The sequence below is a fragment of the Syngnathus acus genome, chromosome 14 (assembly GCF_901709675.1).
Source record: "Syngnathus acus chromosome 14, fSynAcu1.2, whole genome shotgun sequence".
Classification (NCBI taxonomy): Eukaryota; Metazoa; Chordata; class Actinopteri; order Syngnathiformes; family Syngnathidae; genus Syngnathus; species Syngnathus acus.
The window spans coordinates 8,872,223-9,006,570 of NC_051099.1; the positions used below are offsets into that span (position 1 = coordinate 8,872,223).

At 47.5% G+C, this 134,348-nt stretch overlaps 17 protein-coding genes and 2 long non-coding RNA genes across 54 annotated transcripts in view; 11 read left to right on the plus strand and 8 right to left on the minus strand.

Annotated features, from left to right (window-relative positions):
• Positions 1 to 213: 213 nt before the first annotated feature.
• On the minus strand, positions 214 to 93,121 carry LOC119133952. Its single transcript, XM_037270304.1, has 2 exons — positions 91,811 to 93,121; positions 214 to 450 (listed from the first exon to the last, which is right to left on the minus strand). The coding sequence occupies exon 1, from the start codon at positions 93,117 to 93,119 to the stop codon at positions 92,301 to 92,303; it is 819 nt and encodes a 272-aa protein (XP_037126199.1). The 5' UTR covers positions 93,120 to 93,121; the 3' UTR covers positions 214 to 450; positions 91,811 to 92,300.
• foxi3a (forkhead box I3a) lies at positions 2,724 to 4,665 on the minus strand. Its single transcript, XM_037270283.1, has 2 exons — positions 3,460 to 4,665; positions 2,724 to 3,358 (listed from the first exon to the last, which is right to left on the minus strand). Exons 1-2 carry the CDS (start codon positions 3,965 to 3,967, stop codon positions 2,841 to 2,843), a joined length of 1,026 nt encoding a protein of 341 aa, XP_037126178.1. The 5' UTR covers positions 3,968 to 4,665; the 3' UTR covers positions 2,724 to 2,840.
• Positions 4,758 to 11,721, minus strand: lcp2a (lymphocyte cytosolic protein 2a). 3 transcript variants are annotated; one of them, XM_037270241.1, is made up of 33 exons: positions 11,355 to 11,721; positions 10,965 to 11,027; positions 10,808 to 10,854; positions 10,312 to 10,377; positions 9,992 to 10,020; positions 9,844 to 9,878; positions 9,590 to 9,770; positions 9,380 to 9,474; positions 9,014 to 9,071; positions 8,879 to 8,944; positions 8,734 to 8,753; positions 8,628 to 8,647; positions 8,484 to 8,558; positions 8,388 to 8,406; positions 8,301 to 8,316; positions 8,153 to 8,228; positions 8,021 to 8,073; positions 7,828 to 7,862; positions 7,582 to 7,735; positions 7,367 to 7,452; positions 7,179 to 7,263; positions 7,050 to 7,115; positions 6,962 to 6,984; positions 6,802 to 6,821; positions 6,549 to 6,659; positions 6,456 to 6,474; positions 6,366 to 6,381; positions 6,208 to 6,283; positions 5,937 to 5,989; positions 5,675 to 5,736; positions 5,500 to 5,574; positions 5,237 to 5,386; positions 4,758 to 5,146 (listed from the first exon to the last, which is right to left on the minus strand). In XM_037270241.1, the coding sequence occupies exons 1-33, from the start codon at positions 11,430 to 11,432 to the stop codon at positions 5,003 to 5,005; spliced, it is 2,172 nt and encodes a 723-aa protein (XP_037126136.1). In that variant the 5' UTR covers positions 11,433 to 11,721; the 3' UTR covers positions 4,758 to 5,002. The 3 variants fall into 3 exon arrangements, with proteins under 3 accessions (XP_037126136.1, XP_037126133.1, XP_037126135.1); XM_037270238.1 differs by having other exon boundaries at positions 8,153 to 8,231; XM_037270240.1 differs by having other exon boundaries at positions 7,179 to 7,260; positions 8,153 to 8,231; positions 11,355 to 11,720.
• zmat2 (zinc finger, matrin-type 2) lies at positions 12,118 to 14,156 on the minus strand. The gene is made up of 6 exons (XM_037270326.1): positions 14,095 to 14,156; positions 13,456 to 13,555; positions 13,233 to 13,356; positions 13,065 to 13,138; positions 12,749 to 12,894; positions 12,118 to 12,648 (listed from the first exon to the last, which is right to left on the minus strand). The coding sequence occupies exons 1-6, from the start codon at positions 14,110 to 14,112 to the stop codon at positions 12,505 to 12,507; spliced, it is 606 nt and encodes a 201-aa protein (XP_037126221.1). The 5' UTR covers positions 14,113 to 14,156; the 3' UTR covers positions 12,118 to 12,504.
• Positions 14,380 to 17,471, plus strand: slbp2 (stem-loop binding protein 2). 2 transcript variants are annotated; one of them, XM_037270284.1, is made up of 9 exons: positions 14,381 to 14,621; positions 15,305 to 15,457; positions 15,629 to 15,709; positions 15,784 to 15,861; positions 15,929 to 16,072; positions 16,158 to 16,319; positions 16,374 to 16,521; positions 16,598 to 16,724; positions 16,858 to 17,471. In XM_037270284.1, the coding sequence occupies exons 1-9, from the start codon at positions 14,569 to 14,571 to the stop codon at positions 16,920 to 16,922; spliced, it is 1,011 nt and encodes a 336-aa protein (XP_037126179.1). In that variant the 5' UTR covers positions 14,381 to 14,568; the 3' UTR covers positions 16,923 to 17,471. The 2 variants fall into 2 exon arrangements, with proteins under 2 accessions (XP_037126180.1, XP_037126179.1); XM_037270285.1 differs by lacking the exons at positions 15,629 to 15,709; positions 15,784 to 15,861 and having other exon boundaries at positions 14,380 to 14,621.
• fam53c (family with sequence similarity 53 member C) lies at positions 17,697 to 23,788 on the plus strand. 6 transcript variants are annotated; one of them, XM_037270274.1, is made up of 5 exons: positions 17,697 to 17,970; positions 19,691 to 20,010; positions 20,377 to 20,434; positions 20,965 to 21,938; positions 22,052 to 23,788. In XM_037270274.1, exons 3-5 carry the CDS (start codon positions 20,428 to 20,430, stop codon positions 22,364 to 22,366), a joined length of 1,296 nt encoding a protein of 431 aa, XP_037126169.1. In that variant the 5' UTR covers positions 17,697 to 17,970; positions 19,691 to 20,010; positions 20,377 to 20,427; the 3' UTR covers positions 22,367 to 23,788. The 6 variants fall into 6 exon arrangements, with proteins under 6 accessions (XP_037126169.1, XP_037126164.1, XP_037126168.1 ...); XM_037270269.1 differs by having other exon boundaries at positions 19,691 to 19,960; XM_037270273.1 differs by lacking the exon at positions 17,697 to 17,970 and adding an exon at positions 18,042 to 18,186 and having other exon boundaries at positions 19,691 to 19,960.
• Positions 24,019 to 25,349, minus strand: LOC119133959 (heat shock protein, alpha-crystallin-related, b11). Its single transcript, XM_037270324.1, has one exon. The coding sequence runs from the start codon at positions 25,245 to 25,247 to the stop codon at positions 24,636 to 24,638; it is 612 nt and encodes a 203-aa protein (XP_037126219.1). The 5' UTR covers positions 25,248 to 25,349; the 3' UTR covers positions 24,019 to 24,635.
• Positions 26,289 to 28,945, plus strand: LOC119133939 (early growth response protein 1-A-like). The gene is made up of 2 exons (XM_037270268.1): positions 26,289 to 26,829; positions 27,725 to 28,945. Exons 1-2 carry the CDS (start codon positions 26,649 to 26,651, stop codon positions 28,819 to 28,821), a joined length of 1,278 nt encoding a protein of 425 aa, XP_037126163.1. The 5' UTR covers positions 26,289 to 26,648; the 3' UTR covers positions 28,822 to 28,945.
• On the plus strand, positions 42,996 to 50,146 carry LOC119133974. The gene is made up of 3 exons (XR_005100230.1): positions 42,996 to 43,704; positions 49,771 to 49,827; positions 49,961 to 50,146. It is a non-coding gene; the product is annotated as an uncharacterized LOC119133974 (long non-coding RNA).
• timd4 (T cell immunoglobulin and mucin domain containing 4) lies at positions 44,120 to 50,714 on the minus strand. Of its 5 annotated transcripts, XM_037270290.1 has the most exons (8): positions 50,594 to 50,714; positions 50,146 to 50,324; positions 49,915 to 50,077; positions 49,690 to 49,785; positions 49,442 to 49,524; positions 48,986 to 49,097; positions 44,622 to 44,655; positions 44,120 to 44,366 (listed from the first exon to the last, which is right to left on the minus strand). In XM_037270290.1, the coding sequence occupies exons 1-8, from the start codon at positions 50,685 to 50,687 to the stop codon at positions 44,282 to 44,284; spliced, it is 846 nt and encodes a 281-aa protein (XP_037126185.1). In that variant the 5' UTR covers positions 50,688 to 50,714; the 3' UTR covers positions 44,120 to 44,281. The 5 variants fall into 5 exon arrangements, 4 of the variants coding, with proteins under 4 accessions (XP_037126185.1, XP_037126182.1, XP_037126181.1 ...); XR_005100218.1 differs by having other exon boundaries at positions 44,622 to 44,769; positions 48,956 to 49,097; positions 49,690 to 50,077; XM_037270287.1 differs by having other exon boundaries at positions 49,690 to 50,077; positions 50,146 to 50,321.
• On the plus strand, positions 52,608 to 56,973 carry LOC119133953 (post-GPI attachment to proteins factor 2-like). 6 transcript variants are annotated; one of them, XR_005100221.1, is made up of 10 exons: positions 52,610 to 52,932; positions 53,406 to 53,574; positions 53,653 to 53,902; positions 54,208 to 54,314; positions 54,392 to 54,500; positions 54,667 to 54,747; positions 55,216 to 56,382; positions 56,497 to 56,606; positions 56,685 to 56,789; positions 56,867 to 56,973. XR_005100221.1 is itself a non-coding variant. In XM_037270309.1 (8 exons), exons 2-8 carry the CDS (start codon positions 53,348 to 53,350, stop codon positions 55,311 to 55,313), a joined length of 762 nt encoding a protein of 253 aa, XP_037126204.1. In that variant the 5' UTR covers positions 52,608 to 52,917; positions 53,288 to 53,347; the 3' UTR covers positions 55,314 to 56,401. The 6 variants fall into 6 exon arrangements, 4 of the variants coding, with proteins under 4 accessions (XP_037126204.1, XP_037126200.1, XP_037126201.1 ...); XR_005100220.1 differs by having other exon boundaries at positions 56,497 to 56,789; XM_037270309.1 differs by lacking the exons at positions 56,497 to 56,606; positions 56,685 to 56,789; positions 56,867 to 56,973 and adding an exon at positions 53,288 to 53,372 and having other exon boundaries at positions 52,608 to 52,917; positions 53,483 to 53,574; positions 55,216 to 56,401.
• Positions 56,257 to 59,748, minus strand: LOC119133962 (rho-related GTP-binding protein RhoG-like). 4 transcript variants are annotated; one of them, XM_037270328.1, is made up of 5 exons: positions 59,537 to 59,744; positions 58,068 to 58,126; positions 57,377 to 57,517; positions 56,833 to 57,003; positions 56,257 to 56,768 (listed from the first exon to the last, which is right to left on the minus strand). In XM_037270328.1, exons 3-5 carry the CDS (start codon positions 57,503 to 57,505, stop codon positions 56,493 to 56,495), a joined length of 576 nt encoding a protein of 191 aa, XP_037126223.1. In that variant the 5' UTR covers positions 57,506 to 57,517; positions 58,068 to 58,126; positions 59,537 to 59,744; the 3' UTR covers positions 56,257 to 56,492. The 4 variants fall into 4 exon arrangements, with proteins under 4 accessions (XP_037126223.1, XP_037126225.1, XP_037126224.1 ...); XM_037270330.1 differs by having other exon boundaries at positions 56,269 to 56,768; positions 57,377 to 57,519; positions 58,071 to 58,126; positions 59,537 to 59,748; XM_037270329.1 differs by lacking the exon at positions 59,537 to 59,744 and adding an exon at positions 58,195 to 59,006 and having other exon boundaries at positions 56,269 to 56,768.
• Positions 61,535 to 76,609, plus strand: LOC119133929 (stromal interaction molecule 1-like). 4 transcript variants are annotated; one of them, XM_037270243.1, is made up of 14 exons: positions 61,691 to 61,853; positions 62,108 to 62,203; positions 71,055 to 71,185; positions 71,249 to 71,363; positions 71,658 to 71,769; positions 71,852 to 71,967; positions 73,806 to 73,980; positions 74,428 to 74,605; positions 74,673 to 74,840; positions 74,914 to 75,014; positions 75,094 to 75,329; positions 75,530 to 75,616; positions 75,693 to 75,735; positions 75,811 to 76,609. In XM_037270243.1, exons 2-14 carry the CDS (start codon positions 62,110 to 62,112, stop codon positions 76,169 to 76,171), a joined length of 1,917 nt encoding a protein of 638 aa, XP_037126138.1. In that variant the 5' UTR covers positions 61,691 to 61,853; positions 62,108 to 62,109; the 3' UTR covers positions 76,172 to 76,609. The 4 variants fall into 4 exon arrangements, with proteins under 4 accessions (XP_037126140.1, XP_037126137.1, XP_037126138.1 ...); XM_037270242.1 differs by having other exon boundaries at positions 61,542 to 61,853; positions 74,673 to 75,014; positions 75,098 to 75,329; XM_037270244.1 differs by lacking the exons at positions 61,691 to 61,853; positions 62,108 to 62,203 and adding an exon at positions 64,287 to 64,420 and having other exon boundaries at positions 74,673 to 75,014; positions 75,098 to 75,329.
• LOC119133956 (capZ-interacting protein-like) lies at positions 77,210 to 81,077 on the plus strand. Of its 6 annotated transcripts, none has more exons than XM_037270314.1 (7): positions 77,227 to 77,362; positions 77,845 to 77,953; positions 78,673 to 78,768; positions 78,969 to 79,035; positions 79,098 to 79,165; positions 79,222 to 79,449; positions 79,523 to 80,262. In XM_037270314.1, exons 2-7 carry the CDS (start codon positions 77,924 to 77,926, stop codon positions 79,820 to 79,822), a joined length of 789 nt encoding a protein of 262 aa, XP_037126209.1. In that variant the 5' UTR covers positions 77,227 to 77,362; positions 77,845 to 77,923; the 3' UTR covers positions 79,823 to 80,262. The 6 variants fall into 6 exon arrangements, with proteins under 6 accessions (XP_037126212.1, XP_037126209.1, XP_037126210.1 ...); XM_037270315.1 differs by lacking the exon at positions 77,227 to 77,362 and adding an exon at positions 77,397 to 77,464; XM_037270317.1 differs by lacking the exon at positions 77,845 to 77,953 and having other exon boundaries at positions 77,210 to 77,362.
• guca1d (guanylate cyclase activator 1d) lies at positions 81,077 to 83,259 on the plus strand. The gene is made up of 4 exons (XM_037270341.1): positions 81,077 to 81,297; positions 81,417 to 81,566; positions 82,291 to 82,378; positions 82,470 to 83,259. Exons 1-4 carry the CDS (start codon positions 81,103 to 81,105, stop codon positions 82,592 to 82,594), a joined length of 558 nt encoding a protein of 185 aa, XP_037126236.1. The 5' UTR covers positions 81,077 to 81,102; the 3' UTR covers positions 82,595 to 83,259.
• A 24,288-nt stretch (positions 93,122 to 117,409) lies between the features above and the next one.
• LOC119133970 lies at positions 117,410 to 117,766 on the plus strand. The gene is made up of 2 exons (XR_005100226.1): positions 117,410 to 117,500; positions 117,624 to 117,766. It is a non-coding gene; the product is annotated as an uncharacterized LOC119133970 (long non-coding RNA).
• Positions 117,767 to 119,087: 1,321 nt separating this feature from the next.
• On the plus strand, positions 119,088 to 120,537 carry LOC119133969 (ribonuclease kappa-B-like). Its single transcript, XM_037270347.1, has 3 exons — positions 119,088 to 119,325; positions 119,853 to 119,935; positions 120,063 to 120,537. The coding sequence occupies exons 1-3, from the start codon at positions 119,248 to 119,250 to the stop codon at positions 120,205 to 120,207; spliced, it is 306 nt and encodes a 101-aa protein (XP_037126242.1). The 5' UTR covers positions 119,088 to 119,247; the 3' UTR covers positions 120,208 to 120,537.
• Positions 120,538 to 120,659: 122 nt separating this feature from the next.
• On the plus strand, positions 120,660 to 129,406 carry LOC119133961 (chromatin complexes subunit BAP18-like). Its single transcript, XM_037270327.1, has 6 exons — positions 120,660 to 121,057; positions 121,679 to 121,773; positions 121,844 to 121,945; positions 122,306 to 122,517; positions 122,753 to 122,842; positions 129,016 to 129,406. The coding sequence occupies exons 1-6, from the start codon at positions 121,037 to 121,039 to the stop codon at positions 129,078 to 129,080; spliced, it is 585 nt and encodes a 194-aa protein (XP_037126222.1). The 5' UTR covers positions 120,660 to 121,036; the 3' UTR covers positions 129,081 to 129,406.
• LOC119133964 overlaps positions 129,383 to 134,348 on the minus strand; it is a 5,602-nt gene continuing 636 nt past the window's right edge. Inside the window, exons 1-9 of one of the 8 annotated variants that reach the window (XR_005100225.1) lie at positions 134,345 to 134,348; positions 133,993 to 134,071; positions 132,904 to 132,953; positions 132,774 to 132,834; positions 132,644 to 132,702; positions 132,449 to 132,507; positions 131,385 to 131,469; positions 130,831 to 130,963; positions 129,383 to 129,618 (exon numbers count right to left, since the gene is read on the minus strand). The exon at positions 134,345 to 134,348 is cut by the window's right edge and continues 615 nt beyond it. Coding sequence is in view for 7 of the 8 variants with exons in the window: in XM_037270335.1 (XP_037126230.1) it covers positions 129,455 to 129,618; positions 132,449 to 132,507; positions 132,644 to 132,702; positions 132,774 to 132,834; positions 132,904 to 132,953; positions 133,993 to 134,071; positions 134,345 to 134,348 (476 nt within the window). In the remaining variant the exon portion in view is untranslated. Of the gene's footprint in view, positions 129,619 to 130,408; positions 130,964 to 131,384; positions 131,470 to 132,448; positions 132,508 to 132,643; positions 132,703 to 132,773; positions 132,835 to 132,903; positions 132,954 to 133,992; positions 134,072 to 134,344 lie in introns of those variants that run through there. The other 7 variants (XM_037270338.1, XM_037270333.1, XM_037270336.1 and 4 more) reach the window with 7 other exon arrangements.

Genomic DNA, 134,348 nt, shown 5'->3' on the forward strand with positions numbered 1-134,348 from the left:
CGCACGCAAATACACACGCGCACACACACTCACGCACACACACACACACACACACACACACACACAGAGGCACACTAATCCTTGACGACAGAGTCATTAAGAAATACAATCAATCCATTTGTGGAGAATTTTTCCTTCTCTGCATGCCCCATTCATTGCTTCCAAAAAGCCATTTGTGTCGTAATTAAAGTATGGCGCTCAGTGTGCGTGCGTGTGTGTGTGATTCTTGTGAAAGGTGTGTGTGTGTGTGTGTGTGTGTGTGTGTGTGTAAACTGTGTGTTTTTTGTGGCAAAGACGCACACAATTACAGCAACACGCTCCGTCGATACCAGCAACATTTAGCTTACCGCTGCGCCCCAGCTCCAACGATCGCGATAATCTGAGGTAACTCACGCGAGACTTTAGGCGCGGTGACGTAACTGTCCAACATGTTAACCTCAACATAGGAACCTTTCTAACAGGTGCTTTCAGGTTGCTGCAAGTCTCGACAAGGCGCGTGGCTACATGCAAATGCGCGCCTGCCAGCAACCAGCCCGGCAGTTAGCAGGCTGACCACACGCACCTGCCTTGCCTCAAATTCGATTTATGATCAACTCCACAGTACTGTATGCATCTTCATTTACACACTCACTAAAGGATTAAAGTACAAATTCTAAAGTAGGTAATTTCGGAAATTAATTGAAAGTCAAATGTGCGTGCCCCCTAAACAATGTAGTGATGTGATCTTGGCATGACAGCTTGATTGACAAATTCGTTTTTTCAAAGGTGCTGCCAGTAGCAAGTCAATTGGCTCCAAAGGTTCTAACTGCGATACAAAATTATATTGTGCTGCTATAGCATAATGATCACCGTTCTTTTCCTTTTAATGGACCGAACCAACCGTATTGACTGTTCTGAAGTTAGTATGCATCTGGCCTTATGCAAATGAAGTTGCCAGCTTTTTCTAAGCCATACAACCAAATTTGTGACAGGGAATCTTGAGAACTCGGAAGCCCAATGCAATGCAAATCGATGCAAACCGGAAGGACGCGAACATCTAGCATGCTAGCAATCTGCTTGGATTATTTGGGGAATATCCCACAGCTCGTTGGGGAAGCACTAAAAGTCTATCGACGGCTCACTTGCTATGCTAAGCTTAGCAACTAGCACGGCGATGACACGCAGCGCCGTAAGAATTTTCTGTTGTGCCTTGTAGTTGTTGAATGATGAAAATTGATGAAATTCTAGCTAACTTGCTAACTAGAGTTGCGACCTAGGTCTGACAAAAATCCTGTACATTTTGACCATCGAATTGACCTATTCGTTTGTAAGCAATGGCACCCTTTGCACGTCTAACCCAAGATAAAAATCACCTTTCTACGCTGCAATTGTATAGCTCTAATTAGTCAAGATTGCACTTACTAGTTATTTGTTTAGTTAATTGCTTTATTTAATAGCAGGCCTTTATTTTAGTTCATTTTCAACAGTTTTTTGTTGTGGACACCTGGGGGCAGTATTGGGGGGGGAAATAGGGAATAAATAATTATGTTCTGTTTATTTATGTGGAATAAAAACAAGTAATTCACAGTCTGTAGGAATAACCAAATGTAGCAATGTAAAGTGTAATGTCAAACAGCTTGCCTGATTTCTTAGTGTGTGGTGGGTGCTTTGCTTGTGCTTGCCTGCGCCACTGCTGCTTGCTCAAACACTAACGTGACGACAAATGTCGTTGCTTTCAAAAGCTGGCGAGAGGCTAAATAGTGTTTGTGCCGTAAAGCGCTAAAGTGAACTGCTCTAAAGTGAAATCCGCTAATGCGGTGGACCTCGGGGGTTCCTCTGAGGCATTTGCGGGCCCTAAACAGACGGCACACTCCTGCCTCTTGTGTTGTAAACGCTCGCCGTCTCTCGGGCTCATTGATTGGCTGATGCTATCAGCCCGTCTGCGTGCGCCGCATATTTATGCACGCGTCCACATCAATGGACGACGGCGTGATGCCTAAACACATGCCGAGGCCTGTGTGTGTGCGATGTGGATTCCAGGAGCACTGTCAGGACCCGCCAAATAGGGCGCTGTCACCACGGCGACATGCGAGTGCTGTCACGGAAGTCTTGTGAAGCACTTTGATGGCGTTCGAAAGGCGTTTCTGACTTTTTAGCTTGATTTCCAAGTTTCAAGTTTGATTGACTCTTGAATGTATTTCACTATTGTCCTCAATGAGCGCGTTTGATCCGCTTATGTTGAGTGTCGTGGGGAACCGGAGCCTTCCCGCTTTGCTCAATATCACTGCAAAGTCCTCGTCATTCTTCATGAAAATGTAGCAAAGGAATGAAACGCTGAGGGTTCCGGTTGAAATCTTTATTTCCAAACTTTTCCACAATTCCAATCCAAATATATGTCAAACTAAAAATCGGATCACAGAGGCGAGTCTCAGCCTCTGACGGTGTTGTTGTTCAATTCCCACTCAGTGACAGAGTGAAAGTCATTTTACTTGGATACAAGCAAAATTTCCAAATTTGAAAAAAACGGATACCATACGCCAAATAGCATCATTGACCAGGTGACTTTTAACGAATGAAAAATACCAATGTGTTTTCTTTTCTTTGTTTTCCCCCCCATTCAAGTGTAGCCTTTGTCAGATTATCTGTTTCATACGAAACTTTGCTACATTTTGCTGATGCATGTAAGTGTTGCAATTTTTGCTCTGGACGCTGTAATCCCAAGAACTCGAAAACACACAATTTGATGTACTTGCTTTAATTCCAACGTTGAACCCAACTTTGAACTTATAAAATATCAATAACACCGATAATAAATAGCGTCATTCACACTGTGACGGACATTTCAAAGCGTCAAGTGGACGTCAGAGTCCCTGGTGGAGAACCAGCGAGTCAAGGGGCACATCATTCATGAGGTGGCCCAAGAGTTGAGACTGGACGAAGTCGAACTCCGCCGGCCGCTCCTCCTGGAACTCCAGCGGAGGCGTGCATGCGGTATCCGGGTCCGCGTACAGAGACGGGGAGAAGTGAGGAGGGGCAGACTGAGAACAAGGGACGAACATAGTGGAGGCATGACGAGAAGAAGAAGAGCTGCAGGTGTCCCACTGCGGCACCACGGGTCCTGGTGAGGAGACAAGCCCCTGAGGAGGAAGCAACGAGGGCTCATCCGGGATCCGCGTGGACTCGGGAGGCCGAGATGAGATATGCTGGTCCGACGTGGCGGGAAACTCGGCGCCGGGACATTTGGGCCAAGAGGACGAGGACTTGCTTCGTTTCTTGGTGGAAGTCGCCGTGTCGGTTTTCCTCTTCCTCTTGCGGCAGAAGTTGCCATTTTCGAACATCTTATCGCAGTTTGGGTCCAGAGTCCAGAAGTTTCCTTTGCCTGTGGCAAGAAAGATGAAGGTTAGGAGTGGGTTCAACGGGCTCAGGATCTTGCTCAAAGACACTCTGGCATGGTCACGATATCTTTCTCAGGAAACTCACCCGGATTGTTGTCCTCCCGTGGAACCTTCCGGAAGCAGTCGTTGAGCGACAGGTTGTGCCGGATGGAGTTCTGCCAACCGGCCTTGTTTCGGCTGTAGAAGGGGAAGTGCGTGGACACGTAGCGGTAGATCTGGCTCAGTGTCAGCCGCTGCAAGGGCGCACTCTGAATGGCCATGGCGATGAGGGCCGAGTAGGAGTACGGCGGGCGGGCCAGACTTAGGATGTTTTCCACCGAGTACCAGGGCCCGCCGGCTAGGAAGGCATTCTGGAGGTCGTAGAAGTCAGCTCCGACATGAGGCCGCTCTTCTCTGGACTCGCGGCCAAGGTCCGGTCGGAGGCACGCTGCTGAGAAGCGGCTGGCCTCGGGCGGAGTACTGTAGAGGCTGAAGTCGTGGGAATCCAAAGCCAGAGGCTGGAGCTCCTGCTGGGGGAGATGGCAAAGAGGCACCAAGGATGTCATGACGATGGTGTTGAACACACACGACACCTGTCCGCAGGCTCTCAACATCTGCACTTATACTTTGAGGTACCGCCCACATGGAAGCTGATTGGCTGCGACTACACACGCACACACACACGCATACACACACGCAGTGGCTGTTGGCGGCTTGAATTCCTGCCCTGGGGCAGATGACAATGACTGATTGAATCTCTTTTTACGATTTCAGTCGTTACTCATCTGCTTAACATCACATTAGGTTTGTTTAAATGCCATTAATATATCATTAAATGAAGATTTAATGTTTTCAATTAGTCACAAAAATGTGACAAAGCCACTAAGTACTTTAACTTCTTACTTTTTGGTAATTCACGTATTTTTTGCTGTCTAGTGTTCTGCTCACCATGTGACTCACGCACGCACAAACTCACTCCTACTTTTAATGTGTTTTTTGTGTGCGTGTGCAAATCCTTGATTTCTATCAAATTGCGCATGCTGATCGTGATGCGAGAGCAACATTTTGATGCGGGAGCGAGCGCTGACTGTAACCTCGCAGACAAAAGGGACGCGCAGCTTTCTTATCACACCTGCGACACCGGTGGGACATTTTTTTTTTGTCTCGGGGATCCCTAAGCCCCAATGACGCGCATCTGCGCGTCAGTTGGCGACTGCATCCATTCCACACCCGACGCAGACAAAACAAGACAGGCTGAGCTGTAACTGATGACTGGGACTATGTATGCGGGTCCGGGCGCTGTTCTGTCATGTGAAGTCAAATTGTCTTTCCCTACTCAAATGCATGGCATTACCTTTACTTTCATCCCCCCACCCCCCCCCCCCCCCATAGAAAAAACAAAAATTGTTGTCATGTCTATTTTAATGAGGAATTATAGCACTCTATAATATTGTTGGCTGTTTTCTATCAAATGTATCGTAGTACAGAAATAAAATAGAATTTTATGGCGCATTTTTCTTCAATCGACGAGCTGTTGTGTTGCTGCCCGTTTTGACTTCCTGTACATGGTCGCGTGTACACTACAAACAGTCTCAGCTCCTTGTAGAGGATCAAGAATATATTCTTGTGAGTGCTGTTATGGTGGGGTCTCAGTGCGTTCCGGTCATGGAAATGCCTGCGGGTTCTGACAGCAGACACTGGTTCTGCTGGCTCGAGCACCGTTTCTTGGCGTCAATGAGGAGCAGATGACACCGGGAGTGATAGTTGATGATGTCACAGACGGAGGGGAAGGACTACACACGCACACACACACACATACACACACAGGCGTCACTTCGAGTCACGATTCACAAAGTATGAAAATTGCGTGAAATTGGCTTCACCTCCTGGGCCTTGAGTCCAGTTCCGAGCTGGAATTGATTGTCCTCGTGGCGGATCTGTATATTGAACACTTTGTTGTGGTGAAGCACCATGAGTGTGTATGGCTGGTTGCTCTTCTGGTGTGAGCTGTCCCGCACGAGGTACGCTCCGTCCTGCGTGCACGTGCACATGCAAGCAAGTGCACGTGAGTCTCGGTTGGCTCGAGAAATCTTTTTTGTCTTCAATATTATTTGGCTTAAGTATGTCTAACGTGGGCGTGCGTTACCTTGCCGACTTGCTTCAAATAGCCTTCAGCTTGACTCCTGGTCACTTTACCAACATACCAGCAAGGGTCCATTCCCTATGCGTACATGCACAGAGTTGATTTGTTTCTTGTGATTGAACTATTGCCATGACCAAAACGTTCCTGATATAGATGATTGTGTAATCTGAACCGTTACCTGTTTAGCTTTTTGCGGTGGAGCATGAAAGCGCTCTGAGGCAACAAAGTTGCTCCTGTTATCTGCATGGGCCACGCGCACACATTCAGCCAAAGATTAATCAGTCAACGCAATCTTTACTTATGCGGAAAAGATTAATTGCGCGTGATAAAATGTCACCCTAGGGAATGGTGCCCTCTAGTTGTCGTCTCAGCAAACGCGCAAAAAAGTGAAATGCCATTTTCTTGAATAAATATCTTATTACGTCACAGTGTTTTCTTACCTGGATGAACATTATGAGAGACTAAGCCAACAGAAGTGACACCAAAAGGCAAACTGTAAGATGACAAAAACGAAAAGGCACTTTGTTTAACATCAAACCAAGGCAAGTGTGCCCTGAACACCGCTGCATCCCGCTCGTATGACGGTGTGCAGAATTGTGCAATCCCATGAGTTTACATCTTTGTTTCAAAACTTAAACGAGTTCATTGGGTCTCGAGAAGCCCAGTGTTTGAAAAGGGTTGTGTCGACTTTTCATAGAAGTGACTTTCTACCTGTCTCCAAGGCGGCCAGGAGGTGCCGGCCGGGGCGCCAGATTTTTATGGAGGGGAAATGTGTTGCGTTTAGCCACTGAAAAGAAGAGAATGCTTTTAGTCTCGTCATCATGCTCATAAAGCCCCAATCTTGATCGGATAGACGGAAGGTTTCTCACCATCACCGTGTGCTTGCTACAAGGACAACAGAAGACAAAAGAATGCTCACAATGCACCCGATTGTGTTACCTTGTCAAAACCGCACTTACCTCTCTCGTTCCGTCCAACCTGTAACACCCAAAAAATGCTATTGTCATTTGACAGTGGACTCTTTTGGGCAGAGCAGAAGGCGGTCAGGCCACCTGCTGGGAGGAGGAGGCCCAACGGAGGAGTCATCGCTCCTGCTGACGGAGGCCGAGCCAAATGGGAGAGCTTTGGACCTGGCGGGGGTATCCGGGACGTCCGCCTGAGGCCTGAAGACAAGCACGCTCGTCAACACAAAGTCACCAAGTAAGCCGCCACCAGGTGAGCCGCCCGTCAGACGTTTCCAACCAACGACTCAACTCGCCAGCCGCACCGTCACATCTGAACTTGCTGTTTTCAGGTGTCTGTTACCTTTGGGAGTGGAGTGGCAGCTGTAACATACACATAGAGATTTTAAGAAAGGACCACAAAAGCGTCAACTGCTGCAAATAAAATTGTCCCCATGTCCAAACTGTCGGTTTCATCTAGGCTGCGACATTCGTCGCTTATTTCGCTTGTGTGTCACACGCACCCTCTTCTCTTCTGCGTTGGGACCTAGAGACAAATGGGGAGCTTTACTATTTGAAAGTTGTCTTCAAGAGCTTGTTGTTTCCCAATACCTCTGAAGGGAGACGAGTTTCGGCCCGGTTTGTTGCTGCGGAAGATCTGTGGTGGCCCTGCGAGCGCTAGACACAGAGCACGGATTTGTGAGATTGGAAGGGATGCCGCTCACCGTTGTGGTCACTCACATTTTCCAGGCGGCGGCGGCAGCGGCACCGCTTGTCCGGCACACCGCGGCAAGTGATCTCGGCCCAACGACAGCTCTCCCGGCTGCAGAATTGAAATTGCTTTTATGACACGGTAGCCACCACTGGGATGCTAACTGCTAAATTCTCCCAAGGCTGAAAGCGACTGCTGAGTTTTTGAGACGTCTCACCGAGCGGGGCGACGGAGGTGGACGCGAAGAGACCGGCAGACCCAGACCGACTGCTGGCAGCGGACCCCTGGAGGACATCTGTTTATCTGAAGGGAGGGAGGTGAGCTAACACAAATAACACATTCGTCCGAGCCACCCTAACACGCAGCTCAAAAATGTTCCTCTGAACCATTGTTTCAATGATTTTGGGGCCAAACCAGTGACGGGCGTCCTACCGATGTACTGGCCTTCTGCGAGGGGAGCGAAGGTCCTGCAAGCGGGCTCCTCCCGGGGTTCCGCGGGAGGAGGTTCATAATTGCCGGCCGCGTCATCGCTCGCTGCATCCTCATCGCTGCCGTTTGGATACTCGTACTCGGCGTCTTCATCATCCTGAAGGCGCATTTGGAGCCGCGTACATACGTTCAAATATGTTTTGAGTGGACTCGCCGTCCATTTTTCAGGCAACTGAGTATCGGACTCACAAACTCATCATCGTCCCAGCCCTCAACATCGGGAGCTGTTGGAAAACAAGTGGCAGGACTTTAAAACTCGAGATGAGGAAATTCAGCAAACAGTTAAAATGTCATTCATTTTAGAAAACACACACACACACCGGCAAGATTCTAACTGGTGTTCTCATCGTTATTCAATGACTTATTTGAAAATGCTTCTTACCGGAGGAGACGGTCAGAGGCAGCGAGCCCACACTCGTGGAGCCGGGAGGCAAACTGTCAAATAACAAAAAGAACCCACTCGTCTTCATTGGCTTTAGTCTCAAGCCGGCGGCGGCGTCACGTGGATTTCTACCTGTCCCCGTGGCAGCCTGTGGTATTGGGGCGGGGCAGCGGACTGTTACGGAAGACGGGGAAAGACTTGAGTCTAGCTGCTGCGAGAGAATAGTCAGCTTTTAGGATTGGGTCCAAATGGTCCGGCTCTCCAACTGAGCCTTTCTCACCATTGGCGTGTGCATGCTAGAAGGAGACGAGAGGGGAATAAGTGAGATGCTTGTGGCGCGCACGCTGCGCGCCAACATTGAACTCACCTCCCTGGTGCCATCAGCCCTGCAACGACAAATCGCCCAAAAGTCATGAGATGTTCACCCAGCAAATTAACCATTTGGGGCGAACAAATGACCTACCTGCCGGAAGGAGGGGGCTTGACGGGAAACTTGCCAGAAGCCGCGGAGGAAGGAGGCAGCGCCAGAGGTGGAGGCCTGCCGAGGGGCAAACCCAAGAAAATGCAAATCGTTCAGGGCGGCGCGGCGCTTTATTTGCTCGCTTACCTTTGGGAGGGGACGCCCAGCTGTAACACACCGCCAAAAGATACAAGCAAGCCTTTTAACCTTTGATTGATTGGCTCAGTGACTGCAAAAGACACGGCACACTCACCCTTTCTGCTACACCAGGACCTGCCAAGACCAACCCAAAAAAAAGTTACTTTCATCCACTTTTGTTTTGGCTTCATTAAACTTTTGTTTGAACAATTCTGCACGTTTTGATATTTTCTAGTGCAGTATTTTCAGATGCTCCGTACCGCCAACGGAAGAGGAACTTCGGCCCGGCTTATTGCTGCGGAAGATCTGCGGCGGTCCCGGAAACACTAAAAATCACAACGTGACGTACCAACCACACCTTGCAAAATTTAACGGGATTTGTTGTGTCCACTCACACTTCTCTGATGCTCGCCGAGGAGGGTGGGGTGAGTGATCTTGGCTGGACTCCACCGGCTGCGCAAACACCCCAAAAATATCAAGAATCAATATCTGCCACTTTTGAACACGCTTTTGCTCCCCGAGGCAGGTTATTTGATCAAATGACTCATTTTGATCACGTGCATCTTTCCAGTGGCAGCAACATTTTGCGCGTCGCCCTGAAATGAGCGTCCACCCTGTCATGACGCCGTGTTACTCATGCGCATTTCAAACAGCGCGTATCTTATTCTTAGAAATAGCATGCCTTCGATGAAAATCCTCAGCTTTTGGGTACGTGTCAAAGGCACCTTAAAGTCATATTGACGTTCAAATATTTTACTCACGACTCGAGGTGACAGCGCTGGGCGCGACGTCGCCGGTGGTCGGGGGCAAACAGCAGGCGGCGCCCCCCTAGACGATGCGCGTTTATCCCTACCACCTGCCATCGGGGCGGAGGAGACGCGTTCAAGCTAAAGAAATTGCTTCTTTCCGCCGTAGCGCATACGCGAACCAAAAAGGCATCGGACAGGATTGTGAAAAATGTCAAGTGCAACCAATATATTCGGTGTCGCCCACGGCGCCGCGGTGCATGCGCGCCAACTCCTCTGCGGGCTCCGGGGTGGGGAGTCCGTAATGCCCTGCCTCTGCCGCTACCGCGTTGTCGTCAGGTTGCTCGTAGTCGCTATGGCCGCTGTCCTCGCCGTCGGGACTCTCGTAATCGTTGCCGTCAACGTCCTGGAGCCGCAAAACGTGACCCAAAGATAAGCTGCGAGTCATCGGTGACTGGCCGCCGGAAACATCGACTTACAGAAAGGTCGTTGCCCGAACCTTCCACGTCACAAACTATTAAAGATAGAAGAAGACTAAATTGCGGGAACGATTCACCTCTGATAATTGTTCACATTTTCAGGACAAATAGCGGCGCGGCCCGTTATCGTCCGGCTTAAAGCATTTACCTGGTTCAAGACATTTCGGCATCACGGGTCTGCGGTGGAGAGAAAGAACATTCGGTGAATTGGCATCGTTTATTCAAACGATATTTGCAAACAAAATGACACAATGATGGACTCATTTCCTTGAGTGTCAACTGAATAAACCAGTTCGTGCATCACGATCGTTCAATGGATGCCGTTTTCCGGCGCATATTAGGGTGAAGCTAGCAGCGTTCATGAGACAAAAGTCAAGTTGTTTTTGGTTTGAGACGCAAGGTGGTGTCTTAGTCATACGAGACGACCTTTTATTTGTCTTTAATGCGTGAACTGAAACAGGAACCCACCTTTTACCAAACGGGCCTCGTTTTTCTTCCTTCTTGCCGATGTCAGCGCTCAGCTTGGAAATAATTCTGGGAGGACACACAAAGGATGAGAAATTTGACTTTTCAAAGGCCGGTATACAAATCTCCGGAGGCGCGTGAACAGAGGCGTAGCCAGGAATTTTTCCAGTAGGGGCGCACGCCCACAGGAAAAGAAATCGAACATCACCCACGCCGTTCGCTGATCGCTAAAACAACGTCCGGGAGGCAAACGGTGAATGGATAATCGCGCACATAGAATAGCGCAAGCACATTCGCGCAAGACCGAACGAAAAAAACGGCATGAAAATGAAGAATCGAAAAAGCTCGATTTTTTTTTTTTTTTTTCAACCGGGGCGCAGGGAGTCCTAACCGGGGCGCCGCCCCGGCTCGCCCCGGCTTGGCTACGCCTCTGCGCGTGAAGCGCTGCCACCTCAGGTGAAACTTTTGCGATTGTTTTCAATTTATTCAAAAGGCTTACGGTGTGTGAAGTTTGGGGAATTTCTGCAGATCGTTCTCACTCAAGTTCTGCAAACACAAAATGATGCGTCTCTTTTTTTCTTCCAAAATGACGAAGTAATGTCCAGATGCAGGGGTCAAGGTGGGTAGCGGGTCTCCCTGTCTACGTCAAAACTTACCACAAATCTCATTCCGTTGATGGAGTTCTTCAACACAGTTCTATCACAGTCGGACAAATTCATCTGCAACACATACAAAGGCACACGTGCATGGAGCCTCTTCCCAAAACTAGCCTTTCGGAAAAAGAAACATTTGAAAGGATGCAAGCAAAGGAAAAAAAAGTTGTAAAATGTTGTGTGCGCCCTCTTGTGTGTTCCAGACAAGGGGGCGAGCCGCAGCATGTCGGACCAACTGGAGACATTTGACGATGGTCGTAAGCTGAGCCAAAAACGACAAAGGCAACGAGCGCGAGTGATGCTGCCGCCACGAACAGGCCTCCCGCCCAAACTCATCTGAGACGGGCTTCAGCTGGATTTCCCTTTGTCGCAATTGACAAAAGTGAGCCTGACCTTCCTCAGGTAGTCAGCCAGCTGCTGAGGGCTCCACTCCTCGACCTCCGAGCGGGACGGCGCCCGGCTGCAGTTCATCTCACGTGCCCCCCCTCGCCGCCCGAGACTTTGCGATAAGTTTTCTTTGCTGAGGCCTCACAATCGACTTCCAGCGCTTCCTCTTTTCCGCCGTGCCCTCTGCGACAAGCTAAAGTTCAGTCTCACCCAGCCCAGTGGTTTGCTTCAACTGAAAAATGGCCCCAAACCGTTGTCGGGCTTTCACGTTGACGTGTCGAAGGGGAACCAAGATGGCTTCCTTAGTTCTTCCTGTCTCCTCCGCTTGGTGTGTTTGTCAATGCCTCTCTCACTTGCTCTTCCTTTCCTAACCTCGGAGGAAGTGACTGTGCAGAGGGGAGGACCGGGGAAGGCCAAGCAGCATCTTGCTTCTGTAACCCCCCCCCACACACACACACTTAAATTTCGACTTGACGGAGTTTTAACACATTTTATAGCCTGAATTCCACTTCACGTTTGACAACTGTTAGTTGTCGTTAACCGTTAGATATTTGCAAAAAAAAATCTCTTTGTTCTTTGCTGACAATCTAGAGTTGCTAGTCAGGCCAAAGCAATCAGTTTCTTTGGCGCCATCTAGTGGAATCTTGGCTGTTGCTGTTCATGACTGTGTTTGGGGCTTTTCTTGAATGCAGCATGCGCACCTCAAAAGACTGAATCATGACAAAAAGAAAAGCGCTGTATTCCCGTTTCATATCATTTGTTCCAAAACTAACTTGGAAAAAAATCTTGTTTATTTCAATCAAAGAAGAAAATTTGCCAATATACAGCAAATAAGAGTTCCATGACATAACCTAAAAGTTTTGTATTGGCTGACATCCATGTTCGCATGATCTAAAAATACTGTGAGAAGATACAACTTCTGTGAGAATGAGCTGGAATGACATGTCCTGCTTGACGTTAACGTTTGTTCCCCATTCAACGGAGCGTCCGTTTAACTTGTAATGCAATGTGAACGGACGGGAGAAGACGAACTCGGCCATCTGTAACGCAGGCTCGGATGGTCGTCGTCGATTTGGCGGGCAGGCGGGTGTCCCCTCCTCCCGCGCGACAGCATCGTCAGACGCGCCGATTCAGCAGCGGGGATGTATCTTGGGCGTCAGTGACTCTTTTTAGAAGAGCCGAACCCCGAGAAACCCATGACGGCCGCCATTTCGTCGTCATCCTCAAAGTCGCCATCGTCCTCGGCCCGACGCTTCCTCTCCTTCAACTTCTCTTTCTTGTAGGCCTTTGCCTTCTCCTCCTGAACACAAACATAGCCCACGTACGTTGCGCCTTGATCGCAGAGAAAGCGGGAGACTCGTTCACCCGGCGATTCATTCCCTTCTTCCTCCTCTCCTGACCTCTTCTCGCAGCTCCTTCATGCGCTCCTCAAAGTCGTACTCTTTCTGCTTCTCCTCCAGTTTCTTCTTGTTCACCTCAAAGCGCTTCTTCACCTGGTCCAGGGACGACCGCTCCACTCTCATAGACATGCCGAGGTTCCTCTGATCTGCGCATATGCATGAGAGCGCTTTACAAACATAGACTCAAAGACAATTTCGTTTCATCAAAACTTCTCCTGCTTGGAAGATGAGTTGTCTTTTTTTCCCCATGAGTCCATACTTGTACTCAAGCACAGAGTGAGTACTTTTACCACCTCTGTGTGCAAAGAGTACTCACGTTTCTTGCCGTTGATGTGATCCAGGAAGTTGATGGAGTCTTTCACCACGCAGTCGCAAACATTGCAGTAGTAGCTGAAAGAGGGAAATTCCGTACGTTTCGCATTATGTCTCCATCTGTGAGAAGGACAAAAATGCATTCTTCAACGAGGTGATGAACTCCGCATACCCGCCCATCTCAGCCTGAGGGGTTGTCTTGGTGATAACGATGGTCTTCCCCAGTTTGGACTCCAGGTCCACTTTGTAGTCTCGATGACGCAGATTCTCCCTCTTGACGGGTGGCGCAATTTTCCCTAAGACGCGTGATGAGTTTGTACAATTATGAAAATCATGGCTGATGCCGCACAGGTCAAGATAATCTGCAAATTAGTTGAAAGAAAATGACAACCCACCATCTCTGCTCTCCTTTTCTCGCTCCTCGGTGAGACGTCGCTGAGCAAGGTTCTCATACTCGTCTTTGTCCCACTTCCGACGGAATTCATTCTTACTCGACTAGAAGGGAATCACGAGCGTCGGTTACATACCGGGTACAGTACAGTACAGTACTATGTGATGAGCAGCGTAAGAATTCACTCGGTGTGAGTGTCAGGGAACCCCCCCAAATTACCCATTCGGAGGCCATTGTCATTCATTGCGATTCGCCTTTTGTTTGTGCTACTTTCATACAAATAATTTAATTATGACACTTATGGTGGCAATAAGTGAATTTCTGCGCAGTGACGAGAACAAAAGACTAATCGGGTACGCACTACACTAAATTACCAACTGCCCAATATTTGTGCCCATGAACCACACATTGCATCTATAAGCGAAAAGTCAACGTTTTAATTTGATTTCGATTACAAGTGTTTGTAATAGGGCTGGGGGACTAACGCTCTTTAGCTGGCGGCAGAGCGCATTTAGAGCCTCGAGCTAAGAGACAAATTAAACACAGACAACACCGTGAAAAAAGAGGCGAATTTGTCTTTGTTATTAACAAATCTCAATTTAGAGTGTAAACGAAATAACGCAGTAGAAAAAAAAATACGAACCCCGCTGCCAGACGCCATGTTTGCGACAATTTATTTCCGGTGGGGAAATGTCTGTACTGTTTACATTTGGGTAGACAGCGCCATCTAGTGCACTGGAGAATTATTCCGGTTTTTTTCATTGAAAACTCCTCAAATAAAACTGAATTATTTGTGTGCAGCCCAGCCGAGGTGCCTTATAATGAAATAGAAAATTAGAGGACAACTTGCACAAGCAGCCAAGCGACCAATGCAATTTTTTCTTATTTTTTCCCTAATTCTCCCTCTTGTGAAGTTTATCAGATTTGATAAAAATAATTTAAAATGTTTAGGAATCAAATCCTGAAAACCCCACTTGAGACCTTAAAAAGTTAACGTTTTTAAAATACGCATAGGCCACGCCCTCTGCAGGTGTAGCTCATCAAAGATGCCACGAAAACGCAAAACGGCGTCTGTAGTCTCAAGCGGAGGCGCCAAGTTCAAAACTGCCAACACAATATGTCACGCAGTGGCGTGGAAACCGCAGCACAGAGCCCACTGCTCTCCTCCCGGTTGGTAACGTAGCTCAACTCGATTATTTATAGCTCTCTTTTTTTATTGTACAGTTTTAGGAGGGTCTGGAAATGGCCACAAAGTTAACGCTTTGGTCGCCTAGCGACACACACACACCGCAGTTGTCTCACTCTGAAACGCGAACTTCCCCTTTGAGTGTCATTATTATTATTTTATTTTAAATACCTTCTTAGGTATGACGACACGTGTGACGACGCGCGAGCTCGAAAGAGATTTGTGAGCAAGAATAATATGACGACTTGTACTTCCGTTCCAGTGCGCTTCTCTTTTAATGTGAAATGCTCCAGGAAGTTGTCTGACGCCACTGGCGACAAAGCATTTAATGACATTCTGGCGGAATGGCGGTCTTGTTTGTCGCTCAGTGTAAAGCGAAATCTGTTATGCATATTTAATGCCATTTCAAATAAATTGCTTCAGAGGACAGAATGACACAACGGTGTATCTAGTTGGTCTTTGCAAACGGGAGTATGGCATGCAGCATTGACTTTAAGCTTTTCAAAGTGATATTTATGCTTATTTTTCCTTTTTTGGGGGGTGGCCAATTGTAATTTATTCCCAATGCACTCAGTCTGTTCGTCCAGTCCTTTTTTATTGCTTTGTAGTTACTACCCCTCACATTTCAATTTTGGTTCGGTTGATGTAATTTCAGTTCTACTCTCAGTTTCTGTTTCAGCCCGCGGTCATGCGCTTGCGCCAAGGGCTGGTCGACAGCCATGTGGAACGGCCTCTCTGAACCACTTGCGGCTGCCGGTCGCTCTACAACCGAGCCTTGGCTCCTCCCCGGATGCAGTTCTGTCTTTGACAGCCTCGTCAGGTCAGTCACGCAAACTTGTACCATGTCTCCTGGGACAACATGAGGGGGGGGGGGGTCCAACTAGCCTCCTTTTTGAATAAAGGTCCATTCATGTATTTCATCTGTGACCCGTCATCAGAAAACGATACACGGGTCTATTTTGAAATTAGACTCTCCCCATCCCGGTTGCAGTAACGTTTCTCCAATCTCGATGTCTCCGGCGGCGCTCAGCCCGCGAGGTGGGGAGAGATATGCCGGTGGCAAGCCACGCAGGTTTAATCTTATTTGAATGGTCACGCTTGCGGCCGTATAACCTTTCAAAGCATATTGACAGTTTTTGGGTCTAGGACATCAATCTTGGAGCGTTGTATCCTTAAAGCGTCCACCAGTAGCGTCGCCGTGGAGACGGAAGATCTGGACAAGAGGTGTGCTTAATGTGATGACGGCTTCCTCCGATCAAAGCACTTGCGCTGATTTTACCTCTGTCAGCAGGGCTCCGCTCAGCCGCTGCTACCCTCGCCTGCCGGAGCCAAACAACACGGAGACCAATGCCGCCGTTCTCAAGCGCAGACAGAAGCAGATTCTGTATGGCAAGAACACAAGCGGCTACCAGAACTACCTGCGGCAAGTGCCCAAGTGAGACCCGTATGATCTCTGCTTCCGAGTTGAGTTTGAAAAATCAACACAGAGAAGCTCAAATGCTCCAACCGCTGTTCCGCAGACATTCGAGAGACCCGAAGCTCCACCCGTCCACCCCCAACAAGTATAGGAAGTACAGCAGACGCTCGTGGGACACACAAGTTCGTCTGTGGCGCCGGGCGCTGCACCAGTGGGACCCGCCCGGCGATGGCGCAACGCTCGCCTGCGACCCAGTCGAGCAACTGTAGGTAGAGCACCCCGTCGGCTGGCAGTGGTTTTTGAAATGGTGTCCCGGCAGGCAGAACCAACTGGCAAAAATGACCTCGGACTCGTGCGGCGATGGAGGAGACAAGCGGAGAGAGAAGGAGACCCTGGCGGCCTCCTCTGCGCCCCCCCTGTCAGCCGACATGTCTCCTCCCACCGCCCGCAATGTTCCGCTCTCGCCGGTACCGCCGCCACCGCCAATGCCACGCATTTTACATTTTGTTCCTATTGGCCCGACCCTCTTCTCCCAATTTCCAGGAGCCCGAGCGTAGTCGTCCACCTCGCTCTCCTCCCGGCCTCAGCTGCTTCTTCGGGATCCGGCTGACTGAAAACAACGTGGCCGACTGGCTCCAACTCCAGCTGGAGGACGACCGTTCGGGAGGCGGTGAGTGCATAAAAAATGCACGGCTGAATAAATGCCCCCCCATCCAACTATCTCTCCTCCGCGTTGGTGCGTAAACAAAAGGTCCCGTTGTACTTTCCAAGACCTTTGCTCAATGTTTGTCTTTTCCTTGTAGATTTCAGCGCCGATGATCAACGGGTCCCCGTGGTGTTGGACCAGTTCCTATGGAACCGCTACTGAACGTCCCTCGCTACGACGAGCCTGGTTCGCTTGACGCTGAGCAAGTTCATCATCCAGATGGCCCAGTGATAGACTTGAATCTGTGTATGAGTGTGTGTCTGTTTTTCTCTGATACATTTGTCTTTTTAAGGGCACTGATGATTTTGAGGGGAGGGGGCATGCGCTATTGGGTCGTTGGGCCTTTTTGCCCTTCAGTGTCGGAGGCAACAGGTGATGGATCCCGGTGTTTAACAGACAGAGGTTGACTTGGCGCTTTGACCCGAGCACTTTTCTTTTGTGTTTATTGCACTTTGTCACTGGCGCCGTGTTCTCCGTGTACACAAAAAGCTGCTGAAGTTTGTCTTGAAAGTCACTCTTATTTCCTTTTTGCTGTCACTTTCTGGCCTCTGTCGAGGCTGCCGCTTAGTTTGATTCCATCTTGGCCACGTTCACCTCTGTTCTGCAAAGGTTCTTTCACCTTTTTTTTTATTTGTTACATGACATATGCTGCTTTAAATGTTAAAAGCGAAGCTGAAATTAATAAAGATGTAAACAAAGTATCAAATTGAATGCAGTTTGTTTTTTCATGTAAAAATTTTAAATTTCATTTGTTGTCCGGATCACCTTTCTGGATAACTCTTTGTACTCTCAATGCTTATTGTGGCCTTTCTTTATTTGTAGTCATAGAGAATCAAAAATCCTTATTTTTGTACACTTGGCTTTAAAGTTTTAATACAAACCAAATAAATGAGAGGGGTATGTAAGCCCGCCCCCACCCAATACCCTCCAACCCCCACCGTTAATGTTATTTATGAATGCCGAGTCGCTCGTGTGCACGTACAAATCTGGATCATGTTTTAAATAATCGGGAGACCGCGGGAATCAATCGTATTGGATGGGGACGCCTTCACGCGTGCACAGACGATAATTCATTGCGGTAGCTGCTTTTTAGATGCTGAGCTCGGCGGCGGCGGGCTGGAGCGGTGCGTTGGGCTCCATCACGCTGGGTCAATACGCCAAGTAACCGGGGGCTGACCAAGGCACCCGGAGAGGAGGGCTGTCCGACGAGGTAAGCCTGCTCCCCGTCTCTGCGTCCATCGACGCGGCCGCGAGTGTGCAACGTGCCAGCTTGTTTTGTGGCTCCGTCTGGGGTGAGAGGAGGGTGGAGGTGGTTGCTGGTGATGGAAGGGAGGGGGAGCGAACAAGCCCGGACATATCCATCCCGCAGCATCCCGCCGTGTTGTCCTCACTCCGGCGAAACCATTTCAGAACGAATATTCGTGAAGTGACACCAACCAGGGGGGGGGGGGGGCTTAATTGTTCCTATTCGGGATTTTTTATACAGACACGCACATACCCGCACACAAAAGGGCGAGCTCTCCGATCGTGAATGGGAAAATCCTCGTCGGATATTTATAGTTGCGGCTAAGTGCTAACTGCTAGCTTGATGCTGGTCTCGCTTCGCTCAACGGCCGGTTCGGCTGCCTCGCTGCTAGCCCCGCCGCAGTGCAGCGGCCGACCGGCGGCCGGGGCGTGTGCGGCGCGCAGCTGGGCCGGCCGGACGTCGCAGCCGCAGTTTGGCGGACGACTGTAACCCAGCGTCGACCTTGAAACTTAAAAGGAGGATGGCATGATATTTATAGCGAGTGGACAGCTCAGGTGCGTGTACGTGAGCACCAACCAACGTCGGATTACACCTTTCAATAAGTACCTAAATGATCACTATTACGAGCTGTCGTCTCCCGTGCAACGCCGAAGAACAAGCTCCAACAGAAACGCTCCTCTCGAACGACAATCGTTAAGCGGAAGCATCCTCCGTTGAAAACAATGGAAAGCGTTAGCATTGAGCTAGGTGCAGCGGCCTCGGTGGGGCGCTCTCTTTTCCTTTGGCATTCACAATTAAATCTCAGCAAACAAACGCAGTTGTAGTGTTTGACAGCACATGGGTCCCGAGCTGACTTGAAACCCAGATCTGTCAAAACCGGGCAGCACATCTGCAACAAGGTACGAATCTCGCGCGGATGTTCTCCCGGTGCTTCTTTTTTCCGGCTCCCGCACGCATTAGCAAGGCATTTCTGTTAGTTTCATGCAAGCAGGAAGGGCGAACATGTTGAGAATCAAACCCAGAACCTCTGAACTGCGTGGCAAACGCGTCAGTGAAATTCCACCGCGTCTGTTCTTATGAGAACTTGTGGTTGGAATCGGTCCTTCGCTGGATGTTTACAGAATCTTAGGATTTCACTTCATTTTCATTTCAAGTAGTGCGCAGTTTTGCCTCACGAGTCACGTGAAGTTGTGCTACTAATGCACCTTCGTCGCTTTACTGGTCCACATCACAAATGTGTGAAAGGCAGTAGTTGGACAAAAACAAACTAGGTCACTAAGAATATTCGACTTGGGCACGCTAGTGCACACAAATATCAAACACGAGTATACGTGAACTTACACTAGTGTGCCACCGCCATTCTCTACTGTGCAGATGTTACACAGTCCTGCACTAGCGGAGCAAGGGGGGGGGCACTGCTTCACTGATTGTTGGGTCTTTTCCAATTTCAAATAGTTTTTTTCAGCATTTCCACACCATTAGTTTTTTTAATCACTGTTTTCTGAAGAATTTCTTTTGGGGGGGGTTAAAAAAAACACCCCTATTTGTTTTACTCGTGTTTTGTGGAAGACAGTAGTGGATCCCGATTAAAAAAGACGGCCGTTACCGGTGCACCTTGGTCCTTCTACTAGTGCACCCTAGTGCGGTTTGAATGAACTAAAACCACTTCCACCCTTGCGGGCAGGTTGGTGAGGCCTCTGGCGGACAAGTTCCGGTCATGCTGTCCTTGTGAGGTGGGGCGGGGCTACCTGGCCCGGAGGTGCGAGGAGGAATCTGCTTCTATTAGCCACTCCTGTTAAAGTCTCCTGACACAAAGGTGGGCTTGAGCCACGCACCCCGCTTCCTCCTTTGCTTGTCCTCGTCCAGCACCGCTACCATGACGCGGTCGCCTTGTGGGTGGAGAACGTGAGGAAGTCTGGAAGGCGACCCTGCTCGGCCAGGGGACTCGGACTTGGTGAGTTGTGGGGGAAACGGCCTTCTCTACTGGCTCAAGCAGTATCACAGGCGCCGATCACTAATTACGTGTTCCATGAAACTCTCATCATTTTCTACAGTGTGGACTTTTGTAGGCTGATGTAAATCCGATTTCTGGCGGAAAGCAATTCTGATTAATCGGCGCATCATTTTCAAAAATTTGTAAAGGATGAAAACGTTTTTGTTGTTATTGTTTTCCGCAGAACTTTGTTCTTCGCCAACATGAAAGAAACTAAGTGGTCAATGGTTGATGTGACGTTTGAACAAGAGAAATGTTTAAATAGCACTGTTGGACTTTTGTCCTGACATGGTGCACAAATGTGAGAACACTGTCCTCAGGGAAGCCTATGTGGATGAGAAAGCATTTTCTTGTTCTTTTTTTTCCTTCTCCCTTAGTCCCTGCTGGACCCGAAAAGCCTCGCGGAGTGCTGGCCCCCTGATGGCTTGATGCCTGGTCAGTGAGCCAATCTCTCCAATTCCTTAAATGAGCATGTGAATGGTACAATGTGACGTTTTAGTTTGAACTTCCATCCATCCATTTTCTATACTGCATGTCCCCACGGGGGTTGCGGGCGTGCTGGTGGCTATCCCAGCAGTCATCGGGCAGTAGGCAGGGGACACCCGGAACTGGTTGCCAGCCAATCGCAGGGCACACAGAGACGACCAACCATTCGCACTCGCATTCACACCGAGGGACAATTTAGATGTGGGAGGAAACCGGAGTGCCCAGAGAAAAGCCACACGGGGACGGGGAGAACATGCAAACTCCACACAGGGAGGTGGAATCGAACCCGCACCCTCCAAACTGTGAGGCGCACGTGCTAACCAGTGCATCACCGAGCCAACAAACAAACTTTAGTTTGAACGTCATTGTCTTTGTCTTTTGGGAGCACAAACCTAATCTAACCCGAAGTGCGCTTACACATACGTATTTTTTGATTGTCTTTTCCCTCTCTCTAATTTGCTCTGCACGTGTGTCCTCAGAGAGCAGCTACTGGCAGCTCTGCCCTCCCTCCAAGTCCAGTCTGCAGGGGGGGTTGCTGAGCTCTAGTTTCCCTCCCGGCCCGGTCCCCCTGGCGCCACCCGATGGCCACCTTCGAGAGGGGGGCGAGCCCCCGGACAGCGCCCCCCTTCAGCCCCAGCAGCACCGACCTCTGGCGCCCAGCGCCTCTGCATCGGAGCTTTCCCTTCCAGGGGCGGCGGCCCCTCCCGGCCCGGCTCCGCCTCCCCCTCCTCCCCCGCCACCCAAACGCCACTGCCGCTCCCTGTCAGTCCCGGAGGACCTGTCGCGCTGCCGCTACACGTGGCGGCCCAGCGCCTCTCGGGTCTGGACTCCCGTCAGTCGCCAGCAGTGCCACGGAGGAGTGGGCGGCGCTGGGGCCACGGGTGTGGTGGCGGGAGGCGGCGGTGGTGCGTGTCCGCTGCGCCCCCCGAGCTCCTCTCTTAACTCATCTCTGCACTCGTCGTCCAGCCCCACCTTCTTCAGCCTGGCGCTTTCGCCGGACTCGCCGTTGCCCTGGAATTTCCCCTGGGACCCCAGCGAAGCAGCGGCGGGGGGTGGTGCGTGTTGCTGTTTCTTCCCCTCGCCGTCCTCGTGCTCCTCGTCGCCCTCGCCGCTCCACCCGCCGCCGCCGCCTCCCCAGCGGCGTTTCTCCCTCTCGCCCGTCCTCATCCGGGACTCGGCAGCGGCAGCCTTCCTTCCTCCAGCTCCTGTTCAAGCAGCCCCGCCGCTTGTCTGCTGTGCGGCCGGCGGGGCAGCAGCGGCAGCCCCGGTGCCCGCCTCTCCTTCCTCGGCGTGCAGCACGCCGTCGTCCCTGCGCCGCAGCTTGCCTCCGCAGCTTCCGCGGTGCCACTCGCAGCCTTGCGACCTCCTGCTGCTCAAGCCCGGCCTAAAGAGACGCCGCGACCCTGACCGTCCCTGCGCCCGCCCCGTTCTCGACTTCACCAAGATGACTCAGGTACGAGTCTAAACAAGTTTTCTCTAAGTGTCGTAAGTAGCGACCGTCAAACTCAAAGCTATTTAGCAAGATGTCTGTGTGAAAGAGTGCTTTGCTCTGGTCTCATCCTGCAGACCCGCAGCGTCGACCCGCAGTATTTGGAGCGCGGCGGCAGGCCGGCCTGCGGTGGCAGCGACCTTTTTGTTGGCGCGGAGTCGTTTGTAGGCGATTTCCGGGGCTCCTGTTCGCCGGCCGAGTGTCTGGGCAGGTCCAGCATCGGCCCGTTGAGCGAGAGCGACGAGGAGTGCCGCGAGGACGACGACGACGGGGAGGAAGACGAGGATGCAGACGAACGTGATGCGGCGGCACAGCCGCAGCAGCAACAGCAGCAGGCCGTCTTTGAGAGGGATTGTACAGAACTGGACTTGAATTTAATCGAAGAAAACTGACGCCTTTGTAAACGGAAGGCCGACCTTGTTTATTTTGGGGGTCCTTGAGGTGTTTTTTTTTAATTCATGTTTTCTTTTAATTGGATTGCTTTTATTATAGAATCAGAACAGTCCCGACACTCAGTACCCGCCCTACCGTGCCAGAAGTCAGCAAGGCTCACTGGACAGACAGCCGAGGTCAATCAAAGCTGATTGAGGACAATGGTGATGACGTGACTGCTTGCTGGAGAGGCTCTGCCCGGGCTGTTGGAAAACCTTCGAAGGGAGGACCGCACAAAGAGGGGGCCAGATTTTGGCCAGATTTTGATGCGCTGCGGCGTCCATCTGAAACATTGCCGGGGCACTGTCGTGCAGGAAGGGAAGCCGTCCCATAGGCTCAGGTTAGACAAATCACAACAAACTTGCTTTAATGCCGCATTCAAAAAAGCCAGAAAGAAGCAAGCACTTGAGGTCATCTCATATTTATATCGCTAGTCAGGAAATTCAAAACAAAAAATTGGCAGCCATGACACATTCTGTCACACGGAAGATGTTCCGGACCAAAATCTGTGATTTAGGAAAGCCATTTTAAAAACAAGCAAGAGACATTGAAAAAACAAGAGCACGTAGATGACAAAAATATTCACGGCAGGCATACATTTATTCTTTAACCTGCGTGAAAAACTGCTATTACTGCACTTTGAAACTTTTGAAATAATTCATTGATTGAAGGTTGTTTACCCTTATCAGTGTGGGTGGGTTCAGATGTTGACCCACTTTGATGCGGCGATGTGTTCAGGTGCACCCCGTTGCTGTGTTAGCGTCATCCTGTTCCTCCCAAGTAGTTACTGATGCTGTCGTCTACCTGGCTCTTCATACTTTGCTGTCACCTTCAGTGCGTGTGTGTGTGCGTGCCTGTATGTGTGTTACGAATGACCAACAGACCAGAAGAAAAGGCTCATCTGGTGAACCATGACAGACAACTTTAAAGACAATCCTAAAAATTACATGTTGGGATTATGAATTACTTAGGTGCCATTTGAGTCAAGATTTTCACATCTGGGAAAATGTAGAACTCACAGGCGCGCATGCGCACACACACAGAAACACACAGACTAACGTCACCACTTTAATGAAACACAATGACACTTTCATTCAATCCCCCATTGCCCAAAATGAGCCTTAACAAAACATTGTGGAAATCAAAATGCGATAATGGAGGAATAAAACGTTTTTCTGTAGCTGTTCATTTCAGATGTTTTTTCTTCTTCATGTTTCTGATCAGACATAGGAGCTTGAGCACGATGGACAATGAGCTACTATGAATAAGTTAGAAAAGAGACTCGCCTTTTAATATAATTATTATTGTATGTCTTAAAACAATGACATGGCAATTTGAAAAGCAGTTTGTGATTAAATTATTGAGAATTATTTTACAATGAACATGTGTGTCGTGTTTATTGTCATGAGTGAACAAGGACTCAGTGGGGTAAAATAGATGTTTATCTATACAGTAGTTTACATAAACCAAAAAAATTGACACCTTTACTTAAAAACAACCAACCATCAAATTGGCTTAATGCTAAGTGGTTGGCGTATGGTTAGCAGTGATAGTCAACAAATAGATATCTTGCTCACACCAATGTCACTCTTTTTTTTTTTTTTTTTTTGTAATGTTGCGGTTATTTTTGTTCATTATACAAATGTTTGTGTACTGCATAATTTCTGTTGCATATTAGCCAGATCACTTTTGACAATTTTATATTCCAACAAACTTCTACTTGGTTGAATAAAATCAACTTTTTTTTAAAAATCCATCCATCCATTATCTGAACCGCTTATTGTAGTTGTATTTATTTTAGTCAATAAAACTCTTATAGATGCTTTATCTGGTAAAAAACAAAAAAAAAAAAACATGATTTGGTTGCATGGCTGTATTATACTGCCATCTGATGGTCAAGGCAGGCATACCAGGAACATTAACTCGTAACTTTTAATTCTTTACGATGAAAAAACACAAGAACATATTCTAGAATGACATTACACTTTTGTAGTGCTAAGGCTATATTTAAAAATAACTTTACAGGGCTGTGGCATGCCTGAAAAGAATGTTCTCCACGGCATCATCTGTCATTGTTGGAAATAGGTTGTGACTCAGGGCTTTGCTGTTGTTTTTTTTCCCCAAATATTGTCGACGTGATTCATAATTGCCAGCTAAAACATCAGCAATAGACAGCTCGTCAAAAAACGCGTTCCATCCATCAGATTACTCCATGCAAGTCTCATTCTGTCAGTTCTCTAGAGTCGAGGGGCCGTCGACCTCGGAGGCCGCTGTGACGGCCGGTACCGGGGCGACGCTGATGGGCACCACTCGCTCCTTCCCGTCTCCGGCCGCTTTCTCTCGCGGTGCCTGGATCTGCAGCTGCCCTCCCACCAGTGAGCAGGTGACCGTCTCGGGGTCCACGCCGTCTGGCAGGTCCAGCTCCTGCCTGAACTCCTGACACCTGTACGAGTAGGATCCTTTGCCGTCCTCCTGCTTCTTCTCCGTCTTCCCACTGACCCTCAGCTTCCGGCCCACCTGCTTCACGGACAGCTCCTCGGGGCAGAACTCCTGGGTGTCGAGGCTGATCGCGAAGCTGCTTCCGTTGGGGCTAAGCCGGTGGAAGGCGATGGGCCGGAAAGTGGCTGTCACTGGTGTGTGGTCGATCTCCTCAAAGATCTTCTGGTGCAGCCTCTCCATATACTCCAAGTTCTGTCTCATTTCCTGCATGTGGCGCAGCATCTCCTGCTCCATGTGGTAGAAGAGAGGCCTCGTTTCAGGCCACAGGCTGCGGATGGGCCAGTGAGCATCCATGAAGGGCCTCGGGGCGGTGGACAGCTGGAAGACGCTGGGGCACAACATCCTGCTTCCTCTTGCTTCTTGATCCTCACAACTTGGGGTTTGCAGTGTCTGATGTTGGGACGTCCACGCTGCGTGTTTATATACACTCGGCCGAAAGTTCCAGCAGCATTCCCGCGCGCGCACGTGTGTGTGTGTGTGCGTGTATTTGTGTGTGCGCGTGTATTTGTGTGTGTGCGCGCATATGTGTGTCAGAGTCTAAATGCAGCCCTGGCGGCTGCCGCATGCCGACATGTCGCTGTTTGTACTATTTCCGACGCCAGACTGTCATTGGCTTAATACGGTTGCATTGGTGCGAAGTAATGAAGTATTTTAATACTGTACTTGAGGATTTTTTCAGGTTGACAAAATGTGTTCGTTATCATGCTTGTTACTCAAAACTGTTGTTGGTCAAATAATCTTTTCCCTTTGAAATGATCGGACACTGCAACATCGATGATATTTTGTTTTATTTTGTCTGCTGTTCATGGATTGAAAATCCCTTGGAATGCGAATGTTTACAGGTTTGATGTCAGTATCTTGAATTATTTCATGCTTTAATATTTCGTTTGGATTTTTTTACACTTTCTAATCACAATACCCAAGTTATGTTTTATGCGCCACTCAATTTGTCCACGGAATAGAACTGCACTTATTTTTATATATATACTTAATTGCTTGTTCATTTAGACGGGGTTAAACTGCAGTCATAATATTTTTTCTTGAGCTGACGAGGAGTCCCTCCCGGGTCAGGCTTCTGGACGGAAAACACCCATATATGGCCCGGGGAAGAGATGACGTAGGGGAGGCGTTCTCCTAGATGTAGGCCAAATTTGAGTTGTTGACGTGGTCCCGTCACTTCCGGTCATGGCGGTTGGCAATAGTTTAGCAGCTACAGCATCGCCGTCAGATATATATGATTACATTTTGGTTTATATAAATGTGTGTCTATAGTAGTCCACAAAATGGGTGAAAATCTGATAGTTAATGTTATTTGGCATTTGCAAGAGGAAAAAAAAAAGAGATCATACCCGGAAGGCAACTGGCAGACTAACAGGAAAGTCCCGGCTTTGCCTATACATGGGCTTCCGTCTCGCCTTATTTGTCAAACTACGTCACGACAGGAGTCTATAAAGGACCAGCCTCAAGAAGGAATCCTGTCGGATCTCATGTTTAAAACTCACCGTGCGCAACAAGTGAAAACACCGACCGGAACAAGCACTGTCATCCCCTCATTTACACAAAATAGTCGCCGTATCCATTCACCGGGACTCCTTGGGATCCCGGACCAGACCTAAACTCGTGTTGGCTTCTTCCGAGGGTCCGAGCCCCGATAAGACGCAAAAGCGGTTCCCCCACGCGGTCCCCGGGCAGCAGTGGAGTGCTGGTGTCTCGGACCACCAGCAGCGGTCAAACCACAGAGAGATGGCCGCGACCAAAGCGGAGCTCCTCCTCTCGGCCCTGCAGATCTCCGAGCCGCTGGCCGTCTTCCCGACCGTCCTGTCCCCGCTGGAAGGCTACCCGAAGCTGGAGGATCTGCAACTGCTTCTGCAGAACACCGCCGAGGGCGGAGGTCTGCTGAGCGGTGAAATCGGGGACTACGGAGGTGGGTGGTTCCATTTGTTCAATTTGTCTGACACAATGTCATATTTGCCCATTAAAAAATTGAATAATAATAATAACAATAATAATAATCCCCAAACGAAATGTCTAAAAACAAACATTTTTAAAGTTAAAATGCAATTAGAATTGTATTGACTATGTATTGAATTTAAACGTTGTAACCATGCAACCGAACTGCGATTGTTTTGTACACCGCTAGAGGAAGCCCTGGCGCATGCCACACTTTGTAAATCACTGTCTTTCGATTCAGGCTGCTATGCTAATTTTACAAGCATAAAAAGATAATTCACAGATTTTGGAGGGGCAACCTATGGTTATTAAACAAGGACTCAGTGGGGGAAATATATATGTTTATTTATATTCAACAAAAAAGACAAATAATTACACCTTTACTTAAAAGCAAGCAACATTGTCTTCAAATTGTCTGAATGCAAAGTGCCTTTGACATGATAAGAGTTAGCATTGGTAGTCAACAGATATTGTACTCACAGTCATACCTTATGTTAAATAGCACACTCTTTTTTTTTAGATTACGGTTAATTGTACAAATGTTTGGGCACTGTGTAATTTCTGCTGCCTCTTGCCGAGGTCGCTTTTGACAGTTGATTTTATATTTCAGCAAACTTCTACCTGGTTGAATAAAATCAACTTTTTTTATAGATCCAATATGAAGATGTTTTATGGGCTATTCGTGGCAGGGGTTGACTGTATCCTTATTGTAATGGCCTCACATGCAGAAAGGGGAACCACAGTTGTGATGCTTTTTCCTCAACTGTTCACTGCGAAGAGTAAAAACACAACGAGCACACTCGTGCTGGAGCTTCTGGCGTCGTCTCGCCAACTCCAGTGTTGTGATATTCTCTCATGTTGTGTTTCAGACCTTCTGTCAGAACTGGCCGATCTGCAGAACCTCCCCCCACTGACCCCTCGCGTCCCCTCTTTGGCATACAGTGGCCGTTTCACCTTCGAGCCGTCATCCACGACCGGCGGCGGGGGCAACATGTGGCCAGAGCCTCTCCTCAGCATCTTTAGCAGTTTGGTCAGCGTCACGGCTCCTTCGGCTCCCTCCTCCTCTCCGTCCGTGACGTCGACGCCTGGCCAGCCGAGGTTCAGCTGCGTCTCCACCGATGTCGGCTCCATCTTCTCAGTGGCGCCGACGGTTACCACCGCCGCTATGGACCCTCAGCCGGCCCCCTTCCTGTCGCAGGGGCCGCCTCCAGCCTACCCCGCTCAGAGGCTTCCCGTGCTCCCAGACTACATTCTGCCGCAATCGCAGGACGCCCAGCTCTTAAAGCGGGAGCGGAAGGCCGCCATGTCGCAAGGTGGGAATCCCCCACAGCCGCCACTCACGCCACTCTCCACCATCAAGGCCTTCTCCTCCTCACAACTCCCCGACCAGCCCCTTGCCACCTGCAGGCGGAGGATGGTGGGCAAAGCGTCCCCTCAGGAGCGTCCCTATATGTGCCCGGCGAACGGTTGCGAGCGCCGCTTCTCCCGCTCGGATGAGCTGACCCGCCACGTGCGCGTGCACACGGGCCAGAAACCCTTCCAGTGCCGTATCTGCATGCGCAGCTTCAGCCGCAGCGACCACCTGACCACTCACATTCGCACCCACACAGGCGAGAAACCCTTCGCTTGTGCCGAGTGCGGACGTAAGTTCGCCCGGAGCGATGAGCGCAAGCGCCACACCAAGATCCACCAGAGGCACCGGGACCGGACGGCCGTCGCTGGGCCTCCCGCCATCGCCGCGCCTCCCGCCATCGCCGCACCTCCCTCCTCCTCCTCGGCTTGCTCCTCCTCCTACTCCTCACCTGTTTGCGGCTCCTCCTCGCCTCCACCTTCCATCTTTGAGCCGAGCTCCTTCCCCAAGCACTACTCCTCCCCCAGCGGTTCCTCGCCCCTCCAATCGGACCGACTGCCCAGCACGGCTTCGCTCCATGACATGTGCTCGTCGGGAAGTCGGCCCTCCCTCTGATGGTTCCATATCTTCACTGAGCACAAACACCGAGAGGGAAACCTCAGAGCTGAAAGCAGCAGCCAACGGGCCCTTGTGCATTCGTTTGCAGACTCCAAATGACCATCAAAGTCTTCCTCAGAATGCGCTTTCTGCTTTGTTGAATCCCTCAAAAATATTTTTAATGAGAAACACGATTCCATGAGATACAACAAATGCAAACCAACAACAGTGACTAAAAGCCCCATTAAAGAAATGCCCCTGGTCTAACACACTTTGTCAAATCAAGGTAAATATACTGTATGTGTATAATATATATACAGTATATACTGTAAATATACATGAATATTTTGTACAAATGATTATTTGGTTTACCTACTGTGTAGGTTTGTATGTTCACATGAATATGATACAAAATATATCGTCCAGTGAACATAAGAATAAAAATATGGAGCGCAAACATTTTTACCTACTTTCTGCATCACAATAAGATTACAAATATTTATGGAGTGTTTTATTATTTCAGTTCACCGTCACGTTCTGCAGGAGCCTGATAACTACTCTGATCAATTGATTGGCAAATATGCCGCCAGTGTGTTTTACGAGGAAAACTTCCAAAACATGCAAAAATGCGGCCCCCGAGGACCGGAGTTTGACACCCCTGGACTGTACACTCATCGGACTTGTGTGCGATTCCTGTGTGTGTCTGTGTTTGTTTGAGTGACTGCATTTTGTCCCCACCAAGATTTTGAACCCAAATAGTTTCCTGTTGCGGCAGATATCCTCATGCCCAAATGTGGAGGTTCTTACTGGACTGACAATTTACACTGTTGCATTCCGTATGCGTGCAACACGCCCGGCTTACAGCATTTGTTTGAAACTTTATTGATCCCCAGGGGTGGGGAAATTCAGGCCCCAGCAGTATTCATACCACAGAGCGGGTATATAAAAGACACACAGATGACATGAGCACAACTCAATAGGCTCCTATAAGGCTGCCACACAACGGCGCCACAAAGAAAGCCATTAAGTGCAAAAGTTAAAAGCCATCAAAGCAAAGCAACAAGACAAAGGAAAAAAGTAACAGCGGCCAACCAGCCCCACTCAATACCAGAGAACACCCCAAAACACACAAAATAACCACCACGGGGTCCATAAACAGGTGTAAGGGCAGTTCAACGGCGCCCAATGGACCGTGGTCGTGAATCAGTATAACGTCACATAACAGGCAAACGTGTGAGCAGCGTCCTGGGCACCCAGTCGAGGCACGCGCAGGTGGTCACCATGGGGCTGGCACGGCGACGGTCGTTGCTTCCGACGAGCACGAGGGAACGGACCTCCCACAGGGGTCGCGGCTGCGAGGCCAAGGCGAAGGACCCGGTCAGCACCGGCCGGATGAGCAGGATGGCCGTCGTAGAGTCAAACAGGTGTACCAAATCAAGCACAACACCGTACGTGCGCATGCGCGTTGTGACGTCACCAAGCGGTCATGCAGGTAGGACCTGACTATTCTTTAGCTATCTTAAGTTATACAAAATATATACTGGAAAGAAAATAAACAAATGACTACAGAACTAGAGGTAAGCCGAAACGCCTCACGCCTCGCAGAATGTTAAATGAGTTAGTGTTAACACTAGCACTCATAATGTACAATGTTGCTCGGTAACTAATTGTTAGCGCGACAGCATGCCCCCAGTAGTATTCAGTTAGACTGCAGTCATTTTGTCGTCTTTTTGTTATTGCAGTATGTGGCGGAAAAAATGTTTTTTCGAATTCCGAATTTTTTGCTTAGGGAAATATTAAGTGACAGATTGTCGAACATGTAGCATTTTCAATAGCGTAGTGGTTATCACGTCCGCCTTATACGCGGAAAGTCTCCAGTTCGAATTTGGGCGTAAACATTTTTCGTTTTTTTTCCTGCAATTTTATGTTGTGTAACTTGAAAACTCCATGCTGACTATTTTTCACCTAACGTATTTGCTAAATTTAAACCCGGGACCTTGGTAATTGCGGGATCCACAAGAAAAGATCAGGTGCAGTACTGTTACCAAAGGCACTACAGTTAAAATGAACCCACCAAAGGCACTACAGTTAAAATGAACACACGGTTTAATTTATTCTTTATTTTTTCAGTTTTTCAATGTGTGAGTCCTGCAAATCACTAAAAACCGTAATGACTAGGGATGCACGATATCGCTGGCCGATAATTATCGACCAATATTGGCATCTGTGACGTCACGCCAATAATAAAAAAGAAAAGAAAAAAAAACACAGTTAATGAGCTGATAATAATTATGACGTTATATATCCACTTTTGCTGTTTGTCTCTTGTTGCTGGCGAATCTCAATGCGGTAGCACAATATGGTTATCTCATGGCAACAAACACTCAGCAGGGGTCGCCAGTCTCCGGCACAGATTTAATGGGGGTATAGTTCTGCATGTGGCCCAAGGAGACATTTTGTATTACAAGTTATCAGAATCACAATCGCCTTTATTGCAAATCAGTGTGACTTCTGTTGTTGCCTTTGCGAGACTACCGTAATTTTCGGACTATAAGTCGCACCGGAGTATAAATTGCACCAGCCATAAAATGCCCAAAAATGTGAAAAAAAACATATATAAGTCGCTCCGGAGTATAAGTCGCATTTTGGGGGGCAATTTATTCGACAAAATCCAACACCAAGAACAGACATGAACGAGCAACAACAGGCTAAACGATACGGTATGCTAACGTGACAAACACAAACGAGGAGCTGAGAACGGGCCTGACGTAACATTGAGTTTTTTAAAAAAAACTATTACATAAATAACACGTTTATAAAACCATCTGTGTCACTCCAATTCATTAAATCCATCGATCGTCCTTTGTCAACAATGCCGTGTGCCGCGCCGCAGTTCAAATTATTCCACAGGCCCATACAACGATATATAAACTATATTTTAAATAACTATCACATAAACAACAATATTATCAAACCATTTGTGTCACTCCAAATCATTAAATCCATCGATCAAATTTCTCGTCTTTTATCGATCGTCCTTTGTCAACAATGCCGTGTGCCGCGCCGCAGTTCAAATTATTCCACAGGCCCATACAACGATATATAAACTATATTTTAAATAACTATCACATAAACAACAATATTATCAAACCATTTGTGTCACTCCAAATCATTAAATCCATCGATCAAATTTCTCGTCCTTTATGTCATCCTGGTGACAGAGGTCATGTCCAGAGGATATGGCGCTTTAAAGTGTTAATTACTTTATTTGATTTTTTCTCTCTATTTTTCATGTTTTGAATATTTTCAAGATAAAGATATCAAAGCATGTGAAGTGATCAACTATACTAAAAATAACATGTGAAGTGGTCAACTATACTTGTAAGTAAGTGATGTGTTAATGATCAAGTACAAATTTGTGAAAAAAAACATATATAAGTCGCTCCTGAGTATAAGTCGCCCCCCCACCCAAACTATGAAAAAAAAACGCAACTTATAGTCCGAAAATTACGGTAGTTCGGATATGCCTCATCATGAATTTACACAATAAATCAGGTGTATTCGGACCTCCGCAGTGGAGGATCTGTCGAACCCCTGAGACCGATTTACCGAACCGCTAGGGTTCGATCGAACCCAGGTTAAGAACCACTGGTGTAGTGTGAGTGCATGGCACAATGGATAACGCGTCATGGCAGATTCAAATCATGTCGCCCACTTTTTGAGAAAATGTTCTGTAGAATCTACACAAGTTTACGGACGGCAATTTGCTGTGGGGCTAGTGGCGCAATGGATGACGCATCTGACTATGGATCAGAAGGTTTGACTCCTGGCTAGCTCACAAGCCGTTTTGTGGTCAACATTAACTACACTGCTCAAAAAAATTAAAGGAACACTTTGAAAACACATCAGATTTCAATGGTGAATTTTTTTGGGGGGGATATCTATACTGATATGGACAGTTTAATGTTTCAGGAACAAAAGGATGCCACATCTTTTGATGGAAATAAAAGTTTTCAGCCTACAGAGGGCTCAGTATACAGACACCCCAAAAATCAAAGTGAAAAAATGATATGGCAGGCTCGTCCTTTTTGCCTAAATTCAATTTCTGCAACTCAAAATTCTTTTCAATATCTTGTGTGGCCCCCACGAGCTTGTATGCATGCTTGACAACGTCGCGGCATGCTCCTAATGAGACGACGGATGGTGTCTTGTGAGATATCCTCCCAGATCTGTCTAAGGGCATCAGTGAGCTCCTGTAAAGTCTGAGGAGCAACCTGGCGGTGTCTGATGGACCGAAACATTATGTCCTAGAGGTGTTCTATCGGGTTTAGATCAGGTGATCATGAGGGCCATTCAATTGTGTCAAATCCTTCATCCTCCAGATACTGTCTGCATACTCTTGCCACAATAGGCCGGGCATTGTTGTGGATCAGGAGGAACCCAGGACCTATTGCACCAGCGTAGAGTCTGACCATGGGTGCAAGGATTTCATCCCGATACCTAATGGCAGTCAGACTGCCGTTCTCTAGCCTGTAGAGGTCTGTTCGTCCCTCCATGGAAATGCCTCCCCAGACCATCACTGACCCACCACCAAACCGGTCATGCTGAATGATGTTGCAGGCAGCATAGCGCTCTCCTTGGCTTCACCAGACCCTTTCACATCTATCACAGGTGCTCAGGGTAAACCTGCTCTCATCTGTGAAAAGCACAGGGCGCCAGTGGCGGACTTGCCAATTCTGGTATTCTATGGCAAATGCCAATCGAGCTCCACGGTACTGAGCAATGAGCACAGGAAACACTACAGGACGTCGTGCCCTGAGGCCACCCTCGTGAAGTCTGCTTCTGACTGTTTGAGCAGAGACATTCACACCAGTAGCCTGCTGGAGGTCATTCTGTAGGGCTCGGGCAGTGCTCAACCTGTTCCTCCTTGCACAAAGCAGCAGATACAATTTATTCTTAACTTCTTTAACTTTTCCTCAAATGACAAAGCCGCTGCATCTCTGGGTGTGAAGTAGAGATGCACCGATCCGACTTTTTCAGTTTCGATACCGATACCGATGCCGTGGTTTTGCGTATCGGTCGATACCCGATACCGATCCGATATTATGGTTGACTTAACAAGCTACATACCTCTACATGTGGAACAGAAAAGACTAAAGGCAATGGCATCAGGCATGACTACACAGTTCATTCCTAAGACAAAATGTAACAAGATAAAGCAGATTCATGCAATGAACTATTTATTTGTAACATAAATTGTGCAACAGCAGCAATAAAGTGTATCAGCATTTAAATTCAAGTAAATTAGGATACAAACTTCTTAAAAAAAAAAATACAAATGTTGCAGCTGAAACTGCACTGGGCAAATATAGAAAGGGTGATCAAGCACACAGTAACCAAATATTAAAATAAATAGTAAACATGTAAACATTAGGTGCCGTTCCACATCACTCATGACCTGTTGATGCTCTAAATGCTCATTTAAGCAGCAATGAGAAGTGCTCCCTGAAAACAAGCTCCGCTTAGTACTACTACTATACCTGGCAGTACTACCACCACCCTGTTCTATGGTTTAATAGGTACATAGAAACCCTTAAGGCAGAGACGGGACAGACGCTCGTTCATGTCAAGACGGAACATACTTTATTGTGTTCCCCTCCCCCAGCAACATATAACCCTCACAACGGTTCCTACCCCGCCTATTACTACATCCCCCTTTCTCAATGGGAAATAATCTTTGCGTAGAAAATTAGTACAACAGATTAGTTCCCCAACAACTTGCTGAAAAAGGTGAAATGTTTTACAACTCAATACCATCCCAATATACGAACCCAGTGGCAACACCCTAACTACTAAATAACTGGTATTACCAAATCTGACAGCCCAGACCCTGAAGTGAAACATGTGAACTCAAGTAACATAGTCTTTAAAGTACTCTGGGGCCTTCCTGACGCGAGAAGGATAGCGTCTCTCAGGTTCTGGTGAACCAGAGGGTACAACAGGAGAGACCGGTCTTTTCAGAGTCTCTGTAGGGTTGCTTTCCCCCATATCAGGGACAGTGATGTGTGGTTCTGGAGCCACAGGTGTGCGTGAGAGATGATACCTGTTTCTCCGGAGATATCCCCCAGACGCTTCTACGATGTAGGACCTTGGTGTGTTCGCTGTGGACACTACAGTACCTCTCTGTTGCATGTCCTGGACCCACACATGGTCTCCAGGTTGTAAGGCAGGCAAGGTGTGAACTCTATGTCGTTTGTCAAAATTCAGTCTTTGTTTTCGTCTGTAGCTCCGCTCCTTCCTCCTCACCTTTTCCAAATCCGCTCCCTTTGGAACGAGCTGAGAGGGAATGACCGGAACAGTAGTACGTATTCTACGCCCCATCAGCAGTTCAGTTGGACTACAACCATTTGCTAAAGGTGCGGCACGGTAAGCCATCAAAGCTAAGTAGGGATCACTGGACTTTTTCAGTAGACTTTTGACAGTCCTTATTGCCCGCTCCACCTCCCCATTACTCTGTGGGAAATGTGGACTGGATGTGACATGTGAAAACCCCCACATCCGTGCAAACCTACTGAACTCTTCAGATGCAAATTGCGGACCATTATCGGAGCGTACAACATCAGGTATACCATGTCGAGCAAAAATAGATTTACAGTGGGTAATTACAGCGTCTGAAGTTGTACACGAAAGCTTGGCTACCTCACAAAACCTTGAAAAGTAATCCACAACCGCAAGATACTGGTTTTTACCGAACTGAAACAAATCTACCCCTACCGTACACCATGGTCTTGAAGGAAACTCAGTTCCTAACATTGACTCTCTGTTGTTAACTCGCTCACGGGCACATGTGTCACACGTCTCAATGAGTTGCTTTAAATCTTTGCTAAGACCTGGCCACCACACAGATTGTTTAGCACGTTCTCTGCACTTGGTAATTCCTAAGTGACCTTCGTGAAGTTTGTTTAGCATTTCATCTCTGAGTGTTTTTGGAATGACCAGCCTACAGCCTAATAACAACAACCCATTCTGAACAGTCAGTTCACCTGCAAAAGGGAAATATGGCATAAAAGTCTTTTCAATCGAAAACTTGTCTGGCCAACCACTTACACAGAACCGCTTAAGCTGTCGCAAAATGTCATCTTTGTCCTGATGAGACTGAATCTCTTTAAGTCTCTTCTCAGTTGCAGGGAGGCTGGCCACTACGGTGTCGGCGTAGAGGTTGATCTCTTCCTCCCGTAGACTGTCCTCCGAAGACGTCACCGGTGCTCTTGATAGAACATCAGCTGTTGCGATGTCTTTGCCAGCCACATGGGATATGGTGAATGAAAATCTCATGAGACGCATTTTCAGGCGTTGTATACGTGGAGGTAGTTCGTCCAGATTTCTCGCGCCAAGTAGAGGGACTAGAGGTTTGTGGTCAGTTTGAACGAGAAAGTCCTTTCCAATCAAAAACTCTGCAAACCTCTCACATGCCCACGTTGTGGCTAGCGCTTCCTTCTCAATTTGCGCGTAGCGCTGCTCCGTGGTGCTCAATGCGCGTGATGCATATGCCACTGGTTTCCAGTCCATACTGCTTGTTTTCTGCAACAATACAGCACCCAGTCCATAAGAAGATGAATCTGCTGAGACTAGCGTATCAGCTGAAGGATCATACAATGCCAGCCCAGGAGGTGTTGTCAAGTCCATCTTTATGCTTTCAAAAGCCTGTATCTGCTGAGGTCCCCATGACCACATGTTCGTTTTTCTTAACAGATCTCTGAGTGGACGTGTCTTTTCTGCTAAGTGTGGCAAAAACTTGCCCAGGTGATTTGCCATTCCCAGAAATCTTCTCACCTCGGAAATGTTGGTTGGTTCCTTCATGGCTTTCACTGCATTTATTTTCTCTGGGTCGGGGCTAACTCCAGTTGCCTGAATGATCTGACCCAGGAACTTGATTTTAGTCTTTGAAAATTCACACTTATCATTAAGTGTCACGCCCGCGTCCCGTAGACAGGTGAGAGCTTCCCTTAGTCTTTTGTCGTGCTCTTCCTGATCCACTCCCCAGATGAGGACGTCATCCATCTGACACACTACTCCCTCCAGGCCTTCTAGGATTTGCTGCATGCGTTTCTGAAAGTGTTCTGGTGCCGAAGATAGTCCAAAGCACAGTCGATTGTAGCAATAGCGACCGAAAGGAGTGATAAAGGTTGTGAGCAGTGATGAGTCTTTTGAAAGAGGAATCTGCCAGAAACCTGCATTGGCATCCAGTTTCGAAAATACCTTGGCACCTGAAAGCTGTCCAAGCGTGTTTTCAACTGAAGGTAGCTGGTGCCTTTCTCTCAAAACCGACTTATTCAGTTGAGTGAGGTCTGAACATATTCTCACTCGGTCACGTGCGGGCTTGGGAACCACCACCATAGGTGCACACCATTCTGTAGGCTGCTCCACCTTGGAGATGACTCCTTGTCGCTCCATACGAGAAAGTTCCTCTTTAACCATTGGCAGTAAAGGGATAGAAATGCGTCGTGGAGTTGAGACGGAGAATGGTTGTGCTTCCGGCTTAAGTACAATATGGTATCCACCTTTCATGATTCCAAGCCCTGTGAATAGCTCCGGAAATTCCTGCTTGACTGTCTCTTTATTGTCCAAAGTAGCTGTATCAAGCCTAGCCACTAGCTGTAATGCAGTGGCTGCCTGTCTGCTCAGTAAAGCTGTACTTAGTCCTTCAACCACATAAATGACCTCCATTATGCTTTTGTCTCTTCTTTTCAGAGTCGCCGAAAACTTGCCTTTAACCTTTAACTGCGACCTGCCTGGCCCCATCAGCACTTTTCTGGTTTGCTTTAGTTCATTGAATTGTCCTTTCACATACATGCCAGCTGGAACTGCCGTCACATCCGCGCCTGTGTCAATTTTAAACACAGCGCTAGACTTGTCCATTTCTATTTCTGTCATCCACGGATCTGAAGATTCACAAGCCAATGACCCCAAAAATGAAACATCCTCTGAAGAAAAATCCTCTAATCTTTCTAGATGGACCTCATACATTTTCTTGGACCTGCACATTCTAGCAAAATGTCCCTTCTTTTTGCAATTATTGCATGAGGCATCTTTAGCCGGGCATTGCTGATAAGCGTGACCTTTTGTGTCTCCGCATCTTGTGCACGGTTTGGTTTTGATGGAAAATCCTGGTTTCAGCTGCATTTTATGTTGTTTGGGTCTGGCGCCCCCTTGTGGTTTGATGCGTACACTATCAAGTTGAGTATTAACGACGTCTCCCTTGAAGTTTGTATTCAGCATTTCTTGTTGTTTCTTGACCATTTCACTCTGTCTGGCCTTTGTAACTGCTTTTTCTAATGTAAGCTCTGGATCCAGTTGCAACAGTTCTGACAAACGCTTGTCTCGAAGTCCAACTACAAGCCTATCTCTGACCATCTCATCGTGTAGTTGTCCATATCCACAGTGTTCAGCTAAACAATGAAGCGCGGTGATAAAGCTGTCTGCCGACTCGCCCATCTCCTGCTGCCGCTGATTAAACTTAGCTCTCTCAAAAATTATATTTCTCCGAGCTACAAAGTGAGCATCCAGTCTCTGCGTGACTCTGTGGTACTCACTCATTTGTTCCGGGGTGAGGTGGAGGGAAACCAAAATGTCCTCCGCTTCTTCTCCCATACTGTAGATTAGTGCATTCACTTGGTTCTCCTCCGCTTGAGTATCCAAACCTGATGCGATGCGAAACCTCTCAAAGCGTTTTATCCATTTGGGCCAGTCTTCTGCCTTGAACGTGAATTTTTCCGGTGGCATTACTTGATATTGCGCCATCTTCTCGAGCCTCGTTGTTTTCTTCCTCGTCTCCCTTAGCGTTAGCTCCTGCCTAGCCGTGCTAGCGGACTGAAGTTACTTTTATCACTTTCAACGTCCTGTCTTGCTTGGGACTTACTCTAGTCCAGTAGTCTCTTCGCTTCGACACTTTAGGATCCCACTTCTGACACCATGTTCTATGGTTTAATAGGTACATAGAAACCCTTAAGGCAGAGACGGGACAGACGCTCGTTCATGTCAAGACGGAACATACTTTATTGTGTTCCCCTCCCCCAGCAACATATAACCCTCACAACGGTTCCTACCCCGCCTATTACTACACTGGCAACATTAGCTTTGCGGACATTACAAACTGCCGTCGAGCTAGTTGGCGTGTTCAGTTTAAAGTACCTCCACACAGCTGACTCTTTCGTTCGCTCCATGTTTGCGTTTGTTTAGAAAACTCTCGTGGCATGCGGCACACGTGCTGCTGACGTATGACGTAGCCGCGTCCCGCGGCACACGTGCTGCTGACGTATGACGTAGCCCGCGTCCCAATAGATTAAGGAAAGGATCGGCTCACAGATCGGCTGCATTTTCCGATACCCGATCCATCAATTTTGTTGATATCGGGGCCGATATCCGATCCAGATATCGGATCGGTGCATCTCTAGTGTGAAGTTTGATAAAAAGTCCTTGTTGGGCTTGCAGTTTTGCTAGCAATGCATCAGCCTCTGATGCGCGCTGTTTATCAGACAGATGTATTTTTTCTCATGCTTGGTCGTGTAGTGGCGACTCAAATTATATTCTTTAAACACAGCGACCTGTGTACCACAAATCAGGCACACGGCTTTACCTTTCATTTCTGTAAAGAAATACTTGGCAGTCCATGTCTTGTTGAAAACACGGCGCTCCTTGTCAACTTTTCTTTTCTGAGGGTCAGCACACATTTCTCGGGCAGCATTACTTCGCACTGTTCACCTTCACGCACAGCTCACATACACGTACGCTACACGGAAGTGCGACGCCTTTCAAAATAAATGCAAAACAGTTGGATTGCACGCACGACACTGATTTTTTTTTTTTTAATGAAGTTGTAATCAAATATACCGTTTTTTTCCATGTATAATGCGCCCCCATGTATAATACGCACCCTAAAAATGGCATGTTGATGCTGGAAAAAAGCCTGTACCCATGTATAATACGCACCCAAATTTTGACTCCTACTTAAGTCCGTAAACGTAAAATTATTTCAGAAAAAAGATCATCTTTGGGAACAACCGGATGTTATTCTGCCGGTCAGTATCACTGCGCATGCGCTAGCAAACTCAATAGCGAAGAAATGTTTCGGATAAGTGTAGGGTACATTGTGACAGCAAACGAGCAGGTGATCGAGCAAGCGTCTGATACGAGAGCATTGTGTTCGTATGGAGCGTGTTTGAAGTGAACAGCAGAGAAGAAAGCGCATCTGTAATGGCGGCCTCCGTATGATATCCGGATAAAAAAAATAAAATAAAATAAATTGTACCCATGTATAATGCGCACCCCAGATTTTAGGACAATAAATTAGTTACATTTTGCGCATTATACATGGAAAAAAACGGTAATTTACGATTGGCCTCATGCGGGCCGGACAGGGACGCACAAAGGGCCGGATGTGGCCCGCGGGCCGTATTTTGCCCAGGTCTGCTCTAGATCAATGAAACAATATGGCATGGCATTCGCCGGAGTGGGCTTTTCTCTCCATGTCAGATGAAGACAATACAGATGAAGACAATTCACTTGCAATTTGCACTGCGTCTTCTGCAGGAATTGCACGAGGACGGAAAAGACTATGAGCTTCAATACAACCAATAAGATAAGTCACGTTAAAAGTTGCCATCGTGATTTGTGGCCTCAATACAAAGTTGCCTGTAGTGCTAAACCAAAAACTAGCGGTGCGCATGGTAAACGCAAATCTACCGGATTGATGACAATTGAGGGGGCGTTTGATAAGAGGCAAATGTTTGACAGAAAAGACCCAAGGGCGAAAGTAATTGATGACAAAATTATCCGGTGTATGCTTTTTTTTGTGTGTGTGAATCAGCTAAATCAAAGTCAAAGTCTGCTGTATTTTCAATTTCTTCACATGTCAAGACATACAAAGAGATCGAAATTGCGTTTCCTACTGTCCCACGGTGACAAGACATATCACACATTCAAGTAAACAATACAAAAAGTAAAAGTAAGAAGGCACATAATGAATAAATAAGAGCAATGAATAAATAAGAGCAACTTGGTGGAAATGGTGCAAATGTGCATACAGCAGACAGTCAGTATAATAGCGGAAAAGTACAGGAGGAGGAGTGCAAGTGGAGTAGTGCAAGGCAGCCATCGTGGCCCAAAAGGCCAAAATATGCGAATACACTTGTTACAATGTTTCCTGTTATACTATGTTAAATTAATCCGAAATGTTGAGGCCTAACTTTCTATGTTGTCTTTTTATAACTTCATTGGACAACCCAGAATTAGTTGCTGATTGTCAGCATTAGAGCAGAAATATTAATAAATTCAAACCTTTTTGCTCTAAACAATGGTTCTGGAGTTAGTATTGTAGTAGGAAATGTATTTATAATAAAATTATACGGAGTTAATACTTTTTTTGTGATTTTTACAATGGTCTCTTCACACAAAATCAGGTGCAGGTGCAAATATCTATACATTATCATTTTCTCATCGGTCATTGGCTGTCGTATGCCCCCAAATTATCGATTATTGGTATTGGTTTAAATTTCCATGGTCATGACCATTATTGAGATGTGAACTGAACCCACCAAAATCAAAAGTGAGACAACGCTTGTATTAAAATTAATCACTTCTAAGCCCTTTAGTTTCTATTCACACAATCGGTTGTTCTTAATAGATTTACAGTGTAAGTTAAAATTTTAGATCAAGAGAAAACTCATTCATGCAGATTCTGTAAAACACAAAAATGGAGCAAAAGACTAGATGGTTAAATGTCTCAGTGTCGAATGCAGTCATGTCAGAGACAACAAGATTCATTCAATTTAACACCAACTGTGAGAGTCCTTTAACTATGAGAGGCTTTATGAGTTACAAAAGCTAATAATTCGTGGGAAAAAAAGACGCTATCCGTTCTACTCAGAGACTTGAAAACGTAAGCTATTTGAAAACGGTGTTCTGCAAGGCCTCTTTTTTATTGTTTCTCTTTCAACAATACTATTCAAACATACCGCTGCCGCTGCATGCGCCGGATGTAATCTTATTCACCGGTCAGCCACATCGGTACCCAATCCATGTGTACTTTTCTGTGCCTTGGCAAGGGTCTTCAGGCAGAGTGCTGTTAAATAAGGGGATGTCACACACGGACCTCTCTTCGCATCTACAAATGAAAGCCAAATGTTGAGAATTTGAGAAAGTCATCTTCGTGCCACACAGAACACGTTCTTGCCTGTTAGCTACGAGACTTGTGACAGAGGTGCTGCAGTTCAGGTTCTGATTGGCGTCCTCCATCTCTGCCGACCAGCAAAACGTCTTACCCCGACGCCCGTAAATGGCCAAAAGTACTATGATTGTCTGAGGAGCAGCTGCGCAGGGAAGAAGGCGCGTTACGGAATACGGGATGATTGGACATATTATTTGGACACATTACAAGTCATATTACATATAACATGACTTACGACAGTTGATGACGCGCGTCTGGCCGTCACAGATGACTGCGGTGAGGCAGGTGTTAGCGTGGCAGGTGTCGTCAGAGCTGCCCAAAACACCTTGCTTGCTTGACTTGCCTCATTTCAGTCATCACTGAGGATCGCTAACTTGCGAGTAAAGATTTAAGAGACAGATTCAACAAATATTGGCTAGCACGGACGTTGCTTTGTTTTCATTCTCAGCCCCTTTGGTTTCTCCTCCATTCGATTCTTTATCATCTTCTCCTTCGGCTCCTTGGTTTCCTCCTCCGGATCCTTCCTTTTCTCCTCCTTCTTCAGTTTCTCCTCATTCGGATTTGTTTTCATTTTCTCCTCTCAATTCTTTATTTTCTCCTCCAGATTCTCCATGCGATTCCTCCAGAGAAGATGAGGAGGAGGATAAAGAAGAGTCCAGGCTGACTGCACACAAGCAAATGGCAACAAGCAACAATATTGGGATTACAAAAGTAAGGCCATTCACTATTGCTTTCATGAGGCTGCCCGTATGATTACTTTTTTTGGGACGTCAGTTGCTAACAAAGTGATGCTTTCCTACTGGTGACCAAACAGACATAACTCATTTTAGAAGTGCAACCGATTGACTGTAAGGCCAAAACCAAATTAGATCAGGATAAAAAATTGTCATCAAAGTATTCAAAGGCCACTTTGTCGAGGTTGCGTTTACCTGCCATGAAGAGTGTGATGGCCAGCACTGAAAGACAAATAGAGTGAGTATAGAGTGGACCAATGGAAGGAATCTGAACAAAGGAATACCCCCAACAGTGATGTTCAAGACCCCACCGAAGAAATTGCTGATGGGGCACACCTCCCTAGACGCAGCTGGTGTGCCCTTAATAGGGCAAGATCAGGAGTATGTAGGACAGGTGATAATATGGTCAGATGGGGCCTGGGGACGGATCAGTCATGTGAGTGTGGCGAGGGCGCCCAGACCATTGAGCATATCCTCCGAGCGTGCCCCTTATCATGCAGCCTGAACAACGCTGATTTGCTGAATGTGAATCAGAACACCCTAGAATGGTTGGCTGTTTGGTGTGACAAGCTATGATGATGACTGAAAGACAAAAGCATGCATTTTCTTGAACGACTCGTAACATGACTACGGCGCTGTTGTAGACTCTACTTACGAGCCGACAGCGTCCACTTGAGTGCCGAAGCCATGGAGAGATGCTCGTGAATGACGATTCGGCACAAACCTGGAGTTCATCTAAAGAGGTTTGATGACGTTGACACTGTCGGGAGCTTTATTTGACTTGCATCTAAAAGCCAGTTGTCCATTTGGAGACACGCGACTCTTGCGCCCGCGGGGTGTTTCCCCTCAACAGTCACTTTGGAGTTTGGGGCAAAATTGGCCGTCCTCTACACAGTTCTACAAGAGAAGCGGGGAAGAAAGATCCATTCAAACATCACTGATGTATGTTTTTACTGAAAAGAATTGGCACCACTCACGCAAACGCACTCCATCTGGAATAGCGAGTCTATATTTTCCCAGATAGAAAACTAATTTCTGTGTGTATGTGAGGAGGTGACGTGCATTGAAGTTTGTCCTCCTGAGGCGAACGACAATATACACGAAACACACACACCGAGTTCCGGACTTGAAGGCAATGAACTGCAGGCTGTCATCTTAATGAAGACGCTGAGCACACAAGCTGAACAAATGTGAACCATCGTCACTCATGATGATCATGCCTTGTAGGTTTCTCTAAAATGTCCTTTTAAAAAAATTATTTGTAGTGCTAAAGTTGTTGAGCAAGTTGCATCCTCGAAACATGAATCTATCGTTCTCATCTTTTTCAAACCTGATGTCGAATTTAAAACCAGCAGCATCTCAGCAAAAGTACCTTTATTCACAGTTTAAGAACAAGAACACATCATTTGGTCGACGCAATTAAAAAGAAAAAGAAGAAAAAGTCATAAATCAGATCGTCAAAACACGATGGAGAAAGTTGTTGTTGAATTTCAGTCCAGTTGACCTGACGTGGTCGAATCTAGTCAAGAGTGTAGATATTTTCTTGAACTGCTCTTCTCAACCTGATCTCGTAGATGATGTGAGGTGGTTCCTCGCTTGAAAAACTGGAAGAGAGAATTATACCATGATCAAGGTCTCTTCAAACTACTTTCCGTTTGTGGCCAATTTTCATTTTCGACCAAAATGAATCAAAACCCTTAAACGGCGGCCTCATTTGAGCAGATGATGGCTTGCGGGAATACCCGTAGCAAACAGGATTAATCTGCTATTCCCAATACGTGAAAAGGCTCTCGTCAAGATATTTGGCCTTGAAAATACTCAGTTGAATAGAGAGAGTTTGAAAAGAACGACGTGCTCACCAGCCGCGCCTTAACACCGCCCCGGAAGAACCACCTGTACGAGAAAGCGAGAGAGAGTGAGAGAGAGAGAGTGCAAGAGAGAGTGTGTGAGAAAGAAAGAGTGTGAGAGTGATTGACAACGACAACATTCCAGTTGACAGACTTCATACCGTTTTTTTCCATGTATAATGCGCAAAATTTAACAAATTTCCATCCATCCATCCATCCATCTTCTTCCGCTTATCCGGGGTCGGGTCGCGGGGGCAGCAGCTTCAGGAGGGACTCCCAGACTTCCCTCTCCCCAGCTACTTCATCTAGCTCATCCCGGGGGATCCCAAGGCGTTCCCAGGCCAGCCGAGAGACATAGTCTCTCCAGCGCGTCCTGGGTCGTCCCCGGGGTCTCCTACCGGTGGGACATGCCCGGAACACCTCCCCAGGGAGGCGTCCAGGAGGCATCCTGATGAGATGCCCGAGCCACCTCATCTGGCTCCTCTCAACGTGGAGGAGTAGCGACTCTACTCCGAGTCTCTCCCGGATGACCGAACTTCTCACCCTATCTCTAAGGGAGAGCCCGGACATCCTGCGGAGAAAACTCATTTCGGCCGCTTGTATCCGGGATCTCGTTCTTTCGGTCACGACCCATAGCTCGTGACCATAGGTGAGGGTAGGAGCGTAAATCGACCGGTAAATTGAGAGCTTTGCCTTTTGGCTCAGCTCTCTCTTTACCACGACGGACCGGTACAGAGTCCGCATTACTGCCGACGCTGCACCGATCCGCCTGTCGATCTCACGCTCCATCCTCCCCTCACTCGTGAACAAGACCCCAAGATACTTAAACTCCTCCACTTGGGGCAGGATCTCATCCCCGATCCGGAGAGGGCATTCCACCCTTTTCCGATCGAGGACCATGGACTCGGATTTGGAGGTGCTGACCCTCATCCCGACCGCTTCACACTCGGCTGCGAACCGCTCCAGTGAGAGCTGGAGATCACGGCCTGAAGAAGCCAACAGCACAACGTCGTCTGCAAAAAGCAGAGACGCGATGCTGAGGTCCCCAAACCGGACACCCTCAACGCCTCGGCTGCACCTAGAAATTCTGTCCATAAAAATTATGAACAGAATCGGTGACAAAGGGCAGCCTTGGCGGAGTCCAACCCTCACTGGGAACGAATCCGACTTACTGCCGGAAATGCGGACCACACTCTGGCATCGGTGATACAGGGACCGAACCGCCCTTATCAGTTGGCTCGGTACCCCGTACTCCCGAAGCACCCCCCACAGAACCTCCCGAGGGACACGGTCGAACGCCTTCTCCAAGTCCACAAAACACATGTGGACTGGTTGGGCGAACTCCCATGCACCCTCGAGGATCCTGTTGAGGGTGAAGAGCTGGTCCACTGTTCCACGGCCAGGACGAAAGCCACACTGTTCCTCCTGAATCCGAGGTTCGACCTCCCGACGGACCCTCCTCTCCAGCACCCCTGAATAGACCTTACCAGGGAGGCTGAGGAGTGTAATTCCCCTGTAATTGGAACACACCCTCCGGTCCCCCTTCTTAAAGAGGGGAACCACCACCCCAGTCTGCCAATCCAGAGGCACTGTCCCCGATGTCCACGCGATGCTGTAGAGACGTGTCAGCCATGACAGCCCCACAACATCCAGAGCCCTTAAGAAATCCGGGCGGATCTCATCCACCCCCGGGGCCTTGCCACCGAGGAGTTTTTTAACTACCTCAGTGACTTCAACCCCAGAGATTGGAGAGTCCGCCTCAGAGTCCCCAGGCCCTGCTTCCACAATGGAAGGCGTGTCGGTGGAATTGAGGAGGTTTTCGAAGTATTCTCCCCACCGACACACGACGTCCCGAGTCGAGGTCAGCAGCACGCCATCTCCACTGTAAACAGTGTTGACGTTGCACTGCTTCCCCCTCCTGAGACGCCGGATGGTGGACCAGAATTTCCTCGAAGCCGTCCGGAAGTCATTCTCCATGGCCTCGCCGAACTCCTCCCACGCCCGGGTTTTTGCCTCAGCAACCGCCGAAGCCGCGTTCCGCTTGGCCACCCGGTACCTGTCAGCTGCCTCCGGAGTCCCGCAGGCCAAAACGGCCCGATAGGACTCCTTCTTCAGCTTGACGGCATCCCTTACCGCCGGTGTCCACCAGCGGGTTCGGGGATTGCCGCCACGACAGGCACCAATGACCTTACGGCCACAGCTCCGGTCGGCCGCCTCAACAATGGAGGCGCGGAACAAGGTCCACTCGGACTCAATGTCCCCCGCCTCCCCTGGGACGTGGGAAAAGCTCTGCCGGAGGTGGGAGTTGAAGCTCTTATGACAGGGGATTCCGCCAGACGTTCCCAGCAGACCCTCACAGAACGTTTGGGTCTGCCAGGTCGGACCGGCATCTTCCCCCACCATCGGAGCCAACCCACCACCAGGTGGTGATCAGTTGACAGCTCCGCCCCTCTCTTCGCCCGAGTGTCCAAAACATGCGGCCGCAAATCCGATGACACGACTACAAAGTCGATCATCGAACTGCGGCCTAGGGTGTCCTGGTGCCAAGTGTACACATGGACACCCTTATGTTTGAACATGGTGTTCATTATTGAAAATCCGTGTCGAGCACAGAAGTCCAACAATAGAACACCGCTCGGGTTCAGATCGGGGGGGCCGTTCCTCCCAATCACGCCCTTCCAGGTCTCACTGTCATTGCCCACGTGAGCATTGAAGTCACCCAGTAGAACGACGGAGTCCCCAGAAGGAGCGCTCTCCAGCACTTCCTCCAGGGACTCCAAGAAGGGTGGGTACTCTGAGCTGCCGTTTGGTGCATAGACACAAACAACAGTCAGGACCCGTCCCCCCACCCGAAGGCGGAGGGAGGCTACCCTCTCGTTCACCGGGGTGAACCCCAATGTGCAGGCGCCCAGCCGGGGGGCAATAAGTATACCCACACCTGCTCGACGCCTCTCACCGTGGGCAACTCCAGAGTGGAAGAGAGTCCAGCCCCTCTCGAGAGGGCTTGTACCGGAACCCAAACTGTGCGTGGAGGCAAGTCCGACTATATCTAGTCGGAACTTTTCTGCCTCGCACACCAGCTCGGGCTCCTTTCCAGCCAGAGAGGTGACATTCCATGTCCCAAGAGCCAGCTTCTGCAGCCGGGGATCAGACCGCCAAGGTCCCTGCCTTTGGCCGCCGCCCAGCTTGCAATGCACCCGACCCCTTTGGCCCCTCCCACAGGTGGTGAGCCCATGGGAAGGGGGACCCACGTTTCCTTTTCGGGCTGAGCCCGGCCGGGCCCCATGGGCGAAGGCCCGGCCACCAGACGCTCGCCTTCGAGCCCCGCCTCCAGGCCTGGCTCCAGAGGGGGGCCCCGGTGACCCGCGTCCGGGCGAGGGAAAACGTGATCCATTAATTTTTTTCATCATAAGGGGCTGATGAGCCGTGCTTTGTCTGGCCCCTCACCTAGGACCCGTTTGCCATGGGTGACCCTACCAGGGGCATGAAGCCCCAGACAACATGGCTCCTAGGATCATAGGGGCACGCAAACCCCTCCACCACGATAAGGTGACGACTCACGGAGGGGTTAACTAATTTATTGTCCTAAAATCTGGGGTGCGCATTATACATGCGTACATTTCTTTTTTTCTTTTTTTTTTGTTGAAGAAAATCTCCCTCGAAATAAAACTTGAAATCACCTTTCTTCTTGTTTGTTGTCAATCGCGCATCGCATTCAGCCATCCTGCCCAACACACTTAGTCAGTAAAATTCATAATTGACGACACATCGTTTGATGCGATAGTGCAATCCTTGATGGTGTGTTATTGTCAAATATTGTTTGTTTTTTAATCTCCATCGCAAACCGGATATCATACGGAGGCCGCCATTACAGATGCGCAGAACGGATGCGCAAGACACGTCAGCTATATACTAAAGAGCGAGAGTTCAGTTCTAAACCTAAATGCGTATTACAGGTAATATTTTATTTCACAACACTTTGCCTTGTTCCTTTCGTCTCTGCTGTTCACTTCAAACACGCTCCATACGAACACAATGCTCTCGTATCAGACGCTTGCTCGATCACCTGCTCGTTTGCTGTCACAATGTACCCTACACAAATCCGAAACATTTCTCCGCTATCGAGTTTGCTAGCGCATGCGCAGTGATACTGACCGCCAGAATAACATCCGGTTGTTCCCAAAGATGATCTTTTTTCTGAAATAATTTTACGTTTACGGATTTAAGTAGGAGTCAAAATTTGGGTGCGTATTATACATGGGTACAGGCTTTTTTCCAGCATCGACATGCCATTTTTAGGGTGCGTATTATACATGGGGGCGCATTATACATGGAAAACAACGGTATTCATGCCGGCGATGAGGACGAAGACGTACGCTTGAAGGCCAGGCACAAAAAAATGGCCGCCAGCGTTGTCAGCACGCTGAGGGAGAGCGACAGGACAGGAACGTTGATGTGAAGGGAGAGTGACGCAGCGGGCTTGACCGCCTGAAAGACAACGAGTTTGACTTGTAAGCTACTCAGGTCCATCTTAGCCTTAGCTTAGCTACTTAACTTAGCTCGAGTTAAGCTAACACATTTTCCTAACTGGCTGTGTGCTTTATCTGCCGGAGCAAGTTACTTTTGGGAAAAACTACTTTCCGTATCTATTTGGGTTAACTGGCTGCAAAGTATCTTAGCTAGCTACTGATCAATTTTAGAAAGCTAGTTTTGTGTTTGGAACAAATTCCTTGGTCTAACAATCTTAGCCGACCTGTTTGACTTATCCACCGTTTCTGTTCGAAAGAATGCTTCGTATTGGTTTTCAAAACGCAATATGTCATGTTACTCACAGTGATTGTGGTGGAGTGCAGCTTTGTCGAGTTCCCCTTGACAAGGTCTAGCTGAGGCGACAGAGGCAGCGTGTTCCCATTAACTGCCAAGACAAAGCGATTAAGAGTTATCAAATAGATCAAGACACTTATTTCAACGATGAACTGCCAATTGGACTGATTCCATCAAAATCCACTTTGGTGTCCCGCAAGGTTTTGTACTATCCCTATTATTATTTTGCAAGATGTGTCGTTGAGGATTGTCTGACCTCCAGAAGTCGTCGACGCCTCTGTGACTTGTATTGTTGTGCTTGTTGTTGTTGTTGTTGTTGTTGCGCTTGTTGTTGTAGGACTGTTGATTGAAGCTGACAGCGATAAAAACCAAACAAAGCAAGACAGCGCTGCAGGTAAAGCGGTCCCGGGGTCCTGCATGTTTTCTGTGTCTTCCTGCTGCTTGAAATAAATGAGCGAACTGATGCGTTTGAGCAACGCACCTTTGACCACCCGCAGGTTCATGATCACCTTCTTGTCATTGAACAGCCCGTCAATGTCCACCCTGCAGCAGTATGGCCCGCTGTCGCTCCGCCTCACATCAGCGATGTCCAAGTCCATTTGTCCTTCCAGGATGTCTCCCGTCAGCCGGTAGCGCTCATCCGCCTGCGGCGGGGTCACAAGCGCTTTGACGATACCGCCGGGCTCCATGTAAAAGTGCCTCAGGCCTTCACCTTGGAGATGACACCGTTCTCGTCGGTCTGGATTAGGGTGTTGCTGCACCAGAGGGTTCCGCAGCCCCGGCCCCAGCACACCCGACTCAGGCCGAATCGCTTCACCGAATACTGGCAGGACAGTGAGGCCACGCCGCCTTCGCTTACTTTGTAACAGCAAATGGGAACAATGGCACCTGCTGTGAGATGCAAACGTGAATTTAGGAGACAATACGCTGCCGGATTACTCTTCGGATATTGACTGATGGATGAAAACATCCAGCCATCCATTTTCTAAAGCGCTTGTCCCAAGCGCACTGACCACTGCTCTGCTGCTATGCATGCAAAAAAAAAGTTCCTGCCCCAATGACGTCCCGATGCCATGGAGACAAAGAGTTTCTTCAAATCTTATCATTTCATGCCTTTGTTGATGTCGACAGCGATGAATCTCGTGATTTCGACATCTCACCTGAGAGAAGGAGGAACACGGTGACAAAGGTCTGAGGAGTTAGACCGTGGCGAGGCGACGTGAAGGTCATCATGGTGTTTGACTGTGTGCTCATTGTCAGACCACTCTTACACTGACCCAATGACAGAGCTCTGAGCGTGTGAGTGCGTGTGTGTGGGCGGTTGTGTGTTACAATCATAAAGACTTCATTGATTCGTGCTGAATGTTAGCTGTGTGTTTTGCACTCGCAGATTTATGGTTAGAAAATGGCAATTATATTTTGCGCATTTTCGGGTTCTGTTTGGGTGATTACGTTTGTCTTATTTATCCAAAAAATATAGTGGGATGGCAACAAGTGATTGAAGGTTAAAAGTATATTTCCTCATTGTTATAATTTTATTTCCCTCCAACCAGAATCAAACAAATTTTGGTTGTACTGTACTGTTGATGAAGGAAAACAAGAAGTGAAGGAATTGATGGAAGGAAATCAGGCATACTAAAGGACTTTGTTTCGCTCGCTCTCTCACATACACTGACACCCAATGGTCAATTGTGTGGCGATGTCACAAACTACTCCATTATTCGTGTCAAATATCCCCCTTTCACTTTTCTTTCTTGAATAACGCAGAGGCATTTTGATGTGATGAACTAAATGACGACGACTACAGATGATTTTTTTGGGGAATGCAAGATTTTAGAAAGGTGGTCATGTAACCTGGGAACAAAGTACCGTATTTTCCGCCCTAAAAGGCGCACCGGGTTATAAGGCGCACCTTCAATGAACGGCCCATTTTAAAACTTTGTCCATATATAAGGCGCACCGGATTATAAGGCGCATAAAATAGAAGCTATACTGCATCAAACTGAGGTTGACTAGGGTTGCGGTATGCATCCACTAGCCAATAACCAAAGAGCCCTCTGTAAACAATCGCGTTTCTCAAACGATCTCCTATAAAATGATCGGAACTGACTAAAGTTCGATCTAACGCATTGGTACTACTTACCTATGTTTCCCTTCCATATCGATCCGTAGATTTACTCGAAACATTAACAGAGCAGCCTATTTTGACATGAAATAGCCTGGTACGTATAGCAGCTATCGCAATAGCATTAGCCATCCGCAAAGTCTCACGAGCCTCAGCTCGCAATCTCCCATGAGCCTCAGCGAAGTGTAAACAATCGCGTTTCTCAAACTATCTCCTATAAAATGATCGGAACTGACTAAAGTTCGATCTAACGCATTGGTACTACTTACCTATGTTTCCCTTCCATATCGATCCGTAGATTTACTCGAAACATTAACAGAGCAGCCTATTTTGACATGAAATAGCCTGGTACGTATAGCAGCTATCGCAATAGCATTAGCCATCCGCAAAGTCTCACGAGCCTCAGCTCGCAATCTCCCATGAGCCTCAGCAAAGTGTAAACAATCGCGTTTCTCAAACGATCTCCTATAAAATGATCGGAACTGACTAAAGTTCGATCTAACGCATTGGTACTACTTACCTATGTTTCCCTTCCATATCGATCCGTAGATTTACTCGAAACATTAACAGAGCAGCCTATTTTGACATGAAATAGCCTCGCGGGTACAACAGCTATTCGGTGACGCCCCCTGACTACAGTTGCCGTAATGCTGGGAAGCGATGCGACCTTGTTATTTACTAGTCGTACTAAAACGTACTGAAACATTTTGGCAGAGCACTGTGTACAACCAGTATGGATCAACAAATTCATCAGTTGATCCATATATAAGGCGCACTGGCCTATAAGGCGCACTGTCGGCTTTTGAGAAAATTTTAGGTTTTTAGGTGCGCCTTTTAGGGCGGAAAATACGGTAGTTTGAAAGTTTTAGGTCTCGCTAACGGCCTCCAGTTTTGACGGCTCTAATTGACTTCTTATTTTTTTCCAAAAGCTGTACCATTTTAAACTGTTTTCCGTGCAGTGTCATGCATCTATTCTATTGTAAAGCGTTTTGGAACTTTTAATAGTTAAGGTGTGTTTATTGTGAAAGGAGTTCAATACTTCCGTTACTTTGCTTGTATTACTTCTTCAACCCGGAATTGATTCTTAGTGACACTGTTTGGAATCGTAACTTTCGACACCCGGTAGCGGAATAGTGTTGAACTATTCATTGATAGTCAAGTAGCCACAACAGCTGAGCAGGCGTCCAAAAATGTAGTGAATGCTATTTTAAATTGGATGTTACAACTACATTTCGTATAGGAGATAGCTCTTCTTCGAAGCCACGTTAGCTGCAGAGCTAACCAGAGCTAACAGGGCTTTCGGTCGGGGGCTAAACGCGGTGGAATGACCTGAGAAAACAAGCCAGGAGAGCAGTAAAGGTTTGACATTTCAATGTGTGTGTGTGGTTTTTTTTGACGCTCTGTAGTGATGCGAGACCACAGCTAGTCACGTCACGGAAAGGTGCATTATGTCACACGATGACCAAATTATTGTAGCTCATTACACAGATGACCGGATTAGCCATGTAAAGAACGACGAACACTGATGTCATTTAACAGTTTGCTCTTGTGGCCTTGTCGACTTCAATTAACGCTTATTCTATGTACAAAAAAATACATTTGAAGGCAGTGTAATCATATGAAGTTAGTTAAAAAACACTAAAGAAAATGTATGTTGTAGATATGAGAGGGACGTGGTGGTCAAAAGAGAACATAGGAATATGCGCTGTGCCATTTTTATGCTGACTAGGGGTCGAGCCCTGACTACAGTGACGTCCGGTGCAAGAGCAGAGCCCGAACTGGGGGTTGAATGAGTGTGAGAGTGCCCATAAAACGTGAGCCGCTTTCTGTCTTCTTCCACTATCCAGGATGCTCCACCTGCCATACAACAGCGTGGACCGGGATCGCCCCCTCTTCCAACTTCCCTTCACCATCTTTGTCACAGGGATGCTTCTTCTTCCTGTGACGGGCCTCATTGTGTCCCTCTTCATTTCTATCGTATACCACTTTGAAGATGCCAACTACACACATTGTCATGTAAGTCCCCGCCAAAGCCACCACCGGTCCCGTTGTGTGCTGAGTTTTCCCGAACTGTTAACCGTTGACTCGTTTCAGGTGTCCAACTACCTCCCATCGATCAGCGCCGCCATCAGTCGTGTGCCGGAGCTCTACATCTGGCGCTTCTGCATTGGAATGCATTCGGCGCCGCGCTTCCTGTTGGCCGCCACCTATTTCAATTTCTACCGCGGCCGTTTCGCCACCAAGCTTCCAGAGCTGCTCCTGAGCTGGCTGGCGCTGGCGTGCAACCTGACTGAAAACTGCGCCCTCCTGCTGCTCACCTATGTGGCGTCCACAGAGATCTACAGTGAGCAAAATACCTTTTAGCACACACGCACGATAAATGGCTTAAATTCAGTGCGAAAAGGCCTGAAGGTGCTCGATTAACAGGATGATTAATGATTTTTTGTTTTTAACTCCCGTTGTTCAAAATGCATCCCCGGTGTTATGCACTTCTTCCGCTTACAGCCTCGGAGCAGGATCGAAAAGCGCAGCTTTTGTCGCGACTTTTCTGACTTCTTTGGGACTGGCGAATTCCTGATGAGACCCCCCCTCCCCCACACACACACATACACAATGTGTGTGCATTATGTCTGGATTTTCTCTCTGCAGCTGTTCACAAAGGGGGCTTCCTCACGTTCATTGTGAGCTCACAACTCTACATGCTGATCTCGTGCAGGTTGTGGTACGTGATCAAGAGTCACTGTGTGAACAAACAGGTACGTTTTCCTCTAAGGGGAAGCGGCGCCCTTCTTCCATGCTTTGGCGATGAGCCAAGTAGTTGTTTCTTTGCCAGGAGATGATTTCGTACAAGTGGAAGGTGCACCTTCTCCTCTGCAACTTGGGCTGCTGTGTGGCTGCCGCCTACTTCTTCAGACGCCACAACAAGCACTGCGAGGCCGGAGGTGAGCCTAGCCACTCTGGCTTTTCAATACGTGGGCCAAACTTGTATGTTTGACGGTGCTGTCGCGCAATATTGGCAAACGTCACTTTTCAAAGCCTAGCGCGGCAGAAAGCGAGCAATCGTGACATCTTGTCATTGTGTGACGCCGCGTCCTCTGCTGTCCCCAGTCTACACGCTGTTTGCTCTCTTCGAGTACCTGGTGGTGTTCTCCAACATGGCCTTCCACACTACGTCGATCTTGGACTTTGGTAAAGAATCTGTAATGGTGACCGTGCTGCCCGAAGACAAACGATACTGACAACTATGGGACCCACTTTACAACTGCACACCCAAAAATATCATCGCAAGTTGCGTCTTTAGTTTAGTTGACATGTATAGCAACAATTTTGACTTAAAATTAGCCAAGGAGGCGTTCGCAGTGACGGTGCGGATAAGCTGAGGCGCTAATAGCTAGCCCTAGCCAACTGAAAATTAAGGATGTTGCCCAGTGAATCTGATACGATATATAATGACACTATGAAGTATTTCATGCCAAGCTCGGCTGTGTTTTTATACGCGGTCTGTGTTCATGCTACCAAGGTGCTTTTCATTGCAGCAACAGCGCGAGCTAAATGTGGGTCTAACTCATCCTCGCACCAATGAGGACACGATAATGACTTTGCTTCTTTGTTGTCTTCTTGTTGTTGTTGACTCTCCATGGCTTTGTATTGCCTCAGAGGGCAAGATACGGATAGAGGGAGAGGAAAACGAGAGAAGGCAAGAGGAAACAGGTGAGAACAATCAGGAGACCATGACAAGCAAGAACGTTTATTGAACCTTTAAAATCTGCTTCGGCCCACCACACATGGACGGGCAGCTTCTAGTGTAGGACATTTGGAGGCCTCGTTTGTTTGATGTCTTCTTTTGAAGGTTTTTAACGACTCCCTTACGAAACATTGAAATACTTGTTAAAGAAGGAGATAGTTGCACGGAGAGAGCAGGATGGAGAGACGAGGGACACGCAGGGTGCAAGACCTGGAAAGAGGCAGGTGAGAAATGGGCAGCGCTTGTTTGTAGATCTGTCCAAAAAGAACAGCAAATGATATCCACATTCCATTTCATGGATGCTTTTGTCGCAAAGGGAGAAGAGAAGAGCAGGCAAAGTTTTGAAGGTAGCGGCAGACCAGAGAGGTACACCGTATTAAAAGCATTTTTTAATCTGTATGTTTGATGAAAATGATATTCCCATATCAGTAAAAAAAAAAAAAAAGAAATCATGCTTTTCAAGTTTGCTGTTGACTTCCCCATTTGTAGCAATCGGTTGCATATTTTACATGTACAGGCTCTGGCACGCCCGCGACCCTCACCTTTGGAAAACATCTTTTACTCATTTCACACAGCTCCGCAATTGCTTTTGGGATTTATTGTGAACCTTAAAGAGGGACGGAGACCCTGCGTGATGATCAAATCAACATTTATTATCAGGGGCATTCTCAGCCTGATTAGTATGGCAGGTCGTAACTTCCGCTAACGACGCCTCGTGAGCAAGGTGAAGAAAGAGTCTGCAGTCAGGAAGAGGAAGCGCTGAGGAGTTGCCGCCATGAAGGACGGAGGAGAATTCACGCCGTCTCCACTCTCCGACGGCCTCTGCCGGATAGCTTCTGATTTTTGCCCAATCCGAGAGATTCTATTTGATGTGGCACCAAGAACATTTCATTTAAACTTCATTTAGACTTGGATGACATTTTCTTCACATTTTTCACCCGCTTTGTGGTCGATTTTTTTTTTTTTCTCGCCATTTTTTTCAATGGGGGCTTTACTGTTGTAAACTTCTTTTCAACCTCCCCACCTGGAACTTAGAATCAAAAAGCCGCTTTTAGACAGTTCTGATCCCATCACTGGAGGTGAGTAAGATCCCCCTTTTAAAAAAAAAAAAAAAAGAAATCCAATTTTTAAAAGATCAAATCAACTCTCAAGCTCGACTGAGCCCTGTTTTTTTTTCTTGGTTTTGTTCTCAGAGCAGCGCACAAAGCTTCTTGGTGACGGCAGGCTCTGGGTTGAGGAAGGCCCTGACGGCCTCAGCGAACACATCCTTGATGCCGTCCTGGTTGAGGGCGGAGCACTCCAGGTAGCGCACGGCTTGGATCTGGCGAGCCAGCGTGACACCCTGGTGATGAGTGACTGGCGCCTGATCCTGCTCCTTCAGCTTCCTCTGGGTGTCGGTGTCGTTTCGGAGGTCGCTCTTGGTGCCCACCAGGAGGACGGGCACGCCAGGACAGTGGTGTGACACCTGAGGAAGGGGCGAGACGAGGTAAAAGCAAGAGCTTCCAATCATGACGGACGGGACTCCTCACCTCGGGGTGCCATTTGTGTTTGACATTCTCATAGGAGGCTGGGCTTGAGATGGAGAAGCAAATGATGAAGACGTTGGTCTGCGGGTAAGACAACGTCCTCAGGCGGTCGTACTCCTCCTGGCCCGCCGTGTCCCACAGGTTTAGGCTGATGATCCTGCCATCCACTGTCACCTGAATGCACCGCCAGTACACAGTGAGTACAGTGGTGCTTTAAGTTTCATTTCTTTCAGAAAAAAAAACACTCAGGAAATTGCTCTTTATTAAAACTCAACGGGATGTAAATAACACATCTTGCTCCAGTGTTTGTGCTCAACGATCCGGCGTCTAGTTTTCAAACAGTGACTCTCAATGCTAACTTTTAGCATGTCAATGGCGGTTTCCTTGATAAGCTAGCGGGCATTCCTTAAGGTAATGTTTTTCAAACATAACGAAACGTATCATTCTCTTTTTTATGTTTGCTTTGGTATTCAGCTTGAGCCGCGAGTGCTGTGAAGCCGCTGGAATCCTGGCGAGACATTTCTATCCATCTGTGACATTGAAGCACCTGGCTGCTGTAGTTGTCAAAAACGGTGGGGATGTACTCTTTGGGAAAGGCTCCAGTGGTGTAGGAGATGAGGAGGCAGGTCTTCCCCACGGCGCCATCGCCCACCACCACGCACTTGACTGTCTGCATGATCGCACCAATCTGCAACACACACACGGGAGCCCCACTCCGGTTTGGTTTTCTATTGTCTAGAACAGGGGTGCGCAATACGTCGATCGCAATCGACCGGTCGATCGCGTGATATTATTTTTTTTTTTTTTCTCGCACTTGACGCGTGTACAAACAACGGCGCTCACAACACAACGCAAACACGCTAGCTCGCGAGTTCCCTCCAATTGTCAGAACCCTGTTTTTTCTCTTAAACTTAATAAAGGGTATAAAAATGAGTGGGGCAGCTGGCCATAGTAAGAAGTATCACTTTCATAGGGAATGGGAGTAGGACTTTTTTTTTCACAATACATATATACACAATATATATATATATTTAAATAGATAACAAAACATTTTTGTGGGTAGATCTTTGTGACTTGGTCATTTCAAAAGTAGCTCGCGAGCTCAAAAAGTTTGCCCACCCCTGGTCTAGAAAGCCGCATTCAAGTACAGACATTTGAAAAACCAGATGAGTGGAGGCCCTAGCTCCAAAAGTCGAGAATTACAAGTTAACAATTTAGACCCTTAAGACGTACTTTACCTTTCAGCCTGTTTGCATTCAATTAATTGTCCAGAGACTCATGTCCCATCGTCTCACTCCTGAGAAAAGATGAGTTTGTCAGTCAATGAAAAAAAGTTATGATTCAAAAAAGCTAATATAGTGGTACCTTGAGATACAAGTAACACATGTTTGTTGGAAATAGTATCGCGATCCTCGCGCTTGGGTCTCCGCATAGTTGCCGTGCAGAAAAAGTGATCATGTTATTCCAGTGACCGCGGCGCCATAGAATGAAATACAAAGTATGAGAATGCGGTTCAGTCCAGACTCCAGGGATGTGACCCCGCCCTCGTCACCGGTGGCCAGCCGATCCCAGGGTGCGCTCATCGACCTATGGACAACGCGGCGTCAAGACGCGCAGCGGACAGTGGAAGAAAGGTGTCGAAATGTCATGTTGAAACCAAACGTTAAACCCCAAAAGAAGGAACCTTTTCTGAAGCAAAAAACTTGTGGCGCTCTCGTGTTGAAACCGAGAACGCACGTTTGGAATTACTGAAATGGCCCCTGCAGAGGAACAAAGTTTCCGCAAAGATTTGCATAGAACATGGCGACCTACTAACAGCAGATTGGCTTCAAAACAGCAAGCAGTAAACAGGCCTGACAAATGGTTGAACAGAGGAAAGGGGAAGTATTGTGAACTTGAGAGAAAGAAGGGCGAATATCAGTCAAGTGCTGCAGCTCCAAGTGACCGCTGAGCAAGTTCGCAAATAGATATGTCACGCGTGGGAAGTTTCTTTGGTTTGATCTTGACGTGCTAAGTAATCATGTGTCGTGAAACCGCACTAGAAATGGACAATATTCTCAACGCTTCTTTCACATGCTTTTCAACTGACTTCACATTCCAACCGAAATCCGTGAGTGTGCCAAAGATGACAGATTACAGTCATCTCGCTAAGAATCGTGCCACTCATAAACCCTCCAACAAGAGAGGAACTAATGTGTGTGTGTGTATGCGCGCGCGCTGAAAATGAAGTTGGAAGGGTTTGTTACTACTTCCAACAGCAGTCGCGGCAGCATCCAGAATGAAACGTGACCAAGTGTTTGTTGAGCAATTGTTAAAAAATATATATATACGTATATATACAAATTTTTGCAAAATCAGGCTACCATCAAAACATTTCATGGATCAACATGATAGTATTCAATGTAAATGATAAAACTGCGAGATGAAAGTGCCATATATAGTTGCGTGAATGTTTCAATGAGACTGGAATTGAGAATTTGTTTTTGGGCGAAATCGCGCTTGAATCTATTTGACATGTTTGCCGCTTGACTGTTCCTCATTTCTCTTGTGTGGCCAGGGCAAACGACGAAGTGCGCAATATTGTGTCATGATCATCTTCATTTGAGTCGAGCTGCCTAAGGATCATATCAAACTGTCAAGTTAACGTTTGCCTCTGCTGTCAATGTCATGACATGAGAGGCACACGCAGAATGAAAAGGCTTCTCACCCGTCCGAAGTCGTGTCCGATTATACCCGCTCTTTCCCCTCACTCCGACTTGCTCGGATGGTTGCGTGAGTGTGGACGGGTGGAGCGTGAAAGCAGCGGCAGGAAGAGGAAGTTTACTGTTGTTCGCTCCGTGTTGTGTCTGCGTGTGGACTGCTATTCTTTTCTCTGGTGGCGAACTTGAGCAGACCACTTTGGGACTCGAGTCCGTTGTCACTTAGTGTTTGAAAACAGTTTGGAAGAAATGCAACTGGACTTTACTCAGCTATTGATTCTTTTGTGTGTCACTAGAGGGCGCCTGTGTAACACGCAATACAGTAATCCCTCGTTTATCGCGGATAATTGGTTCCAAAAACCACCCGCGATTAGTGAAATCGGCGAAGTACGGTCACCCTCTCATCTGTACATTTTTTGTGTCAATATATGTATATGAAACTAAGTGCATATTTTATTATTAGAACATTAAATAATTGTTTCAAACATGTAAATAATACATCAATAGTATAAATAACAAATGTTTATGTAAATATTAAAAATATAAATATACGTGTGTGCGTATAACATGTTAACAAGAAGTACTGGGCAGGCTAACGAGTTAGCGGAAAGATGCCAATTCGCGATTGTGCTAACACGCGAAAAGGGAGCTCTAAAAGGAATGTAAACGAACATTTGGAGCAATACTACGTTGTCTTAAAGGTTAGAAACATGCGATCGTTCTTTTTTCTTGTTAGGCGACCCACTTACATCGTCAATGACTCCTGTATCACTGTAACCGACATATGTACACGAACGTAAAACAGGAAGTGGTATCGCCTGAAAACGGCCTTCAAAATGAATTGAATTGAATTCCTTTATTGTCACGTTAACGCAGTGTTAACTGTGAAAATTAATTCGGCAGCTCCACATGGCAGGTCATGCATATATATATATGTATAAAATACAGATAAATGCAATACAAAAATAAAATAATAAACAAAAATCACCCTACCTCAAATCAAAGCACGGCTGAATAACATAAATAACATGGAGAATTCTTAACACATACTGTAAATATGTTTTTAGAACAACTTTTATTATTATAATTTTTTATAACAAGGTACAAGTGTACATACTGTAAATATGTTTTGAGAACTCTTTTATTATTATAACAATTTTTGTATAACAAGGTACACCACTGTAAATATGTTTTTAGAACTCTTATTATTATAACTTTTTTTATACTAAGGTACATGTGTACGCACTGCAATTGTGTGGGCACTCCTTGCCTTCTGCTAGCCTGTGGGCAAGTTTCGTGCCATAATTCCTCAATTTAAAAGTTATTTTTTGACTTTTAATTTTTTTTTATTTGGAGAAAAAATCCGCGATGTAGTGAAACCGCGATAAACGAACCGCGATGTAGCAAGGGATGTTTTGTATTGCAAATCATTGGACCATGTTGGTATGGTTCTCAGATGGATTCAAGATTCAAGAAGTTTATCGGCCAAGGGATGGGGGATTTTCCTCTAAATCGCTTGAAATAACTCATGATACACATAAGCTCCAGTTTTTCAAAAGTCATCTTTTGTATGCTTGACTTTTTTTTATTAAACCACATCCTGTCCTGTTTGTCATCCCCAGACATGGCGCGTGTGTGTTTGTTGCTGGTGTGTGTACTGAGCGTCCGGGTGGGCAAGGGTGATCTCAATACATGTGCGTATGCATTTACTAAGATGAACTAAAACGCAGGTTTCAGGTGTCTGGTTTATATTTCTGTCCAAATATTTGTTTTTAAGTTTTATCTCATGTATTTATTTTACCGGTACTTGCAGTTGGTTTCTCTCTACGGCAGCTGGATTTGCATGTCCTGTCTTTGACCGTTAGGGGGCAAACCTTAACTATAGTATACCGACATGAATTTGAATGATGCCTTCCAGTCTCAGTTGCGTCGGACATGAGAGAACCCTGACACAACCGGGGGAGGGAAAAGAAAAAAAAACGTTCTATATTTTGTTTTGTGATTTTTTTTTTTCTTCAGGACAAATAGGTTATGCGGTTAGTACAAAAAGTAATTCTAAAAGCATATCTTCAGTGGAAAAAATCAAAAGTTGAATTTTTCAGGCTATACCTCGCACAAAAACAAATGAACCTGACACGAAAGCACTTTTTGGTGAGCGCGCCTGAAGGCAGCGCAGGCAGATCTCTGGGTGCATTTTTCTTTCAGCAGCTGTTTCAGTTTAGTGATCGTCATCCGTGCAGCTTTCTTGATTTGGCCTCATCGTCCACGAGTTCGGACCTGATCTGACGTCCCCCGATGGCTTAGGGAGGAGGTCTCGCTGCACATGTGAGTGTTTGAAGGTGTTTGTGCGCACATTTAACAAGGAATGTTTATGTGAAGCTCAGCAGGTTCCTCACGTGACCTCCATCAAAAACTCTTTGAGGAAATGGAAGATGCTGATGTTTGGGGGAGGGGGGATTTTCCTCTAAATCGCTTGAAATAACTCATGATACACATAAGCTCCAGTATTTCGATCGTCATCTTTTGTATGCTTGATTTCTTTTTATTAAACCACATCCTGTCCTGTTTGTCATCCCCAGACATGGCGCGTGTGTGTTTGTTGCTGGTGTGTGTCCTGAGCGTCCGGGTGGGCAACGGTGACCGTGCCCACCCGGACCACCAACATCACCGTTCAGGTAGGGGACAGAGCTGTATGTATGTGTGCGTGCGTATGAAAAGGGAGCTGGTCGAAACTCCTCTTTGCCAGCAGTGAAGTCATTTTGCCTCAACTGTGGCACACCTCTCTTTTGGACACGCTATGACGGCATGACGTGAGTGCATTGAGGCGATGGTTGGCGGTTCGCAGCTCTCCGGAGCTTCCGTCCAAAGTCACGTCAAGGAAGATTTTGACTCAGTTCAGTACTTTAAATCTCGTGCTCAGGAGATAGCTGCCGGTTCTTCCTTCACAGTTCTGGCAGCGATTTTTTTCCCCCCGTAGGATACTTCTGGCATTATACAGGGGATCAGGGCCGGTTCTAGGAATGCACATAAGAGGGGGCAGTCAGAAATGTGAAGGGGGCAGTCAGAAATGTGAAGGGGGCATGTTCTTTTTTTTTTTCTTTTTTTTTTTTTTACACATTTTTAACACTGTTAGTGTTTCCTTCACGGCAGTTGTTAGCTGTGTGTCCAGATCTCAACCTGGAGAAGTGGATTGCACTCTGTCGGGCCTCTACACTAAGACCTGTCCAGCTTGGGTGTCCCACCTGAAGATTAAAGCTTCTGCTGGTATAGCTCTTAGGCACGCAAACCCCCTGACCACAATAAAGTGGCAATCTCTCAGGAGGGGGGGGGACATATAATATGAATGTTATATTAACTATTATTTGAGTTGTCGTTAATCATTAGTTATATCACGGGTCGCTACGACGAGTTTAGTGGAGTTTTTACTGCTTCTTCCAACTCCTACCGCGCTGACTGTAACTTGACACTCTGGCTGCGTCTTGCCTCATTTGCATACTCAGTGATTGGATGTTTACGGAGGGGCGCGGAGTCCTGACAGCAGGCTGTGTGAGGGAGGACACACACTGCACCGACATGAGAGAAGAGAGGGGGCTGATTAACGTGTGTTTCTATCAGCGGATTTTTCACTTCTATAAGTTTGATTCGAGGGGGCAGGACATCTGTCTTGCCCCTGCGTAGATGGCTGCAGGTGTAGCAGTACACCCGCCTGTCTTGTGTGCAGTCACCATGAGTTAGATTCCCGGTGTGTGTGTGTGACTTAAAAAAAAAACTGTATACATTATACACTTCTCAGCCAATCATGAAGCCTGAACCCACGACGTCATGCATATCTTTAGGCAACACCCCGAGGAACAAGGTTTCTCATACATAGTACTGTGAATTTACCTCGGCACCATGGCTGTTAAATTGTCTGTATTCAATCATGGACACAACAATTTCATGGATTTTATAACACGTGCGCATCAAATGCCAACAAATCGCCATCCATGCATACACTATAGGTCAGTGGTTCTCAAACCTTTTTCAGTGATGTACCCCTTTTGAAATATTTTTTCAGCCAAGTACCCCCTGACCAGCGCAACACATTTCTGGTCGAAAAGAAAGAGGTACAGGATTGTCCCATCAGCGTTTGATTTATTAAAGTTAAACAACTTGTAGCAATGTACCTGACAGACACATTTGTTTCAAACAATGCATATAGAAACAAAAACGATAAACAGTAAACAGTGACCACCAAGAAGGCACAAACCCTTTCAAATCTCAAATACTGTATGCAGAACACTGCTAATTTATATTAATCTTTCTTGTAATAATCTCTTGCAAGGAAATAAAAATATACATAACTAAAAATGTGTTCACAAAAATAAATTAACTTAATTATAAATAAATATATTGTTTACAAAATAAATTGATAACTTAATAATAAAGATTTGCTAAAAAAAAAAGAATCAACTTTACCTCTTTTGGGATAAAAAAAGAAACTTTTTTTCTCTTAATTGAATTGTTGCATTGAACATTTGATTTTGATTTGACAAGCATCGAACAAGCATTGAACAGTCTTGAAGCTTGAATGAGTCTTTTGCACTCATACTACATTTTAGTGAGAAACATGGGCTTGGACCTCACTTTGTCATCCTTGGTGGCAGGGAGGCAACTGCTGTGATCAAGTTCTTCTCCAGGCTCAGTCTGTTTCTTTGCTTTGTTTTGATCACAGTCATTGCAGAGAAGGTCTCACATAAATATGTGGAGGCAAACGGCAGCAGCTGCTCCAAAGCTTTCTGTCCCAGCTCAGGGTGCTCCTGCCTCACACACACCCAAAACTGTGTGAGAGTGGACGTGCCAAACTTCATCTGCAGGTCACGGTCAGATGCCAGTTCCATCAGTTTTTCCTGGTGAGTGACAGGAAGCTTGCTTCTCTTTGCTTCAGACAAGAGAAATGGATTTCTCACCCAATCCAGCTGTGCAGATTTCTCCTCCATGCCAGCAAAGTAGCAATGAAAGCCCTTTATCAAGTTAGCCAAATGTCCCACGATGACAGGGGTCTCAAACTCCAGTCCTCGGGGGCCGCATTCCTACATGCTTTCAAAGTTTCCCTCGTTAAACACGCCTGATTCAAATGATCGGTTCATCCTCACGTTCTGCAGGAGCCTGATAATTGAATCAGGTGTGTTTAACGAGGGAAACTTGGAAAACATGTAGGAATGCGGCCCCCGAGGACTGGAGATTGAGACCCCTGCACTATGACTAACTTCACTGGAGCTGTCTCCACATCTTCATTGGAGAGGAAAGCAGGTGAAATCCTCCTGACCACATGCCCTTTTCCACAGCTGTTTTCTTCAGCAAACCACCCACCTTGTCATACAGGTTCAGAATGCTGGTGTCCTTGCCCTGCAGAGACACATTCAGTTCGTTCAGTTTGCTGAATATATCTGCCAGATAGCAAAGCTTTGCAAGCCAGTCCGTGCTCTCGAACAAGGTGGCACGGGGAGATCTATGCTCTGTCAGAAAGGTGTGCACTTCAGCTCGTAACTCCAACAGCCTGTTGAGTATCTTCCCTTGAGAGAGCCAGCGCACTTCTGTATGCAGGAGGAGTTGCGTGTGTTCAGCTCCCATATTTTCACAGAGGCGGTGGAACAAACGTGCATTAAGTGGCCTTGACTTGATGAAGTTGATCACTTTGATGCTGTCGTTCAAAACATCATGCAACACGGGCTCATTTTCTTGGACGCTAACGCTTCCCTGTGAATCACACAGTGAGTCCACTTAATGTCGGGATTTTTCTTTTTAATCCCCGCAATGAGCCCTTTCGCACTGCCCGTCATTGATTGCAGCAGACGCTGCTGCAGGATTTCCAGCTGATACAATTTTCAGATAAAAATGCGTTAATGACATTAAAAATGTCCTCTACGGCAGTGGTCCCCAACCTTTTTTGCGCCACGGACCGGTTACATGTCAGAAATATTTCCGCGGACCGGCATTTATATAAATAAATAATACATTTATATAAATAAATAAATAATACATTTATAATATATAAATACGATGAAATAAAATGATACGGCTGAATAAAACTCACCAGTACGTTGAATTAGTGGGAGCACTGAGTTTGTTTCTCAGAAACGAGCCGGTCCCATCTAGACGTAATCGGAGACAATGACACCCGAAGTGATTAAGGTTTGTCTTTTATTGCAGGATGCTTGGTCTCCATGTGTTGAAGCAGTTTTGAATGCTTCATTGCCTGGTTAGTTAGCCTGTCGCCACATATTAGCTTTGCGGGCTCGACTGGGGAAACATGTCACGTGACCGGGACGAGTGTCTTGACCTGAATTAATTGATCGTCGATAAAAAAAAAAAAAATTCTGTGCGGCTTGGCGGCCCGGTACCAAGTGACACACGGACCGGTACCGGTCCGCGGCCCGGTGGTTGGGGACCACTGCTCTACGGTTGTTCTCCCCTCCAGACTTTTGCAGAAAAGTATGTGTTCACAAATCTCGTCAGTCTCAATGTATCTCACAAAAGCAACAAGCTATGCGTTTCCACTGACATCTGTGGGTACATCCAGCTGGAGTGAAAAAGAGTCGCAAAGTTTTCCCACAACTTGTTCGACAATGTCTGCACCCATTCTCTCTATTCTGCAGCAAACGAAGGCACAGTTTTTAATGTATCCGCAATTTTTTTGTCTAGCATAGTTTCGGCCAATACAACAGCGGCGGGGAGCAGCAGCTCTTCAGCTATGGTGAACTGTTTTTTTGGCTTTAGTTACGAGCAAAGAAACCGCATAAGAAGCCTTCAGGGCTTTGGCTGATGTAGTGGAGGCTTTTCGCATTGTGTCTTGGGATGACTTGAAGTCAGAAAGTATCCTCCTGAAGAACTCCGGTGGCTTACCAACATGGCATCAGTGTTTTGTGGTGAGATGCCGCTGGAGATGTGCCGGCTTCATGATAGCGTTGGCTAATTTATCCCCGCAAAAAAAGCACAGCGCTTTGGGTGGGTTACAACTTGTGGACGTAAATCCCATCAAACAATAGTCTTCCATGTTGGTACTTCGTCGGCTATGGTTTTGCCTTCATTTTTACTTGTTTCACCGTGTTTTCAACAGCAGCATCGCTGCTACGCTTGAGCCACATCTCCATGTTACAGTGCGTCATCAAGGCAACCGCAGGTGACTGCTATTGGTTTGTGGAGAGTCCGTTTATTAAGGATTAAAATTGAATACTGAATATAAAACATACATTTATATTTCATCAAACTTTTTATAACTAATTCTCAAGACAATCAGGCTTACTGTTTTTTTTTTTTTTTTTTTTTTAATACCGGTATATATTTTTGTAAAATCTCACGTACCCTCATTTGAGAACCACTGCTATAGGTTGTTTACATGCGGCATTTACCTTCAATCGTGAGAATGCGGCAACTTTCCCCTGTTAATTGTATGTATTCAATCACGGGCACAACAATTCCATGGATTTAGTATAACGCGTGCGCATCAAATGCCAACATATCGCCATTCATGCATGCACTCTGTTGTTTACATGAGATAATTACTTACAATTATGAGAATCCGGACAAGGACCTTTTGTCACACTCGCACGAGCAAGCGAGTGCCATTGTTATGCTCATAATATGCATGACGTGGCTGGTTCTGGCGCTAATGATATAAGATAAGATAAGATAGTCCTTTATTATTCCCTCAATGGGGAAACTCCTGTGTAAGCAGCAGTACACTTAACATACACGCACACACGCATGCAGGGAAGGGGGTAAAAGATTTAAAAAAGTAAAGTCAAAGTCAAAGTCAGCTTTATTGTCAATCCCTTCATATGTCAAGACACACAAAGAAACCGAAATTCCGTTTCCTCCATCCCACGGTGACGAGACATACAAGTAGGCGACACAAAACAAAAACAAGAAGGCACAAACCATAAATAATAAATAATAAATAAAATAAAATGAGCGATGAATAAAAACAGACCAATAACCCATTGAATATGAGGGGCAAAACCGAGCCAGTGAGCATACAGCAAGAACAGGACGCTACGCTGAAAGGGGGAGCGAGTTCAGGATCCTAACAGCCTGGAGTACGAAGCTGTTGGAAAGTCTGGTGGTGCGGGAGCGCAGGCTCCTGTACCGCCTCCCAGAGGGCAGAAGTTCAAACAAAGAGTGAGCGGGGTGACTCACATCACTCACAATCTTGGTCGCCTTGCGAGTGAGATGGGAGGTGTAAATGTCCTTCAAGGAGGGGAGAGAAGCACCAATAGTCTTACTAGCCGTTTTCACAATGCGCTGCAGGGCCTTCAAGTCTTGGTCAGTGCAGCTGCCACCCCAGACAGCAATACAGCTGGAGAGGACGCTCTCAATGGTGCCGCGGTAAAAAGTAGTCATGACGGCCGGAGGAGTCCCCGCTCGCCTGAGTTTCCGAAGGAAGTACAGGCGGCGCTGGGCCTTCTTCGCCAGCGACGCGGTGTTGGTGGACCAGGAGAGATCCTCACTGATGTGCACCCCCAGGAACCTGGCGCTGCTCACTCTCTCCACCACAGCACCGTCGATGGTCAGCGGCAGGTGTTGGGCGTGACCCTTCCGGAAGTCAACGACAATCTCCTTGGTCTTGTCGACGTTCAGCAGGAGGTTGTTGTCCCTGCACCACGCGGTCAGAAGGTCAACCTCCAGCCTGTATTGAGTCTCGTCTCCCTTGGTGATGAGACCCACCAGAGTCGTGTCGTCAGCAAACTTCACTATGCGGTTGCCGCTGCAGGTGGCAGCGCAGTCATGCGTCAGGAGGGTGAAGAGCAGCGGACTGAGCACGCAGCCTTGGGGGGCCCCTGTGCTCAGTGTGATGCTGGCGGAGATCTTGTCGCCAACACGTACCACCTGTGGCCTCTGACAGAGGAAGTCCAGTAGCCAGTTGCAGAGGCCGGTACTGAGGCCCAGCTTGTCAAGTTTGCTGATGAGACGCTGCGGCACAATGGTGTTGAAGGCAGAACTGAAGTCCACAAACAGCAACCTCACATACGAGTCCTTCCCCTCCAGGTGGGTGAGGGCCGAGTGGAGGGCAGAGCAGATGGCATCCTCAGAGGACCGTTTGGCTCGGTACGCAAACTGGAAGGGGTCGATGGTGGGAGGGAGAACTGACCGGATGTGCTCCAAGACAAGCCGCTCAAAGCACTTCATGACGATGGGCGTAAGTGCCACGGGGCGGTAGTCATTGAAGCAGGACGGAGCAGGCTTCTTTGGCACAGGTACGATGGTGGCTGCTTTGAAACTCGACGGGACGATGGCCTGCTGCAGGGAAGTGTTAAAGATGTCCGTGAAGACACCCGTCAGCTCACCAGCGCAGTTATATATAAAGATATATATAATTAAAAAAATATGGACAGTATGTACACAAAACACTTTTACACAGTATACACAATATACAGTGGAGATAAGAAATTATTAGATAAAAAAATAGTGGAAGGGAAGGAAAAACTGTGCAAAAGCAGGTAGAAAGAGTATGAGGTAGACAGATAATATATGTATGACGTGCAGCATTCTGGCTTCCTGATTGGCTGGCAAGTGTACATTATGCCAGAAGTATCCTACGAAAAAATGTTGTCTTTCAATCAAACTTGCGCTACAAACTTGTGCTGCACCTTAAAGTGTTGTTTCTCAAAAAGAACGGCAGGGGTCGCGGGTTTTCGTTGTCATGCGATTGTGCAGCTCGGTGGCGGTGGGTGGGCACTATAGAAAATGTATGGCTGGAAGCGTGCCAAAATTGAGTCTTCATTTTGTCACTAAATTGTCACCAAAATATTTTTTGTCATTCAGTGTTGTACAGAGACCTACTCAGAGGGCTATTATGATTTGTCAACGCCTGCTATATACAGCAGAGGTCCCCAACCACCGGGCCGCGGACTGTTACCGGTGCGTGGGTCATTTGGTACCGGGCCGCGCAGAAAAAAACACATTTTTTTTTTATCGACGATCAATTAATTCAGGTCAAGACGCTCGTCCCAGTCACGTAACATATTTTCCCAGTCGAGCCCGCAAAGCTACAGAGCAGATACTTAATGGTGAGTTTTATTTTTACGCGTTTTTTTTTTTAAATTATATGTTTATTATTTATTTATATAAAGGCCGGTCCGTGAAAATATTGTCTGACATGTAACCGGTCCATGGCGCAAAAAAAGGTTGGGAATCGCTGCTATACAGTATAGGCTACAAAACAAACTGATGAATAACTAGTTTTGAAATTAGAGACTAGTAAAAACTGTAACAAATTGTAACAATTACAAGCAATATCTCTATATTTTTTAAAGTGAAGACAATTTGTGATTTTAGTAATGACACAAAGTCGATGCAAAATTTGTCTTCAGGGGCCACATAAAATAATGTGGCAGGCCATATCTGGCCTCCTGGCCTTGAGTTTGACGCCTATGCTCCTATGCTGTGGTTCTTAACCTTGTTGGAGGTACCAAACCCCACCAGTTACATATGCGCATTCACCAAACCCCTCGATAGTTAAATTCATGTTTTTTACTGGCGCACAGAATGAGCTGTGCATGAACTTGTTCAAAGAACAAAACAAACACAATGCATGAACTCAACAAATTACATACTGGCAAATCAGAATTTACGCGATGAATCAGGTTTGTTCGGACCTCCTCAGTGGAGGCTCTGTCAAACCCTTGAGACTGACTCACCGAACCCATAGGGTTCGATCGAACCCAGGTTAAGAACCACTGCTGTAATGCAACACTGGTGTCATCTGACCTCTGTCTCTCTCTACCACTTGTTTTGTTTGTGAGGCTCGGTCCGATGGACAGTGTTGATGACTGCAGAGAGCTTTTCCACTGTTCAAACAAAACCGATCAGTCCACTCAGTTTGCACCACCATGAACTCCTGCGTTCTTTTGGACTCATGCTCGTGCCTCGAATAGACCTTTCCCCAAGTAGATGCTGATCCACTTAAGACCAATAAATGCCTCCCTCAAATAGACGCTTTCGTATTTTTTGCAGCTAGCTCAGGTCATAGACACTATTGTTCAAACCTTAACTCTGTGGCTAATCAAAACAGCTGCACATAGAGTATGCTGTCGAAAGAGAGACTCACGCTAGGTTGGCTGGCATGGGTGTATGCACTTAACTTGGAACGCTATCGGATGATTTACAGTCTGTTTAGGTTAGTCGTCCCCCGCTCCCCACATGAATGTGAATGACTTCAAACATTTTTTTTTTTTTAAATTATGGATTAAAAGCCCAGGCACACGCGCATACACACAGCCGAGCGATCGTCCAGAGACTCAGAGAGTCTTGTATGACCAAATGTAGGCAGGAACTTTTCCTGCTCCGATGTGTCCCACTCAATGTAGTTGTCATGGCTACCAAGGCATCGGGGTGACGTCTGAATGCTACCTATGATCTATGACAGATAAAGAGAAGATAGACCTTTTTGTTTTCTCCAGCAAATTTATCACTTACGGGAGCATCGAGACAAAAACCTTCACGCTCCCATTCAAATCAGGAATGGCCATTGTGGGCTTGTTTCAGATCTGTGCACAGTGGACCGGCAGCTGTGTAAGGACGAGAACGCCGGCTTGAGTTTTGAAGCTATCTACAACATCCACAGACAAATGGATGACGACGCCGACGGCACGGTGGACGCGGCCGAAACGGACGAGGTGAAAAGCCACCCGAGGCGTCTTGGCTTAAGTCTGAGTTGTGTTTGGATATTTTTTTGTCAGTTCCTGCGAGAGGATCTCAAGTACCACGACCCAAAGGCCAAGCAGAGCAACTTCCACCGTGCAGACCTTCACATTAGCGTGGAGGACATGTGGGATGCCTGGAAGAACTCAGAGGGTGAGTCCATTCAAAAGAGGGACGGGAAGGGGAGACGAGTGTCAACGTCAACTCTACAGCTCTGTTGTAAACATGTGAAGAGGAAATGTGTGTGGCTCCCCTTGGACTGCATGGAATACAGCGCTTTGTGAAGTCATCTTTGTTGAAGAGAGAGAATATACGTCGAATGACCTGAAAAACATTGTTTGGATTCGAAAGTTCTTAACTGTTACAAAAACTTGAACAGTGTTGTAAATTCATGTCAGCTACGGCAAAACCTCGAGCTGAGTCCAATGTCTTGCCGTATGCATTCAGTGTACAACTGGACAGGCGAGCAAGTGGAGGAGTGGCTCCAGTTCAGTGTGGAGCTCCCCCAGTACGCCGAGACCTTCCGTAAACACGGACTGGACGGCAAGGCGTTGCCAAGGTAACGCTCATCTGTACGTGTCACACGTTGACCGTGAGGATGCTGGAGGGATCACCGTTACCTCTGTGACTTCATCCATCAGGCTGGCGGTGAAGAACGCCACCCTGACCGGCTCGGTGTTGAAAATTGTAGAGCGTGGTCATGTGCAGAAGCTGCAGCTCAAGGCCCTGGATACCGTGCTCTTTGGACCGCCGCCAGGTATGCTCCAAACATCACAGGAGAACGGCACTCGGTGAAGTGCATGTAACCCTCATAAAATGGTGTGATTACTACTTAGTAGGGGTGTAAATCGCGGGTTTTGTCACGATATGATATCATATCGATACAAAGGACCGCGATACGATTATTGCCGATATCTTAAAGCCTGCTGTGATTCATTCACGATACATCACGATATAGTGCTCCACGATCGATATTTTTATTTTTATTTTTTTTTTTTAAATAAAAAATATAGAACAATATCCTGATTTATAACAATTCATACGCAAAATCAACAAGGTACTGCAAACTCTTTATTTAGGAAATTACAAGAGTATTGTAGTATACAAAGTGCTTATTTTAACACTGAACTTTATCAAATTCCTATATTTTTTCTCATATAAGTAAAGAAAAATGAATATTCTTTCTTTTTTTGTAATACCATTAACTTTAAAGTGCATTACTGAACTATTTATTTACAATAATTTTAATTGTCCGTTGAGCCATCTTTTCTTTGGAATCCAAAGTGCTTCCAAACGAATGACTTGAAGCCCAAAGGGGAGCGAATTTCCTCGTCTTCTTGGACACTAGCCATAGCACCAGCCCAGGAGCCGCGTAGTTGTTGGCTCCCCTTTCACGTGCCTGCTCTGCTCTGCTCACAACACAGCACGCCGCGTACTGCTCCCGGAAAGAGGAAGAAAGCAACAATGAACTGGATTTCAAAATAAAGTCGCGTCTAATGTCCGAGGTCAAACACGGCGATATAAATCGATGTTTACGTTTAGCATCGATGCCAATAAATCGAAGAGCATTATATCGATTAATCGATGTGTATCGATGAATCGTTACACCCCTACTACTTAGTCAATCAAAAGCCGAGAAAAAACGGAAGCACGTGATATCTCAGCCTGTCGAACTGCTTGTTCGACAGAATGTCCCTCCTCCTATCGGACAGAGGCGGAGTGATTTGAGAGGGAACGGAGAGGCCAAGGCTAGGATGGAACGGATAGCGGGACACAGTGACAGAAATCGATTAAAAAAAGAGAGTACAACAGATTGTGAATCTTTTTGAGATTGATTTTTGATATTGACATTGCTTTGATATTGTGATATCCTTTGATGCGATTGTTCGGCGATCAGCCGTTACTATTAGCTATCTCATGGAGATCGTTTATTTTTGTTCCCCCTTTTTTTTTCGGATTTTCATTCTGATGGTTTCGTTTGGATCGATAGCGAGCCTTCCCAGTTGGATCTGAAAAATAAAGGGGTACAAAAAAAACGATCTCCGTGAGATAGCTAACAGATCGCCGAACAATCGCATCAAAGCACAATATCAAAGCAATGTCAATATCAAAAATAAATTTCAAAAAGATTCACAATCTGTTGTACTCTCTTTTTTTTATCGATTTCTGTCACTGTGTTCCGCTATCCGCTCCGTCCTAGCCTCGGCCTCTCCGTTCCCTCTCAAATCACTCCACCTCTGTCCGATAGGAGGAGGGACATTCTGTCGAACGAGCAGTTCGATCGGCTGAGATATCACGTGCTTCCGTTGTTTCTCGGCTTTTGATTGGCTAAGCAGTAATCACGCCATTTTATGAGGGTTACACGCAGACATTAATGTAAAGTGCCTAGTGGGACCTATCCACTCCAAGCCTGTAGGTGGCACTCAAAGTTGTAAAACGTGGTCGACAGCAGTGCTCTCCAAACTTTATATGAGTCGTTGTGGAACTGGTCACTCAAACTCCAGGAGAAATCACATGGATGCCCTCCCCATCTATCACTGTGTTTATAGAAGTGTGTCTGTGTGTGTGTGTCTGTCTGTGTGTGTGTCAAACTAGGCCGACAGAACCATTGGAAAGACCTCGTTCTGGGCGTGTCCATCCTGGCGGCATTGGGCGGCTGCTGGTTTGCTTACGTCCAGACAAAGAGGTCCAGAGACGACCTGGGCAAGTTGATGAAGGACCTGGAGGGTCTTCAGAGGGCCGAACAGAGCCTGTTGGGTCTGCAGGAGAAGTGAGTTCAAAATCGGCCAAGGGAACTGACTTCAGGCTGCTGAGTGAGTGTGGAGACAAGCAGCGCAAAATATTCCAGTTTCAACTCCTTTTATGGACAAAGGGAGACGAAGAGCTTGCTTTCGAGTCTGTCCCATGCTCGCACACACACACACACACACACACATGCGCACAATCGGATGAATGCTCCAGACTTGTAGTTGTTCCGTCTCAATGGCGGTCTCTCGTGGCATATTCAGCTGCTCGGCTGATCCCGTGTCAGTCATTTGGTGGTCGAATACCCATGACACGGTTCCCTCTCTAGTGCATGGCCGGTTCTCACACAGTTCAAATGAGGTCACAGCGCCACTTGCTGTGCATGTGTGTCTATACACACACGTGCACGCATCTCTTCTTCAAATGCATGCGGATGAACCTGATGAACGATCGCCCCCATTGTTTTTGTGAGGCTGCAAAAGGCCCAGGAGGATCAGCGCTGCGTTCAGGTGGAGAAAGTGAAGGTGGAGGAGGAGCTGAGGAACGAGATTGACGCGGCCAAGCGGGAAGCATGCCGGCTTCGCGAGCTCCGCGAGGGCACTGAGAATGAAATGAGTCGCCAGAAGTACGCCGAGCAAGAGCTGGAGCAGGTCGAGGAGAGCTAGCGGGTGGCGGCTTTCTTAACAAAACGTAATTTGCCAAGACCTGCGTCCGCAGGTGAGGATGGCACTGAAAAAGGCCGAGAGGGAGCTGGAGTCACGGGCTCGCTGGTCACCGCCGGACACCCTGCAGACGTGGCTGCAGCTGACGCACGAGATTGAAGTTCAGTACTACAACGTCAAGAAGCAGAGTGCCGAAAGGCAGCTACTGCAAGCCAGAGAGGGGGTGAGTAAGCACTCGAGCACTCTAGGCGGCACTTGGAATCGAGAAGTGGGCCAACTGCCCGCCGCCGTTGCAGGCAGAGAAGATCAAGAAGAAGAAGAGTTCGCTTTTTGGGACCTTGCACGTGGCTCACAGCACCTCATTAGAAGATGTGGACCACAAGATCCTCTCTGCCAAGTTAGTGGCCCCCAACCTTTCCACCCGGCAACGGGAAGCGTCTGTCCAAATGTGGTGCAAGAGCTGATGGGTCCCGTAGACAGGCCCTGGCCGATGTGACGGCCGCACTGCGAGAGAAGCTGCGGCGCTGGCAAAACATCGAGTCGCTGACTGGTTTCTGCCTGGTTACCAACCCGGGCCTAGGGGCTCTAGCCGCCGCCCTTCATTTGGACCCGTCCTTCCTGGGCTTGCGACCGGCGACGCCACAGCACCTCCTCCTGTCCGACGACCTGGACGATATGGATGAGGACATCCTGTCACCCGGCACGCTGAAATGTGAGTTGTGTTTTCACTTATTTGGCAATTGATTTCAGAACGTTTTGGAGCTCAGCAATGGGTCAATATTGGCCTTTTTTTTTTTTAACGATCCGTTTTTGTCACAACTAGCAACAGTGAAGTCCAAGCTAGTGTGCATTCAGAACTGTTGAGGTGCCCCGCTTTGTGTCCGTCTCTTCCGATCGGCTCCCTTCATACAGATGCAGCCTGGCAGATGGACCAACGAGCGAGCGACCTCTGGCCACTGAGCGGCTTTGCAGACAACCCGTTGCCATGGAAGCTCTCCGGTTGGCCCCTCTCTTTTGACTTTCTCTCTTTTTTGTGAACAAGACATCAATGACTCGCTGCTCTTGTATTTGCCAGCTCAGAGGATGGGAGACTCCACCACGATGTTTAGCTCTCAGAGGTTAGTTGTGGGGAAATGTCCAGCCCCATGTGGAAGTGTCAGTGATACAAAGCGTATACCTTCCTCCTCCCACAGGGACATTATGGATCGCTCTGACTCGGAGTCGCCCCTTCCGCACGCTGGCGGCGAACCCCGAGGCCTGCATGGCTCCAAGACACTCCTCTTGTCCAATCAGAGCGCCAGGATGAGAGGGCTAGGAGGAGGCCTAGAGAAAAGCTCAAGCCTCGGGGAGCTAAGGACCATCCCCACCGCCATCCCTGCCTCCTCCCGCTCCACGCGCTCTCTTTGCATCACGGCCGCCGCCGCCGACAGCCCCGTCCTCTTCTCGGGTGTTTGCGCAGTTCCCGGGTGGAGTCCCGCCAAGGATGGGGGCGAGGCATCGGGGGGTGGCCGTCGCAGAAATGCCTTCGATAAAATCTTCAAGAAGAAGAAATGACGTGACTGAAACCAAACTGTCCGCAAACTCTCACGCTCTACAGAGTTGGTGGCAAAGCCGGACCTTCGGCTCACTAAAACTAAACACATGCCATCAACACAATTGCTTTTCTGCTTGTCTGTAGTCGGCAGCGTAAGAGAACTAGTGAGTTAAATCAGCCACATCGGGTTTTCACACTTGTGATGACACCTGAAGGCAGCATGCGGAGGTACGCATACGCACACACTTGTTAAATCATAATCAGGTCGCGCGTGGATGGCAGAGGCCGGATGTGAAGTCAACCGAATGACCCCAAGTGATTCAAGGATTCATTATGTCAAGAGCTTTTCGAGAATAGTCATTCCTCTCTTAGCCGCTTTTTGTCGGTGTTTTAAAACTAGTGTTCGTTACCATGCTGTGCACAGTATTAATAAATAATGGGAGCACAAGAACCACGAAGACACCAGTGTAGTTCATATGTAACATTATTTACACATTCAACATAAATCTGTTCAAACGTCACGCACCTTCAAGTTAAATACAAGCGAGCAGCACATAGGCTGGAAAACAGACAAGCTATAGGTGTAGCTTGTATACTGTCACATGATCTGTTTGGCCGAGCACGTTTTGAGAGTGATCGTTAGCCGATGCAAGCGGGACGGGTCCTTTCAGGGCGGAAGCGAGGGAGCACAAAGGAGAACCGAAAGAAGACGTTTGCTCGGTGCCTCTATTTCCTTTCGAGGTGGAGACATCGCTCGGAGCTGCGGGCTTCCTCTTCACAACAAGCGGATCTCGAATACTTCCCTTGTGTTCTGTCTCTCCAAGCATGCTCAGACTAAGTCGTTGCCAGATGTTTGGGCTCCATACTCGAATGGAAGATGTCGGCATATTTGCACAACACATCGAGCGTCATCCTCAAATGTTTTGCCGATAACTGGATGCTTAAGCGCTTTCCACTGTGCCATGTCTCGCATGGGTCAAGATATCTGCAGAATGTGTGGAATTTGACTGAATGAATGAATTAATTAATTAATTGATTGATTAAAGGAGCGTGACAAATGATCAACATGTGACAGAACATGAGCCGCCGCCAGCGCGTATCAGTACTGTTCTATTTTTAACCCCCACCGCCGACCTGCTCGGCCTCTCTTGCACATCGCCGACCGACATAAAGCAGGCGACACGACGTGCGGCGCCGCCAGCGAGATGGAGGTAATTTTTTTTCTGTTGCGTGCGCCTGCTTTGTGTGGATCAGAATGTGTGGGAATCAAGTTCCGCCAGGCATTTCGTTTGGACGCCTGCTTTATTTTGCAAGTGAGTGAAATGGCTCGAATGCAAAGTATTTTAATTGGTGAAGCGCTTCGGCGTTGGCACTTTCCCTTGTCGTGACCGTAAAAAGCACCGTCGAGTGCTTCCATCGTAGACATGGCCTTTAGTTTCCTACGTCGATTGTCGGCACATGCCGTAAAAGTCAACGCACCGTCCCGCAATGAGCGACACAATCGCAGATTTCAGCTGAACTCGTCAATCACCGCAATGTGACGAAATAGCGGGCTGCGGAGCTGACTGACTTCCTGTGAGCGCCACACGAGACGCGCGCCTCGTGTTTGACACACTCGAGATGCCACAAAAGTAGTTGCTCTATTGCCGGCTCTCTTCGCCCTGTTTCACCCCCCACCCCACCACCCAAACAGACGATACGACGGCGTACAAATCGGTGATTGAGCGAAGCGGCTGCTGAACATTCAGTTTTTGCAAAGGCAAGAAGAAAAGATGGAAGAAGGACATGGGCGAGAAAAGGAGGTACAGACTTTAGCTCTTCAAATTATTTTCAATTCTCTTTTATTTACAAACTTCAAAATGAAAACTACAAACTTCAAAATGAAAACTCAAAGCTAATCGACAATAATCGCGGTATGTGAGAAAAGGCTTTCGGGATGATGCTTTTGACATTCTTGTTAGCATCGAACGAGTCTGCACTTGTCACACGCCTTGCTTTTCTAGCTGTAACGCTGCTGTCAGCCACCAGGGGACGTCTGTGCGGCTAAAGTGGCTTTCTGGAAACACTTGCGCGCTATGTGAAATTAGAATGAATTGGTTCAAATCGGACCCAGGGAAGCATCAGAAAACAGCAACCCCCCCCCAAAAATTGTCAACATGTACATTTTGAATGATCAAAGTTGTAAACTAGATGTCAGGAATCGTTCACGCAGAAAGAGGAAGTGGTTTACCGGTTGAGGGTTTTTTCACTTTTCCCTTTTGCTGTCAGATAACAAACAGACTGCATGCCAATGCTCGGTGTGCACGTTGCTCAATGTGACCCCACAAAAATAGAAGATGAATGTGCGCGTGTGCGCGCACGACTTCCGGGCTGTGCGATAATTTCATTATCCGTCGAATGTGGGCAATGTGAGACCTTGGACTGCAGTTGACACGGATCAACCACACGTTGACAGCTGTATCTGTGTGTGTGTGTCCAAAATGTTGTGTAAATGTGATTCCAACTTGGTTCTGTCCCTCAGGAGACGGCGTCACTGCCGTCACCGCCCTCACGGCCCTCTGTGGCTGAACTTGCCGGAAGGTTCAAAGTTTCGTCTCCTCCCATTGCCAGCGAGACAGTGAGTTTGAGTTTGTCAGCCATCCAGCCTGGTTGTACTTTTCAAGTTCAAGTTTTTGGATGGAGGGCTGGCACTTTAGTTGCTTGTCAGGATTACGGCAGCACTCGGAGCGCTGTTTGTGTGTGTGTGTGTATGTTTTGTTTTTGTTTTTTTTGTGTCAAAAGTTTGAGAACTACTTTCACACTTGAAACGTCTGTCAGGAAGCGCCAGTCAGACGTCGAGCCCCTCGCTCTTTACAACTGCCAAAAAGCCATGAAGATGAGCAGGTGAGCAAAGCGTACGCTCCGTGTGGAAATTGTGTGACTATCAAACAAATGTTTCCGTTTGTCAGAGACCTTCTGGCGTGACTTCACCTGTCAAAGCCAAGAGGAACTCTGCCCTGGTTGAGAAGCTTCAGGTGGGTCTGCGCTCTCATTCTGTGTGGCTATGACATCATGGCACTTCCTCCCCCAGGCCAACCTTGCTCTGTCCCCCGCTGCCCTGCTGCCCTTGCCCATGAGCCCTAGCTTCAGGCTGCCGCCGCTCTTCAAACCGCCGACACCCACCACAGGGAGCCCCTCGTCCACGCCGACGTCTCCCGGCCCCGATTTTACACCTCTGGCAAGTGAGGAGGAGGGACCGGTGTCATTTGAAGCTCCACCCGCAGCGGCGGCAGAGGGATGCCTCTTGAACGTCAGCAAGGTCGGCTGGATTTTTCTCCATCACTCCTTGTCAATCAAAGTAATTGAATAGGTTTTGCTCGATTGTCCTCTAGAGCCGAGCGCGCCACTCTATCAGGCGACGCCCTCCTTCCCGCCGCCGCGCGAAGTCCGGTAGTGGAGAAGAAGTGGGCGTGGCCACAGAGGAGTTGGACACCGGCAAAAGCCAATCAAACCGTAACACGACCCCGGGAGCGGCTGATGTCTTTGCTCATGACAACAGGAATCGTTCCAAGGAGGGCGCATCAGAAGAAGGCCGCAGTGATGAGCAAGGAGAAGGCAGCAGTGAGAGGCAGGTTGATCGAGAGGAGGAGAACCAGGAAAAAAACCTCAGGAGAGGCGGAATGAGACAATGAGACAGAGAGATGACGACGGACAGCTTTTCCAAATGCGTGCAACTGAACACTTTTCCTCTTTGAACACTGATCACAATTTTCCCATTTTGAGCCTCGTCCCTGCTTCTGTCAAGAGATTTGTGGTCACTCAAACATCCACTTGAATAATTCATCATCAAAAGAAAGCGTGAAGCACCCGCCACCCGACTTCGTGACGTCAGCGGCATTCCGCTATTGCCCTGTCCTTGAACGTCTTTAGCTGACAAGAGGATTTCCCCCAATTTGGCACCCTTAACACAGTTGCGTCGTCCTTAACCCCCACTAAGGTTCATTTCAGGAAAGGACCAAAAGGGGAAACCTTGCCCGCCGTGGGTTTAATCTCATTGCCATATGCACTCTGATCTAACACTGTGCCTACAAATAAACACACAAGTGGACATTCACTTGTGAGGTCAAAGGTCTACCGGAGTGGATATTTGCTCACTAATCATGTCTTTTAAAGGGAGGATGAGGCCTTCAACCTTTCTGTCGACGTAATCATGACATTTGCGTCAACTAGACAGGCGAGAAACGCTCTCTGCCCAAAGTATTGAAACAGCGGGGTCAGTCTATTAGTCTTGGGCGTACTCTGTCATATGATGATGGCTTTCTGGTAGAGAGTCTACGGCAGGGGGTCACCAAGTCCGGTCCTCCAGGGCCCCTATCCAGCGTGATTCAACACACCTGATTCAAATCATCAGGCTTTTCTAGAGCTTGCCGCTCATTTGAATCAGGTGTGTTGAAGTAGGGCTGCACCTAAAACAGGCTGGATAGGAGCTCTTGAGGACCAGACTTGGTGACCCTTGCTCTCCGGGATGGTACTTCTCCAGCTTGCTCGCCTAAAATTGACTCAGCTTGCATCCGATGCCGGTGGGGAACCTCTCGGACCGACCTGGGTGAGTATATTATATAAGCGGGAGCAGGGCAGGTAAAGGATCAGGACGCAGCGGCGTGGTGGCCTGATCCCATTAGAGGTTTAATTTCATGAGCTTTCTTTAGTCTCGCTCCAGGACCTAAGAGGGTTAAGAGCGTTCACCATCACTCATGTGCGGCCATTCCGGCATCTGCCATGGAGTTCTAACCTCTTTAGCGTTTTCTTCCAGAAAGAGACTCGATCATCGAGCCCCGGTCCGGCGGTTTGACACGCGGCTAGTCGCTGTGAATGCAGACCCCGTGAAATCATCAAGCTCAACCGGCGCAGACGAGAGACTCTTTCGGACAAAGACTCTCCTTGCTGTTGTCACTGCATTATCGGACGGACGATGGGCAATCACGGCTCCAACCTGGACGACATCCTGGCCGAGGACATGCACCATTGGTACAACAAATTCATGCGGGATTCGCCGTCGGGTCTCATCACGCTGTTCGAGCTGAAGACCATCCTGGGCCTGAAGGGTATGACTGAGAACGCCAACAGCTACGTGGACCAGGTCTTCTTCACCTTCGACATGGATGGGGTGAGCCGATCCCGTTTGAACTTGGCCACATCCAGTCTGGCCGTGTATTAAGTGGCAAAGGCGATGAAGAAGCAGGATGGCGGTGGTCGACACTTGTGTCACACTTTCTCTCCGTGCAGGACGGCTACATCGACTTTGTGGAATACATTGCTGCCATCAGTCTGATGCTGAAGGGGGAAATCAACCAGAAGCTCAAGTGGTACTTCAAACTCTTTGACCAGGACGGCAATGGAAAAATCGACAAGGAGGAGTTGGAGACTATCTTCACGGTAATTAGATGAGATGAGCGAGTCCTTTATTAGTCCCACGCGGAGAAAGTCCCGGTTGCTGTGCGAGAACTGAACTCTTGATGTGGATTTACTTGCCATCTTCTTCCTTTGGTTCTTTCTTTGCAGAGTCATGCAAGCAGGAATCAATCTGCGGGAAAAAACAAACACACTGAGGCCTACTTGTGAACAACAAAACATGATTTTTATTTCAGACCAAACTTCAAACTGGGAGATATGTGTTTTTTGTCCAACAGACTGGACTGATTCCGATTTGGTGTTAAATTAGCAAAATGTCGTGACTGCGTCAATATTTTACCTTGACCGTCCTTTAACTAGGAAAACCTCACAGCTCGTGCCGTTTGCCGGACGCTGTCCAAAGAAATACATTGTTTATTTTGGGGGTGGGGAATTCAAGAGGTAGCCTGTGCAAGAACTTGACTTCCTGACTCATTCATTCCAATCTTTGTGAAGGCTGGCGGATTAAGTGGGAAGTCTGACCTATGCTAATCTGCGGAATCAGATCAACGCATCAGAAACAGGGACCACTGAATCTGACCTAATTTTGTCGCTCGGGAGTTAACCTATACATTTGTACAAGAACCAAAAAGAATTGTTGATGAGCAGAAAAACATTTTATGTTAATGTGAAACTTTGGACTGACAGCTTGTGGCAACCAGAAAACTGAACTGTGATGGCTACCATTAATGGATGTCTCCCCCTACAGGCCATCCAGGACATAACCCGAAACAGAGAAATTGACCCTGAGGAGATTGTCACGCTCATATTTGAAAGAATTGACGTGAAGGGGGAAGGTAAAGCATGCTAGAAAAAAGAAAGAAAAATATCCTTGATGTTTGTTAGGCTACAATGCTCAGAAAATACTAAGCTAATGCATCCACGCAGGTGAGTTGACCCTGGAGGAGTTCATCGAGGGTGCCAAAGACCACGAAGACATCATGGATATGCTGAAGAACCTGATGGACTTGACGCCCGTGTTGATGATCATCGTGGAGGGCATAAGGCCGTGAGGGGCAAAGCTGACCGATAAAACAAAGACAAAAACTGGGGAAAAGTTGCTTGACGCCCCCCCTCCCCGGAGACATGTCTGCGATGGACCGACCGTCGTCTCTGGTGATCAGGTGGACAGAAAAACTCGCTCCCGACACCTCGATTCCTCGACAGTTGCGTTGAAGTCTCTCCTTCCCAGTTGAAGTCTACTGTAAAATCAGAAGGGAAGAGACTGAAACATTGAACTCCAAAATGTCCAACAACGCCGCAGAATATCATTGTCTCCTAGCAATGAAAAAATGAACTATTGTGCCTAACACTACCCTAGAAGCTCTCTTTATTACATGAACATAGTTGAGGTCAACAATAATGCATCAAAGCGTCATTCATTAGCTGATTTCTGCTGACGGGCGGCTAAGCGTTTTATCTTGCTCTTCAAGTATCACCCTTGTGCAATGCATGTTGGGAGTCTGCTCTGGCTCAGCCACATTTTGCTGTGATCTTCTTAAAAGAAGCTTAATCCCACTGACTTGTAACGGAGAGCATTCGAAGCTCCATCCAACAAGGCTCCTTCCTGTCTGTTTTGAATCATTTTCAGGAAACCCAAGCGACAGTACTGCTCACTTGTTTAAATGCTGTATGCACATTTTCTAGTTTTTCAAATAAAAGCCTTACTCTGTGTGGTTGTTTTTTAGCCTTTGTATACAGTCCTAGTTTTCAAATTAAAGCCTGACTTTGCAGTCATTTGTAGAGCCTTACTTGACATGAGTTTGGGTTAGGAGAGAAGAGTTTTAGTCGTGCTGAGTTGGTGTGAACGCACACTGCAAGTGGCCCCTTACGTGAGTCAAGAGAACAATGCGTATCTGCGACTGAAAGCGGGTCATGTTCTGGAAGTGTGGTCCCGGCCCATTCTGAGGGGTCTGGAGCCCCGCCGCGGCTGCTCCTGCCTTCCTTATGTAACACAATCTCCTGTCATGGAAGAAACAATGTGGGGTCACTGTGGTGTGGTCGGTTCTACATAAAGCAATGTATCCCATAGCACAGTGGTCCCCAGCCGTTTTAGCACTACAGACTGGATTACTGTCAGACAATATTTTCACAGACCGGTGTTTGACGTCACGATTTTTGTGAAGAAAACTTCTAAAAACAATTCTAGAAAATCGAAAGTCAAAAGTAACAATAAATCAAATAATCACAGGCTGCACATTGTTTATGTATGTTTTCTTGGCAAAAATTGTCTGAGTTTAAACGACAATTCCATTTCCGCAAAACAGACCAACCACAATCCTAAATGTCATTGTTGCGGAGCCTGAGGACTGTTTAGGTGGTTGGCTCGGAATGTACTGCTCTTTTCGCCCCCGGGTGTCGGTCAGAACACAGGAGGGAGACGTGGTGCAGTTTTGGTTGCTTTACTGAATTATTGGCAAGTAACAGGCACTGTGGCTCATATGGGCATACAGGCGAACGGGCAAAAGGTATAGGCACACGTTTGGTCGTAAGGATGTTGTTAGGGTTTACAGATTATCTTGATCGTATGATTATGTTGGAATGTAACCTGTAATAAATAACCTAGCTAGATTAGGTTGATCCTATGCTTATGTTGGAATGTAACCTGTAATAAATAACCTAGCTTGTCCTGTCTTACACAACGTCGTAAAACACCCCCTGCTATGCTTTGACTAGAGGTCAAGGGCTTCAACTCCATCCTGTCCACTCTCACCCCCACCCTGTTTCTCTCAATAAAAATGCTCTTGCAAGAGGCCTGAGTCAGACCTCATTCGATCATTGCTGTACGCACAGCGACGAATGACTCTCCATTTGCAAGTGCTTAAAAAGGGCATACTGTCTCCCGTGTGGTTCTTGCAAAAATAAGTTAGAGTGAGCACCACTCTAACAGATGTTAGAGCAGGTGTGTGTAATGTACATGGGTGAGTGTTTGGGTGTGTGACTGTGATTGTGTATATATATATATATATATATATATATATATATATATATATATATATATATATGTGTGGTGTGTGTGATTCTTGTGAAAAGTGTGTGTGTGTGTGTGTGTGTGTGCGTGTGTGCGTGTGTGTGTGTGTGTGTGTGTGTGTGTGTGTGTGTGTGTGTGTGTGTGTGTGATTCTTGTGAAAGGTGTGTGTGATTCTTGTGAAAGGTGTGTGTGTGATTCTTGTGAAAGGTGTGTGTGTGATTCTTGTGAAAGGTGTGTGTGATTCTGCAACAGACAGAAATACAGCAAGTCAATGCTCAACTTCTGATGACACTAATAGACGGCACACATCACATAACTCAGTGGTTCTCAAATGGGGGTACGCGTACCCCTGGGGGTACGTGGAGGTACTCCGGGGGTACGTGAGATTTTACAAAAATATATACCGGTATTAAAAAAACAAAAACAAAAAAAAACAGTAAGCCTGATTGTCTTGAGAATTAGTTATAAAACATTTGATGAAATACAAATGTATGTTTTATATTCAGTAAAGCGTAGCAGCGATGCTGCTGTTGAAAACACGGAGAAACAAGTAAAAAATGAAGGCAAAACCAGAGCCGACGAAGTACCGACAGTGCATGGAAGACTATTGTTTGATGGGATTTACGTCCACAAGTTGTAACCCACCCAAAGCGCTGTGCTTTTTTTGCGGGGAGAAATTAGGCAATGCTAGCATGAAGCTGGCACATCTCCAGCGGCATCTCACCACAAAATACGGATGCCATGTTGGTAAGCCACCAGAGTTCTTCAGGAGGAAACTTTCTGACTTCAAGTCATCCCAAGACACAATGCGAAAAGCCTCCACTACATCAGCCAAAGCCCTGAAGGCTTCTTATGCGGTTTCTTTGCTCGTAGCTAAAGCCAAAAAACCGTTCACCATAGCTGAAGACCTGCTGCTCCCCGCCGCTGTTGTATTGGCCGAAACTATGCTCGACAAAAAATCTGCGGATACATTAAAAACTGTGCCTTTGTCTAATGACACCGTTTGCCGCAGAATAGACAGAATGGGTGCAGACATTGTCGAACAAGTTGTGGGAAAACTTGGCGACTCTTTTTCACTCCAGCTGGATGAATCCACAGATGTCAGTGGAAACGCACAGGTTGTTGCTTTTGTGAGATATATTGAGACTGACGACATTTGTGAACACATACTTTTCTGCAAAAGTCTGGAGGGGAGAACAACCGGAGAGGACATTTTTAATGTCGTTAACGCATTTTTCTCAGAAAATGGTATCAGCTGGAAATCCTGCAGCAGCGTCTGTACAGATGCGGCTGCATCAATGACGGGCAGTGCAAAAGGGCTCATTGCGCGGATTATAAAGGAAAATCCCGACATTAAGTGGACTCACTGTGTGATTCACAGAGAAGCGTTAGCGTCCAAGAAAATGAGCCCCGTGTTGCATGATGTTTTGAACGACAGCATCAAAGTGATCAACTTCATCAAGTCAAGGCCACTTAATGCACGTTTGTTCCGCCGCCTCTGTGAAAACATGGGAGCTGAACACACGCAACTCCTCCTGCATACAGAAGTGCGCTGGCTCTCTCAAGGGAAGATACTCAACAGGCTGTTGGAGTTACGAGCTGAAGTGCACACCTTTCTGACAGAGCACGGATCTCCCCATGCAACCTTATTCGAGAGCACGGACTGGCTTGCAAAGCTTTGCTATCTGGCAGATATATTCAGCAAACTGAACGAACTGAATGTGTCTCTGCAGGGCAAGGACACCAGCATCCTCAACCTGTATGACAAGGTGGGTAGTTTGCTGAAGAAAACAGCTGTGGAAAAGGGCATGTGGTCAGGAGGATTTCACCTGCTTTCCTCAGGTGGATGGTTTTCTCTCCAATGAAGATGTGGAGACAGCTCCAGTGAAGTTAGTCATAGTGGGACATTTGGCTAACTTGATAAAGGGCTTTCATTGCTACTTTGCTGACATGGAGGAGAAATCTGCACAGCTGGATTGGGTGAGAAATCCATTTCTCTTGTCTGAAGCAAAGAGAAGCAAGCTTCCTGTCACTCACCAGGAAAAACTGATGGAAGTGGCATCTGACCGTGGCCTGCAGATGAAGTTTGGCGCATCCACTCTCACACAGTTTTGGGTGTGTGTGAGGCAGGAGCACCCTAAGCTGGGACAGAAAGCTTTGGAGCAGCTGCTGCCCTTTACCTCCACATATGTATTTATGTGAGACCTTCTCTGCAATGACTGTGATCAAAACAAAGCAAAAAAACAGACTGAGCCTGGAGAAGAACTTGATCACAGCAGTTGCCTCCCTGCCACCAAGGATGACAAAGTGAGGTACAAGCCCATGTTTCTCACTAAAATGTAGTATGAGTGCAAAAGTCTCATTCAAGCTTCCTCTCTGCATCCATTGCAGCATGGTCATCCTGGAAGAGGGACCCTCCCATCTGTGGTCTCTTCTCAAGGTTTCTCATTTCCCCTAGCTGGAGTTTTGAATTTTTCGTTGCCCTCTTGGGAGTTTAAGATCAGGGGATGTTTGAGAATATTTGCCATTTTTCACATGTCCTGAGTGTTGTTAGTCACCTTAATGTTGAACAGAGGCTGTGACTTACCGAAGTCAAATTCCTTGTTTGGCACGCTCAAACATGGCGAATAAAAACTCTTGAATCTTGAATACTGTTCAATGCTTGTTCAATACTTGTCAAATAAAAATCAAATGTTCAATGCAACAATTCAATTTTAAGAGAAAAAAAAGTTGTTTTTTTTATCCCAAAAGGGGTAAAGTTGATTATTTTTTATGAGCAAATCTTTATTTATTATTAAGTTATCAATTTATTTTGTAAACAAGATATTATTTATTTATAATTAAGTTAATTTATTTTTGTGAACACTTTTATCCATCCATCCATCCATCCATCCATCCATCCATCCATCCATCTTCTTCCGCTTATCCGGGGTCGGGCCGTGGGGGCAGCAGCTTTAGGAGGGACTCCCAGACTTCCATCTCCCCAGCCACTTCATCCAACTCATCCCGGGGGATCCCAAGGCGGAACGCCAGCTGAGAGACATAGTCTCTCCAGCACGTCCTGGGTCATCCCCGGGGTCTCCTACCGGTGGGACATGCCCGGAACACCTCCCCAGGGAGGCGTCCAGGAGGCATCCTGATGAGATGCCCGAGCCACCTCATCTGGCTCCTCTCAACGCGGAGGAGTAGCGACTCTACTCCGAGTCTCTCCCGGATGACCGAGCTTCTCACCCTATCTCTAAGGGAGAGCCCGGACATCCTGCGGAGAAAACTCATTTCAGCCGCTTGTATCCTGGATCTCGTTCTTTCGGTCACGACCCATAGCTCGTGACCAGAGGTGAGGGTAGGAGCGTAAATCGACCGGTAAATTGAGAGCTTTGCCTTTTGGCTCAGCTCTGTCTTTACCATGACGGACCGGTACAGAGTCCGCATTACTGCCGACACTGCACCGATCCGCCTGTCAATCTCGCGCTCCATCCTTCCCTCACTCATGAACAAGACCCCAAGATACTTGAACTCCTCCACTTGGGGCAGGATCTCATCCCCGATCCGGAGAGGGCATTCCACCCTTTTCCGACCGAGGACCATGGACTCGGATTTGGAGGTGCTGACCCTCATCCCGACCGCTTCACACTCGGCTGCGAACCGCTCCAGTGAGAGCTGGAAATCACGGCCTGAAGAAGCCAACAGCACCACGTCGTCTGCAAAAAGCAGAGACGCGATGCTGAGGTCCCCAAACCGGACCCCCTCAACGCCTCGGCTGCGCCTAGAAATTCTGTCCATAAAAATTATGAACAGAATCGGTGACAAAGGGCAGCCTTGGCGGAGTCCAACCCTCACTGGGAACGAATCCGACTTACTGCCGGAAATGCGGACCAAACTCTGGCATCGGTGATACAGGGACCGAACCGCCCTTATCAGTTGGCTCGGCACCCCGTACTCCCGAAGCACCCTCCACAGAACCTCCCGAGAGACACGGTCGAACGCCTTCTCCAAGTCCACAAAACACATGTGGACTGGTTGGGCGAACTCCCATGCACCCTCGAGGATCCTGCCGAGGGTGTAGAGCTGGTCCACTGTTCCATGGCCAGGACGAACGCCACACTGCTCCTCCTGAATCCGAGGTTCGACCTCCCGACGGACCCTCCTCTCCAGCACCCCTGAATAGACCTTACCATGGAGGCTGAGGAGTGTGATTCCCCTGTAATTGGAACACACCCTCCGGTCCCCCTTCTTAAAGAGGGGAACCACCACCCCAGTCTGCCAATCCAGAGGCACTGTCCCCGATGTCCACGCAATGTTGTAGAGGCGTGTCAGCCATGACAGCCCCACAACATCCAGAGCCTTTAAGAGCTCTGGGCGGATCTCATCCACCCCTGGGGCCTTGCCACCGAGGAGTTTTTTAACTACCTCAGTGACTTCGACCCCAGTGATTGGAGAGACCGCCTCAGAGTCTCCAGGCCCTGCTTCCACAATGGAAGGCGTGTAGATGGAATTGAGGAGGTCTTCGAAGTATTCTCCCCACCGACTCACGACGTCCCGAGTCGAGGTCAGCAGCACGCCTTCCCCACTGTAAACAGTGTTGACGTTGCACTGCTTCCCCCTCCTGAGACGGCGGATGGTGGACCAGAATTTCCTCGAAGCCGTCCGGAAATCATTCGCCATGGCCTCGCCAAACTCCTCCCACGCCCGGGTTTTTGCCTCAGCAACCGCCGAAGCCGCGTTCCGCTTGGCCATCCGGTACCTGTCAGCTGCCTCCGGAGTCCCGCAGGCCAAAATGGCCCGATAGGACTCCTTCTTCAGCTTGACGGCATCCCTTACCGCCAGTGTCCACCAGCGGGTTCGGGGATTTCCGCCACGACAGGCACCAACGACTTTGCGGCCACAGCTCCGGTCTGCCGCCTCAACAATGGAGGCGCGGAACATGGTCCACTCGGACTCAATGTCCCCCGCCTCCCCCGGGACGTGGGAAAAGCTCTGCCGGAGGTGGGAGTTGAAGCTCTTCCTGACAGGGGATTCTGCCAGACGTTCCCAGCAGACCCTCACAGAGCGTTTGGGTCTGCCAGGTCGGACCGGCATCTTCCCCCACCATCGGAGCCAACCCACCACCAGGTGGTGATCAGTTGACAGCTCCGCCCCTCTCTTCGCCCGAGTGTCCAAAACATGCGGCCGCAAATCCGATGACACGACTACAAAGCCGATCATCGAACTGCGGCTCACAATGCACCCGACCCCTTTGGCCCCTCCCACAGGTGGTGAGCCCATGGAAAGGGGGACCCACGTTTCCTTTTCAGGCTGTGCCCGGCCGGGCCCCATGGGCGAAGGCCCGGCCACCAGACGCTCGCCTTCGAGCCCCACCTCCAGGCCTGGCTCCAGAGGTGGGCCCCGATGATCCGCGTCCGGGCGAGGGAAATCTGAGTCCATATATGGTTTTCTTCATAAGGGGCTTTTTGAGCCGTGCTTTGTCTGGCCCCTCACCTTTTGCCATGGGTGACCCTACCAGGGGCATGAAGCCCCAGACAACATGGCTCCTAGGATCATTGAGACACGCAAACCCCTCCACCACGGTAAGGTGACGACTCACGGAGGGGTGAACACATTTTTAGTTATGTATATTTTTATTTCCTTGCAAGAGATTATTACAAGAAAGACAAATATAAATTAGCAGTGTTCTGCATGCAGTATTTGAGTTTTGAAAGGGTTTATGCCTTCTTGGTGGTCACTGTTTACTGTTTATCGTTTCTATATTGATTGATTGATTGATTGATTGATTGATTGATTGATTGAATATTTATTGATCCCCAGGGGTGGGGAAATTCAGGCCCCAGCAGTATCCATACCACAGAGTGGGTATACAAAAGACACACAGGTGGCATGAGCGCAACTCAATAGGCTCTCATAAGGCTGCCACACAACGGCGCCACAACGAAAGTCAGAAAGTGCTCAAGATAAAAGCCATCAAAGCAAAACAAAGCTAAATGACAAAGGAAAAAAAGTAACAGCGGCCAACCAGCACCCCTCAATACAAGAGAACACCCCAAAACACACAAAATAGCCTCCACGGGGTCCATAGACAGGTGTAAGGGCAGTCCAGTTCAACGGCGCCCAATGGACCGTGGTCGTGAATCGGTGAAAAACATCACAAAGCAGGCAAACGTGTGAGCAGCGTCCTGGGTACCCAGTCGGGTGCACGTGCAGATGGTCACCACGGGGCTAGCATGGCGAAAGTCGTTGGTTCCGACGAGCACGAGGGAGCGGACTCCCCACAGGGGTTGCGGCTGCAAGGCCAAGGCGAGGGACCCGGTCATCACTGGCCGGATAAGCAGGAAGCCGTCGTAGAGTTACGCCGGCCTCGACCGATGATCCCGGTCCCAGGAAGAAAAAATAAATAAAAAATATCCGATCCGAAGCGATACCGAGGTGCGGTAGAAGGCACCAGCATCGCCGAATGGACAAAAAGACAGAAAGAAAAAGGAGAAAAGAAGGAAATAAAGAGGAAAAGAGAGAACACTGCTGGGAGGCAGCCACTTACGGCACCATACCGAAAAAAAAAAATTATATATATATATATATATATATATATATGTATATAATTTTTTTTTTTCGGTATATATATATATATATATATATATGCAATGTTTGAAACATAAATGTGTCTGTCAGGTACATTGCTACAAGTTGTTTAACTTTAATAAATCAAACACTGATGGGACAATACTGTACCTCTTTCTTTTCGACCAGAAATGTGTCGCGCTGGTCAGGGGGTACTTGGCTGAAAAATATTTCAAAGGGGGCACATCACTGAAAAAAGTTTGAGAACCACTGCTCTAGACAACACACCAAACATAAGTCATCGAGACAAGAAAACACACTTGCTGGCGACCGTTAGCCGCCGTGGAGCTACGTAACGGCTACTCGTATGATGCGAGGAAACTGAAAGGAGCATGCCGAAGCTATCAAGCGGCTCACGCGCGAAACAAACCGCGATCAGACAAACGGCACAACAGTAGACAGTAGTAACACTTAAATGTATATACTCTTTGGCAAATACGCACACGATCACAGCAACATGCTCAGTCGATACCAGCCACTTTAACTCCCGTCGTCTGTACGTACGTAACTTACCACTGCGCGCGGGCTGCAACAATCGCGATAAGCTGATATAAGTCACGCGAGACTTAATGTAACTGTGATGTAACTTTCCAACATAACATTCAACCCAAAAATATACATTGATTTTCAACATCAACATAGGAACCTTTCTAACAGCCGCCCCCGAATGTACGAAGTACATTCGCATCCAAGGAAGGTGACAGTCTCGAATGTCTTGCGGCAGCTTATTCTTAGTAGCAGGGTCGTCGTTTCCAGCAGGGAGAGCTCGCAGAGCGACCAGCCTGGCCACCGGCCTGGTGTAATGACGCTCGCCGATACGTACGTCAACAGATCGGCTGTGTCCATCAGCGCTCGGGTGGACTTTAGTGACATGGCCCAATGGCCATGATGCTCGTGGCAGTTGGGGATCCACCAGCATGACAACTGTTCCTTCGGCTCTGATGGAGTGCCACTTCTGACGCGTCTGTAGGCTTGGGAGGTAGTTCCGCAGGAAGCTGGACCAGAAGTGGTTCGCTAGAACCTGGGAGTGTCTCCAGTAACGACGGCTTAGCAGGTCAGTCTCTGGGTACACGATTTGGGGCAACGATGCGTCTGGCTGCCCCATCAACATCATGTTGGGTGTCACAGGGTCGAGGTCATTGATGCTGGAGGAGACGTAATGGCTTCGAATTTAGAATCCCTTCCACTTCGAGCAGCACGGTCCTTAATACTTCCTCCGGGACTGGTTGGGCTCCTACAGTGGTGTACAAGGCTGCTTTTACCGAGCGTATTTCCCTTTCCCACACACCTCCGAAGTGGGGTGCTGCAGGGGGGTTGAAGTGGAAGCTGATCTTCTGCTTGGCTAGCTGCTGCCGTAGCTCTGGGGACAACGCTGCAAAAGATTCTGGCAGCTCGCTTTCTTCCCCTCGGAAGTTGGTTCCTTGGTCGGAGTGCAGCTCTGCAGGTGTCCCACGGCAGGCGATGAACCGCCTAAGAGCCATCAGGAAGGAATCGCGGTCAATGGTGTTAAGAAGGTCCAAGTGTACCCCTCTGGCGGTGAGACACTTGAAAATGATGCCCCACCTCTTCTCCGTGCGCCTCCCCACCTTAACCTGGAATGGCCCGAAGCAGTCCATCCCTGTTGAGAAGAAGGCTGGCTTGAAGAGGCGGAGACGAGCAGGTGGCAGATCCGCCATCTTGGGGACAACTGGTCTGGCCTTCCAGCGTCGGCATTCTGGACAGGTATGCTGGTAGCGGCGCACTGCTTCTCGGCCACGCAGGATCCAGTACGAGCGCCGTATCTCTGCAAACACTCTCTCTGGTCCAGGGTGATGCAAACGGCTGTCAAAGTCTTTAATGAGGAGCCGAGTAGAAGGGTGGCTCGGGTCCAGCACTATGGGGTATATTGCTGTTTGGTGAAGGTCTTCAGCATGGCGGAGCCGACCTCCGACGCGAATGAGCTCCTCTTGGTCCATCTCAGGGGACAAGGTGAGCAATCTACTGTTCGATCCCTACCAGCTGTCAAGAGTCTCAGCTCATCGGGGAAGCTCTCACACTGGGATCGCTTGAAGATAAGGATCTCTGCCTTACGGTAATGATTACTTCAGCGGTGTCTTTGCTGCTCTGATCTGCCGCCCCGTGCAGCTCCTGGACTGTAGCGTGCAGCAGGTCTTGCCAAGTGTCATGCTGCTTGGTATCTGCTGCATTGGCCATGACTGTGTTGACACCACAGAAGACAGACTTTCTCAGCTTGGAGGCGTCATCTTCGGGGTCAGCGCTGGGTCTGACTGGCCAGTTTTCGGGAGGTTGGGGAACGGATGTCACCAGGCACTGATGTGGTCTGGAACTGTTCTGGGTGAACTTCACCGGACCCTGCAGGGCCCAACCTAGATAGCGGCCGGTCCGCCTAGAGTGCCCAGTCTGATCGGTTTGATGGCGGTAATCAGATGTGGGTGGTCTGATCCTATCAGCAACAATGGTTTGACCTTGTGGAAAGTCCTTATTGGTAGTCCAGTGAGGTGGGGGTACCTCTGCCGTAGTTGGTCTGTCGGGTAGGACTGGTCGGCCAGGCCAAGGCGTGCTGCTGTGAAGGCCTTGGAGACTTTGAAGCTGGTCTTTGGGTCAGCAGCCGGGGAGATGCGGAAGGACACGGTAGACCCAGGAAGTGTCTGGACGTCGTGCCGGATGGTGCACAGTGGAAGGTCCTCCCTCACTCCTCGCATGCCAATCTCTTGGGCAGCTGCTGAGAGCTGCATTGTTCTTTCTGATCCTTTGTCCAGGATGGCGTAGGTTGTCAGGGTACGGTTGGCATGGCGAAGAATGACCTGAACGACTTTTAGTAGGACTCTGTTGCCTTCTGGTGGGCGGTCAACGTACATTACCTCAGTAGTGGGGCTTGCCTTTGACTGTCGTCGCGGTTTGAAGGTCTAGGCCGCCTGTCATTGACCTCGTGAAGGACCTGTAGATGTTTACCTTGGCACAGGCTGCAGAGCTTCTTCAGGTCACACTGAGCGGCTTGGTGGGGTCTTGCACAGCGCCAGCACCTTTTGTTGGCCTTTATCCAGTTGACGAGTGCTTCCCTGCTCAACTTGGTGACTTCCGTACACTGACTGAAGAAGTGCTCTTCATTCTCACAGAATGGGCAGTAGGGTTTACTCTTCAGGTCTCTCTGGGGTGCTCTGTTGTCCTCTAGGCTCTTGGAGCCATGGAGAACAGTGACAGTCCGCTGTCCTTGGCGGCTCTCGGACTTAGGTGCATGCCTCTCTCTCAGCCCGCTAGATGGGGTTGGCCCATCGAAGTCTTGACACCACAATTCATATTTCAGCCACTGAGCCAGGTCAAGCAGGTTGGGCGTAGTGCCTGCCTGCACCGGAAGGTGCACCGACGGAAGTCTGCTCGCTGCTCTGGCGGTAGTTTGCTGAGGAGGCTGACATGGTGTCTGTGTAAGGCGTAGGTGAGTTGAGGTAGGAATCGGCGATCAACTTAGCCTCCTTGAGTTTAAGGTGATCAACCAGAACCTGGTACTTGAAGAGTTCGGTGGCTTCCTCTGGCAGAAGGTTCTCCAGGGCCATCCTCAAACGTGCAAACTCACATGGATCTCGGCGGCTGAAGTGAGGTATAGTTGGGCGCGGCCCCCTGTAGCTCTGCTCGGTTGTGACGGCTGAATCATGGGGAAAGATGGCTGGGCCCTGCCAGCTTTGTCTTGGCGTCCTTGAAGCCCGCTGTGCAATGGCAGGTGGTTGAGCGAACTGTTGAGGGGTACGGGTTGCTGCATAGGAAGCGAATCTAGGTGGTAGAGGCTGTGTGTAGGCAGGCTGGTGAAAGTTTGAAGGATGCTGAACTGCGTAAGCAGCAGCGTAGGGTGTAGCCCTGCTAGGCGGGAGCTGGTACTTGTGCTGATACTGGGAGTGCGGCAGTGTCGACCCAGGAGCTGGGTAGTTTGGTCTCTGAGGTAGAGTCTGCACTGTGGACTGGAAGCGCTGTAGAGGCGGAAGACTGAGGCTTGGTTGGAAGGGCTTCGCTGGCGACATGTCGCCGTTGCTGGATGCTTGACTCTTCATCCGCTGTAACTCGGAGATTAGCTCGTCTATTCCGTCAGTCATTGCTGGTGCTGGAGGCAGCAAGTTGTCGTGGTCGATGGTGTCAGGCCACGGCGGGGGTTCGGGCCAATCCTCTTCCTCCACCTCCGCAAGGCGGGCCGAATAGGGCTCTTGTTGGCTGACGATTGTTGGCATAGCCTGTTGAAGGCTGAATACTGTGTCGGTTAGCCTTCGCATCTCGGCTTGAATTTCCCTGAATGCGGCGACATCGCCGTGGATGAAGCGCTGCGACTGCTGTAACATCCTACTCTCCTTTCTTATATCTCATCTCTTAAGACGCGGGCGTGAGGTGCTAGATAAAGTGAGGGTGGTTCTCGGACTTCCTCCATGGGCCCTCTCTCTGAATACTGCCGGTGGGCTAGCTGGGTTTCCGGACTGTAGCTCTGCTGTTCTGGGTGGTACAGGTCCGCCTCTTGGAGGTCAGCATCCCGCCTGTGGTGGTCAGTATAGGGAGAGTGGGTGAAGCGAGGGGGGGTCATCTTGGCCGCTCCCTCTGGTTGAGAAGGCCACTTCTCTTCGTGCCCATGCCTATCTGGTTGCCTGTGCCCTACGCAGCTAACTCGGGAGTCATCGAGATGAGCTGGGGGGCGTGTCTGACGTCTGGGTCTCGTCACACGGTCTTCCCACTCCATATAGTCCAAGGGCAAAGAGAGCATCTGGGTCGAAGGACCACAATGTTGCGGAGCCTGAGGACTGTATAGGGGGTTGGCTCGGAATGTTCTGCTCTTTTTGCCCCCGGGTGTCGGTCAGAACACAGGAGGGAGACGTGGTTCAGTTTTGGTTGCTTTACTGAATTATTGGCAAGTAACAGTCCCTGTGGCTCATATGGGCATACAGGCAAACGGGCAAAAGGTATAGGCACATGTTTGGTCGTAAGGATGTTAGAGTAGGTGTGTGTAATGTACATGGGAGAATGTTTGGGTGTGTGAATGTGATTGTGTATGTATATGTGTGGTGTGTGCGTGTGATTCTTGTGAAAGATGTGTATGTGATTCTTGTGAAAGATGTGTGTGTGTGTGTGTGTGTGTGTGTGTGTGTGTGTGTGTGTGTGTGTGTGTGTGTGTGTGTGTGTGTGTGTGTGTGTGTGTGTGTGTGTGTGCGTGTGTGTGTGTGCGTGTGTGTGTGATTCTGGTGAAAGGTGTGTGTGTGATTCTTGTGAAAGGTGTTAGAGTGGTGCTCACTAACTTATTTTGCAAGAACCACACGGGAGACAGTATGCCCTTTTAAACACTTGCAAGTGGAGAGTCATTCGTCGCTGTGTATACAGCGATGATCGAATGAGGTCTGACTCAGGCCTCTTGCAAGAGCATTTTTATTGAGAGAAACAGGGTGGGGGTGAGAGTGGACAGGATGGGGTTGAAGCCCCTGGCCTCTGGTCAAAGCATAGCAGGGGGTCTTTTACGACGTTGTGTAAACATAACAACTTTGATTGCTTCCTCTGCAGCTGGTCAATCAGTTCAAAAGATCTTAGCACTTCGTTCTACTACTTTTGTTAAGACAGGACAAGCTATTATTATTACAGGTTACATTCCAACATAATCATAGGATCAAACTAATCTATCAACCCTAACATATCCCTCCTGTTTATCATATGATTATGTCACCCCGATTAACAAACATAAGCAAGAAAATATAATGAAGATAGAAAAATAAAACCAAAAACACAGAAACAGTACATCAACGTATTCATCACTTGCGAGGCATTTCCGACAGTCAGATTATCAAGTTTCTGTGAAAAACGTTCAGCTAATCAGCATTATCGCAATCTTCTGTCCGCAGCGCATTAAAATCATCACATTCAACATGCCTGAGATGTTCCATTCGCACTTCAGCTACGTTAGAAGACACAGATCTTGATACAGCTAACTTCAAACATGAGATAACACAGGTCGTAAACGAGCACAACAATACCAGCACAACAAGCATAGGAGTAACAAGTTTCAACAGCAGTTGCCACCAAGCACCAGAGAATAGCCATGAAAAGAAACCCCATTGATGGCAAAGTGTTGTGAAATAAAATATTACCTGTAATACGCATTTTGTTATTTGCTGATTGAAACTGCTAATTAAACTGTGAATTGAAACTAATAGGTAGAGAACTGAACTCTCGCTCTTTATATAGTAGCTGACGTGTCTTGCGCATCCGTTCTGCGCATACTGTCATGGCGGCCTCTGTATGATATCCGGTCTGCGATGGAGATTAAAAAACAAACAATATTTGACAATAACACACCATCAAGGATTGCACCATCGCATCAAACAATGTGTCGTCAATTATGAATTTTACTAAGTGTGTTGGGCAGGATGGCTGAATGTGATGCGCGATTGACAACAAACAAGAAGAAAGGTGTGATTTCAAGTTTTATTTCGAGGGAGATTTTCTTCAAAAATCGTTGTATCCATGCATAATGCGCACCCCAGATTTTAGGACAATAAATTAGTTAAATTTTGCGCATTATGCATGGTAAAACACGGTACTTGGATTTGACAAAAGATAAGTGATGCAACCAAGTGAAAATTGTATACGTATTTTTTAAGTTTTAAATTACTTTGAAGAATTCTTTTCTGTAAATGGTGGCAAAGGAGGCTCTTGTCTTTCGCGTCTTTCATTAATGGCGATCCAACAACCTTAGCCAAAATGTCGTCTTTTTCCTGCGCATGAACCCCCGCGAGACTTCGCGAGACCTTCACATCGAATTAGGTTAGAGTCTAACCCAGTGGTTCCCAAAGTGGGCGGTACCGCCCCCCTGGGGGCGGTGGAAAGATCTGGGGGGGCGGTGAGGAAGAAAGGGGCGGTAGGGGGGCGGTAGGGGGGCGGTAGGGGGGCGGCAGTCGATTTGTACACAACACACTGCTCTGGCCCAGTCAGATCCGACAGCATAGACTACAAAAGCAAAAGCTCAGGTTTGTAATTTCAAGCTTGTAATGTTCAGAATTTTATCTTATAATAAAAACCGCATTCTGGCGGTCAACATCATCTTGAGTTCAAGTCAACATGAAATTGGGGACTCGCCAGAACGCGCCGTGTTGTGTTGTGTTGAGCTGGTTAGGGCAGTGGTCCCCAACCACCGGGCCGCGGACCAGTACCGGTCCGTGGGTCACTTGGTACCGGGCCGCCAAGCTGCACAGAATTTTTTTTTTTATCGACGATCAATTAATTCAGGTCAAGACACTCGTCCCGGTCACGTGACATGTTTCCCCAGTCGAGCCCGCAAAGCTAATATGTGGCGACAGGCTAACTAACCAGGCAGTGAAGATTTTTGGTTACAAAAAAAAATCTCTGACTGCTATCATGTGCTGTGGAACAAGGTCAAGATGTACTTCATTGCCTTCCCAACATCATATTTAGTAGAACGGGGCTTCAGTGCAGTCACCTTGCTTCTTTCCAAGCAAAGAAACCGACTGAAAATTACTGACCGCGGGGATCTACGACTTCTTCTTAGTGAGTTCCAGCCTGATGTTGAGAAGCTTATGTCCCTGCACCAAGCCCATCCATCCCATTAATATTACGTGTGAGACAATGAAGGTTACTGGTGGAATGTTTATTTACGATTCTATGTTGCTGAAACAGTTAAAACTGCTAAAAAATAAATTGGTTTACTAAATACTAAATTGGGTTTTATTTGTGAAATACACATTTGTGTTTAACCTTTCTCTTTTCAAATTGCAGCAAACCAAATATCAAGAAAGAGGTGTTTGTTTCCATATGTGCCTTGGGGGGGGGGGGGGGGGGGCGCTAGGAATTCACTGGGGAGCCAAAGGGGGCGCCAGCCTGCAAAAGTTTGGGAACCACTGGTCTAACCTATGCGCAAAACAAAGAATTGGCAACATTACATGACATCGCCCCCTCTTTTATGTTATTTTCAAAAATGCCAAAGTAAAAGCCGTCACGCGCAGAACCATAGCATCAGTTTTCTTACAATCAAAGAAATTGAGCTGACTCTTAACATAACATAAATTCCATCGCATATAAAAACAATACCATTTGGCATATCAATCCTCCTGTGTCTGACTTCATAAGACCAAGTCGGGTTGTTATGATGCGTCTAGTGCAGCGGTGGCCAACCCGCGGCTCGCGAGCCGCATGCGGCTCTTTGGCTAGTTTCATGCGGCTCTTTTACGTTCATATCAGCATTTGTGTTTATTTTTCGTGCGTATTTGCTCCGCTTGAGTTCAATATGGTATTTTGGTCAAACGCGCATGCGCGTGAGGTGAAATCCCGCAAAGGAGGAGGGACAAACAGAGCGATTGGTTTTGCTGGCTTTTTAATGGATGGCGACTGTGACTACGGGGGCCCATTAGGTCCAGAAAAGCTGACAAGACGCTTGCCAAAATGGCAAGGAAAAAATGCACAGCTAAACGAATATATGACGATGAACACAGGACGTTTTTAACAGAGTTAAAGTTGTTTTTTGTTGAACGCTATGGCAAGCCATTCTGCCTCATATGTCGGACGTCATTGGCGCATTTAAAAGCTTCAAATGGTCAGCGCCACTTCAGCTCACTTCATGCCAATATCGATAAGGACTTTGCAAAAGGGACTGAATTTCGCAAGCACAAGTTTGGAGACTTTGAAAAATAGGTACAGTTTTTCAAAAAAATTACGAAGCACTCAGAGACTGTCACACTTGCATTGTTTCAACTGGCTTGGAACATTGCACGGCTAAAAAGCCATACAATGAAGTGGAGTTCGTTAAAATATGCCTCAGTGACGTTATTGAAATCTTGTCTCCTGAAAACGACGAACTCAAACGAATGGTCTGTCCCGCCACACATAGTAAGTGAAAAAACTTATTATGTTTTTGTTTGTGGAATTTGTTGAACTGAGAGTTTGTCTGTGTGAGACAATGCACACAATGTTCATTGTTGAAAATGTGGTCTTTGGTCTGTGGTTTTAGTACTGTAGGAGTCAATTTGTCATCATGTTGGTGCGTGACATAATGTCACACAATAAATTTGGCTGAGCAGAGGGGTGTGTGTGCGTGTGTGTGTGCGTGTGCGCGCGCGTGCGTGTTTGTGTGCGTGTGTGTGTGTGTGGGGGGGGGGGGTGTTCATCTGTGCTCATGTGTATGATGTGGCTCTTTGCGATGACACAGTAAAAAATGTGTCTCTTAGTCTCTGACTGGTTGGCCACCCCTGGTCTAGTGTGTTGGTGGAGTGTTGGTGGAGTGCCCAGTGCATGTCACTTCTCACTGTCAACCCTCACCGCTGGCTAGCAGTATGCGAACGGGAGAGCCGAGTGCGTAAGTCTCTCCCTGCCAGTACATAGCCTCTCGAACAGCAAGCCCTATGGTAGTGCCTCCACGTGGCGACACATGGTAACTGGGTACAACACGGACCCAGGCTAAACTACAAGGGACTCGGAGGAGGTTTGGCCCCTAGACGTGCGGCACGCAGGCCCACCGGTGTGTGGACACGCCCTGGTGCCCACGAACCAGCCAGCCCCCAACTATGGGTTAAATAGTACCACTGCCCATTGGGCTCCTCGGGAGAGGAATGGGCTAAGGGAGTCAACCCCTACAGAAAATCAATTTCCCCTTGGGTTGGCGTCAGGAAGGGCATCCGGCTGTAAAACGTTTTGCTCCAAAAATTTTCTCAGTATAGGACTCTCAACCACAAGATGGCCATGGACCGTCCCCGGTGGAAGAAAGCCATATTGAGAATCCAGTCCAACCCAGCGGCGCCTGGAAAGCGGACTTTAAACCGATGATGATGATGATGATGATGAATCCTCAATTTCCCCCTTTACTGATGTGCTCCGGCCATCCTCTATCTATGAGTCTCATAACGCATAGGAATTCAGGGTCAACGGCTGTTGCTACCCTAACTTTGTCTAGCTTGTTTTTATGGACACTAGGATGCCTTCCACCACACTGGCCACATATCGTTGTGCATTTCCTCGACTGTGCTCGTGTCGGACAGTAGGCTGCAACAATCAGGATTTTTATGCTCCCAAGAGCCTATTCAGCTCTGGGATTGAATCTCGTGAGCCTCATGAGATTCAAGATTCAAGATTCAAGAGTTTTTATTCGCCATGTTTGAGCGTGCCAAACAAGGAATTTGACTTCAGTAAATCACAGCCTCTGTTCAACATTTAGGTGACTAACAACACTCAGGACATGTGAAAAATGGCAAATATTCTCAAACATCCCCTGATCTTAAACTCCCAAGAGGGCAAGGAAAAACTCATAACTCCAGCGAGGGGAAATGAGAAACCTTGAGAAGAGACCACAGATGGGAGGGTCCCTCTTCCAGGATGACCAAGCTGCAATGGATGCAGAGAGGACACATAGTACAAACAGTGTAGACAATTCATAAAAGGTGTGGAGAGCAGGATGTTATTGCACAGTAATGACTCTGAGACTCTAAGAGTGGTGCGAGTTCATCAGAGCAACAGCCTGGGGGAAGAAGCTGTCTCTGTGTCTGCTGGTTTTGGCGTACAGAGCTCTATAACGCCGTCCGGAGGGGAGTAGTTCAAACAGACTGCAGCCTGGGTGAGAAGGGTCTGTAGAGATGTTCCTTGCACGTTTCCTGGTCCTGGACAGGTACAAGTCTTGGATAGATGGGAAGTTGATTCCAATTATCTTTTCTGCAGTCCTGATTGTCCGTTGCAGTCTGTGCTTGTCTTGTTTGGAGGCCGATCCAAGATGCTGGCAACGTAGGGGTACGTTGTCCAGGCTACGGTTATTGATGAGAGGCACAAGTGGCTTGTGATTGGTTACCAGCTTGAACTGTTCCAGTCCATTAAGGTATCTGTCGAACTTCTTGCATGCCCAGACAACGGCCAACGCTTCCTTCTCTATCTGTGCATAGCGAGATTCTGCATTACTAAGTCTTCGGGAGCAATATGCTACTGGCTTCCAGTGACTCCCATGGAGTTGGAGTAGCACACCACCCAGTCCATAACTACTTGCATCAGCCGACACAGCAGTTGGCTTGTTCATGTCGTAGTAAACAAGTACCGGTGCAGGTGTTTAATGTTCTAATAATAATAATAATAATTCATTTAATTTATATAGCGCTTTTCAATGACCCAAAGAGGCTTACAGGGAATAAAAAGGGTGAGGACGTACAGGGGGGGCGAGACAATAGGATATAGTTAATAACAGGACAACGGTCAGCAGTGCGAAGGAGATGGATGGAGGAGCAGGAGGGGCGGGAGCGGAGGTTGTTGAGGTTGGCAGTACGGAAGGTGGGGGTGACGAGGGGGTTGGTAGTCCAGAAAGAGGGGATGGGTGAGCCGTCGGGGAAGTGCCGGTTAAAAGACAGTCCAGATGTAGCGGCGACGGCGGAGGATCCCAGCCTCGTGTGGAGGCAGCAGTGGACCAGGTGGTGATGCTGGTCGACCTCGACTGCACCCATACAAACGGCAGGTCCCAACGCACCACGGCGGCACACAGCCGAGCCACGGTCGGCGAGCCCGCAGGGAGTGGAGCCCGCCCCCCGAGGACGCCGGCCGGATGGCCAGAGAGCCAGGCCAGAGCTGCCGTCGAGTCCAGAGCAGGCGGCCACAGGCTCAGAGCCGGGAGGCAGGAAGGTCCGGTGGTGGTTTTGGCCAGCTGGCTGTTGGCTAGCTGGCTAACGTAGCTGGTAGTCCGAGGGAGAGGAAACAGATAGGTGAGAGCGGAGCCGCGGGGATGCGAGGTGGACGGAAGACAACACGAGAAAAATAAAAGAAGAGACGGGTGCACTGAAAACGTTCAAAAGCTTTTTGGTGAGCGTGACTCCACGTCCACACAGCATCATATCTCAGGAGCTTGTGCATTGGCTGGCTCACTGTCGAAGGGTGTGGAATGTACCTTCCCAGGTAATTCACTATTCCCAGGACTCTCTTTAGCTCTTTTATGTCCGCTGGTGGCAATAGCTGTTGGAAAGCCTCCACCTTCTCAGGATCATGCCAGATGCAGGACCTGTCCATGAGGTCTCCAAGGAATCGCAGCTGGCCCTGTTTGATTTGTCACTACTCCTTGTTAAGCTTCAAGCCAGCAGTCACTATGCGTTGCATCACTTTCTCCAAGTGGTCACCATGCTCCTCCTCTGTGCCCCCATGCACCAGGATGTCATTCATGAAGATGAAGTGGCGGCTCATTCGCAATGGTGAGGTGGAAATAGAGTGTGTAGAAAAATGAGAGACAAAAAGAAAAGGACCCACTGACTAAAAAGAGTGACATTTTATCGTGAAAACGGTTGGAGAGATGGATGACGAGGGTGCTACAGGAGGAGATGACAGGCCAGTAAAGAAAAAATATAAACGCTCGACATGTTTTAAAATGTCTGGTTAAAACAGGAGAAATACGCTATGTCCCTGGCGATACATTTTATGATAGCTGCTCCCTGTGCCCAGCGAAAACTCTCCTCAAATATGAACGTAAAACCGCATTAGATGATCACGCCAAGTCTAAAAAACATCAAAATCGAACCCAGCCAAGAGCAGCAAACAGCAGACGCACAGGCAAGCACAGGCAAAGCACACACCACACTCTAAGCCAGGGGTCCCCAAACGTTTTCCCGTGAGGGCCACATAACCTTTCCCTTCTCTGATGGGGGGTCGGGGTCAGTTTCTAACAGAAAAAGTGTGACAATCGCAGGTGTCCCTAAATGTAATCCTTTATTGTTTTCCAGAAAACATGCTGACACTCCAGTGCACCACACATATCCAAATATTAATAACCCTTTCTGAGATCAAATAACCCTCTCTGGGTTCTACACAGAATAAAATAACGCAGAAAATATATAGGCCAATAACACTATTAATGAACGCGATAAAGAATCAAATAACCCTCTCTGGGTTCTTAACAGAAAGAAAGTTATGCTGTGTTGTGCACAATCCTAGGTAAAAGTTCAACTTCACTTGTCAGAGCAGAATCTCAAATGTCTCTCAAAGTTCTTGTGTTCTTTCCTTATAATCCAGTTTTGTAGGTTCGATAGGCTGACTTCATAAGACCAAGTCGGGTTGTTACGATGCGTCTAGTGTGTTGGTGGAGTGTTGGTGGAGTGCCCAGTGCATGTCACTTCTCACTGTCAACCCTCACCGCTGGCTAGCAGTATGCGAATGGGAGAGCCGAGTGCGTAAGTCTCTCCCTGCCAGTACATAGCCTCTCTAACAGCAAGCCCTATGTAGTGCCTCCACGCGGCGACACATGGTAACTGGGTACATCACGGACCCAGGCTAAACTACAAGGGACTCGGAGGAGGTTTGGCCCCTAGACGTGCGGCACGCAGGCCCACCGGTGTGTGGACACGCCCTGGTGCCCACGAACCAGCCCCCAACTATGGGTTAAATAGTACCACTGCCCAGTGGGCTCCTCGGGAGAGGAATGGGCTAAGGGAGTCCATTTCTACAGAAAATCAATTTCCCCTTGGGTTGGTGTCAGGAAGGGCATCCGTCTGTAAAAGGTTTTGCTCCAGAAATGTTCTCAGTATAGGCACTCTCAACCAAAGAGATGGCCATGGACCGTCCCCGGTGGAAGAAAGCCATATTGAGAATCCAGTCCAACCCAGCGGCGCCTGGAAAGTGGACTTTAAACCGATGATGATGATGATGATGATGATGACAGGCGAGCCCAGTAGACACCACTGTAGGCTCTCTCTCATCAACTTCCCTCTGAAAACCACAAAGCAAGCAGGCTAAGAAACCGAACTAAGTGATACAGCACCTACACAGCACAATACATTTCAAGACCAGTATGGTTGTGGAGATGGATTTGATCCCAATAGATTTTATTATGATTATATTTGTTCATACTCAGAATGACTAATTTAAGTCAGAAAAGTCAGCTTACATATGTATTGTATCAGTCATCAGTGTGAACTGTGGGCCTGCATCTGGCTGGTGAGAAGTTGAATGTCCAGTTCCATTCTAGTCACAGCCAGTCTCAAACACTGATGCAAATGTTCATCTGTCAATCTTGATCTCGTTGGAGTTTTCAGGAGTTTCATGCGTGAAAAGGTTTGCTCGCAGATATATGTAAGTGCTGCCAAAAAGTGTGGACATCTTCATTGCGTGTTTTTCTATGTTAGGGTAGGTATCATTTGGGAGGGCGGCACAGAAGTCAGTGAGACTGTTGGGCTTGAATACGTCTTTCAGAACATGACAGTTCTGTAACTCGGCCAGCTCAAACTGATAAGAAGGCTGGGCTTCATCGATGTTGGCAACAAAAGGGTTCTGAAAAAGACAGATTTCTTTTGCATGAACATGTAGTTCACGGAATCGTACACCAAACTCCGCCTTCAGCATTGCCAATGCTTCCACACACTTTTCACCTGGGAACGCGACAGCTGGCTTCTCTGCAGAAAAGCTTTGGGTAGCAGGGAGATGGTTGAAGTTGTGCTTTTTCACTTGTTCCAAAACCAGTGCTAGTTTCTCCTCAAATGCTTTTATGTGGGAATACATGTCACAAATGAGTTTCCCCTTCCCTTGTAGCTGCAAGTTAAGGCCGTTCAGCATTTCTGTCACGTCTGTTAAAAATGCGAGGTGCCATTTCCATGCTGGGTCGATCAGCTCTGGGACCGCTTTGCCTTTTGACTGAAGAAATGCGTTAATTTCAGGTAGCAGCTCGTAAAAACGCCTCAAAACTTTGCCGCGGCTCAACCATTGGATCTCTGTGTAGTACAGCGCATCTCGGTACGCAGACTCTAGTTCAGACAGGAATTGTTGGAACTGCCTGTGTTTAAGTCCATTTGCTCTGATGTAGTTTATGCACGATCCCACAACCTTCATGACAGAATCCCATTTCAACATTTTGCAGCACAGCGCTTGCTGGTGAATTAGGCAGTGTACTTGCAGCGGGGCGATGAGACCCCATTCTTCCATCTCCCGGTTCATGCATCCTATTAAACCCTGAGACGCGCCCACCATACTTGGGGCCCCGTCAGTCGTGATGCTGGCAAGCTTTGCCCAGTCCAGATCCAACTGTTGCATGGTTTTACATACTTTGTTAAAAATATCCTCCCCAGTCGTAGTGCCTTTCAGGATTTGTAGGGCTGCCAGCTCCTCGCACATCTCAAAGTTTGCGGTAACTCCACGAATGAAAATAAGAAGCTCCGCGGTGTCCTGCACGTCCGTGCTTTCATCCAGTGCTAATGAAAAAAAAGTCAAAATCTTTAGTCTTCTGCTGCAGCTGGGCATACACATTACCCCCAATTTCTTCAACGTGTCTGGTAATTGTACTTGCCAACAGACTCAAAGTATTACAGACATCTTTCTTCTCGGGACAGACCTCCTCCACGACAACATTCAAACATTTCTTGACAAACTCTCCTTCGATGAAAGGTTTACCGCAGCTTACTATCAGCTGAACAACACGGAAGCTGGCCCGAACTGATGCTTGGTTCAGCTGAGTCTGCTGAGCTAACAGTCCAGTTGAGATTTTCTCTGCTCACATTTGGCCTTGCAAGCTAGCATACTTGTCTTTGTGACAGGATTCATAATGTCGGCACAGGTTGTATTCCTTGAATACCACCACTGTCTCTTGACAGCCTTTTCTTTGAATTGAACAAAACATAATTGTGTGTCCACTGCGGGTTAAATACCCTGCATTCGAAATCCATTTTTCTCTTACCCAACCTTTTTGCCGTTATTCCGTTCTTTCACGTTCACGTTCTATGACTGGGGTATGGGTGGCCATAAGGGTAAAAACGTGCTGGGGCAAAGTGAGGTCGTAGTGGCATTTTTTTTCCGTCTCTGGTATTGTTTATTATTTTTTTTCCGTCTCTGGTATTGTTCAGGGGGTCGGGTCTGATGTGAAGGGGGGCCGTATACGGCCCACGGGCTGTAGCTTGGGGACCACTGCTGTACATTTTCATCATTTGGATAACAACTTGTAGAACAAGCAATTTTATTTCTAAACAGTACTATTTTAAAATAAAATTATTGGACATGTAGAACAGCCAAATTAAATTGCAGCACATTCAAAAGCACAGACAGAATGCCATCATTTTTTTAAACAGGGCAAAGTTTATAATTGGAAAATGGTTCATTTGAATCTTGCAGCCAACATTTGCTTTATTCTTCAACACCTAGGAAGTGAGTGTGAAACGCCCATGACAGGGAAAAGTAAGAGGGTTTTTTGTAGGCATTAGTCATTTAAAAAGACGTCATAGCTGCAGTAATTTAAGTGAGTATTTTATTTCTATTTCTCTTTATTCTCAGAGTTTCTGAAGGTCATCATGGAGCCCCTTCTGGCAATCCATGGGCTGAAGAGCCTCAACTCTCATTCACAATGTGACGCGGAGAGTGGATGGTTGCCGATGATTGATCTGGAGACCTTTGACATGATGTTCAAGGAAATAAATGACAAACAGGATGCGAGAATGAATGACAGAATGATTAAGCTTGGAATTGGTTGGTCAAAATTTTGGATTTTGTGGTCCCCCCTTCGCTCTTGATAGCTTACAAATGGAACCTGTAGGGTTCCGTTTGGTTTAATTGCTGTACTGTCAAAGTTACTGACTTATTTTTTTGCTTGGTTTACAAGAAAAAAAGTCCTCAATTCAATTTTGTCTACTCTCAATTCCACTCTTCTGAGACACTGTTCATAATGCCTTGTATACAGATTGCAAAGCAGTCTTGTGTTGGGTGGGGCTGATTTGAAGAAGACCATCGACAGGTATGATTAGTTTGACATCTGTACTGTAGATTAGAAAAGACAACAGTGAAGGCTTACGATGTGTATGCTGCTCGCAATGTTGAAATTTTTTTTCTGTTGTAGATTTTACACAAATGACAATACGCGTGGTGGTGAAATTCGTGCAAGGAGGGCGCACAAGAAGACTGCTCTGATAGCGCTGGTAAATAAAAAAAACTTGTCTGTTCGTTCCTGTGCGATTGCTTTATGTTCGAAATGTGCGACTGACATGACATACATCAAGGAAAAACGATTTTACAGGTAGTTTTTTTTTTCATATTCATATTTCTTTTACAAAATAATCCCAAGGTCTACAATGGGTGGTGGCTGATGTCCATCGAGTTCATCTTTGTAGAAGCGACACGCACAGAGGCCAGGAATGATGAAACAAGGACCGCAATGGCTTTAAAATTAAAACAGGCTCCAGTGCTGAGTAGCAAAGGGGGCTATCAAAACCCCACAAGAGAGTGATGTTTATATTGTTTCCCCCTTGTGTTTCGTCGAGCTGGTTGTTTTCTTTATTTGATATGTCCTACATAAAATATGTATATATTCATATTGTAACTTAGTAGTTTTGTTCTATTAAAATAGCCCCCATTTTTTAATATTCTATGTATATCTTTACATTTTTAAACATATGATTTAAAAACAGGGCTGTGGACTCGGTCGGATTTTTGCACCGAGTCCGAGTCCGGCCTCTTGACCACAAGTCCGAGTCCGGCTGTCCATTATTTCTGTTAATTCATGTGACTGCTTAGTCTTTATTCAAGGCTAATTTAGATCAAACTCTAAATAATTACAACAGTTTTGTGATGGCTTTGTCTTTATTAAACATATAAACGAATACAATAAACAGATACTTTCAAGTTTTAATCATTAATTACACCATTATAGCTCAGACATTTATCTAAACACAAATAATTAGTGACGACCCCGCAACTATCGAAACACATCAATGATATAAGCTGGGTGACATAATCGTCCTTGACATTGGTACATAATGTAAACATTAGCCTAAGTGCAACTCAACGTGGCCGCATTGATCGTAACTTACGCTCCGTTTCCCCCCCAAATCTAGAGGCAAAACATTGTTCTCTCGCTGCTCCCGGGTTCTTCCATCTTGGCTGCGCGCGGGGCATTGTGGGTCTTGTACGTGCACGCACGCAGGCAGGCAGGCGCGGGCGCGCACGCAACAACTAAATTTGTCTTCATAACAAGCAAACAGGGCTGTGGACAGTATTCCTACGCGCATTCTCAGCAGCATGATGAAAATAAAATTGAACGTATTTTTTTTATTGTCGGACTCGGTGGACTCGGTCAAAATCAGCACCGAGTCCGGCAAAAAAAAATGCCCGAGTCCGACGAGTCCGAGTCCCCGAGTCCGAGTCCACAGCCCTGTAATTAAAAACATCGCGCATTTATATTTGTGATGGTTGGATAATGTTTGAAAAAAAGTTTTTTATTTGGGTTCAATTATTGTTTTGGTTAATTTTAACATCAAAAGGTGTATTTATATCTGCAGCTAACATAAGTATGATTATTACTGAAACCTATTTTTATATTTTAAAAAAATCGAAAATTTTCACACCTGGACCATCACGAATCAAATGCATTTTCACATCCTGGAACGACACAAAGGTAAGGATCACAGGTTAAATGTATTGAACAGAACCTCAATGTTGAATAGACGTCGAGATGTTCAAATGATCATGATCTAATAGCTATTAGACATCAGTCGAACGTCTCCGCAATAAACGGCAAAACTTTCACATATAGACGTCTAATTGACGTCTAATAGACGTCTATCCCGTAGACGTCTAAAAAACGTTCACGTCACGTCTAATAGACGTCTAATAGATGTCTATCCCGTAGATCACCAAATGATTCCCGAGCGCGGCACCGCTGCTGCTCACTGCTCCCCTCTCCCCCAGGGGATGGATCAAAATCACACGGAGATGGGTTAAATGCAGAGGTCAAATTTCACCACACCCAGATGTGTGTGTGACGATCATTGGGACTTTAACTTTAACTTTTTTTTTACAGGCAAGAAGTCATTTATTAGATTGGCTTCAGCTGGTGCACTGGTGTCAGTGTGAGGGTACATTCAAGATCAGTAGCAGAAAACTTGCAACAGTTTCTCAGAGGCTTTTGCGTCTCTTTAATTGCGATTAACACCCTTAGACAATGCGTGGTCTTATTCCCGCGCATGAACCCCCGCGAGACTTAGCGAGACCTTCGCAACATCGAATTGTGTACCGTACGTAGGCGCAAAACACAGGAGGACAGTCAGACGAATCTGATGTGGCTGTGGCTGTTCCGGGAGGAAGTTGTCTCTCCTAGTCAAGAGTCCGAGTCATAATTCGACTTTTGAAGGGGGAGTGGCCCCCAAATAGAAACAGCAAAAGAAAAGTAAAATTAAACCAGGAAAAAATAAATAAAAAACAACAAATAAAAAGTGAACAGTAACATAAAACTTAATGGGGAATGTGCACAGCGGAGTGAGTGACATGTCTGGTGAAAATGATGAATGAGAAATGCTCCAAGGAGGAGGCACTGACGGGACATGATGTCTGGGACATCGCTGAATTGGCCGTCACAAGAGAAGAATAGCAGAAAGTCCCATAAAACGTGGACTTGAGTTTGGCGACAGATCCGATGGAGGATAGAAATTTTAGCTGTGTGAATGAGGCGAAAAAACAGATACGATTGAACACTGTTGCGACAGGAGACGACCTGCCCACTTCGGCCCCAGATGGAGGATTTTAATCCCAAAATTCCTGGGAATAAGCCGGGACACTGCAAGCGCCAAGTGCGATTGTCGAGATGTTCGGTGGCCGTGTTTGTCTCCGTCAAGGTCGAACGAAAAAGGGAGGCTTGCGCTGACCGCGTTTGGCAAATAGGAAAAGTGCGCAGCCTTGGCATCCGTAACTGTGAGAATGAATGTGGAAAGATATCCGGCCAGACCTTCTAAAATGTGCCGAAGAGAAGGAAGCGCGCGAGCCACGTCGTTTGGGCACTGATCGGATTAGAAGTGTTTGTGGGTTATAAGGCTCCTCGATTTAAACGCTGGTGCAAGAGTCCCTTAGGTAAACTCTAACGGACTCGAATATCGAGGTAAGCTGGTACGTTGTCGTAGACACGGTTCGATCCCGATTGTTGAGACGCACTGTAATAGCATGCACGTCTGTCAAAGTTCGATAAATTTGAGCCTGCAGCAGACCGCTATTGGACGAAGGTGCTGCGCGGCTCTTGTGTAAAATGGAAAATGTGGAAAAATTTATTGTCCTAAAATCTGGGGTGCGCATTATACATGGGTAAAAATTTTTTTCATTTTTTTTTTTTTCATTTTTTTTTTTTGTGAAGAAAATCATGGTACAACAATTTTTGAAGAAAACCTTGTCACGGATGGTTCTTTACAACGTCACTTTCCTCTCTTTTCATTTTAACCTAACTGATTGCGGTGGTGCCTTTCTGGGCAGTCGGAGAAATCAACGCCAACAAAAAAGATACATCCAGCCTAGTTAAGAAATCACCAGAAAGATCACCAGGACAATTGTGAATAATAAATAAATAATTATTATATATATTATATATATTATTATTATAATAATAAATAATTGTGATAAATAACTGGAACATCACTCAAATATTGGTGATCCCGTTGAGAGTCTCACATATTTCTTCGCTATCGAGTTTGCTACTGCATGCGCAGTGATACTGACCGGCAGAATAACATCCGGTTGTTCCCAAAGATGATCTTTTTTCTGAAATAATTTTATGTTTACGGACTTAAGTAACCTGGCCAGGTCATACCAAAGACTATAAAAATGGGACCCATTTCCTCCCTGCTTGGCACTCAGCATTAAGGGTTGGAATTGGGGGGTTAGATCACCAAATGATTCCCGAGCGCGGCGCCGCTGCTGCTCACTGCTCCCCTCTCCCCTAGGGGATGGATCAAAATCACACGGGGATGGGTCAAATGCAGAGGACAAATTTCACCACACCCAGACGCGTGTGTGACGATCATTGGGACTTTAAAAAAAAAAAAAAAAAAAGGCAAAATTTGGGTGCGTATTATACATGGGTACAGGCTTTTTTCCAGCATCGACATGCCATTTTTAGGGTGCGTATTATACATGGGGGCGCATTATACATGGAAAAAAACGGTAAGTTAAATTCTGCAGAATAAAAGGGAAAATATACTGCGCTATTAGAAACGAAACGAAACAAAAGTTAAGTAAGACGTGCGTATTTGTCAGTGCATCTGTGCACTGATAACAGTTAAAATGACCAAACTGCATAGCAGCAGTTGGCAAGAAGCAAAATGTGGAATGGATTCGAATCCCGTTGTCTGTCTTCTGTGTTCGTGTATAATCTTTGTGAACTCTGTCAGTTTAATGCTGTCTGGTTGAGCTTGCGCGTGTAGAGACGTTTGGGATCCAATGTGTGTGTGTGCGTGAGCCTGTGTGTGCGTGTACGTGCTCGTGAGTACGTGCGTGTGTGTGGTTGTGCTCATGAGAGCGCATGGGTGTGAGGTGTGTGCTTGTAGAAGCAGCAAAAGGAACGGATAGGATGGTGTGCTCTCGTTGCTTTGAGGCGCGTGCCCGCCTGTGCTGCAGGGGGATCCAGCCCCCTGGGCGGCAGGGTGGCCAACCTGTACCTGCCCACTGAGTTTCAAGGCTGGACCCTACCCGCTCGGGTGACGTCGGAGCCGCGCGCGCAGGGCCGGAGTTGTGCCCAGTTTAGGGGCCTACGCGGCCAGCAGCGAGAGGAACTATGACAAAATGATGGAAGACGGAATGCTGAAGGGGCAAAAGAATGCATGACCAACAGCGGGGGTACACCGGTGTAACTGCAACCCAGGAGAATTAATGTTCCACAGCTGTCTAACAGGAGCATGCGTGTGTTAACCAATACGACACCAATATTGATGTATCTAAAGAAAAATTGGCTGGGACAACAACAAGCGGTGGCAGAAGAGTGTGGCCCCCTCGTAAATAAGGGGGGACCCTACTAGGGCCAGCTGACGCTCATTTTGGCATTTTGAGAGGAATGGGAAATTGGATCTGAAGAAAAGCCCAACTTGTTAATTTAAATTGCTGAAAGGATGACATAATTGAAAACAAATTATTGATACTATTCCTCCTTTCTTTGGGGCTCTCCTCAATACTTCTGATTTTCTGTTTACATAAAAAACCTGAGACGGCGGATACATCCGTTGTCTCCAGGAGGACATAGAGACACAGAATGAACTTAGAATTAATGTTTAACAGCCGTCTAACAGGTGGAGTAGGAGCATGCGAGGGCTAACTATTACAACACAAATATAGGTGATTTGGGTGTCTAAAGAAAACTAGACCGGTTAACACTAATTTATGAGAGCAAGAGAGGTATCAAGTGAGGGCCACAGCGGCAGCTGGAATTAAAGGAATTCTCTGGATTTAAACATAGGACTGAATTGTATGCACGGAGAGCCTGCTCGTAAATTGTGTTGGCCCGACAAGGGTGACCAGCGCCCCACTGTAACAAGACTCAGGTCAAAAGCAGTAAGTCTAAAATAGAGGAGGAGATGCCAACGAGGAGGTATCGGATTTGGGAGTAATCTGTTGGTTCTTCTAATACCCTTGTAAAAGTATGCTCGGTACAAATAAATTAGCGATAGGAGCAATTTAGAGGTCCAAAAGTAAGAAATTCAAATGAAAATCACATCCTAGATTCGAATAACGGAGACTAACAGGAGCATGGGAAAAGTGAACAGCTGAGAAATGGCCTTCGATGTAGTGGCAGAGAATTAAAAAAATCAAGATAGTCCAGTAATATAGGTAAGTGAACATAACACCAATAGTACTGAGGTCAGAACAGAGATGATGCTCTGTTTGGAATATGAGTTAATTATGAATAATGTACATTCCGTACGCAAAATTTGGAAACTTTATCTGAAATTAAAGGCTCAAATCAGGAAAGGAGGAAAGGTGATGGAGAGGATTGCATAAAATCAAAGGCAGGAAAACGATTGATAGAATGTAGCCTGAAAATAGGATGAGCTTCTGGAAATTACAGTATAATTGAGAGAAATCACAGTTAAGACTTGCAATTTTAAGTTTGGGGTAATCTGCCAATTTAAAATGGTTCAAATGAGGTCCATCACAATACATCCGAGAGCTAATGAAGGAAAGGCGCCATCTTTCTCAACGATATTAAATTGTTGTTAATAGTAGAATTTGAAGTTTGATTAACAAAAGGTATTATGAAATTAATGGCTAATTGGAAGACGATATTTTAAGTTTGGTTTCCCAGTCTGTCTTTTCCAGTAGCCAGTAGTGACCCTGAAATCCGATCCCGAGACTCCACCGACAGCTGAGAACAACAAGAAAACGGTGCTTGGCTCTGAGGCACCTTTGACCTTTTGCAAGAGCAAAGAAGGACTATATTTGTGCTTGGGAGGGAGCACATCGCTCCGGAGGAAAACGACATCCTCTGAGGCGAATACAAAGAGTGAAGGAACTTACAAGATGAGAATGGACTCAGTTGAAAATGGACTCATCCAGAGTGAGGAATGAGTTGGCTCTGAGGCTACAACTAAAGACAACAGCCTGACAATGGGGTGCTGCGAAAGACACATGAAACATGAAATGTGCATCAAGCAAACCGGACTCCTTGCTGAGGCGTTATCAAATTTGGTGGAGCTTGGGTCAAAGTGGATGGAAGCTTGCTTGGGCACTGAGCTTGACACAACTGAGGAGTCTTGATAAAAGATAAATAAATAAATAAATAAATAAATAAGGAGCAAAATGTGTAGTGTTACAGAGAAAGGAAAAAGCATCATAATCAGAGGATAAATTTGGATAAAACAGATAGGCTAAACTGTAGGAAATAAGAGTAAAATCACATTTAGCCCATCCAGCTTAACAATTAGACATTTAGTCATTGACATTTTGGAGATGAAAATAGGGCATTAGGACCCAATAGGATGCAGTCAAGAGGTGGCTAGATTGTTCAATGGACCTAATTAATAAATTAGAAGTTAATTACACCTCACTGGGAATTCTGGTGTCAGAAAGTCCGATAAGTTCAAGGAATAATAGCCATGGAAACTTTTGACAGTTAAGAATAATGCTGCATAAGAGTCACACAAAATGACAGTTAACGAGATGACAAATGTGATAGGACTCGAATAACAAATGCATTGACATGGCAAAGTGAAAACAACATAGTGGAGTAGACTGTTGGAGGGAGCCTTTTGAGTATCTTTACCCAGCTGTTCGATCAGAATGATTGATTAGGATAAAATTATTTAAGGACCATCTGAGGCTGCTTCTTTCCCCATGCTCACCCATGAACAGGCTCAGCAGTAGAAATAACTGAATTTTTAGGCATTTAATTGACAGTTTTACGGTAAAGGTGAGGTACGATTGTATGAAATATTTAATTGAGAAGAACATCCAGAAATGAAGGGTTACCTTCAGTCTTCACTGATTACCTGCTCACTTACACATACTAAATTTGTTTGTTGTGGAATGAGAGCTGAGCGATGAAGGCGAATGAATTGGCACTTGTGTGGTTAGGAATGTGTATGTGTGTCGGGGGCAGTGTGAAAGGCCAAAGTATTTTGGAGTTGGTATGAAAGGGTCACAGTTGAGGGTAAGATTCCTCTCACATGAGACTGGAATACCCAAGATTGATGAGTTACTAACAGCTGATGGTTAATCACAGGCACCATGAACAACAAAATAGTTCATGGAGAAGGCCCATTTCAGTAACACGGATGGACAAGACAGGACTAATATCAAACACTAGGACGATGGACGTATGACGTGACAAACCTGGACTCACCCGACAGGGTGACGGACTATGTGGATGACAACCAAACATTTGAAACTTAAGCTTGCTTGTGGCAAGAGCGAGCTTTGCTTTGTTTCTGTGCGTCACTTGGCTTATTGCAGCATCAACCGCCAGCCAAGGAGCAGATTGCTGGTTGTTTTATAACTTGTATTAACTTTGCAGGTTGTCGATTGCAGTCTTGGAGAGTTTATGTTGAATTCACGTGAAAATGTTAACCCTAACCCTTTTGATTTTTATGATGATTGATGATTTTCAGGACAGAATCCCCGGGCGCCATGATTCATTGTGTGTCTATTTTTTATTTTGATACTCGATGCCTGTGTAGTTTTTGTGAGTACAAGTGTCCGCTGTCAGCAGGGCTGTATGCTCACTGGCAGGAGTGCGACGATTTTTGTTGGGGTTGCCGAGTGTGGGGTGGACAGTCAATTTTCAGGAACTGGGGGATGACAGTCCTGGATGAGTGAAAGGTTCGACAGGGCTGGCTGCAAGGCATATGATGATGTGGTAGGACATTTTGCCGGTTCCTTTTTGAATGCCTAATGACACATTGGGTGAATGTGTCAAAGGGGGGTGGGGTTACATTTGAATGAGTAAGTAGATATAAAAGCTATTTGTGACATTCAATGTTTTTTCGGATTCAATCATTTTTGAGGCTTTAACAGGACGTGCCAGAATTCAACAGGCAGTGATGGAAGGAGCAGAAGAAGCATTTCGAAAGGAAAGGCGTTAATGGGAGACAACAATCTGGAATGGATGCAAAGCGTGGTAACAATCTAGCGACAGTAACGGTTAATGTGTTTCAACGGAAAAGCACGAATGATGACAAATCGTACAGCTAATAGGGATTAGACTGCAGCACAATAGACAACAAATGTATGGAAGGTAATTAAATAAAATAGGAAACTGGACCAGAAACAAGGAATAGGGAAAAGTGACATATACACATATTTACATAAACATATGAATGCATTAAAGCTGCTATTGACGGGAAAGTATTTAAGAACACATTTTAAGAGGGATAATTCGCATAACAAATATTGGAAAGTCAAAGTCAAAGTCAGCTTTATTGTCAATCCCTTCATATGTCAAGACACACAAAGAAACCGAAATTCCGTTTCCTCCATCCCACGGTGACGAGACATACAAGTAGGCGACACAAAACAAAAACAAGAAGGCACGTTGAAAGAAGGAAAGAGTGGAATAGTTAAACCATTTTGGGAAAATTACAGGTCCACTGCTTCAAAAGGGTGACTGATTTGAACAGTGAGGTGACTTGAAGGGGAGACAAAGATAATGTACATAAACAAATTGAGTGAACAAAACTGACGGGACTGATACCCATTTGAGAATACTGAGAAAAATTTGAATCAAAGAGGAAATTTGGAGTGAAAAATTAATATTTGGACTGGGAAAGAGCGATGGCAAAGACTGATTGACAGGACTTCAGACAGTGACAGCTGCAGCAGGAAAGGCTAACTTGAACAGGTAGAAGTTACTCTGCTACAGGAGGGATCTTTCGAGACTGACAGCCCGACGAGAAATAAGGGGGAGAATTCATAACTCCTGGGGGGAGTGTTTGTTTGTTTGTTTGTTTGTTTGTTTGTTTGTTTGTTTGTTTCAGGGATCACGTGGGCCTCTGGATCATAGGAGCAGATGCCGGGATCGCTCGGAGGTTCTACTGAGCACTTCGATGAGACGACGACCACCAGTTGTCCCTGTGCCCCAATCAACCCCAAAAGAGAAGATTTTGTTTGCTGACGACTGGTTATGGGGATGTCGTTTACTAGGGGTGACCGAAGGGGGCCGGGAGGACTTCCGGCCTACGTTGGGCATTGCCGCTTTTTTCATTGCAACTCAAGGTTTTGTGCTGTTGTCATCGTTAAATACTGGCAGTGGCTCTCAATTATTGCAGAACCCGTGGACGCTGACCGGGGCCTGGAAAGAGACTCTGAGGACGGTGAAGTGGACATAAAGATTTTGGATGGACGGCAGGCCCTGGGCAGTGATCCCGGCGCAATTCACTACTGAGCATTCAGTGGACTGGACTTTGCATCGGCAGGCACTTACATATGCAAGGGGGGCAACACTGAGGGCGCTGAAACGTTGCGGTATGCTGTGATATTGCGTCAATATTAGTATATCCTTCATTACTTTATCAGATGACTACATGCTGCATTACTTTATCTCATTCGTTTATCTCGTCACATATTAACATTATGACAATGCAGTTTGACTGTTTAGCGGTCGGTGGACATGTCATTTCTTTTCCTTACTGTTTTGTGAGCTCATACTGTTTTGTGGATTGTGATATGTGCCAGGACTCCTTGTGCTGACGCCAGGTGGAGGGAATCACTGAGGATGTTAGAAAGGGCCTCCCTCTCTTTCCAGGTCATTAGACTGGCAGGGTTTTTTCTCGAGGGAGGGCCGGCAACTTTTTGAGGTTTCTAACGGACCACGCCAAATTCATTACTTCGCAAATTATCGACGGTGTTGAGGTATTACCGAAGGGGGTGGTTATCGTCATTTGGATAATGTGGACTTCAATTTTCTTTATTTGTAGTTCCTGAGAGGCCTCAGATTGCTGTCAGGGAGCAATTGTATACCAAAGTAGTTTGAGCTTTCCTAGTTAAAATAACCTTAAGTAGCATGCCTCGAGCGTGATATAGGCTGTGCAGGTATAGGCCAAATTGTAGACGTGACCAGAAAATTTGGTTGGGGGAAGATTTTTGGATGTTTATCGATGTCATCTCTTGTTAGACCGTTTTCGGGACATTTATAAAGTCCCGGAGGGGGGAATGTAGTGAAATTTGGATTCTATGCGTCTTTGTATGTTGCCTTTAGGTGATAAACTAGCAGCAGTGAGACTACTATAAGCTATTTTTGCGGTACAGAGAAGCTCTAGTTTCGGTCATGTGTAGGTACTTAGAATATGGAAGGGCCATTTGTTCGTGACCAGGAAGACCCTTGTCCATGCCCTTTTTAGGGCATTGACAGCAACGAGTAGACTGAAACGTGAACGGCAGCTGTTACTCCAAGCCATGACATCAACGGTTTGGGCAGGTATAAGATAGGCTTGTCTGTCAGGAAGGGGGGCGAACATCTTTGCTTTTGGGGGCTGCGAACATCTTTGCCTTTGGGGCCACTCGAACCTTTGGAGAGACATCACTCTGACATCGGTTGAATAAAATATTTTCCCAATCAGCCGTGTGTCACTGAAGTGCTTCCTTCCCTGGGCCAGCCATCGTCCACCGAGTGCTTTTTGGAGACCAGCGAAGCAACAAAGACCATTCACCACAACACCTTCAAAACAAATGAACACTAAACGCTTATTTTCCGGGCGAGCCACAATTGCTTCCAGTGGGTGGCGGTAATGCGCCACCGACAGAAAAAGAAGAAGCAGTTGCTGGCCGCAGATCAGCTTACACGAAGCCTGCGCCGACTCGGACTGGCCGTCGTCCTGCCTTCCTTGGCCGCTTCTGTTCTTGTCGAAAGGCTACAAAATCGTCGTCGTGTCGTGCGAGTGTTGAGCGCGAAGGATGCCGTCGCTGCTCTTCTGCGGCCCGAAGATGGCCGCATGCGGCATCGTTATTAGCATCTGGGGCGTCATCATGTTGGTGAGAAAACAAAGCTGCACGCAACTTTATCCTCCTCTCGCGGTTCCTTTTTGTTTTGTCGCAGGCGCTTCTTCATTAGTGCCATTCGTTCGACTCCAGAGTGGAGACTAAGCGTTGGGCTTGTTCTGTGATCACGTGATCTCTTTCCTCGTCTTCACGTGATTTTTGCGAAAGGGAAGTGGCAGAAAGACGGCGCAAGTTTGAGAAAGGCCTCGGCATCAATTCAAACATTTCATGATGGGGGATGATTGTGACAGCATCCAAGTCGTGCTTTTTCTTGTTCAAGTTTTGTTCAGAATGACATTGCGAATGGGGCATTTTTTTGGACAATTTTGTCAATTGAGTAATTTCTCCAAATAGCTTGTGGGCTTTGCAAAGTGGAATCTGCTCTCAAATTCCTTGGACGGATAAATAACGGCGCAGTCAAATGGAACATTTAGTTGGATTTGTGATGTGAGGGAAAGACACATTTCTGGAGGTCAAGCCAGTATTGGGTCATTTTTTGGCTTTGCTGTTTGTTGTTTCAGGCCATGCTGGGAATCTTTTTCAGCGCCAAGTCGGCCGTGCTCATCGAGGATGTCCCATTTACCGAAGAGGACATCCGCAACGAGTCAGTGCTGCCTGCCCCTCCGCCTCCATTTTGATAAAGAAGTCTGCAATTTAGATGGACACAATGTGTAGGAAGACCGTTAGGCCTGGCAATAGGAAGTGACATCACTGCCTCTGTCTCTCCCCAGTAAACAGCCTCCTCAGAACATCTACGGTCTGTACAGCCAAGTAGGCATCAACTGCTTCATCGCCGCCGGCGTCTACGTGGCGGTGGGCGCTGTGTCTCTGTGCCAGATTCGACTCAACAAGCGGCAGGAGTACATGGTGACCTAAGAGGTCGAAGTAGGGCAGGGCAGGGGGCGGGGCCGGCACCTGACGCTGCCCGTCGGCTGGACGGAGATGAAGCAAGCTGTGTAATTTATTTCTGTGTTCTTGTCGTCTCTGCTCTGTTGTCACTTTGTCAGTGAGTGTTCCTCTCCGCTAGTAGAAACCTCTGATAGGAAGTGTGGATGTCAAAATAAAAGTCGCATGGATGGAATTTTGTGTGGAAATCAAAATGACAGTCATCTTTTGGTGTCAAAGTTTGCAAACTTTGGACATTTTAGCATTTAAAATAGAGATGACTCAACCCCCCGCACTACAATAAACTGTACAATGACTGCATGCCCAAGACATCTTGACCACTTAACCACCACATGGAGGTGACGTAGTCGGGGTGGTTCGGGTTTTAGGAATACCACTTTACAAGCGCTCTCTTCTCGTTCTGCAAAACTCGACGGTCATGGCCATTGGCTACAAGGCGACCAATGAGCACGTTGGCTCAAGAAGCCCCGCCTTTTCCGATGAGTATCCAATGGCGTGCAGAGTTTGCAAATTGGTCCCGACTGCCGCCTCCCTTTGTTTTAACGTTTCTTCCTGCTCGGGAATCGTATGGAGGTCTTTCGCGACGACAAATAAAGTTTTAGTCGGCGCGTTGTCGATTCAGGAATGTAACGTGCGTCTCCATGAAACGCCGTAATTAAGCGCCAGCCAACTTGCAACGAGTCAGCCCGGCTAACGTCCTCTAGTTGGCAGCTAGCGGCGAGCTGCGTTAGCTCGTGTTTTTTTTGTTCATTGACCGAGACAGGTCGGCTAAAAGAAGAGCTGCAGACCGTTGGTCGACATGACGTCTGCTTCTGCGAAGGTAAATGAGCAATTGGGCAACAGGGGTCGTCAGTGGGCCGACGTATTGGAAGTGCCTTTCAAACGCAAACAAGTGTCTTGTCAAGGGTAAGACGGTCTTTTGGGAGCCACTTAAGATTTTGTCCTAAACCAGGAAGGTGACAAAAGCCTTCGAAATGGTCCATTCGCATCACGATTGTCAACAAAATGCCCCATTTGCATCGTAATTATAATAAAACTCGTTCACATAAGTTGCATTTGCATCCCGATGTAGAAAAACTTGAGTTGACGTGACAAAAGTCAACAAAGTTGCGTTCTCATTGTAATTGCTCGTAAAATGTTTCATTCACAACGTAGCTGTTAACGAGATGCATTACCATCATAAGTGTTCCTAAACAATGCTGCATTCACTAAATTGTCAACAAATGTTCCAAATTAACTGCGCTCATTTTGCAACATTTGGCAAAATTCACACCAAAGTTGTTGACAAAAAGTTGCATTTGCATCACTATTGTTTACATAATGTTTCACGGGCAACACAATCTGTGATAAAGTTGCACAACGGTCAGTGAGATGTGGCTTTTCTCCTCCCTGTGCTTTCCAAATGATGCCTTTGCGTGATTGTTGTATAATTGTGGTGCAGGTAGGCGAGATCTTCTCGGCGGCGGGCGCCGCTTTCAGCAAACTGGGCGAGCTGACCATGCAGCTGCACCCGGTGTCCGACAGCAGCCCCGCGGGGTAAGCCCAGCTGCTGGCGCTATGCTACGTTAAGCTAAAACCAGTTGAATTTAATGCCGCCTGTGTTCAGGGCCAAATGGACAGAGACGGAGATCGAGATGCTGCGGGTGGCCGTGCGGCGATTTGGGGATGATCTCAACAGCATCAGCAGCGTGATTAAAGATCGCACCGTGTATGTGTGCTCAATGCCGTCGCAGTCGAGTCCATTGGCCAGGCCGATGCAGATGCCTTCCAGACTTTATAGCAAAACATGCTTCCACACCTTTTTAATCTGTTGATGTCCTAAAAAAAAAGTGGTCCCAGTCAGGTACTGCTTAGCCACATGGACTATTAATTGCTCAACTGTGATGGGACGCTGTGACTTACAAAGCTAAAATTAATGTTAGCATTTATTAACATGGTACGCCTGTGTCAATGCACCAATGAGTCGATATTTGTATACCAAAACATGCAGTGGAATCAACAGAAGAGATGCTCCTTTTTGTTTTCAAAAAAGGACATTTTGATGAGATGAATTTTTGTGCGACGGCAGCGCGCAGATCAAGAGCACGGTCAAGAGGAAGTTGTACGAGGACAGCAGGGTACCCCTCGCCGTCGATTCGCCCAAGAAGAGCGTCAAGAAGGCGGCCGCCCCCCCTGCTCTGCCCACCGCTGTGCCCGCATCCTCCCCGCAGGTCGTCGTGGCGACAGGAATGCAAAGTGCCACCTCCCTGGCCCCGCCCATCAAGAAGCAGAAAACAGCAGGTACGCCTCTCATCCCCAAAAATGCCTGACTTTTTTGTTTTTTTCCAACAAATTGCTGCATTTCGCAATTGTCCGAATCAGAAACTTGAAATTTGCAGAGTTCATTTGTGTCCAAATCAAAATGTTGAGTTTGGGGCACAATTGTCAAGGAAATGCTGTCATTTGCTCCTTTTGGGCAAAGATTGCAAAAGCTCTTGCTGTTTTGCTAGCACTCAACTTTTTTCCCTGTCATCAGACGTGACGCTGAGCGCCCTCAACGACTCAGACGTCAACAGCGACTTGGTGGACATGGATGGACTCGGCAAGAAGCTCAATTTCGACCAAGGTAGGCTTCAGCCTACCCTTGAAATGCATCACAAAGACACTTTGTCGAAGCCTCCTTCCAAAACAGATAGCCGTCTGTTTGAGTCCTGCTTGTACTCATCATCATCGGTTTAAAGTCCGCTTTCCAGGCGCCGCTGGGTTGGACTGGGTTCTCGATATGGCCTTCTTCCACCGGGAACGGTCCATGGCCATCTCGTGGTTGATGCCGACTGCCTTCATGTCGGCTGCCACGGTCATCTGCCAGGTCTTTTTAGGTCGGCCACTGGGTCTTGTTCCCTCTACGTTATACGACATAACTTTCTTCACCCAGTCGTTCTCGTCCTTCCTCACTACATGTCCGTACCATCGCAGTCTGCCTCTCCTCACCACATCCACTATGGCCTCCACTCCCATCTTCTGTCTCAGCTCTGCACTGGTCTTTTCCTCCCTCATTGACACACCACACATCCATCTGATCATCCTCATTTCTGCTCTGTTTAGTTTGTCTTCATGTTCTGTTTTCAGGGCCCATGCCTCACTTCCGTACGTCATACTACTTCTGACACAGGCTGAGTACACTTGGCCTCTCATTTTCAGGGATGGGGCCTTAGATGTTAAGAAGGGCATGAGTTCCCTGAATTTCTTCCACCCGCTTCTCACCCTTGTGGTCACTGCTAGGTCCACCCCCCCATCAGCGTTAAGCATGTCTCCAAGGTAGCAGAAGCTGTCCACCACCTCGTACATCTCCCCATCTACCACGAGCCCCTCTTGCTCAGCTGGGTCTGCTTGGGCGACTTCTCCCCTACACCGCTTGCATTGGAAGGTCTCACTTGCAGCTAGTAGGCTGCCTTTCACTCCGCTGCATCTTCGGTGTACCCATCTCTGGCAACCCTTGCACCGGATAGAGTTAGCTTGCACTCCCTTCCCGCAAACTCCACATGGCCATGCTCCTGACTGCGATATCACTCCCAGGCCAGCACCACCGACCATGACCTTTGATTTTGCCGCATTCACCTTCATTCCTTTCACTTCCAGGCATGTCTTCCAGGCCGCTAGCTTCCTAGCTAGGTCTTCTCGGCTGTGAGCCATCAATACCAGGTCATCCGCGTAGAGCAGCTCCCATGGTAGTCCACCCCTCACTTCCGTCGATACCACATCCATCACGATAGCAAACAGTAATGGGCTGAGCACTGATCCCTGGTGCACCCCTACCCTTTCTTCAAACCCATTACTGTCGCCAACTCCTGTTCTAACAGTTGTGCAGGCTCTGCAGTAGAGAGCCATCACAGCCTTTACCAGTCCCTCTTCCACACCCGACTTCCTTAGGGCCCACCTCACCACCTCCCTTGGCACCCTGTCGAACGCTTTTTCCAGGTCGACAAAAGCGAAGTACAACCTCTTCCTCTTCTCCTGGTGTTTCTCTTGCATCTGTCGGATGACAAAAATTGCGTCTGTTGTACCTTTACCAGGCATGAAGCCATACTGCATCTCGTCCACCTTTACCCGTGTCCTCACCCTCTTTTCCAACACCCTCTCTAATAACTACCTTCCATGCTCCAGCAGCTTTATGGCCCTGTATGACCCGCATGCGAGTGGGTGCCCCTTCCCTTTGAATAGAGGCACCAGGACGCTTCTTGTCCAGTCCTCCGGAATGTGCCCCTCAGTGATGACACTGTTACACAGGTCGGTCATCCACTGCACACCGACGTCTCCCGCTGCCTTTAGCATCTCTGCCACCACTCCAGATGGTCCAGCTGCCTTTCCATCCTTCATGGCCTTCATGGCTTTTCCCACTTCTGTCCGTGTGATCGGGCCACATTCACCCACCACTTCGTCGCATCCCGCCTCACCATCCCAGTCATTCTCCACATTCAGCAGCTTCTCCATGTACCTTCGCCATACTTCCTTCACTCCTCTGTTGTCTGTCACGATGTTGCCATCCTCATCCTTCACACAGTTTGCACCGGTCACATCACGCCTCTCCTTAACCATTTGCTTCGCTATCTTGAAGAAGCTCTTTTGTCCTCTTTCACTCTCCAATTCACTTGCAAATTCTTTCCTCTTGGTCTCTTGGGCCTCCCACACTGCTGTCCGTGACGCCCTCCTTGCCTCTACATACCGCACTCGGTCTGCCTCCCTTTTAGATTTCTTCCATACTTTATGGCACCTCCTCTTCTCATTCACCGCTCTTTCGACGCTGTCATTCCACCACCATGTCTCTCTTTGTCTTGCTTTACCCTTTGACCATCCGCACACCTCCTCTGTGGCTTTAAGCAGAGCCTTCTTCATTGCCTGCCACTTGCCATCCACACCACCCGACTCCATCATCTCCTCCACTTCTTCTACTATATGCTCAATCTTCTCCCTAAACTCGTTTTTATTCCCTCCGCTATGTAGCTTCCACACCTTCAACTTGGGAGGATGCTTCTTAGCCCCCACCTTCTTGATCCGCAGAGTTAGGTCTCCGATGACTAGGCGATGCTGAGACACACACTCTTCTCCGGGGATTGCCTTGGCATCCCTGACCAGGACGCGGTCCTCCTTTCTGACCATGATGTAATCTATTGTGCTCTTGCAGCCACCCGAACTGTATGTTACTAATTTGGCTTCGTCCTTCTTGAAAAGCGTGTTGCACAGTACCAGCTCCAGTGCGTCGCCGAACTCCAGGATCCTCTCTCCCTCTGCGTTCCGCATGCCGTACCCCTGTCCCCCATGTACCCCCTCAAAGCCATCTGACTCCCTCCCCACGTGTCCATTCAGATCACCTCCCAGAATTATAACCTCATTCTGGGGGATCCCTGACAGCACCATGATGGCCTTGTCCCATAACGCATCCTTCTCGTCCTGACTTCTGCCAACTTGAGGGGCATAGATTGAAATTACGTTTGTCAGACGCTTCCCAACGATCAACTTCACAACGATGATCCGCTCATTTACCCTGCTAATGCTTAGCACTTGATCTATCCACTTTTCAGCAATAAGTACTCCAACACCACCAGTCCCTTCGTTGCAGCCTTGCCAGAAGAACTTGTACCTTCTGCCGATTGCACCCAGCATCCTTGCACTTCCACCCTTCCATCTCGACTCCTGGACACAGCAGACATCCACCCTTCCCCTGTGTAGAGCCTCAACCACCTCCCCCGATCGGTGTGACATGCTGCCGATGTTCCATGTAGCCACCCTAACACGTGCCTCCTGCCCCTCTCTGTTCCGGTTCAGGCCTCCCCGCAGTCCATCGGGCTGAGGGCAGTCATATAATCTACCTGCGGTTTGGCCTCCTTTTCCATCATTCTTTTTGTCGTAGGCTGATGAAAATGCCCACGGAGTACTTAAGGCTGTACCCCGCCTCTCCTGTCTTTGTCTAGCCCAGGGGTGGGCAAACTTTTTGACTCGCGGGCCGAACTGGGTTCTAAATTTGGACCGGAGGGCCGAACCAGGAGCAGATGGACGTAGTGTTTGTGTGAAGTAATATAAGCGACCTGTAAAGGTCATTGCATAAAAGATTTTGGCCTTTAGTAGGTAGTAAAGCATGGATATTCCAAACAAGTTTTTTGAAAACAAATGCATTTATTAACAGCATTTAAAAAAAAAAAAAATCACTAAAAAACTGCTATCAGTGATTCTCATAAAATACGACACTATTATTATGAATAACAGTCTCCATCACTTCAGTGCCTGCAGGTCAGATTAATGAAAAATGTTTATCTTATGAGATCACATCAAACAGCAAACATTCTGACCAAATATATCATCTTGAAGAATCGGTGAAAGCATACATCCAAATAAAGTAATCAAAACGGCAACACGGTGAGGGGTATCTGAAAATCAGAGCAGTTTTAACTCACAAACACCTGGTAACAGAGGTGAGGAAACGGGAAACACTTCCTTAAAGTAAGCCTTAAGAACTTTACAGGTTAAGATTAGTCGCAAAAAGGTGGTGCATCAATGTCCTTGAGCATCCTGCATTGTTTGAAAATGAGAATGGTCGCTAGTTTCAATCCCTGCTATGTGTACAAATCATATTCAAAATGCATTTTTTTACAACAAACTTGGGAGCCTCCCCTTCATTTTCAGTGGGAACAGTGTTGTTGGTCTCCCTTTTTTGCTAGTGCATCATAGTCTGGAGTAAAATTTGTTGTGGCAATTCTTAGGAGAGATCCGTTTACCTCGATCTGTGACGGGTTGATGTGGCTGAACGTCACGTCGCGTACGTCGAGCCAAATTGGCCACTCTTTTAACATTCGGCACTCACTTCTTTTCTTCGGGCCACTCATTTTAATGGAAGGATTCCAGGGGAAGGTTTGTGGGTGGCTTTAGCGTAAAACTGTATCTGAAAGCTCAGCGAGCGAATTACAAGAATGCTGTCGTCACAGCCCACGCTCTAAATTCGGGACTGATACAAAGAGAGCGCGAGTGCGCCATGTCCGTACTACTGAGTACGTACGTACACGCACTTGTGAGTGTGCACCGAGCTTTCTGACACGGCTTCCGGTAGTAAATGCGCAGGCGAGCGGTTCCCCATCTACTGGGGAAACGCAGTCATTGCAGGCAAAATGACAAAAAAAAAAAAGTTTAATAATACAATTAATTCAGGGTTGGCGGGCCGGATTAAACGGTCCCGTGGGCCGGATGTGGCCCGCGGGCCGTAGTTTGCCCACCCCTGGTCTAGCCATACTGAGAATTCTTGGAGCAAAACTTTTTACAGCCGGATGCCCTTCCTGACACCAACCCAAGGGGAAATTGATTTTCTGTCGGGGTTGACTCCCTTAGCCCATTCCTCTCCCGAGGAGCCCACTGGGCAGTGGTACTATTTAACCCATAGTTGGGGGCTGGTTCGTGGGCACCAGGGCGTGTCCACACACCGGTGGGCCTGCGTGCCGCACGTCTAGGGGCCAAACCTCCTCCGAGTCCCTTGTAGTTTAGCCTGGGTCCGTGTTGTACCCAGTTACCATGTGTCGCCGCGTGGAGGCACTACATAGGGCTTGCTGTTAGAGAGGCTATGTACTGGCAGGGAGAGACTTACGCACTCGGCTCTCCCGTTCGCATACTGCTAGCCAGCGGTGAGGGTTGACAGTGAGAAGTGACATGCACTGGGCACTCCACCAACACACTAGACCAGTGGTCCCCAACCACCGGGCCGCGGACCGGTACCGGTCCGTGGGTCACTTGGTACCGGGCCGCGGAGCCGCACAGGAAAAAAAGAAAAGAAAAAAAACTTTTTTTTTTTTTTTTTTTTTCATTGACGATCAATTCATTCATGTTAAGACGCTCGTCCCGGTCACGTGACATGTTTCCCCAGTCGAGCCCGCAAAGCTAGCAAAAATGAGTAAGAATTTATTTTGAAAAATATAAAAAATTTGGCGAATCTCTCCCAATTACATCTGTCGGTGCATCTGAAAAATAAGGACTCTTGACACAGGGCGCTCGTCTCGGTCACGTGACATGTCACCACAGTCAAGCCCGCGAGGCAAGCAAAAATGAGCAAGAAACAGAGAAGTTTGGAAAGCTTCTTCGGAAAGGGAAAAACGTCCAATGAGGACACTGAAGAAGAAGAGGCTACGACTTCTCAGAAAAGGAAAGCTGCATTTAAAAGAACATTTCTGGAGTCCTACTTAAAATATGGATTTATCGCCACAGGTGACTCTGACGCGCCAAGTGCACTCCGCATATGTGGCGAAAGGCTAGCTAACGAGGCAATGAAGCCTTCAAACCTGCTTCGGCACATGGAGACCAAGCATCCTGCATTTAAAGACAAACCTTAACCACTTCGGGTGTCATTGTCTCCGATTACGCCTAGATGGGAACGGCTCATTTCTGAGAAAAGAGCTCGGTGCGCCCACTAATTCAACATTTTATTTTTATGTGGTTTATATTTGTTTTTATGCCAGTCGTATCATTTTATTTCATCCTATTTATATATATAAATATTTAAATAATAAATATATAAATATATTTAATTATATAAAGGCCGGTCCGCGAAAATATTTCTGACACGTAACCGGTCCGTGGTGCAAAAAAGGTTGGGGACCACTGCACTAGACGCATCACAACAACCCGACTTGGTGTTATGAAGTCAGACACACTTGTACTGATGGAACAAAAGTCATTTGGTTGTTGTTTTTTCCATTGGCGTCATAGAAACAGAGCAGACTCGGCTTTGGTGGCTCAACGTGCATTTTTTGTGCTTCTCCCCAGAAAATCTCAACCTGGACTCCAGTCTCATCATCAACCCCGGAGACCTCCCGATGCTCTCTCGCTGACCGGCGCCACCTGCAGGTTCTGAGCTGACCTTTAGTTCGAAGGAAGGAGGGAAAGTCCCTGAATCACAATGACAAAAATTTCAAGTCAGCATTTCTACTCGCTTTGCCCCTAGTATCTTCAAACCTGACCACCTTGGCGACTACCACGTAAGGCTCAAGTAGCTTTCCAAATTGTCACTTTTCACTCCGCCTGTTTTGACATGAGCGCACGCACAACAATCCTTTCAGCAGACATTGAGCGACCGTCCGTTTGGGTAAAAGTGTCCATGTGAAAAACACAAAATGATCCAAACTTTGAGTTGCATAAAATTATTTTATTCCTCACAGACAATTCTCTTCTCTTTGTGCGTCGCCTTCATCAAGTCAGTTTCTATTTACACAAACTTGTCTTGCGTCCTCCAACATTCGCGTGCGAACGGCAAACGTTGCTTCGAAGCCGGCCGCGAACCAACTGAAATCCGGGGTGGGGGTGGGCTCCTGCTGGCTTTTGGCTCCAGCGTCTTTGGCTTGAGAAACTCGCAGGCGGAAGAGAGTCTAACTGTAAACCAGTGGTTCCCAAACTTTTGCAGGCTGGCGCCCCCTTTGGCTCTCCAGTGAATTCCTAGCGCCCCCCCCCCCCCCCCAAGGACAGGCATTTATATAAATAAATAATACATTTATATAAATAAATAAATAATAAATTTATAATATCATTACCATTACGTTGAATTAGTGGGAGCACTGAGTTTGTTTCTCAGAAACGAGCCGGTCCCATCTAGACGTAATCGGAGACAATGACACCCGAAGTGATTTAAGGTTTGTCTTTTATTGCAGGATGCTTGGTCTCCATGTGTTGAAGCAGTTTTGAATGCTTCACTGCCTGGTTAGTTAGCCTGTCGCCACATATTAGCTTTGCGGGCTCGACTGGGGAAACATGTCACGTGACCGGGACGAGTGTCTTGACCTGAATTAATTGATCGTCGATAAAAAAAAAAATTTTGTGCGGCTTGGCGGCCCGGTACCGGTCCGCGGCCCGGTGGTTGGGGACCACTGCCCTAACCAGCTCAACACGCGCGTTCTGGCGAGTCCCCAATTTCATGTTGACTTGAACTCAAGATGATGTTGACCGCCAGAATGCGGTTTTTATTATAAGATAAAATTCTGAACATTACAAGCTTGAAATTACAAACCTGAGCTTTTGCTTTTGTAGTCTATGCTGTCGGATCTGACTGGGCCAGAGCGGCGTGTTGTGTACAAATCGACTGCCGCCCCCCTACCGCCCCCCTACCGCCCCTTTCTTCCAGGGGGGCGGTACCGCCCACTTTGGGAACCACTGCTGTAAACCAACGTGAAAGGAGACAATTTTAAACTCTTAGCCCAACTTTACTTTGCTCTTAAAAACAATGACTTGTTTTTTGGGGTGGGTAGTGGGAGGTACACAAAAAAGTTATGTTTGGTGAATTGGTGAAAACAAAATCAGCCCATAAATGTTCCTGGTCCCATAAAGTTTGAGAACCGTTGCTGTCCACAGTAACACTCTCGTGGGAAACCCCAAAATCAAAATGCCGCCACTCCCGCTGCGACCAGGCCATTGTCAAGCAATCAGGTTGCAGCATACAAAAATCGGACCTCCTGGTCACGATTTGTGGTGGAAAGGGAAACTGGGGTGCTTTGGAAACATTCCAAACTGGAAAAATTCACAGAATTTGGAATCCGACTCAAGATGGCGACTGAGCCCGAAGGCGCTCCCAAATTGGCTCAGTCCGCCCACCTAACTGGACCTCGTCGTCACCGCAGTGGGACTTGCGTGGCGGTGAGGGTGGACTCAACGTTTCGAGTGGGCGGTGAAATTGGGTGGGGATAACTGAGGACCTCCACTGGCGGCGGAGTCTGCAGCCGAGGCGCTGCGGGTAAAGACAAAGCGAGGAGCAATAGTAGTGAACGTTCACTTGAAAGCCTGTTTATTGTGGGGGAGGGCATGTTCTAGAATCTAGATCATGAAAATCCAATCGATAAAAATCCGTGAGGCGACAAAACATGTTTTGAAGAGTTTTATGTGCGCTGTAAACACACTGAACTCATTTTAATCACTTAAATCGCCAGCGTTGGCTTTTTGACATTAGCCTTTGGTATTGGCTTGCAATGTTACCACTAGCAAAACCAAATTTACCTTTAGGTGTTAGCACCAACTCGTAGCCTGCCGGAAGTAGCTTGCAATGTTACTTCCGGCATTCGGGCTAACAAACCATTAGCAAACGTTAGCATCTAACATGGCAACGCACGAAACCAAACAAAGCGAGGAATCGTCTTGTGATTGGGTATCACCTGAGTGCATATCTGCTGTGGTGGGCGGGGTCTAACACTCCAGTCACAAAAAGTTTCTTGGGGGGACCGTCTGACTCTGCCCCTCCTGAGAGACGACATAGAGAGAGGACATTGACGACCCGCGTTGACATCAATGCAGTCCTACCTTGACTCAGGAGTGGCGTCGCGAGCAAGCTCGTAACCCCGCCCGCTCTTATATCCAATCGATTGTCAAGCAATGTTTCCAAAGTAGAAGCAGCTGCTTACAAATAGGATCATTTTCCATCCATCCATTTTCTATACCGCTTGTCCCCATGGGCATGCTGGAGCGTATCCCAGCAGTCATCGGGCAGTAGGCGGGTGACACCCTGAATCGGTTCAGCCAATCGCAGGGCACACAGAGACGAACAACTATCCGCACTCGTACTCACACCTAGGGGCAATTTGGAGTGCTCAATCGGCCTACCATGCATGTTCTTGGGATCTGGGAGGAAACCGGAGTGCCCGGAGAAAACCCACGCGGGCACGGGGAGAACATGCAAACACCACACAGGGTGGGCCGGAGGTGGAATCGCACCTGCACCCTCCTATGAGGCGGACGTGCGCCCCTTTGATCATTTTGAAAAGTCAAAAGATAATCGGTCTGGTTTCACAAAGGATGACACATTGAGCATTGACCGTTCAGAGGCTCAAATTCTGAGAATTTGGACAATTTTACGTTACATGAGGTCTCAAAAGGATGATCAAAATAGTTTTCAGCCGATGTGATAGCCAAATTAAGTCCCTGCCAAAAGTCTCAACAACGGCTGGAGTTTTGGGTCTCTGTGTTTAAGGGGCGTAGCGTCAGGAGTGACATCACGAGCTGGAGTTGGTCAGCGTGGCCGCGCGTAGCAAAGAAACCCGAATGTCCACTTGTTTCAGGCGGCTGATTAAATTCAAGTCAAAACAAATTTGCCAGTCAGACAGTCGCTCTCCCTCCCAAGTGGTCCATCTTGATGACGAAAACTACAATTTGTGGGTTAGAGCACTCCTGAATCAAGGTAGCATTATGTCAAAAAGTCGGGGTGGACTGAAAACATCCAAACCTTTTCGTTTGAGCGGCGTTAAGGCGGGCCATCTGATGCTGGCTCCGCCCCCGGCTCTGCTGGACAAGTTGGGAGACAACACACAGAGAGGCAGCGAGTTACACAGTCAAGTGGAATAAAGAACGTTTGCAAAATTCAAGGTAGGAAGAGAGCGAGAGAGGTCGGGAGCAGCTGAGTGAGCCATCGTAGGCTGACCTCCTAGAGGGACTCGGCGAGGAGTTTGGCGTCACGCCGCTTTCCTGGCAGCCGAACCACTGAAGATGACACAAACACAAACGTGAGTGCCGGCGTCGATACGCCGCACCGCCGCAAAGGCAAACGCCACCTCAGCCGGCGGCTGCTGTTGCCAATGGCTGTCAGACGGAGCCGGAAACTGACGGGGAACTCTGGAAGGCAAACGGCAAGTGTGAACGTGAGTGGCCGCAAATGGGTGGAGCCGTCTGGGGTGTGGCCACCTGAGTCTGTGAGATGGGGTCCCTTGGAGTAATGCCTCCATGTTGTCCTCCTGCGCACAAAGTATGGAAGTAAGATGGCGGCGCGTGCACACGCAGCGGCCTCTCTCTGTCCCGAACGGTGTTTTGTTTTGTCGTTTAATGTGGGTTTGTCCGCCAGTTTTGTGTGTTCGTCTCGTCGTACCGGGTTGTGCTACAAGTGCGGCGGGCTGGTTCTGCTCGACATCGGCGAAAGCGAGTTTTGTGGCGATCTGGACTTTGAAGCGGGGACATTAAAGGCGCTCGGTCTGCTCCGTCCTGGAGCGTCGCCGGACTCGCCTGCTATTCCTCCCCCGGTTGGGCGTCCGGGCCTGGCTGGCGGCCAACCTAGCTCGCCCGGCCGTGCCTTCCATTCTTCTGGCGAACGTTCGATCGCTGGACATCGACATGCCTGCTGAGTTCTGCGGACCGGACAGTGCGTAGCTGCTGTGCATCTGGAGCGGATGGCGTGCTATCGGGCGGACCGGGCCATTGTACGAGGGGGAACATCGCGAGGAGGTAGACTGTCTACATCCGTGACGAATGGTGCCGGGACTCTGTTGTGGGATGCCAGCACTGCTCGCCACTGGCGAAGTTTGTGATCTCCAGGCTGTTGAGGTCCTGAACTCTCTCCCCGTTGTTTTACTTGTGTGTTAATCGTGTACTGTGTCTCGTCACCGTGGGATAGGGGGAACGGTATTTCGGTTTCTTTGTGTGTCTTAGCATGAAGGAATTGACAATAAAGCTGACTCTGACTCTGACAAACGTCCTGTTTGCTGGTGGCGGACGGACGCACACAAAATGAAAGCCTGCAGTCACATAAGTCAAATAGTGCACAAGCCAGTCCGAGCAAATTTTGCTTTTTGGGTTCTTCCACCATTCAGGATTCATGTCATTTCTCCTAATACCAAACAAACTTTTTTGAAGAGAGTGGTCAGAAATGTTGTGAGCTATAGCATCAAAGTGCCCCTCAGCAAAGATGCATTTTCTACCATGAAGCCCCTGAATAGGTAAAAAAAATCCTAATAATCTGAAATGATTGGCCCAGCCCCAGTGTGCAATGGAAAAACTGACCTGTGACGGACAGCTGCAGTTGACAGAAACTCGCCTTTGTCGCAGCGAGAACACAGGACTGGAAGCCGCCATCCGTTCACTGATGGACGCAAACACTGGTATTGGCAACATGCAAAGTGACCTTAAGCGCTAATGTTGGAGTTAACGCCAGCTGCTACAAAGTAAAGAGACTGTTCACTTGTTATTGCTGAAATGACATCTTGAAGGAGTACCGAGACCCGCCTCAAGTCCACACGACTACATGTCTTTAAAAAAACAACGGGAATGTTCACGGACTTATCCTTTTCTGATTCATACAGCAATTTCTAATTTACATAGCAATGGGTTCATTACAGCCTGCAGTACCACTAACCTGA

Bases quoted from the DNA above. Each gene is read 5' to 3' on its own strand.
- LOC119133929 (XM_037270242.1), top strand. From the start codon at position 62,110: ATGGCGCGTGTGTGTTTGTTGCTGGTGTGTGTCCTGAGCGTCCGGGTG. The intron at 73,981-74,427 runs GTGAGTTCAAAA...TGTTTTTGTGAG, and splicing joins CTGTTGGGTCTGCAGGAGAA to GCTGCAAAAGGCCCAGGAGG. The intron at 75,330-75,529 runs GTGAGTTGTGTT...CCCTTCATACAG, and splicing joins GTCACCCGGCACGCTGAAAT to ATGCAGCCTGGCAGATGGAC.
- LOC119133952 (XM_037270304.1), bottom strand. From the start codon at position 93,119: ATGGACCAAGAGGAGCTCATTCGCGTCGGAGGTCGGCTCCGCCATGCT.
- LOC119133969 (XM_037270347.1), top strand. From the start codon at position 119,248: ATGCCGTCGCTGCTCTTCTGCGGCCCGAAGATGGCCGCATGCGGCATC. The intron at 119,326-119,852 runs GTGAGAAAACAA...TTGTTGTTTCAG, and splicing joins TCTGGGGCGTCATCATGTTG to GCCATGCTGGGAATCTTTTT. The intron at 119,936-120,062 runs GTCAGTGCTGCC...GTCTCTCCCCAG, and splicing joins GAAGAGGACATCCGCAACGA to TAAACAGCCTCCTCAGAACA.
- fam53c (XM_037270274.1), top strand. The intron at 21,939-22,051 runs GTACGAGTCTAA...CTCATCCTGCAG, and splicing joins ACTTCACCAAGATGACTCAG to ACCCGCAGCGTCGACCCGCA.
- LOC119133962 (XM_037270328.1), bottom strand. From the start codon at position 57,505: ATGCAGACAGTCAAGTGCGTGGTGGTGGGCGATGGCGCCGTGGGGAAG. The intron at 57,004-57,376 runs GTGCTTCAATGT...CGGTGCATTCAG, and splicing joins TTGACAACTACAGCAGCCAG to GTGACAGTGGATGGCAGGAT. The intron at 56,769-56,832 runs GTGAGGAGTCCC...CCCCTTCCTCAG, and splicing joins AACACAAATGGCACCCCGAG to GTGTCACACCACTGTCCTGG.
- timd4 (XM_037270286.1), bottom strand. From the start codon at position 50,687: ATGAGCACACAGTCAAACACCATGATGACCTTCACGTCGCCTCGCCAC. The intron at 50,325-50,593 runs GTGAGATGTCGA...TGCATCTCACAG, and splicing joins CGTGTTCCTCCTTCTCTCAG to CAGGTGCCATTGTTCCCATT. The intron at 44,367-44,621 runs GTGAGCACGTCG...TCTCTCTTCCAG, and splicing joins GCGGTGTTAAGGCGCGGCTG to TTTTTCAAGCGAGGAACCAC.
- slbp2 (XM_037270284.1), top strand. From the start codon at position 14,569: ATGTCACGCAGTGGCGTGGAAACCGCAGCACAGAGCCCACTGCTCTCC. The intron at 15,458-15,628 runs GTCAGTCACGCA...TCCCGGTTGCAG, and splicing joins GTCTTTGACAGCCTCGTCAG to TAACGTTTCTCCAATCTCGA. The intron at 16,725-16,857 runs GTGAGTGCATAA...TTTTCCTTGTAG, and splicing joins GGACGACCGTTCGGGAGGCG to ATTTCAGCGCCGATGATCAA.
- LOC119133959 (XM_037270324.1), bottom strand. From the start codon at position 25,247: ATGTTGTGCCCCAGCGTCTTCCAGCTGTCCACCGCCCCGAGGCCCTTC.
- guca1d (XM_037270341.1), top strand. From the start codon at position 81,103: ATGGGCAATCACGGCTCCAACCTGGACGACATCCTGGCCGAGGACATG. The intron at 81,567-82,290 runs GTAATTAGATGA...CTCCCCCTACAG, and splicing joins AGTTGGAGACTATCTTCACG to GCCATCCAGGACATAACCCG. The intron at 82,379-82,469 runs GTAAAGCATGCT...GCATCCACGCAG, and splicing joins AATTGACGTGAAGGGGGAAG to GTGAGTTGACCCTGGAGGAG.
- LOC119133939 (XM_037270268.1), top strand. From the start codon at position 26,649: ATGGCCGCGACCAAAGCGGAGCTCCTCCTCTCGGCCCTGCAGATCTCC. The intron at 26,830-27,724 runs GTGGGTGGTTCC...GTTGTGTTTCAG, and splicing joins TGAAATCGGGGACTACGGAG to ACCTTCTGTCAGAACTGGCC.
- LOC119133956 (XM_037270314.1), top strand. From the start codon at position 77,924: ATGGAAGAAGGACATGGGCGAGAAAAGGAG. The intron at 77,954-78,672 runs GTACAGACTTTA...TCTGTCCCTCAG, and splicing joins GACATGGGCGAGAAAAGGAG to GAGACGGCGTCACTGCCGTC. The intron at 79,036-79,097 runs TGAGCAAAGCGT...TTTCCGTTTGTC, and splicing joins AAGCCATGAAGATGAGCAGG to AGAGACCTTCTGGCGTGACT.
- lcp2a (XM_037270238.1), bottom strand. From the start codon at position 11,432: ATGAACTGCAGCCGGGCGCCGTCCCGCTCGGAGGTCGAGGAGTGGAGC. The intron at 7,116-7,178 runs GTGAGTGACCAC...CTCTGTGTCTAG, and splicing joins GCCGCCGCCGCCTGGAAAAT to CGCTCGCAGGGCCACCACAG. The intron at 5,990-6,207 runs GTAGAAAGTCAC...GTCATCTTACAG, and splicing joins CCTGGCCGCCTTGGAGACAG to TTTGCCTTTTGGTGTCACTT.
- zmat2 (XM_037270326.1), bottom strand. The intron at 13,357-13,455 runs GTGGGTTGTCAT...CACGCGTCTTAG, and splicing joins AGAAAAGGAGAGCAGAGATG to GGAAAATTGCGCCACCCGTC. The intron at 13,139-13,232 runs GTATGCGGAGTT...TCCCTCTTTCAG, and splicing joins CCTCAGGCTGAGATGGGCGG to CTACTACTGCAATGTTTGCG.
- LOC119133961 (XM_037270327.1), top strand. From the start codon at position 121,037: ATGACGTCTGCTTCTGCGAAG. The intron at 121,946-122,305 runs GTATGTGTGCTC...GTGCGACGGCAG, and splicing joins GTGATTAAAGATCGCACCGT to CGCGCAGATCAAGAGCACGG. The intron at 122,518-122,752 runs GTACGCCTCTCA...CCCTGTCATCAG, and splicing joins CAAGAAGCAGAAAACAGCAG to ACGTGACGCTGAGCGCCCTC.
- foxi3a (XM_037270283.1), bottom strand. From the start codon at position 3,967: ATGTTGAGAGCCTGCGGACAGGTGTCGTGTGTGTTCAACACCATCGTC. The intron at 3,359-3,459 runs GTGAGTTTCCTG...TTCTTGCCACAG, and splicing joins ACGGGAGGACAACAATCCGG to GCAAAGGAAACTTCTGGACT.
- LOC119133953 (XM_037270305.1), top strand. The intron at 53,575-53,652 runs GTAAGTCCCCGC...GACTCGTTTCAG, and splicing joins CCAACTACACACATTGTCAT to GTGTCCAACTACCTCCCATC. The intron at 54,748-55,215 runs GTAAAGAATCTG...GTATTGCCTCAG, and splicing joins TACGTCGATCTTGGACTTTG to AGGGCAAGATACGGATAGAG.